The sequence below is a fragment of the Nyctereutes procyonoides genome, unplaced genomic scaffold (assembly GCF_905146905.1).
Source record: "Nyctereutes procyonoides isolate TBG_1078 unplaced genomic scaffold, NYPRO_anot_genome, whole genome shotgun sequence".
In the NCBI taxonomy this organism is placed as follows: domain Eukaryota; kingdom Metazoa; phylum Chordata; class Mammalia; order Carnivora; family Canidae; genus Nyctereutes; species Nyctereutes procyonoides.
Genome location: NW_026575125.1, coordinates 41164769 through 41308947, shown reverse-complemented (window position 1 = coordinate 41308947; position 144179 = coordinate 41164769). Strand labels below are relative to the sequence as shown.

Below are 144179 nucleotides of genomic sequence, written 5' to 3'. Positions count from 1 at the left end.
GCGGGAGTCACAAGGCATCCAGGTTGATTTCGCGGAGGGTCAACATGAACCTATTCAGGGACATTCCAATCAGGGTGTTGGGGGGGAAATGGTTTTCTTATTGTAAACAGAATGCTTTTAGTTGCTAAAATTTCAGGAAGACACCTGGATGGGCTGCCTCTGGGTTAGGGCTGGCCCTACTTACAAGGGGGGAGGTTTCTTCAATAATTTGGCCATAAAAGTTGACTCTGGAGACAGGTGCATGAGTCAAAATCCTGAGTCTGCTCAGGTGCTCAACTTCTGGGAAAGTTGCTTAACCTTTCGTAGCATCTTTATCTCCGAAATGGGGATAACATCATTCCTTATGTCATAGGACTGCCTTAAGGATTAGATATCTATATAATGTACTTTGTACCATGCAGGGCACACAGTAATTGCTGTAATTATTTTCACAGTTCTTCCTAGATTTATATGTAGGGTCTTATATTTTTAGCTGCTATTGTAGATATTTTTTGATAGAATATTTTTTAGCGAAATTTTAGGTTCACAATAAAATTGAGAAAGCAGAGAATTCCCATATACCCCTCTCATACATACACCCTCTCTCATTATCAACATGCCCTACTGGAGTGGTACATGTTCCAATCAATGAAAGTAGATGCACACACCATTATCACCCCAAGTCCACAGCTTATATTAGGGTTCACGCTTGGTGTTGTACATTCTACAGGTCTAGAGAAATGTACAATGACATATGTCCACCACTACAGTATCATATGGAATAGTTTCACTGCCCTAAAAATCCTCTGTGGTCTGCCCAATTCAATTCACCCCACCTCCCCCAGCCGCTGGCAATGACAGATCTTTGTATTGTCTCCATAGTTTTGTGTTTCCCAGAATGTTATATACTTGGAATCATACATTAGATAGCGTTTGCAGACTGGCTTCTTTTACTTAGTGTGCATTCAAGTTCCCTCCATGTCTTTTCAGGGCTTAATGGCACATTTCTTTTTAGCACTGAGTAATAGTCTATTGTCTGGATGTTCCACAGTTTATCCATTCAGCTACTGAAAGATGTCTTGGTTGCTTCCAAATTTTGGCAATCGTGAACAAAGCTGCTATAAACATCCATGTGCGTGTTTCTGTGCAGACATAAGTTTTCAGCTTTTTTGAATAATTACTTATAGCTTCAGCATATTTGGATAATCCAACTCCATTGCCAAATTATATGGTAAGTATTCTTAGTTTTGTAAGAAAGAGAATAACTGTCTTTCAAAGTAGCTGTACCATTTTGCATTCCCACTAGCAATGAATGAAAGTTCCAGTTGCTCAACATCCTCGCCAGCATTTGGTGTGTCAGCATTCTGGATTTTCACCGTTCTAATAGGTGTGTAGTGGTATCTCATTGTATTTTTTTAAAGATTTTTATTTATTTACTCCTGAGAGACACACAGAGAGAGGCAGAGACAGGCAGAAGGAGAAGCAGGCTCCCTGATGAGCAGAGATCTCTATGCGGGAGCCTCGGAGGCTCAACCCCAGGACCCCCGGGATCCCCTCAACCACTGAGCCACCCAAGTACCACTCTCATTGTATTAATTTGCAATTCTCTCCTGACAAAAGATGTGGAGCATCTTTTCTTATGCTGATTTGCCATCTACGTCTTCATTGGTAAGATGTTTGTTCAGATCTCTTGCCTATTTTTTTAATCAAGATGTTCCTTTTTGGGCAGCCCCGGTGGCGGCGCAGCGGTTTAGCGCCGCCTGCAGCCTGGGGCATGATCCTGGAGACCCGGGATCGAGTCCCGCATCAGGGTCTCTGCATGGCGCCTGCTTCTCCCTCTGCCTGTGTCTCTGCATCTCTATGAATAAATAAATAAAAAAAATCTTTTTTAAAAAAAAGATGTTCATTTTCTTTTTTTAAAAAAAGATTTCATGGGATCCCTGGGAGGTGCAGCGGTTTAGCGCCTGCCTTTGGCCCAGGGCACGATCCTGGAGACCCGGGATCGAATCCCACGTCGGGCTCCCGGTGCATGGAGCCTGCTTCTCCGTCTGCCTATGTCTCTGTCTCTCTATCTGTGTGACTATCATAAATAAATAAAAACTTAAAAAAAATTCTCTTTAAAAAAAAGATTTCATTTATTTGTTTGAGACAGAGAGACAGCGAGCACAAGCAGGGAGGAGAGTCAGACAGAGAGGGAGAAGCAGACTCCCTGCTGAGCAGGGAGCCTTTCCTGGGACTCTATCTCAGGACCCCAGGATCATGACCTGAGCCAAAGGCAGATGCTTAACCAACTGAACCACCCAGGTGCCCCAGGATGTTCATTTTCTTATTGTTGAAATTGCATACTTTAGACAGCAGTCCTTTATCAGATATGTGTTTTGCAAATATTTTCTCCCAGTCTGTTGGGGAAGGTCATGGAAAAGACAAGACTGCCAGTTGACTCATCATGAGGACCTGGGCAATTAGAGGCTCCTTACCCCCTCCCCTGTCCTTGGAATGTGGGCTTTGCTTGCCTTTCCCTCTTCTGGAGGCTGCTCTGAGGACACAGCCTTGAGATAGTGATGTGGTGTTGGGACTACCAGCATGGTATATGTGACTGAACCTACTTAGGGCCTCTGTATAAACTTTTAAGATTTGATAGGCAGGGGTGCCTGGGTGGCTCCATCCATTAAGTGTCTGCCTTGGTTCAGGTCATGATCCCGGGGTCCTGGGATCAAGCCTGCCGCATAGAGATCTCTGCTCAGCAGGGAGCCTCCTTCTCCCTCTCCCTCTGCCCCTCCCCACCACATATGCTCTCTCTCTCTCTCAAATAAATAAATAAAATATATTTTTAAAAAAGATTGAGGGCAGCCTGGGTGGCTGAGTGGCTTGCCTGCCTTCAGCCCAGGGCGTGATCCTGGATTCCTGGGATCGAGTCCCACGTTGGGCTCCCTGCATGGAGCCTGCTTCTCCCTCTGCCTGTATCTCTACCTCTCTCTCTCTCTCTCTCTTCTCTGTCTCTTCTCTCTCTCTCTCTCTCTCTCTCATAAATAAATAAAACGTTAAAAAATAAAAAAAGATTGAGTGGGTGGGTGCAGGGATCCATTCATTTGCTGCCACCCAAGACAAGCCTGGTATGTAAGCTCCTTTAAAAAAAAGATTTTATTTATTTGTGAGAGACACAGAGAGAAAGAGAGGCAGGGAGAAGCAGGCTTCCTGCAAGGAGCCCGATGTGGGACTCGATTTCAGATCCCAAGATCATGCCCTGAGCTGAAGGCAGATGCTCAACCACTGAGCCACACAGGCATCCCTGTAAGCTCCTTTTGCTTATTAAACCTGTCCCTTGGGCAGCCCCGGTGGCGCAGCGGTTTAGCGCCGCCTGCAGCCCAGGAGACCCTGGAGACCTGGGATAGAGTTCCACATCGGGCTCCCTGCTTGGAGCCTGCTTCTCCCTCTGCTGTGTCTCTGCCTCTCTCTCTCTCCCTGTGTTTCTCATGAATAAATAAATAAAATCTTAAAAAAAAACCCTGCCCTCTACCAATCTGGAATGGGCTTACCTTTCTTCCATTTCTCTCTGCCCTCCCTGTTTGGGGGCCAGTTTCAGATTAAACCTGGAAACCTCCCAAGCAGCTTACAAAACCAACAATTGGTGAGCCATCCAGGAGACCAGAAAAATGGGCCTTGGGAGTGAGATATCCATGGGGAAGTCCTGAGTTGGCCTTGGCTGTTGACCTCTACGTGGGGAGGGGTGGCCCATATGTCAGATGCTGTGGACCACCATGTGAGTACAAGGTCACCTTGAAAATGCTGACTGCTGAACAGGTACTCCTGACTCTGCTGACACACCTCACCTTCCCTCCTTCCTTCCTCAAGAATGAGGCTGCTATGGGGGTGATTCACCCTCACCCTGAGGCCTAGGGTTCCTCTCCTGCAGCCTCACAAGGTCTGAGTGCTGACATCCATGGGTTCACAGAGACTAAAGCTTCTCTTTGAAAGGGGTAGCCTTTCCCAGGACTAGTCAGGTACCCTACCTCAGTCACCAAATGGATGTAGGACTATCCTGGCCACTGTATAGGATGCTCCAGCTATCCACAAGACTGGCGCCCGCCGGCACCTCCCTCATTTCATTTTCAACCCTGCTAGCCCAGCCCCTTCCTTCACTGCCTCCATCCTGGCCCAAATGAGGCCAATCTTGATGTGCACCTGGCAGGTTCATAGGTGCTCTAAGTTTCAGTGGGATGGGAGTGGGTGCTTCCACCTGCTGTCTTGTCCCACCTTACTTAACCCATCAACCAATCCTCAGATTAACCTGCCAGGTGACTTTAGCAAATGAGGTGCCCTTGGAACTCCAGAAACTTGGGCCCTTACCCCTTAATAGTTTAACCAATTCCCTGCTGTTGCCAAAACAACTAAATTGTAATTAATGTGATTATCCTTGGATCCAAACCTAGGTTCCTCCCATCACCATCTCCTTGGCCAAGATCCCTATAAATGGATATCCAGTGATGTGTAAGCTATAAGTATTAGGAGTCATTTTTTATTTATTTTTATTTATTTATTTTTTTAATTTTTTTTAGTCACCTAACCATTTTTTAATAATAAATTTATTTTTTTTGGTGTTCAATTTACCAACATATAGAAAAAAAAAAGAAAATGCTGACTGCTTTAAGGGGTTTGTTTGGGGAACTGTGCAGTACACACACTGGCAAAAAAGGGAAATGCATGGTTGCCACAGTGAGCTGGCCTCTCCTGTGGGCATTCATCTGGCCCCCAATGCCCAGCTAAAGGTAGGAAGTTAGAAGAAAAGCTAAGGTTGGAGAAGTATGTGTGATTGTGCACTACTCTACTAGCTTCGGGGTTGGCAGACAAGGTAGGGAAACAGGATAATGAGTTAGAGGTCTTTTTTTAAAAAGTCATCTCTGGGGATCCCTGGGTGGCGCAGCGGTTTGGCGCCTGCCTTTGGCCCAGGGCGCGATCCTCGAGACCCGGGATCGAATCCCACGTCGGGCTCCCGGTGCATGGAGCCTGCTTCTCCCTCTGCCTATGTCTCTGCCTCTCTCTCTATCTGTGTGACTATCATAAGTAAATAAAATTTAAAAAAAAAAAAAAAAAAGTCATCTCTGCACTCAATGTGGGGCTTGAACTCGCAACCCCAAGATCAAGAGTCACATGATCCACCAACTGAGCCAACCAGGCACCCCCAGTGAGAGGTCTTATTGCATGTTGTTTGGTAAAGCTAGGAGAGTCTAACATGCTTCAGTTTATGATCTGGTACTTGCAACAAAGACCAATTAGGATGCTAAGAGGTGGAATTTCTAAGAAAGTTAGGAAAGAGAAGAGGAGGATGAAGAAATGCATGAAATGCCCCCATGCCTTTTGACACCTCATACTAAGGAAAATTTTAAATAGCAATTACCCCAACACTCCTAGGAGAAAGCTTCCATTCTCTCTCTGTCCCAGGAAGTTGTAAATCATTTCATGTCTTTGAAACATAAACACTCCAGGAGATAACAAAAACATTGACCACAGCGACCAAAGACAGAAAGGGAGAGGCTTTTAAAAATACAGACTGTTGCAGGAGTTCACTAGCCCCTAATCCAGTCCACAGCCTCCATAAGATCACAAATATCAGTAAAAAGCATTAGCCGTGTGAGTGGGCACCCGATTCGTGGTGAGAGTTTCAGGGTGAAAACTGAATAGGTAGAAAGTTGCAGAAGGTCTGCAGAAAAGGAATATTGAGAAAAGAATTTTATGTGTAAGAAAGCGAAGAGATTATATTAGTCAACAAGAAAAAATAGAGTTTTAATGTCAAAAGTACACCAGTACCAAATTACAATTTGATTTGCTCTCTGTTAAGAGGGCAAAGTTTTGTTAGATTATTGGCCTGTTCTTTTTTTTTTAAAGATTTTATTTATTTATTCATGAGAGACACAGAGAGAGAGAGGCAGAGACACAGGCAGAGGGAGAAGCAGGCTCCATGCAGGGAGCCCGACATGGGACTCAATCCCGGGTCTCCAGGATCACGCCCTGAGCTGAAGGTGGCGCTAAACCGCTGAGCCACCCGGGCTGCCCTTGGCCTGTTCTTAATATGAAATTGGAGGGACGCCTGGGTGGCTTAGTGGTTGAGCGTCTGCCTTCAGCTTGGAGCATGATCCCACGGTCCCAGGATCGAGTCCCATATCGGGCTCCCCGCAGAGAGCCTGCTTCTCCCTCTGCCTATGTCTCTGCCTTTCTCTGTGTGTCTCTCATGAATAAATAAATAAATAAAATCTTAAAAAAAAGAATCTGGGGCCATCATCTGGAATTCCCAACTAATGAAGGATTAGCAAATTGATTATATCAGCCCCCACTCCCTCTGAGTAAGGGCTCTAGATATGCCTTGGTTTGTGTGGACATGGCATCTGGCCTAACCCACGTTTTTCCCCTGTTGCCAGGCAGACCAGACTACCACCATTAGGGGATTTTAAAAAATAATAAAACTATGTAAATTTACCATCATTGACAAAACAGTGATTGGGGGTCATATTTCAAAAGTCATGACATGCAGGGGCACTTTAGGGGACTCATTTGGATAAGCATCTGACTTTTGACTTCAGCTCAGGTCATGATCTCATGGTCATGAGATTGAGTCCCGAGTTGGCCTCCTTGCTGGGCATGGAGCCTGCTTAAGATTCTCTCTCCCCCCCCCGCCACTCCCCTCCTTCACGCACACATGGTCTCTCTCTCTCTAAAAAAAGAAAAAAAGAACATGACATTGAGCAGAGGTTCCATCTCCCCTGTAACCAACAAGCAGCAGGGTTGGTAGAAATGAAGAATGAAATATTAAAACAACAGATTAAATTATGAACAGGTAAAAACCACTTTGGCCAGGTGGATTAAAGTACTGACCTAAACTTTATTTTTAAATATATTTTAAATGATTTTATTTATTTATTTATTCATGAGAGACACACACACACACACAGAGAGAGAGGTGCAGAGACACAGGCAGAGGGAGAAGCAGGCTCCATGCAAGGAACCATGATGTGGTACTCGATCCATGGACTCCAGGATCAGGCCCCGGGCTGAAGGCGACACTAAACCGCTGAGCCACCAGGGCTGCCCCTGACCTAGACTTTAATGCATTAAAATTGGTCATTAAAATGACCAATCAGCAGGACCTGTTGTCCCGTATTCCAGAGTGAGGTCCCCTGATGAAGCACCTAACACGTAAAGTTGTTAGAACAGCCATTACCTCAACTCTCACCGTGGATCAATGTGCTATGCTACTGAGAACACCAAGTCCCATCAAACCTGGGAAAGGCATTATCTACTGGGATTTACAATGGGATATCCCACCAGCATGGGTGAGTTACTCTGCACCCCTGGGTGAGGGGGAACTACTCAATCTCCACTGGGATTTCATCATCCTTCTGCAAGCCAGAACCATTGAAATGAACTATACCTGAAATGGAGCATGCACCACCAAATGAGGGGAGAAGGGGGGGTCCTGGTTTGACATATCCCGTCCCCAGTCCATCTCCTCACACTTGACAGTGCTGCCTCCCCCGGCCAGCACCCCTAAGGTTGCAAACCTCCCTCTCCTCAAGGCCAGATGAGCACATTCAGTTTTGCACGGGTCCATTGGCCACCTTCTTTGTTGCCGCCATGCCAATGTTACAGCACACATAGAAACCTTACTAAATTCACTCAGCAAGCCTGAAACGATAGCCAACGAAGCCTTGTCCTTACTAAACACTTGACATGTGTCTGATGAGAAAAGCTGTCCTCCAAAATAGGATGGCCTTCGATATTATTATTGCCTTGCCAGGAGGCACCTGTACCATTATCCAAACAGAATGTTGTGTGTTGATAGCTGATGGGTCTGCTAATTTATCATCTCTATTAAATTACATGAGGACACAAGTGAATGCCTTGAGTGATCCAATCCCAGCCTAGGGGACTGAATAATCAGTGGTTCAGATCATGTAGCTCTCATGGAAAAAGTTGTCATTGATTTTGGAATCATTGTCTTAATTGATGTTTTTCTCTTACATGTACTTATATTGTTGCCATGGCATCTGCCTCTAATGCAGCCAGATAGCTGCCAAAGGAGCCACCTCCATGCTAGTGAAACCCCTTGCTGGCCGCTCATGTCCCATTGTGGAAGGGGGAGGGTGTGTGAGATTGTAAGAGCCAGTCGTGATGGGTAGAGTGTTGGGGAAGCTCACTGAGAAGACGTGATCAGTGATTGACACATGAGCTGAACCTGGGCACTCAGAGGCTCCTCACCCTCTCCCCTGACCTTGGAACACGGGTTCTACTTGCCTTTCCCTCTCCCAGAGGCTGCTGCAAGGACAGAGGCTTGAGATAGTGATATAGTGTCGTGAACACTTGCATGGTACATGTAATTGAACCCGGTGAAGGCCTCTCTATATATAAATATTTCAGATTTGGCGCGCGGGTATAGAGATGCACTTGTCTTGCTGCTGCCCAAGATAAGCCTCTATGTAAGCTCCCTTTGTTTATTAAACCTGCCATCAGGGGGCGCCTGGGTTGCTCAGTGGGTTAATGGTCTGCTTTTAGGTCACCATCCTGGAGTCCTGGGAATGAGACCCATGTCTGGCTCCCTGCTCACTGGGGTATCTACTTCTCCCTTTCCATCTGCCCCCACCACCAGCTCATGCACTTGTGCTCTCTCTCTCAAACAAATACATTAAATCTTTAAAAATAAAATAAAATAAACCTGCCACTACCAACCTAGAGTGGCCTCTTTCTTCAAGCACTCCTTGCCCTCCCATTTGGGGGGCCAGTTTCAAATTACACCTGGATGGCTCCGAAGGAGCTTACAAACCCGGTCTGTGGCTTACCCTCTCGTTGTTTTGAGATACTATCTATTTTTCAATTATGTTTTCTAAATGTTTACTTCTAGTGTGTAGAAATGCAATGGTTTTGGTATATCTAGCCAATATTACATGAAATTTGCTGTTTACTTCTAATTCTTCTCATTATTATTTCCTATTCTTCTAATTATTATTATTATTAATTTCTAATTCTTTCTCTGTAGTCTTGGGTTTTCTGTATAGACAATCATATATTCTGATAATGACCATACTTTTTCTTTATTCCTTGTTCTTCACACACACACACACACACACACACACACACACACACACACACACACATCTCTACACTCAACAAGGGGCTTAAACTCGTGACACTGAGATCAAGAGTTGTATGCTTTACTAAGCCAGCCAGGTGTCTCATTCTTACACATATTATATCCCCCTTTTATCTTCCTGCGCTAGGTAAGACTTCCAATAGAATATTGAATAGAAACAGGTGGTAATGGTTACCCACATGTTTGTCAGTTTTTTGCTCTTCATTCTTCCTTTCATCTCCAACCTTTCTTGTATTACTGTTACTCTTCTTCACCACTTAGAAGTGACAGCCTGGGGGCAGCCCTGGTGGCTCAGCGGTTTAGCGCCGCCTTCAGCCCAGGGCATGATCCTGGAGACCTGGGATCGAGTCCCACATCAGGCTCCCTGCATGGAGCCTGCTTCTGTCTCTGCCTCTCCCTCTCTCTGTGCCTCTCATGAATGAACAAATAAAATCTTAAAAAAAAAAAAAGAAGAAGCAATAGTCTGTTGGTAATAAACTTGCTCTGGCTTAATTTTCTGAAGTGTCTTTATTTTGCTTGCAGGTTTAGTTGGGTAAGCTCCTTTTACAAATATCATCTTTAGGGATCCCTGGGTGGCGCAGCGGTTTGGCGCCTGCCTTTGGCCCAGGGCGCGATCCTGGAGACCCGGGATCGAATCCCACGTCGGGCTCCCGGTGCATGGAGCCTGCTTCTCTCTCTGCCTGTGTCTCTGCTTCTCTCTCTGTGTGACTATCATAAATAAATAATTAAAAAAAAACAAATATAATCTTTATAGAGATCAATTTGGCTTACAATAAATTGCACATATTTAAAGTATGTAATTTGGGGGTGCATGGGTGGCTCAGTCCATTAGGTGTCTGCCTTCAGCTTGAGTCATGATCCCTGAGTCCTGGGATCAAGCCCTGCATCAGGACTCCCTGCTCAACGGGGAGCCTGCTTCTCCCTCTCCCTCTGCCCCTCCTCCTGCTTATGTTCTCTCTCTCTCTCTGTGTATCAAATAAATAAATAAAATCTTTCAAAAAATAATGTAATTTGATAAGTTTGATGTATGCCTTAATGAAACTATCATCACAGTCACGAGACTGAACATATCATCACTCCCAAGAATTTCCTCTTGCCCCTTATCTATCATCTATCTATCTATCTATCTATCTATCTATCTATCTATCTATCTATCTATCATCTTTCTAGGCTACCACTGATCTGATTTCTGCCACCATAGATTAGCTTGCTTTTTCTAAAATTTCATACATGTGGAATCATACAATATGTATTCTTTCTTGTGAACTTCTTTTATGCAGCAGTATTATTTTGAGATTCATCAGTGTCATTGCTTGTATCAATAATCATTCCTTGTATTATTGCTGAGTCACGTTCCATTGTACAGCTATCCCACAGTTTGTTTATTCATCCACCTGTTGATGGACATTTGGGTAATTTCCAGTTTTTGTCTGTTACAAATAAAGCTTCTATGAACAGTTGTATACCAAAGGCTATATAATCATTTTATCTCGTGGGTTAACAAGTAAGACTTTGCATTAAAGGACAATATCTAGTTTATTTATAGCATCTATCCCAACACCATGCACACATATTTTCTGTTGAGGTTTTTTTTTTTTTATGATGTTACAGATCAAGTTTAGAAACCTTTCACAAGTAACTTGGGGCATCTGGCTGGCTCAGTCAAAAGAGCATGCAACTCTTGATCTTGGGTCTTGAATTTGAGCCTTACATGGGGTGTAGAGATTATTTAAATAAATAAACTTTAAAAAATAAACCTCTTACAAATAGCTCACATTTGAAAGTTACTGAAGTCAAATATAAGAATATTTTCAGTTTTTTTAAGGTTTTATTTATTTATTTGAGAGAGGAAGAGAGAGAGAGCACAAATGGAGGGGGGAGCAAAGGGAGAAGCAGACTCCCTGCTCAGCAGGGAGCCCAACTCAGGGCTCCATCCCAGGACTCCAGGATTGTGACCTGAGCCAAAGGCAGATGCTTAACCAACTGAGTCACTCAGGCACTCCATAAAAGTATTTTTTTTAAGATTTTATTTTTTTACTCATGAGAGACACACAGAGAGAGAGGCAGAGACACAGGCAGAGGGAGAAGCAGGCTCCATGCAGGGAGCCTGACGCGGGACTTGATCCCGGGTCTCCAGGATCACGCCCTGGACTGAAGGCGGCGCTAAACCGCTGGGTCACTGGGGCTGCCCCCATAAGAGTAATTTTGAAGTGAGGCATGGTAGGAGTGACAGAATCACTCTCACGGGGACTCCTGGGTGGCTCAGTCAGTTAAGTGTCTGCCTTCAGCTTAGGTCATGATCCCTGGGTCCTGGGATTGAGCTCTGCATCAGGCTACCTGCTCAGCGGGGAGTCTATTTCTCCCTCTCCTTCTCTTCTTGTTCATGCTCTCTCTCACTCTCTCTCTCAATTTTTAAAAAATTGTATTTATTTATTCATGAGAGATACACAGAGAGGAGCAGAGACATGGGTAGAGAGAGAAGCAGGCTTCCTGCAGGGAGCCTGATGCCGACTCGATTCTGGGACCAGGGGCCATGCCCTGAGCCGAAGGCAGATACTCAACCACTGAGCATCCCAATAAAAATATTTAGAATAAAAAAAGAATCACTTCCATGACTTCTGAGGCACCGAGCTCTTGATTTTTCATACAACTTTCAGTAGTTTATTCAAAACTTATTCATCAAATAATTATCAGGTGCTGTTCTAGATGGCTAAACATGTAGCAGCAAGCAAGTCAGAGTCCATTTTCTCATGGATCCAACATTCCCATGGAAGGTAGCTTTCCTTGGAATTTTTAATACATTTATACTAATCCTTACACCTGTGGGTTCCTGAGTCTTCTGCTCTTGACCCTTTGTTTTTTTCTCAACTTGGTTTCCTTGAGCAATCATGTCCTCAATCATTGTTTTAAACTTCAACCTACATGCTTCTCACAACGAAATGTAGTCTCCAGCTCTGCTCTCTCTTGCTTGACCTATGGGAATAAGTCTTTCAAGCCTGATAGATCTAGAATGATCTTGTCATCTTACAGCCCAACCCTCTCTATTCCTTTTCCATCCTCCTCTGATATTAACACAGAAACTAACATCCAAATGAAAGTATTCCAAATCTGGAAGCTGAATTCTTCTTCCACATTTCAAAAATCAGCAAGACTTGATCTGTTCTCATCTCTCATTTTTTGTCTGTCTCTCCATGGCTCTAGTTCAAGTCCTAGGCTGCTAATTTATCTCCCCCTTTGTTATGGGCTGAATTCTGTCCCTGGAAAATTCACATGTTGAAGCTCTAACCCCCAGTACCTCGGACTGTGACAGTATTTAGAGATATGGTGTTTACAGAGGTAATCAAGTTTATTATTTTTTTAAGTTTTTTTTTTCAGTAATCTCTACATCCAACATGGGACTTGAACTCGAGACTCTGAGATCAAGAGCCTCATGTTCTTCCCACTAAACCAGCCAGGTGTCCCCAAGGTATTCAAGTTTAAATGAGGTCATTAGGGGGTGTTTCGGTAGCTCAGTCTGTTAAGGATCTACCTTGGGGCTCAGGTCATGATCTCAGGGTCCTGGAATCGAGTCCCACATTGGGCTTCCTGTTCAGTGAGGACTCTGCTTCTCCCTCTGCCCCTCCCCCATGCTTGTGTGCGCGCTCTCTCTCAAACAAATAAATAAAATCTTTAAAAAAATGAACCACAGGGCACCTGGGTGGCTCTGTGGTTGAGCATCTGCCTTTAGATCGGGTTGTGATCCTAGGTCCTGGTCTGGAGTCCCATATCGGGCTCCCTACAGGGAGTCTGCTTCTCCCTCTGCCTGTATCTCTGCCTCTCCATGTGTCTCTCATGAATAAATAAATAAAATATTTAAAAATAAATAAATAAATGAGGTCATTAAGGTGGACCTTAATCCAATATGATGTTCTTATAAAAAGGAGACATTTGGACACCGAGACACACATATAGGGAGAACACCATGTGAAGATAAAGCCAGAGTTTGGGGTGATGCTTCCCCAAACCAAGAAACACTAAAGATGGCCAGCAAGCCACCAGAAGTTGGGCAAGAGGCATGGAATAGATTCTTCCTCATGACCTCAGAAGGCACCAACCCTGCTGACACCTTGACCTTGGACTTCCAGTGTCCAGAAGTGAGATGATACATTTCTGTTGACTGGCCACCCAGTGGGTGGTGTTTTGTTACAGCAGCCCTAGCAAACTAATATGCCCTGCTATTTTGGGTCCCTCTCCTATTATAGATGATCAATACCACAGCCAAGGGAATTGGATCTGAAGGCAAATATTCCCATACCATTCTCCTGCTAAAAGCCATCCAATAGCTCTTCCCCGTCTCCAAGAAGTGGTCCGAATTCTTTTAAGTAGAGCTCAAGACCTTTCATATTCTGGCCCCTCCTAGCCCCAACTGCCTCATCTTTCAAGCCTTTCTGCCCTCCCACCTCAGCCCTCAGCTGGTGGGCTCTTCACTACCCAGGGGCTTTGTGCCCCCAGGTCTTTATTCCTGCTGTCCTTTCTGGCTGTGAAGTCCTCCGTGTTTTCTTCTGTTGGTTCATTCTTACTTTGTCCAGTACCCAGCTCCAGTATTTCTTTCAGGGGAATGTGCTCCCTTTCCCCATGCCCAATGCAAACCTCTTATCTTATTACAGTATTAAAATGATCTTATCTCTCATGAAGCATGTCATTTGAAGGGTCAGGCACGTGTTGGCTTCCTTTCTATATGGTAGTGGCTCTGCACAGTTCCTGAATGACACAAAGTAGGAACTCATTAAAAGTTAATTTAACAGGGGCACCTGGGTAGCTCAGTGGTTGAGCATCTGCCTTTGGCTCAGATCGTGATCCCGGGGTCCTGGGATAGAGTCCTGCACCAGGCTCCCTGTGGGGAACCTGCTTCTCCCTCTTTTTTAAAAAAAGTTAATTTAACAGAACTAAAACAAAACAAAAAAAACCAGTAGCTAACCCAAAATGTAAAGTGCCAAAGGGCCTGAATGAACAAACAAGTATTGGACCATGAGAATGTATTCATCTGACAAGTGAAAAAAAGGAAACTAGGATGAACACAACCAGGAAACAATCATTTTCCAATGTCAAAGGAGCATAAATGAGAAATAATGACATTCGGGGCTGAAGATGGAATAATACTGTAGGTTAGCAGTATAAAACAACTCACTTAGAAATAAATGAATGTTCTCTTGGCAGGTAAATAAGAAACCTTAAGGAATTGGACACCTGGGTGGCTCAGTGGTTCAGCGTCTGCCTTCAGCTCAGGGTGTGATCCTGGGGTCCTGGGATCGAGTCCCACATTGGGTTCCCTGCATGGAGCCTGCTTCTCCCTCTGCCTATGTCTCTGCCTCTCTCTGTGTGCCTCTCATGAATAAATGAATAAAATCCTTTTTTATAAAAAGAAAGAAACCTTAAGGAAGGCTATGCCCTTTGGTCCCAGTAAACCTTCTGAAGATGGAAAGACAGGAAAATCTTCCCCCATGAAAGCAATTCACTCCTGCTTTTCACAGCAACATCCGTGCTCCTGTCCTAGCCTGGCCCTGGACCACTGGACATGGGGCCTCAGGGTCAGAGAGACTGATTTGTTTCTTCTCTGGGCTTCTTTCCACCGCTCTCCCCCTTTTTTCCTTTTTAAAAATTTTATTTAAATTCAATTAATTACCGTATAATTATTACTGGTTTCAGAAGTAGAGATCAGTGATTCATTAGTCTTATATAACATCCAGTGCTGGGATCCCTGGGTGGCGCAGCGGTTTGGCGCCTGCCTTTGGCCCAGGGCGCGATCCTGGAGACCCGGGATCGAATCCCACGTCGGGCTCCCGGTGCATGGAGCCTGCTTCTCCCTCTGCCTGGGTCTCTGCCTCTCTCTCTCTCTCTCTGTGTGACTCTCATAAATAAATAAAAATTAAAAAAAAATAACATCCAGTGCTCATCACATCATATGCCCTCCTTAATGCCCATCACCCAGTTACCCCGTCCCCCAACCCCCTTCCCTCCAGCAACCCTGTTTGTTTCCTAGAGTGAAGTGTCTCTTATGATTTGTCTCCCTCTCTGATTTCATCTTGTTTTATTCTTTCCTTTCTTCCCTTATGATCCTCTGTTTTGTTTCTTAAATTCCACATAGGAGTGAGATCATAGGATAATTGTCTTTCTCTGATGACTTATTTTGCTTAGCATAATACCCTCTAGTTCTGTCCATGTCATTGCAACTGGCAAGATTTCATTTTTTTGATGTCTGACTAATATTCCATTATATATATATATATCACATCTTCATCTGTCAATGGACATCTGGGCTCTTTCCATAGTTTGGCTACTGTGGACATTGCTGCTATAAACATTGGGGTGCAGATGTTGGCAAGGATGCGGAGAAAGGGGAACCCTCTTGTACTGCTGGTGGAAATGCAAGCTGGTGCCACTCTGGAAAACAGTATGGACCTTCCTCAAAAAAGTTGAAAATGGAGCTACCCTACGACCCAGCAATCGCACTACTGGGTATTTACCCCAAATATATGAATGTAGTGATCCTTCCCTGTGATTCTGAGAGCTGGAGGGCAGAGCCCCAGAGGCAGGTATGGGACTGAGCCCTGGGACAAGAAGAGCCTGACCTGGGGGCAGAGGAGCAGAGTTCAGGGTGATGACTGCAAAGTGGATGACCCAGAGAGGGACTGCCTTGTCTACAGGCCATGAGGAGAGTACCTGGAATGGGAATCACACCAAATGTTGCCTGGGCCTTCTCTGTTAGACAGTGAGCCAGGGAATGGGGGGTTGGGGGAGCTGGGGGAGAACCTTTCTTTTTGGTTGTGGGGGCACCGGGTAGGGAAGAACTGAGGAGAGAGGCCCAGGACGAAGCAGCTCATGTTGACACACCAAGCAACTGCACCAGTGAGAGCTAGGGAGAGGCCCCAAATACCAGCCTGCCCGCAAGGCTGTGAGGGCTGTGGTCACTCATGAGGTGGTCAGAAAGGCCCAGAGCTAGTTACAATGGAGGGGTTTCTTTTTTTAAGATTTTATTTATTTATTCATGAGAGACACAGAGAGAGAGACAGAGGCAGAGACACAGGTAGAGGAAGAAGCAGGTTCCATGAAGGGAGCCCGATGCAGGACTCGACCCTGGGACCCTGGGATCACACCCTGGGCCAAAGGCAGGCACTAAACCACTGAGCCACCCAGGGATCCCCAATAGAGGGGTTTCTGGCAGACACAGGGTTGGGGGGGATGTCGGACCCAAGTCTCCTCCAAGCCATGCTGAGCTATGAACTCTGGGTATAGCAGCACCAGAAGCTTCCAGTTGGAAGGGACTTGCTGTCCTTCCAGCCTGGGGGCAATCAGCTAGACTATGGGAGAAGGAAGCCACTGGTTTATGGGGACTCTCTTCCTCCTTGCAGAGACACCTGGCTTCTAGGAGTGGGTTCTCAGACGGAGTGTCTGCTGACTTTGGGGCTTTAATCCCCCAACTGCCCCAATCAAAACCAGACACTTCCCATGCAGTTCTCACCCATGTTCTCCTCAGAGGCCATGGCTGCCCGAAGCATGAGATGCTGACTCCATTAGACTGTTGGCAGGAGGATGGCCCGCTGCTTGAAGGAGGACTGCTCTTTTTGCTGGAGTAAGCTTCTGGAACAAGCCACAGTGACCTGCATGCAGTAGACACTGAGTACAACATGACACTCAAGAAATGTCTCTGATCCCAGAACACTTTCTTTTTTTTTTTCTTTTTTTTTCCAGAACACTTTCTTTTTAAAGATTTTATTTATTTGAGAGAGAGAGAGAGAGAGAGAGCGTGAAAGAGGGAGCACGAACAGGGGGGAGGGGTAGAGGGAGAAGCAGGCTCCCCACTGAGCAGGGAGCCCAACGTAGGGCTCAATCCCAGGACCCCGGGATCATGACCTGACCTAAAGGCAGACACTCAACAAACTGAGCCACCCAGGTGCCCCCATTTCTGGCATTTTTAATGGATTTTTTAAAGATTTATTTATTTATTAATGAGAGACACAGACTGAGAGAGAGGCAGAGACATAGGCAGAAGGAGAAGCAGGCTCCCTGCAGGGAGCCCGATGTAGGACTTGATCCCTGATCCCGGGATCATGACCTGACCTGAAGACAGGTACCCAACCGCTGAGCCACCCAGGCATTCCTTTAATGGATTTTTAAAAAATATTTTAATTTATTTGAGAGAGAGACAGGACATGAGCAAGGGGGAGGAGGCTGAGGAAGAGGGAGAAGCAGACTCCCCACTAAGCAGGAAGCCCGACCTGGGCCTGGATCCTAGGTCCCTGAGATCATGACCTGAGCCAAAGGCAGACACTTCACGGCCTGAGCCACCCTGGCATCCATCTCCCCTCCCTTTGTCTTCCCTCCTCCTCCTCTGGTTCCTCCTCTCAGTCTTTTTCCCTCCCTCCTTCCCTTCATCTCTTTCTCCTCTCTCTCTCCCCCACCTTTCTTCATTCCTTCCCCACTTTGTCTCTAAACCTCATTTCTTCTCTTCTGTCCCTTCCTCCCATCCATCCATCCATCCACCCACCCATCCTCCTTCCATTCCTCCTCTGTCCTTTCTAAGTGAAAGGATACAGCACTCCTTATGCCCTACAGATAGCTCTAGGTTGCATTGCTGTGTGGAAGACCATGGTTGGGTCAAGATGACATCATTTGAGTTGTGGGACATGACAACCTCTGCCTCCTGCCTTCCTGACATCTGCTTTGCTCCCTGTAGCTGTAAAATCTCAGGCCGGGGTGAGACTTTTTCTGGGAAGAGTAGGTGGCTGGTGGGTTGAATTCGAGGTGGCCAGGTGGTTGGTTAGGAGGCTGCCAAGGTAGGGTGAGGGGGCACTGGGGCAGGGTGATGGGAGTCTGAGAAGGTCTCAGAGAGCACGCAGCCCCCACCCTTGGGTGGAACCCCGAATGGCAGAAGTCAAATCACATCACTAGCGTTGAAGGAAGGCTGTTTGTGAAGGATATGGGGGCCTGGCTAACTGGATCATCTCCTGCACTACGTCACTTCCAGAAGTCCTTCTTAGAGCTGAAAAGAGCACGGCATCCCTCTGGAACCTTGCTGTGTCAGGAGCCAGAACAAGGCCTTCCTTCTGGCCTACACCCACAGAAAGCACCCAGGGGCCTGCTTTCTGGCAGAACTCATCCCAGGGAGAGGGAGGGCGGCAACCCAGCCCTTACTTGATATCTACTGTACTTCAGGCACCATGCTGGCTGCTCTTCTCTTAGCCCTTCCTGATTTTTTTTTAAGATTTTATTTATTTTTTTCATGAGAGACACACAGAGAGAGGCAGAGACACAGGCAGAGGGAGAAGCAGGCCCCATGCAGGGAGCCTGACCTGGGACTTGATCCCGGGTCTCCAGGATCACGCCCTGGGCCGAAGGCAGCGCTAAACTGCTGAGCCACCTAGGCTGCCCTATTTATTTATTTTAAAGTAAACTCTACGCCCAACCTGGGGCTCAAACTCCTGACCCCGAGATCAAGAGTCACATGCTCTACCCACTGAGCCAGGTACCACTTTTTTTGGGGGGGGTTAGTAATCTTTAAAGAGAGAATACCAGCTTGATTCACAAATGGCTTGGGTCAAATACTTTCACAGAAATCCTAGCAAATGACTCATTGTCAGGTTCCCGGTGCATTAGAATATTTACAGGTTGTCATTGGTGATTTTTTTTCCAACCAGGGTTAATGGTTGCCTTTTCCCTTCAAAGGGTATTAAAACCACTGCTTGTGTTATCAGAATGATAGCCCACCCCCTTCAGAAAAGAATAAACCGAAACCCACTTGTAATCTGTAAATTGCCTTTGGACGGAACCCAGAAAGAGTTTGCAATATCCTGAAAAAAATAAACAAAAATGAAACAAATGTTGTCATGGAGGGTGGCAGCGAGGGTTGGGGGGCGGGGGGACTTGGTGCAAACCAGTCCTCTAAAGGCAGAAAGATCATCTGTGTCTGTCAGGAGTCAGGACGCTGAGTTCAAGGCTCAACACCAGTCCCAGCCACCCTCTCCCAATCTTGCTCCCCCAGAGGTCCCCGCCCCACCATCAGTGGTCAAGCTGCCCACCCCAAGTCCAACACACTTCCTCTCCTCCTCCCGCTTTCCTTGAGGCTCTGGCTGCTGCCTGTCTTGCTCACCTCCCCTGCTCTAGGGCAGCCTCAGTCGTGGGAGCAGGAACCTGGGGCCACAGAGCAGCTGCTTCCTCTGCCAAGAGACCCCAGCCTTTCACTGTGTACCTGGCAAATCCCCACTTACCGCTCACAGCTGAGTTCTGCGGTGACTTCTTGGGAGCTGCATTTTCTGCCTCCCTCCTGACCAGTTCCCTGACTTGGCTATAATACCATCTTCCTCCCTTCATCTGCGGAGCTCCTCCTTACACCTCCCTGCCTCTCAAGCACCTGAGAGCTCTACAAATACTTGGGGAATGTGTGGCTAGAAGAATATATGGGAAGAGGGGTGGCAATCTCATCTTTGTAAGGCCGCGGGTCATGTATTTAAGCTCCGCGCCCTGAGCCAGGTGAGTGAATCAGTGTCGTAGCAATCACTGGGCTGGAGTCTTTGCAACTCTCTTCCTCCACCAAGCAGCCCTCCTGGTGAATTGTCTCTGCTTGGGAGGTCTTTGGGGTCCCTGGGGCAGCTGTTGGGTGGGTTCTGGAAACAATCTTCACATTTGACTGCTGGGAATCATCCCCTCCCTGCCTGCAAACCATGCTTAGGGTGGCTTGGGTCAGGCCATCCAATCCCCTGGTTTGGGACAGCAGGAGGGATAACCCTGGTCCGAACACAAGAAGCACATAGAGGCATGTAAATGGGCATTCCAGGTGAGATGGGATGGTAAATGAACCTCATTTGGGGTGACTTGATACTGGCTTTGTAGAGGGTCAATAAGGTAGATTAACTCAGCCTGGAGGCTGGTTGGAATTCGAGGCTTTTCTATATCAGGGATAGGGAAATGTCAATCCCTGGCAGTCTGAGCTCCAGAGATCTACAAAAGGAAGAGGTGGCTGCCTCCCCCTCCACCCATTCATGAACACTTGTCCTGCTGTCTTAAAGCACCACCCTGGGACACTTCCAGGGTCCTGGGCCCAGAAGTGGTGACAAAAATTCTCTTTGACCAAACACTCCATAGCCTCCCCTGAACTTTTCTTTTTTTTTCCCCTGAACTTTTCAACTGGGTCTCAGTCTTTTGACTTCTGTGTTTATCTCTGCATCGTCCACTTTTAGCAAGAATCCTGCTAAGTCACTTCAGCCAGAATCCCCCACCCTTCATATCCGATTGCCCTCAACTATGATCAGGCTCCTTAAACCTCCACCAGCCCTCCCCAGGGCTGCAGAGCACCCCAGCCTGCCGGCAGCAAGAGTCCTGATAGGTCAGTTCAGCCGGAATCCCCCTGACCCCTGGCATTTCTCTTAGCAATGTGCCGTGCACTGATACACCCTGCTTCCTGCTCCTTGGCTACAAATGCCCTTGCCCGAGCTATATTCAGAATTGAGCCTGGTTCTATATGGAAGTTTCTGTTCCTCTATTGCAGTCCTGAATAAAATCTGTCTTTGGGATGCCGGGGTGGCTCAGTGGTTGAGCATCTGCATTTGGCTCAGGTCATGATCCCGGGGTCGTGAAATCGAGTTCCGCATACGGCTCCCCGCAAGGAGCCTGCTTCTCCCTCTGCTTGTGTCTGCATTTCCGTGTCTCTCATGAATAAATAAATGAAATCTTTAAAGAAATAAAATCTGTTTTCATCCCTTTACTGTCACGCCCCGGTTTTTCTTTGACAATGGCAGATCCAGGCCCCAGAGACCCCAGGCCTCTGGCTTTCCTGTCCCATTTCCTCTGTCCCACAGGGGGCCTGCGGGGGCGAGGCCGAGCGGTCCCCACGGCAGCCAGGTTCGGTCCCTTCCAGCCCCTCCACCGGGACCCCAGAGATTGGGAGACCCGGATCTGCGGGGAGGCAGGGAGGGGTCCCAGGCCCTGGCAGCCTGGGGCGACAGCTCAAGATCAGCCGCAGCGCCAAGAGGGGGCCTGGACCCCGGCCCGGCCCCCGCCCCCCCGCTCATCCTCCCTGGGTCTGAGCAAGGGGCTCGTCGGGCCGGGGCCCCTCCACTAGCGAGCGGGCGGCCGAGGAGAGACGAAGGAGAGAGCGAGGGGTGCGGGAAAGCGCTGCGGCAAAATGGAGGCGGCGGCGGCCGCCCCTTCCAGGTGTGCAGTGAGGACGGCAGGGGGCGCCAGAGACCGACGAGGCCAAGGCCAAGTGTCGCTGCGGCGACGCGCCCGCCCTGTTCTCCGCAGTGAGGAGGGCCGGCCTCCGCCTGCGGACTCGGGCCGCCCCGCCCCGCCCCGTTCGCAGCCGGGCCCGCAGCCGCCGAGCTCCCGCCCCGCGCCGCTCCCCGGGACCGCGGCTCCTAACGTGGAGCAGCCGCCCTTCTGCCTTGTCTTCCTTCTCCTCCCCCTCCTCCTCCATCTTCCCGTCCCTCTTCACCTGCCTCTGATAAACACGCAGTAGGTAGAGATGTGCGCGCGGGCAGGTGTCTCTAGCCAGGCTTTGTTGGTAAAAAGGGAAACATTTCAAGTCCTACTGGGAGAGTAATAAGGAAACCAGGGGAGCCGGTCTCCCCGAGGATTCCATGAAACCCGTCCAAATATTGTTTCTCAAGGCTTTGTAACATCACAGGAAAATGATTTTTTCATGTAATATCAGTTCCAAAAATGCAAAAATATACGCGGGTCTCCATGTAAAAAATTTTTGACTACACATAGAAAAGGAATAACCGCAAATACTCCCCCCCCACCACCAAAGATGAATAATGATTTTCTAGAGGTATCGTAATGCTTTTCCAGACCTTTCACACTTAGAGTGTATGTATGAATTCGCACCAAAATAAAAGGAAGACCTCTTTTTGCAAATAGAGGAAGCAAGCTGCATTGGGGCTGTGACTGGGCAGGTAGGGGGAGCCTGGGCAGGGCATGAGTTGGACACCAGGTCTCCTGAGCAATAGCTTGGCGGCTCTCCTCCAGACCCTGGGATGTACCACGCCCCCAAATCTCTGAAACCCACAGTTGTTTGCTCCCCTTCCTCTGTGTTCAGGTATCTCATCCTTAAGATGCCCACCCCCACAAACCCAGAATCTTTCTCCTTAGGCTTCTTGAAGAAATCTGTTAACATTTGTCTGCTCAAAACATTTTAAAATCTTTCAATTGGTCTAATGAACTGAAGAAATCTATCCACCTCTGGCAGTAGAAGTAGGCACACTTCCGCTCTCATTTCCACTTTCCCTGTAACTGCAGTTTTCCCCATAGGTATATGTATCAGACAAAGGAGGCAGCTTGCTATTCTCAAACAAACCCTCCTCACCTTGCTGATGGTGTTCAGTGTTCAGGGCCACCAGTGCCCCTGAGCCCTGGGCCCAGAGCTCTCTAATGGGGAGTGCAGAGCCCCTGGATGAGTTGCCCTGGACCCAGGGGCTTTTAGTGTAACGGACAGGATTGCAGTTAAAAGACATACAGGTGACATGTGCCAGGTACACATCTGGTGCTCAACAAATCTTTGTGGAATAAAAAATGCATTCAATGCCCACCAGTATAAGTTAAAAATACTGGCAAACAGAGAAGCAAGGTTTTAAAATATGCATTTAATTTCCAAGTATATAATACACTTTATTTTTATTTTTTATTTTTTAAAATATTTTATTGATTTATTCAGGAGAGACACACAGAGAGAGCCAGAGACATAAGCAGAGAGAGACGCCTGATGTGGGACTGGATCCCAGGACCCGGGGATCACAACCTGAGCCGAAGGCCAATGCTCAACCACTGAGCCACCCAGGCGTCCCTACACTTTGTTTTTAAAAAGAATTTATTTAGTTATTTGTGTGTGAGAGAGAGAGAGCCGAGTGAAAGAGCACAGGAGCAGGGGAGTGGGGGGAGGGGCAGAGGCAGAGGGAGACGCAGACTCCCCATTGAGCAGAGAGCCCAAGGGACTGGAGCCTTGGTCCTGGGCCGTGAGCGCATGAGCATGACCTGAGCCAAAGGCAGACGCTTAACCGACTGAGCCACCCAGGCACTCCCAAGTGTATAATACACTTTATAGTCATTTTCAGGCCCTACCCAGGCTGCCGCCCCTAAAAGTAATTTGCACTTAAGTATATTGGGCCCAGGATGGCAGGTAAGGAATTTGAATTCAACCTTGACCTATTGCTTCCCATGCAGGTGCAGGAGGACAAACTTGGCATCCTCTGTCTGGTTATAAAGGGGCTCTGTGTCTTCCACCTTCCGGCTCATGGGACAGGTAAAGAGTGATTTCAGGCTGTGCATGGGATCTGATTTCCAGCCCCTCAGTGGAGCTGAGGTATAACTCTTGACTGAGTTCCTGGAACAAAGACTCCTTTTTGCCCAAAGCCCACCCGCCTGGTAGGCCTGGACTCTCTGGGGGATGGGGCAGACATGGCTGCAAAAGAAACTGGGGAAAGTAGCTTGAGAAATGGGAGCCCTCCTATTCGATTCCCCCCATTCCTCTTCCCCCTGGTCACACCCTCTCTTCCTGTGTTCTCTGCACCTGACATGTCCCTTCTCTCCCAACTTGTCACCAGGACTGGAATAAATGGAGGGATGAGTCAGGACCTGGCGGTGATGGAGGAGCGGAGGGGAGGGGCTGGTCCTCTGGCTCTAACACTTCTGTTACAAATCTGGCCCCTGCCTTCAGCAGCTAGACAGGTGGCTGGGAGGAGCGGACCAATGCACCAAGAATCCACATTGGTCATTTTTTTTCTCCTCCTCCCAACTATCTTGGGCTGTTATTTCTGTTTTAAGTCCCAGATTGACCTGACATTCAGCCCCACTGCCCCAGCCACGCTTCTAGAACCTCCATCCCCACCCAATTCACTGTACATCAAATTCTGATCCACAGTATTATTAGGATGTGAAATATATGTATTTCTCTATTTGTGTTACAATGAGGTGTTTTCTCTAATTATCAAAATTAAGATTGAAATGGCATTTTTGAGGGGTGCCAGAGTGGCTCAGTTGGTTAAGCAACCGACTCTTGATTCCACCTCAGGGCATGATCTCAGGGTTGTGAGATGGAGCCCGTGCTGGGCTCCATGCTAGGCATGGAGCCTGCTTGGGATTGTCCCCCGGATCACACCTTGAGCTGAAGGCAGACGCTCAACCACTGAACCACCCAGGCGTCCTGAGTCTCATCTATTTAAGAGAAGGAATCTAGCATGCATCTGATCATTGTTATACTCTCCCCCATCTTGTTTTTTATTGCTTTTAAGGGATTGTGGCTCACATAGTCATCAATGTGCTATTTTATATAATAATGCTTTGATCATATTTTGACATTCAGTTTTATAACTAGATTTAGAATTTTATGAACCATGTTTGTGTTTCACCAGCTTCAAGCTTCACAGGCCAAGCCCTACCAGAACCAACACTTTGTCCACTAGGAACAGAATGCAAGCCACATAAGTAACTTTAAATTTTCTTGCAGCCACTTTATAAAATGTAAAAAGATACAAGTGAAATTAATTTCAAGACTATATCTCATTTAACCCAATATATCCTGTCATATCATTTCAACATGTAATTGATATGAGAATATTAAAGAAATATTATACATTCTTTATATACATTCCCACATGTATTTTACACATTTCAATTCTTGTGGCTAGTGGCTACTGTATTGGACAGTGGGAGTCTATGAATTCCCCATCCCTTTATAGGCAGGATGAGGAATCAAACTGACTTAATTTGAAGATGAAATTCTAGCCTGTCATTTTCAAGTATGTCATGTTAGAAAATAAGTACACCAAGTCACAGTCAAAATACTTGCAATTTTCTTTATTTCATGGGTTCAGCATGTTGAAACAAAAAGTAGCAGAGATTCATGAACTATGTCAAATATATCTAATTGTTTTATTGTTCATTTTAATAACAATGACCATTTATTAAGTACTCACCTCATGCCAGCTCATGTGTGTTTTATGGGCTTTCTGGAAACACGCTGTTGAGCTTAAGCACATGGGGCTCTGGAAGCAGACTGCCTATACATTAATCTTGATTTGATCCTTTATTAGCTGTGTTACTTTGAATAAGAACACTGAATAAGGACAATCCTGTTTTCTCAGGATAATAATGCCTAATGCAAGGTTGCTGTGAGGATTAAATGAGGTAATTCTCGTTAAGACCTTACTCCAGGGATCCCTGGGTGGCGCAGCGATTTGGCGCCTGCCTTTGGCCCAGGGCACGATCCTGGAGACCCAGGATCGAATCCCACGTCGGGCTCCCGGTGCATGGAGCCTACTTCTCCTTCTGCCTGTGTCTCTGCCTCTCTCTCTCTCTGTGTGACTATCATAAATAAAATAAAAATTAAAAAAAAAAAGACCTTACTCCATTGGGGCACCTGGGTGGTTCAGTCATCTGCCTTCAGTTTAGGTCATAATCCCAGGGTCCTGGGATTGAGCCCCATGTCAGGCTCCCTGCTAAGCAGGGAGTCTACTTCTCTCTCTCCCCCTCCCTCTGCACCTCGCCTTGGCTTGTGCTCTTTCTCTCGAGTGCTCTTGCTTTCTCTCTTTATCTGCCAAATAAAATCTTAAAAAAAAAAACAACCTTACCCCATTGGCTGGCTCATAGAAGCTCCTTAATGAATGTTCACCTTTACTGTTAGTATCCTACTCAACCCAATATGACAATCACATCTATTTGAGAGGGAAGGAAACTGGAGTGAGGTGGCTTTCCCAGGAGCTGTTAGACAATGATGGAACCTATCTTTAAGCTTTTCTTACCCTACCCCCCACCCCCAAAATCTAGGGTTTTTACTCCTATGCCTCTTCCTGCCCTGTCTCTGCTCTCATCGTCAGCCTCATAAGCAGAGAATTAGGTTGCATATGATTTGGAATCTATTCAATATAGAGGTTTTTTTAGGGGATTTTAAGGCAACAATAAAGTAATTGCAGAACCTTTGGGGAGTAACTTCAGAAATTAAATAGAACAATTATGTAGAAGTCATTTTTATTGGCAGGACTTTTGGGTACATTTCTTTTTTTTTTTTTCTTCTAAGTGTGAATGGCCAGACAACTTTTTCTATTCATGGATCATTGCCCGTTAATTATAAACATTCAGAGTAAACAAAACAGAAAGCATTTTTAAAAAGGAATCTGTATTCCCACTACCACAATAAAATCACTAGGCTTCTTTTTTCTATGTATTTGTTAGGCCAACAACAGAGAAACAGACCAACAGTACAGGTACATATGGAGATGGAACTGGAGAGATGAAGTGTGTGTGTCTGTGTCCGTGCACACGCCCATGTGCACGTGGGCCGGCATTGACCTGATGGGGTTTGGAGTTATATTAAGCAGCAGGGGATGCTGGAAGCCAGAGCGTTAGCTTGGGAGGGGCAGCGGATGGGAATGGGAGGGCAAGACCTTTTGAGTCTGGCCAGGGAGCAAGTGGTGCTTGAGATCCCCATGTGTGCTTTGCTGTCTGGGGACATCAGGTCCCTGTGGAGTGATCCGTGCTTCGTGTGTTCACATTCCCAGTTCCTGGCGGGTTGCCTTTGGCTCGCTCTGTCTCTCTCCCTTTCCCACCCCAAGCCATCAGCTGGTCCTTAATGGTTCCGGCTTTTCAGATGCAAGGTACACACACCCTCTTGCGGCTTCTTACCCCTGCCCACACTTTGGTCATTTTGTTAGACCCTTTGAATTACTCAGTTTGACTGCGTCATCTGTTTTCTGCCAGGACTCCGACTGGCAGGACAGAAATATCCTAAAGGTATTTTTATTACTTAAATTCCCTTTCCATTTGCATTTCACATACTTATTTTGGTATACTGTGTTGTCATGATACAACTTTTTTTTTAAATTCAGGTTCTATGTTTTCTACTCAGTTGTTTAATGTACATGTTCTGAAAGTGTGCCATGTGTCAATAACATGCACCAACCCCCACTGTCTGGAGAGTGCCATCCTCGTGGCCTTGGCCTTTGAGGAAGTATTTATTTGAGTTCTGGCATGTGAGAGCAGCTGGCATGAGTAGAGGGCATTTTGCTGAGACATTTCTTAGGAGAACCATAAGATTATGGCCTCTTGTATTTAGAACAGCTTTGGGCCGATAATCAAGAACTTTGCAAGAAAATGAGGTGATGTCGGGGCACCTGGGTAGCTCAGTGGTTGAGCGTCTGCCTTCGGCTCGGGTTGTGATCCCAGGGTCCCAGGATCAAGTCCCGCATCGTGTTCCCAGCAGGGAGCCTGCTTCTCCCTCTGCCTATGTCTCTGTCTCTCATGAATAAATAAATAAATACAATTTTTTATTGAAGTTCGATTTGCTAACATATAACACCCAGTGCTCATCCCATCAAGTGCCCTCCTCGGTGCCCATCATCCAGTTACCCCAACCCCTGCCCACCTCCCCTTCTGCAACCCTTTGTTCGTTTCCCAGAGTTAGGAGTCTCTCATGTTTTGTCTTCCTCTCTAATTTTTCCCACTCATATTCCCTCCTTTCCCTTATAATCCCTTTCATTATTTCTTATATTCCCCGTATGAGTGAAACCATATGATGATTGTCCTTCTCCGATTGACTTACTTCACTGAGCATAAACCCTCCAGTTCCATCCACATCGAAACAAATAGTGGGTATTCGTCCTTTCTAATGGCTGAGTAATATTCCATTGTATACATAGACCACATTTTCTTTATCCATTCATCTGTCAAAGGACACCGAGGCTCCTTCCACAGTTTGGCTATTGTGTACATTGCTGCTATAAACATTGGGGTGCAGGTGTCCCGGCATTTCACTGCATCTGTATCTTTGGGGTAAATCTCCAGTAATGCAATTGCTGGGTCATAGGGAAGCTATATTGAAAAAAAAGAAAAAGAAAGAAAAAGAAGAAAGAAGAAAGAAGAAGAAAGAAAGAAAGAAAGAAAGAAAGAAAGAAAGAAAGAAAGAAAGAAAGAAAGAAAGAAAAAGATAGAAAAGAGGGCAGCCTGGGTGGCTCAGCAGTTTGGCACCTGCCTTCAACCCAGGGCGTGATCCTGGAGTCCCGGGATCGAGTCCCACATTAGGCTCCCTGCATGGAGCCTGCTTCTCCCTCTGCCTGTGTCTCTGCACCTCTGTGTGTGTGTGTGCGTGTGTCTCATGAATAAATAAATAAAAATCTTTTAAGAAAAGAAAATGGGATGATGTTATCACCTTCCATGTTTTATTTTTTTAAATTTTTATTTATTTATGATAGTCACAGAGAGGGGGGGGGGCAGAGACACAGGCAGAGGGAGAAGCAGGCTCCATGCACCGGGAGCCCGATGTGGGATTCGATCCCGGGTCTCCAGGATCGCGCCCTGGGCCAAAGGCAGGCGCTAAACTGCTGCGCCACCCAGGGATCCCACCTTCCATGTTTTAATTGGCATCTCTATACCAGCCATCACAAGATTTGTATTTGCAGCCCAGACCTCTCTTCTCAGCTTCAGCATTGTTATTTGAATATTTTGCTGTTTTTGTAGATACCTAAAAATTCAATATTAACCTCATCTAGCTACTAGGATGTAAGCCTCAGAAGGCAGGGACTTTGTTTTTGTTTGTTTGATGTTTTTCTCCCGTACAGTCAACACCATATGGTAGTTACTCAACAAAAATTTGTTGAATTTTGGAAAAATAAATGTATTGTTCCTTTTAGCCAAACAGTATCAGAGCATGTTGCCATAACATAATTTCCTTAAATGAAAAGATACATAGAAGGGTTTCCATATTTCAGGGTCTCTTGTGAATAATATTTCCCTAGGTTGTATACCTGTAATTTTTAGTGATGTTGAGTAATTTTAAAGAAAAATTCTGAAACATGGGGCTAACATGTTAAGTGCTGTGAACATTTGTATGGTAAATGATATGCATTGTTAAATTGTTTCCCAATGGGGATTAGGAAGAAAACAGCAGAGCAATGCTAGACTAAAACACAGGTGACTTTTAAAATATGTTTTTAAAAAATCTCCATTAATAAAATCAGCATACAATAAATCTTCTTTGTTCCTTTTTTCTTTCTTTCTTCTTTCTTTCTTTCTTTCTTTCTTTCTTTCTTCTTTCTTTCTTTCTTCCTTTTGTCTTTTTTTTTTTCTAGAAGAAGGCTGGCTGGTCAGGTATTTGAGATGTCAGAGTAAATGTCCAACTACTTTGTAACCAAACAATAGACTACACACAAAACACTACAGTTGAAAACTTATTCTTAGATGTCTAAGATGCCTAAGATCTTTCCAAAGTGAATTTCAGACAGGCTATCCTTGAACATGCAAATAACTTGCTGCCTCAGAGATTTGAGAAAAGGAATTTATATAACTGTGAAATGTATGGGTATCAGGGAACAGTCTCAAAAATGTACAGCTTTGTTACAAACAGCAACTATACCAGTGGTTTGTATTGTATAAGGATCCAGAGGAGCACTCCAGTATGTCTCCCTTCCAGACTGGATTAGCTGGTAGATTTTAACATTGAAAGATATCTACATTATATTGATGAGCAAAGCAAAACAAAAAGTTTCAATGGCCTAGGCCATTGAAATGGCCAATATTGGTATTACAAAAAGAAAAACAATGCAGTTTCCTGTGTGTATAAATAAGTGCAATAAACAATGTGCAACACCTCTTAGGAAGTATTCTTATCAAAATATAATGTCTAAATCTGATCAAGCTTCTACTATCTGTTCACAGGCACTTCAAGAGATAAAGGCACAAATTATAGCCCACAATGAAGATGCAGTGAGCTAAATCCAGAATGTGAAAAATTCTAGGCCAAGTGACCAGGATGTTTTGACAAGTAGAATACAAGAATAAAAGAGAAGGAGGGAATGTGTTATTGATTAAAAGACCCTTAAGAGGTGTATTAACTATATCCAATGTGGACATTAGATTCTTATTTGAATAACCCAGTTGTAAATAAGAGACTCATGAGACAATCAGGGAAATTTGAATACTGATAATATTGAGGGATTTCTGGTAAATTTTTGAGCATGTTAATGGTACTGTGGTGATATCATTAAAACAAAGAGCCTTATGCTTTAGAGACACATAATATAGTATTTATTTATTTAATTAATTTTTCCATAATATAATATTTATTGACAAAATGTTATAGTACCTGAGACATACTTTTCAATAGTCAATTGGTGGAGTTGAAGTACAGATAAAATAAATAAAATAAATAAATCTCACCACCCTAAGGTTAAGAGTCACAAGCTCCACCAACGAGCCAGCCAGATGCCTCTAGTATTTTCTTTTTCATGTAAGTTTGAAAGTATCTATAATAAAAATAATAAACACTTTTGAGGTGCCTGGGTGGCTCAGTCAGTTGAACATCTGACTCTTGATTTGGAGCCCTTAGTCTGGCTCCAGGCTCAGTGGGGAGTCTGCTTGAGATTCTTTCCCTCTGCCCCTCCCCTCCCCTACTCCCCTGCTGTCTCTCTCAAAAAAATAAGTAAATAAATCTCCAAAAAAAAAACCACACACACTTTTAAAAGTAGGTTTTGAAATAATGCATAATACTAGGAATATTTGGAATACTGTTTGGCTATTTAGGCAAAAGACAGCCTGGGAAGATACATACAAAAACAATAACAGGCGCCTGGGTGGCTCAGTTGGTTAGGTGTCCAAATCTTGATTTTGACTCAGGTCATGATCTCAAGGTCATGAGATTGAGCCCCACCTCTACTCCATGCTGGGCATGGAGCATGCTTAAGATTCTCTCTCTCTCTCCTCCTTTACCTCTCCCACCCCTAAAAAAATTTTTAAAAATAAAAAAATAAAGCAGCCAGAAAACAAAGAAAAAGAAATAAAAGGCATCTAAATAGGAAGAAGTAAAATTGTCCTTGTTTGCTGATGATATGATCTTATATAGAGAAAATCCTAAAGACTTCACATACATAAACCTGCTAGAACTAATCAATGAATTCAGAAAAGTTGCATGATACAAAATCAATGTATAGAAAACAGTTGTGGTTCTCTACACTAATAATGAAACACCTGAAAAAGAAATGAAAAAGACAATTTTAGCCACAGTAGCATCAAAACCAACAAAATACTTAGGAATAAATCTAGCCAAGGAGGTGAAAGGTCTGTACACTGAAAACTATAAGGCTTTGATGAAAGAAATGGAAGAAGACACAAATAGATATTCTGTGTTCATGGATCAGAAGAATTAATATTATTAAAATGTCCATATTACCCAAAGCAATCTACAAATTTCAATGCAATCCTTATCAAAATTCCAATGGAATTTTTCGCAGAATTAGAAAAAACAATCCTAAAATTTGTATGGAGCCACAAAAGACCCCATATAACCAAAGCAGTCTTGAGAAAGAAGAACAAAGCTGGAGGCATCACACTCCCTGATTTCAAACTATACTATAAGGCTGTAGTAATTAAAACAGTATGGTAGTGGCATAAAAATAGACACCTAGATCAATGTAACAGAATAGAGGGCCCAGAAAAAAAACTGTGCATAAACAATCAACTAATATTCTACATGTGAACTTAGAATACTCAAGGGGGAAGGATAGTCTTTTGAGTAAATGGTGCCAAGAAAACTGGATACTCACATGCAGAAGAACCCAAGTGGACTCCTGTCTTCCACTGTCACAATAATTAACTTGAAATGGATTAAAGACTTAAGTTTAAGGCCTGAAACTAAAACTCCTAGAAGAAAACAGGGGAAAAACAACTCCTTGACATTGGTCTCAGCAACAATTTTCTGGATACAACAGCAAAAGCATGAGCAACAAAACGAAAAATGAATAAATGGCACTATATCACACTAAAAATCTTCTGCACAGCAAAGTAAATGATCAAACAAAATGAAAAAGCAACCTAAGTAATGGAAGAAAGTGTTTGCAAATGACATATCTGATAAGGGGTTAATATCCGAACTACATACGGAACAAATACAGCTTAATAGCAAAAAAATAACATCCCAATTAAAAAGTAGACAGAGGAACTGAGTAGACAGTGTTCCACAGAAGACATCCAGATAGCTGACAGGTATGTGAAAAGGCGTTTGACATCAATCATCAGGAAACTGCAAATTAAAACCACAATGAGATATCACCTCACACTAGTTAGAATGGCTGTCATCAAGAAGACCAGGGATAAGTGTTGGTGAGGATGTGGCTAAAGGGGAACCCTCATGCACTGCTAGTGGGGGTATAAACTAGTAAAGCCTAAAGCAAACAGCATAGAGGTTCCTCAAAAAATAAAAAAATAGAGGGATGCCTGGGTGGCTCAGCAGTTGAGCATCTGCCTTTGACTCAGGTCATGATCCCAGGGTCCTGGGATCGAGTCCCACATCGGGCTCCTTGCAGGGAGCCATATATAATGAAATATTATTCAGCCATGAGAAAGAAGGAAATCTTGCCATCTGCAGCAACACGGATGAAATTTAAGGGCAGGGCAGCCCTGGTGGCCCAGTGGTTTAGCACCGCCTTCAGCCCAGGGTGTGATCCTGGAGACCCGGGATCGAGTCCCACCTCAGGTTCCCTGCATGGAGCCTGCTTCTCTCTCTGTCTCTCTCTCTCTCTCTTTCTATCTCTCATGATAAATAAATAAAACCTTGTTTTAAAAAAAGAAAGAAATTTAAGGGCATTATGCTAAGACAAAGGAAGATAGCTAGTGTATGATCTCACTTGCACGAGGAATCTTAAAAGGCCAAACTCAGAGAACCAGAGAGTAAAATGGTGGTTACCAGAGGCTGGAGGGGTGAGGGAAAACAGGGTGATATTGGTTAAAAGGTACAAACTCCCAGTTAGAAGATTAATAAAATCTGGGCATCCAATGTACGGAATGGTGATTCTAACTAATGAAACTGTATCGTATACTTTCATATTGCGCTAAGAGTGTAGATCTTAAATGTTCTCACCACAAAAAAGAATTGGTAACTGTCTGACGGGATGGAGGTGGTAGCTACTGCCAAGGTGGTAATGATTTTGCGATATATAAATGTATCAAGTCAACGTGCCCTACACCCTAAACTTATATAGTGTTGTATGTCCATTATATCAAGGCTGAAGGTAAAAATCTGCTTAGGATGGGTATAGTCTTTCTTAAAGAAAATCACAAAAGTACAGCTTATAAGGCAAAAATGTGGTAAATATCATCGATTTCAGAAGACTTCCTGCTCAATCAAGGGGCCCTAGACAAAGCTGATAGACACATGAAAATTGGGAGAAGGTATTTAAATGTCTGACAGCAACCAAGGACAATATCTAGTATATCCAAGGAACTTCTGCAAATCAGTAACCACGACAAAAGGGACTTGGGGCACTTGAGTGGCTCAGCAGTTGAGCATCTGCCTTCGGCTCAGGTCATGGTCCCAGGGTCCTGGGATCAAGTCCCACATCAGACTCCCTGCTCAGTGGAATCCTGTTTCTCCTTCTCCCTCTGCCCCTCCCCTCCACTCATTCTCTCTCTCTCTCTCTCTCTCTCTCTCTCTCTCTCTCGCCCTCTTTCTCTCAAATAAATAAATGGAATCTTTAAAAAATAAAAATAAATAAAACAAGTGTGATATATTATTTACACCCATGAAGTCATCATAAATTGGAGAGCTGGATCATGTCACATTTTGGCAGGAATGAGGGAACAGACCAACTCCATGCCCAGTGGGTGACAGCAGCCCTTTGAGAGCGCCATCTGGCATTGCTTATTTAAGTATAGCTAAGTCCTATGACTTAGAAATCTGACACCTCAGCAAATATCCCCAGGGCAAATCTTGTCCTCACAGTGGACATAGATGAGGATCTAGATTGTTTGGAGGCAGCATAGGTGTCTGATACTGATGGATAAGCACCATGAGAGGCTAAGTAACATCAGAGAATCTTCACAAAACAGATTTTTTGTGACGTATACTTCACAAAACAGAAATAATCCAACTAACTGTATGATCAATACCATTTGCATTAATATTTTAACTTAATAAGCTTTATTTTTAAAAACAGTTTTGGATTTGCAAAAAATTGATCAGATAGGGATGCCTGGGTGGCTTAGTGGTTGAGCGTCTGCCTTTGGCTTCAGGGCGTGATCCTGGGGTCCTGGGATGGAGTTCCATACTGGGCTTCTTGCAGGAAGCCTGCTTCTCCCTCTGCCTACGTCTCTGCCTCTCTCTGTGTCTCTCATGAATAAATAAATAAATAAATAAAATCTTTTTAAAAGTTGGTCAGATAGTGCACAGTTCCCATATACCCCCTCTCTCCACGGCTCACAGTTTCACTTGTTAGTAAGATCTTGCATTTGTGTGATGTGTTTGTTACAACTCATAAGTTAATGTTGATACCTAATTATTAACTGAAGTCCATGGCTTACATTATGGCTTACTCTTGGCTTTGTACAGTTCTAGGAGTTTTGACAAATGGATGATGACATATATCTAGAATGAGAGCATCATACAGAATAGTTTCATAGCCCCAAACCTCCCCTTGTTCCACCTGTTCACCCTCCCCCCCCCCATGCAACTCTGGCAACCACTGATCTTTTTACTACCATTTTTAAAAACATTTTTTGTATTATTTTTTTTTTAATATTTATTTATTTATTTATTTATTTTATTCAGAGAGAGAGAGAGGCAGAGACACAGGCAGAGGGAGAAGCAGGCTCTATGCAGGGAGCCCGACGCGGGACTCGATTCCGGGTCTCCAGGATCACACCCTGGGCTGCAGGCAGCGCTAAACCGCTGCACCACCAGGGCTGCCCTAAAACATTTTTTATTGTGGTAAAGAACACGTAACGTAAAAATACGCCATCGTAACCATTTTAGGCACACAGTTCAGTAGTGCGAAGTATATCCACATTGTTGTGCAACAGATCTCAAGAACTTTTTCATCTTGCAAAACTGAAACTCTGCCCTCATTAGACAACTCCTCATTCCCTCCTCCTCACCCCCAGCTTCTGGTAACCACCATTCTACTTTCTATTTCTATGAATTTGACTATTTTATATACCTCATGAAAGTGAAATCCTACAATGTTTGTATTTTTGTGACTGATTTATTTCACTTAGCATAAGGTCCTCAAGGTTCACCCATGTTGTAGCGTGTGTCAGAATTTCACTGCCTTTCTAACGCTGAGTAATATCTCATTATATGTATATACCACACTTTGTTTATCCACTCACCCATCCATGGACATCTGAGTTGCTTGTACCTCTTAGCAATTGAGAATAGTGCTGCCATGAACGTGGGTATACACGTCTCTATTGTTTTGCCTTTTCCAGAATGTCATATAATTGGAACCATACAGAATGTAGCCTTTACAGATTTGCTTCTTTCATTGAGCAATATGTATTTAAAGTTCCTCCGTGTAGGGGCGCCCCAGTGGCTCAGTCAGTTAAGGGTCCAACTCTTGATTTCGGCTCAGGTCATAATCTCAGGGTCTTGAGATCAAACCCTGCATCAAGCTCTGAATCAGGCTCTGAATTGGGCATGAAGCCTGCTTGAGATTCTCACTCCCTCTCTCAGCCTCTCCTCCCTCTCTAAAAACTAAGTAAATAAAATAAAAAATAAAAATAAATCTAAAAAAATTTTAAAGAAAAAGTTCTTTCATGGCTTAATAGCTTTTTAAAAATAATTGAATAATATTGCATCATGTGGATGCACCATGTGGTTTGTTTTTTTCATTCACCTTTTGAAGGACATTTTGGCTGCTTCCAGTATCAGCAATTATGATTAAAGCTACCATAGGCATTGTTGCCTAGGTTTTGGTGTGGATGGAAGTTTTTGATTCATTCAGGTTAATACCTCAGAGCACGGGACGCCTGGGTGGCTCAGCGGTTGAGTATCTGCCTTCAGCCCAGGGTCTGTTCCAGGGGTCCTGGGATCGAGTCCCACATCGGGCTCCCTGCATGGAGCCTGCTTCTCCCTCTGCCTGTGTCTCTGCCTCTGTGTGTGTGTCTCTCATGAATAAATAAATAAAATCTTTTAAAGAATAATAATAAAATGAAGTGGAAAGGTTGGAAAATATAATAAAGTAGATGAAATGTTGTGTAAGCAATTGGGTCTGGTTACACAGTTCACTGTTGGCCTACACGTTCCAATTTGGGAAAGTGACTGGGTTTCTAGAGGCTAAAGGTCACGGAAATTCAGTTCTGAAATACAGCGCAAGATAATGGTGGGGTATAGTCATGTTCAGAAGGAGTGTGTGGTTGATACAAAAGTGTGGAGTCTTGGTCTTGCTAGTAGCAGGCAATAGATGTTTCGTTTTCAGGATATCTGTGAAAAGACAAGCTTCCTGCCCCTGTGGACCATCTTGATTACTATTTGAAGTTTTGGTCTGGTGGCAGCTACACTGCTTTCTTCTATTACTTTTTGCTTGTATAAAAACTTAAGGGAGATGTTTGCTTCTGGCACGATCAACTTGATGAATTCTCGCCCCAAAAAGCAACTCCAAAAGCTGGAGAAAAAAAAACTGTCAAAAACAACCACTTTGGTCCCCTGGAATTAGACCAAATGCACACTGCAAATTGAGAAGTGTTTTATTCATCAAAACTGTTTGACTGTGGCTCAAAGCAGCCACAGTTTGTGATGTTTATCCAGTAGGGGTCCAATCCCTCCTCCGGTGCTGTTGGTACAGTAGTTTGAACAGGGCAGAGCAGGCCAGGAAAAAGCTTTACTGTAGCTGCTAGGGGCGGTTAACATGACTTGGAGCATGGCCAGTTTAAATGACTCTCTCAGCAGCAAGAAAAGGGAGGGGGACCAGCAGTGACATTAGCAGGACCGGACAGCCAGTTGGGGGTAGGCAATGGACTGGTCTACTGGGAATTGAACGCAGAGGTCTAGGAGGTGAGATACCAACAGGAGACCTGATAAACTCCCTAGGTCTTGGGCAGACTGGAGGCTATGCGCATGTGCAGCAGAGATCAGAACAAACCCAAATCACCCACATTGTCTCTGGCTTACTGAGCCTGTGGACACATAGGAGATATGAGCAAACCCAGTGAAAAATAAAAGCCAGGGCAGACCTGTCAAGGGCCTGAGGTTTGAATGTACAGTCCAGCAGTAAAGTGAGTCAAACATGGCTTGACGTGTTCTGATCCATCTGTGGCTGGATACTAAGCTGTATAGAAAGGGGTGACCCCTTGAAAGCCATCTAAAGTACAAAAAACAAAACAGACCCCAGTAGTCATCAGTGGCTGTACACCTTGTAGGGGAAACAGACTTCACAGATTTATTTTGGCTATAAAACCTGAGCAAGGATGCGTGGGTGGCTCAGTGGTTGAGCATCTGCCTTTGGCTCAGGTGGTGATCCTGGGGTCCCGGGATCGAGTCCCACATCAGGCTTCCCACAGGGAGTCTGCTTCTCCCTCTGCCTATGTCTCTGCCTCTCTGTGTTTCTCATGAATAAAAAAATAAAATCTTAAAAAAAAAAAAAACCTGAGCAAAATGCACGAACCAGCTCTTTGAGAGTTCTGAAAAGTAAAACAGAGAAGGAAACCCGAATCTGAGGTACTGATGAAATGACAGTGAGTTTACCATTTTCTTCCCATCCAGCCTGAGCTAAATCTGATTGAAATGGGAAGTGAGGACTGTGGTACAGAAAAGGATCCCAGAGAAGTCCTTCAGTTCTGGTGTGAGGAATAGAAAAGAGAAACCCATGCTCAGAAAGAGTGTAGAGATCCCCCACCATTTAATTTTTACTTTTATTTTATTTTTAATTTTATTTTTATTTTCTCTGCCCTCCTGTGCCTAGGCCTCCAAACAATATCATGGTGCCATAAGCAGAGGCCATAGGAGACCTCATAGGAGCCCCAACTCTGAGGGAGGGGAAACTTCCTTTCCAGTAGGTGGAGCTCTGGGCCTCCCTCTCTCCCTCCCCAGAGTGAAGAACTTGGTAAAGCAACCTCATAAAATTATTTATGAACTCCAGAGGTCAGTAAACTTGTTCTGTATAGGGCCAGGCAGGAAATATTTTAGACTTTGTGCACCATACAGGCTCTGTCACAACTAACTCAACTCTGCCATTATAGCAGAAAGGCAACCAACACACCACCAAATGAGTGTGTCTGGTTCCAATAAAACTTTATTTACAAAAACAGGCAGTGGACTGGTGTTGGCTCCCAGGTTATATGTAGTTTGCTGGCCTAGGGCGTAGAGGAATGAAAACTTAGCTGTACACAGAAACCAGTACAAGAATGTTGATTACAGGCCTATCCATACTTGCCCCAAACTGGAAACAACCCAAATGTCTTTCAATGATAAACGTGTAAACAAACTGGGATTTCATACAACAGAACATGCAAACCATGCTGAGTATGGTCAGCAATAAAAAGGAATGAACCATTGATACATGCATCAACATGGGTGAATTTTAAAATATTATGGGCAGCCTGGGTGGCTCAGCAGTTTAGCGCCGCCTTCAGCCCAGGGTGTGATCCTGGAGACCTGGGATCGAGTCCCATGTCAGGCTTCCTGCATGGAGCCTGCTTCTCCCTCTGCCTGTGTCTCTGCCTCTGTGTGTGTGTGTCTCTCATGAATAAATAAATAAAATCTTTAAAAAAATATGCTGAGTGAAAGAGCCCAGACTCACAATGTTATATACTGTAACCTAAAGAAAGGTTCCTAATGATTCCAGTTATATTGCATTCTGGTAAAAACAAAACTATAAGGATGGAGACAGATCAGTGGTTGTCAAGGGGTGGGATGAGGGAGAGGTTTGATTATAAAGGAGAAGCATGAGAAAATTTTTTAAGACAGAAAACTGTTGTGTATACAGATTTCCATGGTGGTTATGTGATTCAATATATGTGTTAAAGCTCATTGAACCGTATGCTAAAACAAATCAATTTTACTGTATGCAAATATTAAAATAATAATATCTTTGCATAAGAAAAATAAAACTACACTCTAGGTGGAAAATGCTGGCTATAAAAATGTTGGATGACATTATAGAACATCATTAAATAATCTCAGCTGATAGAAGGCTTTCCACAGTAAGATATAAAATACAAAAGCTATAAGGAAATATATTGACAAATATTATCCCATCTAAGTTCAAAATTCCTGCACAATAGAAGATTACAAATAACATTGAAAGATAAACTGCAAAAGTATAATGAAGGTTGGTATCCAAAATCAAGAATTCCAACCAACCAACAGGAAGATTTTTTTTTAACCCAGTAGAAAAACAGGTAAGTGATATGATGATTTATAGAAAATCAATTTATTTTTCTTATGCAAAGATATTATTATTATTATTTTAAAATTTGCATACAATAAAATTGACTTGTTTTAGTGTACGGTTCAATGAGCTTTAACAATTGATTTAGGAAATTATGCTCAACACTAGAGAAGCACAGAGGTATTTAAAGACATGCAAATTAAAACAAAAAAAGATTTCATTTTGCTTGATCTAAATATTTTATTTATTTATTTGACAGAGAGAGAGAGAGAAAGCACAAGCAGGGGGAGCAGCAGGTAGAGGGAGAGAGAAAAGCAGGCTCCCTGCAGAGCAGGGAGTCCCAATGTGGGACTCGACCAATGGACCCTAGGATCATGACCCAGTGGACCCTAAGATCATGACCCAATGAACCCTAGGATCATGATATGAGCAGAAGGTAGACACTCAATCAACTGAGCCACACAGGCACCCCAGCTTTGCTTGATCTAAACAATGTATGCAACATTGGAGAGAGACTATGTAATTGGCAGAATCATCCACTCATAAACATACACTGGTTCTGCCTTTTGGAGAATAAATGGGTAGGTTTTCAGAAAAAGATGTATTCATTTATTTTAGAGAGATATGGGGAGGGGCAGAGGGAGGGGAAATCTTAAGCAGACTCCCCACCGAGCACGGAGCCCCACATGCAGGGATCCATCTCACGACCCTGGAATCATGACATGAGCCAAAATCAAAAGTCAGACCCAGGTACCCAGAATCAGGCAGTTTTATTAAAATTAATAGTGCCCATCTTTGTCCTAGGAATTCTATTTCTAGATACTCATTCTCTTAATAAAAGATTCACATGGATACCCACAGAATCATGTACCAAGGAATTTGCTGAGCATTCCAATGAAAACTTAGAAATGACCTAAAAGTTCACTAATAGGGAAATGGCAAAACAATGGCATTCCCCTCCTATGGAGTCCTGACAATGTAGCAATTAAAAATGGTGACGTAATGAGTATATTCATTTCCTTTTGCTACTGTGACAAATTACCACAGTTTGTGGTTTGAAATAGCATGAAAGTTCTAAACAGGTCTCCAGGGCTAAACTTAAGGTGTTCCCAAGGCTGCATTCCTTCTACAGGCTCAAGGGAAGAATTCATTTTCTTGCCCTTCCCACCTTCTAGAGGTCACCTACAAGCATTCCTTGGCGTATGATCCCATTTTTCATCTTCAAAAGATCAACATAGGAATCTCTCTCTCAGGGATCCCTGGGTGGCTCAGCGGTTTAGCGCCTGCCTTCAGCCCAGGGAGTGATCCTGGGGTCCTGGGATCCAGGCCCACATTGGGCTCCCGGCATGGAGCCTGCTTCTTCCTCTGTGTCTCTGCCTCTCTCTCTGCATCTCTCATGAATAAATAAATAAATAAATAAATCTTAAAAAAAAAGGAATCTCTCTCTCTCTGTGTGTGTGTGTGTGTCTTCCTCCCTCCCTCTTCTACTTTTCTCTCTTTCTTTTAAATTTCTATTTATCTGCTAAGAATGCCCATTTTGGTCTCTTGTTTTTTTTGTTTGTTTGTTTTTAAAGATTTATTTATTCATTCATGATAGACATAGAAAGAGAGAGGCAGAGATACAGGCAGAGGGAGAAGCAGGCTCCATGCTGGGAGCCCGATGCAGGACTTGATCCCGGGACTCCAGGATCATGCCCTGGGCCAAAGGCAGGTGCCAAACCGCTGAGCCACCCAAGGATCCCCTCTTGTTTTTTTTTTTTTAAGTTTACTTATTTTTACAGTAATCTCTACACCCAGTGTGGGGCTTGACCTCACAACCCCCAAATCAAGAGCTGCATGCTTTAGTGACTGAGCCAGCCAGGCATCTCTGCTTCTCTCTTATAAGGAGGCTTGTGATTATATTAGGATCACCCAAATAAACCAGAATCATCTTGTTATAAGATAATTAATCTTATCATATATGCAAGTCCCTTTTGCCATATAAGGGCACATATTCCTAGATTCCAGGGATTTTGATGTGGATATCTTTGAAGGAGTCATTATTCTGAATACCACAGGTAGCTTTATATGTATCAATATGGAAAACTCTCTGATCTCTATATATTTTTTAAAGATTTTATTTATTTATTCATGAGAGATACAGAGAGAGGCAGAGACATAGACAGAGGGAGATGTAGGCCCTCTGCAGAGAGCCTGATTCAGGACTTGATCCCAGGATCCTGGATCATGATCTGAGCCAAAGGCAGACACTCAACCATTGAGCCACCCAGGTGCCCCTCAACCTATATTTTTAATTAGAAAATCAATTGGCAGGGAAATAAGAATATTCCCATAAAAGGAAAAACCACAAACTATGCATTTTTCTATGTACAGTATACATGTAAATATATAGAAAATGGTCTGGAGGGACATCCAGTAAGCTGACCCAGAGCAGTGACCTCACTGGCTTCGAGGATTGGAGTGGATGGTCAAGTGTAGGACAATCAGTTCAGTCCAGGGCAGGTCAGAGAGCTGCAGAAGAGATTTCTTCAGCAGGTGGAATGAATAACTTACATTTATTATGTGAAAGAATGGACTTGGGGCCAGATTACCTGGATTCAAATCCCAGGACCAGTAGTTTCTAGCCTGTGATTTGGGGTGACATGAGATAATAGAAAATATATTTTGGTTTCTGCTCCCAGTTCCTGGCACAGAGCTCCAAAACCCCTTGTAATTTCCTAAGTGATAAGAGCACTTCTAGCACCTTTTGTTCTAATATTTGGTCTTTGACCCTGGTTCTTGACACAGGGCTCCTGAAACTCTTGTAATTGCCTGGGTGATGAGAGTGTCTTTTATTCTAATGAGGCAACAAAAAAACCTTTAAAAAATAATAATAAGGCAACAGTGGGTGGTCTCTCAGATGAGGGCTGGTCACTGGAAAGATCAAGCCATGATTAGACTCTTGGGAGTTTCAGCCCCACCTCCCATTCTCTCGAAAAAGGAGAAAGGCTGGAAATGGAGTTAATGAGTAGCCATGGCTAAATGGTGAAGCCTCTATAAAATCCCAAGAATATGGGGTACAGAGAGATTCTGAGTTGGCGAATGTGTGGAGATGCTCAGAGAATGCCACCTGGAAGAGGGCATGGAAGCTCTGCCCCCTTTCCCCATAACTAACACTAACCAGTCTCTTCCATATGGCTGTTCATCTGTATCCTTTATCATAATCCTTTATAATAAACTGTTTTCCTGGGGCACCTGGGTGGCTCAGTCAGTTGGGCAACCAAATCTTGATTCCAGCTCAGGTCATGATCTCAAGGTCGTGAGATCATGTCCTGAGTGGGTCTCCAAGCTCTGTGGGAAGTCTGCTTGGGATTCTCTTCCTCTCCCTCTGCCTTTCCCTCTGCTCTCTCTTTCTCTCACTCAAATAAATAGAAAAATAAAATATTTTATTTTATTTTTTTAAAGATTTATTTATTTATTCATGAGAGACAGAGAGAGAGGCAGGGACACAGGCAGAAGGAGAAACGGGTTCCTCACAGGGAGCCTGATATGGGACTCAATCCCAAATCCTAGGATCATGACCCAAGCCAAAGGCAGGCACACATCCGCTGGGCCACCCAGGCATCCCAAAATAAAAACTTAAAAAAAATAAAACAAACTGTTTTCCTGAGTTCTGTACACCACTCTAGCAAATTAATCAAACCCAAATAGGGGATCATAGGAACCTCTGATTTATAGCCCATCAGTCAGAAGCACAGGTGACAACCTGGGACTTAGGATTCTCATCTGATGTAGGGGAAGGAGGTAGTCTTGTGGGACTGAGTCCTTAAACTGTGGGATCTGACCCTCTGTCTAGGTAGATCATGTCAGAATGAATTAAATTGTAGGACACTCCTTCTGGTGTCACAGAGAATCGCATGGTGTGGGGAAAACCCTCCATACATTTGGTGATCAGAAGTGTCAGAGGTGAAGTGCTGTGTGCAAGAGTAAGCAGACTCACAGGAGGGAGAACAGTAGGTTTTACCTGCACTGGTACTTAAACTTTCTGTGCTTACGTATTCTCAAATAGTAAAACAGGGAAAACTCAGATTACCTTTCTTATCAGGTGGTTGTGGGGTATATGTGGAGTGCCAACAGTGCTACCTGTTACATAAGTGTTCGCGGCTATTATTATTATTATTATTATTAGCTAATATGTGGAAAATGTTTATAAAATTTATGCCACTAGGAAGAATTCCAAGTTCAGTTATTGGTAAGTATACAAAAAACTAAACAAACCCCTAAACCAGACAATTATTAATGGTAAGGGAAACGAAAAGATGAGCAGGAAAGGAAAAATAATCAAACCACACAACATGGCTTAGCTGTGAATAGCTTACATGGTCAAAAAAAATAAATACTGACCATAGATCTAACCAAGTTACACAATCATATTAGGAGGTTGGAGCTCGGGAAGTAAGGGTGTGAATACAGAGGGGGTGGCATGCATGGGAGAAAGCTAAATCCTTATCTCCTGTGCTAGAAAGATGAAACACAATGCCTGCCAAAGAACAAACGAGCAATATATGTATGTAATTTACAGATGGGAGGTAGCAAAAGAATCAATTACATGAATTCAAAGTAGTTTCCCCTTTGAGAAGCTGGAAAGTGGGCCAAGGAGTCAGGCCTTAGAGAAATTTGCCAATTTCTACTAAATGCAGGTCTAATGTTGTTTTTTGTTTGTTTTGTTTGTTTATTGAAATATAATTAACACACAGTGATGCAGCCCCTGTGGAAAACAGTATGGAGGTTCCCTAAAAGATTGCAAATAGAACTACCATATGATCCAGTAATTTCACTACTGGCCATTTACCCAAAGATATAAAAACAGTCATTCAAAAAAATACATACAACACTGTGTATACTGTAGTATTATTTACAATAGCCAATATATGGAAGAAACCCAAGTGTCCATCAACTGTTGAATGGAGAAAGAAGACGTAGATATAACCAATGGGATAATACTCAGCCATGAAAAAGGAAGAGGTCTTGAGATTGGCAACAACATGGGTGGATCTAGGGGTACCTGGATGGCTGAGTCAGTTAAGTGTCTGTCTACAGGTCAGGTGATGATCTTGTGGTCTTGGGATCAAGCTCCACTTTGGGCTCCCTGCTCAGTGGGGAGTCTGCTTCTCCCTCTCCCTCTACCCCTCCTCCCTGGCTTGTGTTCTCTCTCCCTCTCTCTCTCTCTCTCAAATAAATAGATAAAATCTTTTTTTAAAAACATGGGTGGGTACTGGGGGCAAGATGGTAGAAGAATAGGGTTCCTCAACTCACCTAGTCCCCCCAACTTACCTAGATAGTTTTCTTTTTCTTTAAGATGTTATTTATTTATTCATGAGAGACACACAGAGGCAGAGACACAGGCAGAGGGAGAAGCAGACTCCACTCAGGGAGCCCAATATGGGACTCGATCCGGGGACCCCAGGATCACGCCAAGAGCTGAAGGCAGGTGCCAAACCGCTGAGCCACCCAGGGATCCCCACCTAGATAGCTTTCAAATCATCCTGAACACCTACGAATTCAACCTGATATTTAAAGAGAGAACAGCCGCAATGCTACAGAGAGAAGGGTTTTCGCTTCTAGGAAGAATCATCTAGGGTGAAATTTACTTAGGTCGTGGTTAATATTCTTGACTCAGTCCATTCATACAGCCACTCTGCACTGAGCAAAATGACTAGAAGGAAGAGCTCACCACAAAATAAAGAATCAGAAACAGTACTCTCTGCCACAGAGTTACAGAATATGGATTACAATTCGATATCAGAAAGCCAATTCAGAAGCATAATTATAAAGCTACTGGTGGCTCTGGAAAAAAGCATAAAATATTCAAGAGACTTCATGACTGCAGAACTTAGATCTAATCAGGCCAAAATTAAAAAACAATTAAATGAGATGCAATCCAAACTGGATGTCCTAACTGCTAGGGTTAATGAGGTGGAAGAGAAAGTGAGTGACATAGAAGACAAGTTGCTGGTAAGTAAGGAAGCTGAGGAAAGAAGAGAAAAACAATTAAAAGACCATGAGGAAAGGTTAAGGGAAATAAATAATAGCCTCAGAAGGAAGAATCTATATATAATTGGGGTCCCAGAAAGCGCCGAGAGGGACAAAGGGCCAGAAAGCATATTTGAACAAATCATAGCTGAGAACTTCTCCAATTTGGGGAGGGAAACAGGCATTCAGATCCAGGAGATAGAGAGGTACCCCCTAAAATTAATAAAAAACCATTCAACACCTTGACATTTAATAGTGAAACTTGCAAATTCCAAAGATAAAGAGGAGATCCTTAAAGAAGCCAGAGACAAGAGATTCTTAACTTATATGGGGAGAAATATTAGATTACCAGCAGACCTCTCCACAGAGACCTGGCAGGCCAGAAAGGGCTGGTAGGATATATACAGGGTCCTAAATGAGAAGAACATGCAGCCAAGAATACTTTATCCAGCAAAGCTCTCATTCAGAATAGGAGAGATAAAGAGCTTCCAAGATAGGCAGAAACTGAAAGAATATGTGACCACCAAACTAGCTCTGCAAGAAATATTAAGGGGGACTCTGTAAAAGAAAGAGGAAGCCCAAAGAAATAAGCCACAAAAACAGGGACTGAATAGGTATTGTGATGACACTAAATTCATATCTTCCAATAGTTACTCTGAACGTGAATGGGCTAAATGATCCCACCAAAAGACGCAGGGTTTCAGACTGGATAAAAAAGCAAGACCCATCTATTTGTGACCTACAAGAGACTCATTTTAAACCTAAGGATACCTACAACCTGAAAATGAAAGGTTGGAGAACCATTTACCATTCAAATGGTCCTCAAAAGAAAGCAGGGGTAGCAATCCTCATATCAGATAAATTAAAGTTTATCCCAAAGACTGTAGTAAGAGATGAAGAGGGACAATATATCATATTTAAAGGATCTATCCAACAAGAGGACCTAATAATCATGAATATTTATGCCTCTAATGTGGGAGCTACAAGTATATCAATCAATTAATAACCAAAGTAAAGACATACTTAGATAATAATACATTAATTGTAGGAGACTTCAACACAGCACTTTCTGCAAATGACAGATCTTCTAAGCAGAACATCACCAAAGAAACAAGGGCCTTAAATGATACACTAGGCCAAAGATATTTCCCAGATATATACAGAACATTCCATCCTATTGCAACAGAATACACATTCTTCTCAAGCGTACATGGAACTTTCTCCAGAATAGACCACATACTGGGTCACAAATCACGTCTCAACTAATACCAAAAGATTAGGATTGTCCCCTGCATATTTTCAGACCACAATGCTTTGAAACTAGAACTCAATCACAAGAAGAAATTTGGAAGAAACTCAAACACGTGGAGGTTAAAGAGCATCCTAGTAAAAGATGAATGGGTCAGCCAGGAAATTAGAGAAAAATTAAAAAGATTCATGGAAACTAATGAAAATGAAGATACAACCATTCAAAAATGTTGGGATACAGCAAAAGCAGTTCTAAGAGGGAAATACATCCAATACAAGTATCCCTCAAAAAATTGGAAAAAACTCAAATACACAAGCTAACAACCTCACATGCTGAACTGGAAACAGAACAGCAAATAAAACCTACACAAAAAAAAAAAAAAAAAAACCTATGCCAAGCAGAAGAAGAGAGAAAATAAAGATTTGAGTAGAACTCAATGAAATAGAGACCAGAAGAACTGTAGAACAAATCAACAAAACCAGGAGGAGTTAGTTCTTTGAAAGAATTAATAAGATAGATAAACCATTAGCCAACCTTATTAAACAGAAAAGAGAAAAGACTCAAATTAATAAAATCATGAATGAAAGAGGAGAGATTACAACCAACACCAAGGAAATAGAAATGATTTAAAAAATGTATTATGAGCAGCTATACGTCAATAAATTAGGCAATCTAGAAGGAATGGATGCATTTCTGGAAAACCACAAATTACCAAAACGGGAACAGGAAGAAATAGAAAACCTGAACAGGCCAATAACCAGGGAGGAAATTGAAGCAGTCATCAAAAACCTCCCAAGACACAGAAGTCCAGGGCCAGATGGCTTCCCAGGGGAATTCTATCAAACGTTTAAAGAAGAAATAATACCTATTCTACTAAAGCTGTTCCAAAGGATAGAAAGGGACAGAATACTTCCAAACTCATTTTTTTCAAACTCGTCTTATGAGGCCAGCATCATCTTGATTCCAAAATCAGACAAAGAAAAAACAAAACAAAACAAAATCATACAAAGACCCCAACAAAAAGGAGAATTATAGACCAATATCCCTGATGAACAGGGATGCAAAAATTCTCAACAGGATACTAGCCAATAGGATCCAACAGTACATTAAGAAGATTATTACCATGACCAAGTGAGATTTATCCCCGGGAATGCAAGGGTGGTTCAACACTCATAAAACAATAAACGTGATCACATCAACAAGAGAAAAAACAAGAACCATATGATCCTCTCAATAGATGCAGAGAAAGAATTTGACAAAATCCATTCCTAATCAAAACTCTTCAGAGTGTAGAGATAGATGGAACATTCCTCAGCATCTTATTATTTTTTAAAGATTTTATTTATTTATTCATGAGAGACACAAGAATAGAGAGAGGCAGAGACACAGGCAGAGGGAGAAACAGGCTCCATGCAGGGAACCTGATGTGGGACTCAATCCTGGGTTTCCAGGATCACACCCTGGACCGAAGGTGGCGCTAAACCGCTGAACTACCTGGGCTGCCCTCCTCAGCATCTTAAAAGTCATCTATGAAAATCCCACAGCAAATATCATTCTCAATGGGGAAACACTGGGAGTCTTTCCCCTAAGATCAGGAACACGACAGGGATGTCCATTCTCACCATTGCTACTCAACATAGTACTAGAAGTCCTAGCCTCAGCAATCAGGCAACAAAAAGAAATAAAAGGCATTCAAATGGGCAAAGAAGAAGTCAAACTCTCCCTCTTTGTAGATGACATGATACTGTACATAGAAAACCCAAAAAACTCCACCCCAAGATTGTTAGAACTCATACAGTAATTTGGCAATGTGGCAGGATACAAAATCAACGCCCAGAAATCAGTGGCATTTCTGTACACTAACAATGAAACTGAAGAAAGAGAAATTAAGGAATCAATCCCATTTACAATTGCACCCAAAAGCATAAGATACCTAGGAATAAACCTAACCAAAGAGGTAAAGGATCTATACCCTAAAAACTACACAATTAAAAAAAAACTACACAATACTTCTGAAAGAAATGGAGGAAGACACAAAGAGATGGAAAAATACTCCATGCTCACAGATTGGAAGAATTAACATTGTGAAAATGTCTATGCTACCCTAGGGCAATTTACACATTCAGTTCAATCCCTATCAAAATACCATGGACTTTCTTCAGAGAGTGGGAACAAATCATCTTAAGATTTGTGTGGAATCAGAAAAGACCCTGAATAGCCAGGGGAATACTGAAAAAGAAAACCAGAGCCGGGGGCATCACAATGCTGGATTTCAAGTTGTATTACAAAGCTGTGATCATCAAGACAGTGTGGTACTGGCCCAAAAACAGACACATAGATCAATGGAACAGAATAGAGAACCTAGAAATGGGCCCTCAAGTGTATGGTCAACTAATATTCAACAAAGCAGGAAAAACCATCCACTGAAAAAAGGATAGTCTCTTCAATAAATGGTGCTGGGAAAATTGGACAGCCACGTGCAAAAGAATGAAACTGGACCATTCTCTTACCCCATACACAAAGATAAACTCAAAATGGCTGAAAGATCTAAATGTGAAACAAGAATTCACCAAAATCCTAGAGGAATAAATAAATAAAATCTTTAAAAAAAAAATCCTAGAGAACACAGGCAACACCCTTTTTGAACTTGGCTACAGCAACTTCTTGCAAGATACATCTAGGAAGGCAAGGGAAATCAAAGCAAAAATGAACTATTGGGACTTAATCAAGATCAAAAGCTTCTGCACAGCAAAAGAAACAGTCAACAAAACTAAAAGACAACCTACAGAATGGGAGAAGATATTTGCAAATGACCTATCAGATAAAGGGCTAGTATCCAAGATTTATAAAGAACTTATTAAACTCAACAGCAAAGAAACAATCCAGTCATGAAATGGGCGAAAGACATGAACAGAAATTTCACCAAGGAAGACATAGACATGGCCAAGAAGCACATGAGAAAATGCTCCGCATCACTGGCCATCAGGGAAATACAAATCAAAACCACAATGAGATACCACCTCACACCAGTGAGAATGGTGAAAATTAACAAGACAGAAAACAACAGATGTTGGAGAGGATGTGGAGAAAGGGGAACCCTCTTGCCCTGTTGGTGGGAATGTGAACTGGTGCAGCCACTCTGGAAAACTGTGTGGAGGTTCCTCAATGAGTAAAAATAGAGCTATCCTACAACCCAGCAATTGCACTACTGGGGATTTACCCCAAACATACAGAAGCAGTGAAACACCGGGACACCTGCACCCTAATGTTTATGGCAGCAATGTCCACAGTAGCCAAACTGTGGAAGGAGCCTCGGTGTCCATCGACAGATGAATGGATAAAGAAGATGTGGTCTATGTATACAATGGAATATTACTCAGCCATTAGAAACGACAAATACCCACCATTTGCTTCAACGTGGATGGAACTGGAGGGTATTATGCTGAGTGAAGTAAGTCAATCGGAGGAGGACAAACATTATATGGTCCCATTCATGGGGAATATAAAAAATAGTGAAAGGGATTAACGGGGAAAGGAGAGAAAATGAGTGAAAATATCAGAGAGGGAGACAAAACATGAGAGACTCCTAACTCTGGGAAACAAACAAGGGGTAGTGGAAAGGGAGGTGGGCAGGGGGTTGGGGTGACTGGGTGACTGGCACTGAGGGGGGCAAGTGACGGGATGAGCACTGGGTGTTATGCTATATGTTGGCAAGTCGAACTCCAATAAAAATAAAATTAAAAATAAAAAAATAAAAAAACATGGGCATACCTAGAGGGCATAATACTAAGTGAAATAAGTCAGTGAGAGGTGTAACCTTGATATAACTCATTTCTGTAATTAGTAACCTAATATGTTTTTAATTTGTTGATTTAATTTTGTTTCTCATTACGCTTTCTAGTTAGAGACACATCTACAGTTCACAGTCCTGGTGTTGATAGTTTGCCCTCTCTTTTCCCTGATCCTAAATTTTACCAATTTACTTCGGCCACTTAGTTATATGGCATCTTAGAAAAATCCTAAAGTTCAATGAAAACCAAAGGAGGTAATAATAAATCGATGAAGAAGTGATAAACCAGCCAGAACTTGTTCATTTCTGCTCATGTCCTAGGACCCCAGCCACGTGGTCCTCACTCTCAGCAGAAAGATAGTGATCTGCGTCAGGTGCATTGAATCTATAATCTGCGCCCCCGTGACCCATCTGCCCCTTTCTTCTGGCCCTGGTGACAGGTTAGGGCTGTCTCCTTAGAATGAATTCCTGTCCCTGGAGTCCTCTCCCTCCTCACCTCACACGAGCTGCCATGTCCCTCTGCAGCCAGGACCGAGGACCACCAGGGAGCACTCCGGTTAGCTGGCATGTTCCTGCTGGGCCTCAACTCCCAGGCTCTCTTGCTGATGACTCTGCTCTTCCCAGGAGCTTGAGGTCAGGGGCGCACCTGTGGACTCAAACCAGCTGTGGGGGCCACGAGGTAAGGGCTGTGAGTAGGTCCTACAACCTCCACTATGGGGTCTGGCCCAGGTGCTCCGCAGATTCCAAGAAACCCTGGAAAGCCAGTGTCCACGTGGTCATTCAGCATTCACCCCCCACAACATCTAAACATGTACTGGATAGGAGGTAGGTATTAAGGAATTGCTATCTTTGTTAGGTGTGTAAGGGTTTTGTGGTCATGTTAAGACAAGCAGTAGTTATTGAAGGTATATACCGAAGTATTTATAGGTGAAATAACATCCAGGATTTTTTTAAAAAAATACTCTAGCACGGGCAAGATATACTGATATCTGCAACTTATTTGGCAACACATTAAGAAACAAGGTAGATTGGGCCACGGCAGCCACGAAAGGCAGATGCTTCATTCTCAGCTTCAAGGAAAAGCAGAGGGAGTACCTGATGTGTGTCCCCAGTAGGAAGTCAGACCGAAGTCCAAAGAAGGAGGCTGTTGTCCTTAATCAAGCAGCAGTTCAAGGAGCAGAAGCTCTGTGAGGAGGGCCACCAGGAATACTTAAAGATGCTGGCAGAGAGGGGGAGGGCTCTGGAAGTGGGAGATGAGCTGCAGGGGCTGGTGACCACAAAGACCAAGCCGGTGCAGTATGACCACCCTAACCAATCACACAGCCACTGTGACCACCATCAGCGACAGGGACCTGTCTGGGACCTGCCCGAGCAAGGGACCAGGCTGGAGTCCATGGAGGCAGCATTATCTATGGAGAAGCCAACCAGAGCCATACCCAGGAAGTCCAGAGCCTCCAAGCTACCCCGGCATATCTCCTCTCTCACAGTATTGCTGCATGTAGCGTCACAAGAAGGTCAAGAGCAAACACCCCGGACTGACCCCAGACTCCACCAAAAAGTACCTGAGAATCAGGAAGACCCAGCCCCACCAGCTGAGAGGCAAAGCCCCAGCGGAGCAGGGAGTGAGCCCCAGAACCAGGCCATGCTCCCTGCCTAGGCTGCAAGGACTCGCCCTGTCTCAGTATAGTTGTTCCCGTGACCCAGCCCACACTGGGGCAATGAGTCCACAGCCCAAAGTTGGGATGCCAGCACCTTTCCAGCCTGGGGCTTAGGCCCCAGAAGGGGTAGGTAGCTGAGAGCTGGTCTCTCCAGGCTTCCTTCAGAGCCAGGTTTGAGGCCGTCGGCCTTCATCAGATTTGTGAAACTAAGTGCACTTGTGGCTGGTTTGTCCTTGGCCTAGACGCTGTGCCAAGGGCAGGTTTCTGGGGTAATGGGAACAGGTGGGCAAGTGGGTCCATCCTCATTCTCCAGTAGTTTTCTCTGTGGGTACGAAGAGAGAGTGTTAGATCTGGGTCCCTAGCCAGGAGTGAAGACCAGCATAACCACTGGCAGAATCCAGAGTCCACCTGCTGCTCTGGAAAGCAGGTATTGGGGCAGGTGGGTGAGCAATGCCAGGCTCTGCACTTAGTGGTTGAGATTTGGGGCCCATCCCTTCTGCCTCCTGGCCTCCTGGTCTCCTCAGCTGAAACTGAAATGGTGGAAGCAGCTGAATTCCCCACCCCCAAACATGGGCAGCTCCCCCAGGCTCCCAGCAGCTCTCAGCCGGGAGCCGACAAGGAAGGAGTGATTAATGCTTTTTTAAAAGAAAGTGCATCTCGACTGGCCTGAAATCCTGGCCTTTTCAGAGCAGAGCCCTCAGCAGGCCAGCTGGTACTCTGCGGGTGCTGTCATTTCTTCACACTCCTTCCAGATCCAGCGGTGAAAACCAGCCCTGTCCCTCTCTATCCGGGCTTAGGAGTGGCCCACCTCACTTGCACGCAGCACAGTTTTCCTGACTGAGCAGGGCCATTGACAGAATCCAGGTCCACCTGCATCACGTAGATGTGGTGCCAGCGAGGACTCTCAGAGGACCTGTTGGACCCCTCCCTGCCACTTTCTGGTTCCTCTGATTCTGGGGCCAGAGCACAGGAATCTCGGGTTATATAACCCTGGTCAGGGAACCTATGTTGGGTCCTGACAACTAGGATGCGAAATGGAATGAGATGTGCCCTCAGCTGCCGGCAAATTTCATGGACTAGTGAGAGAGATGGTCAAGGTAACAGGGCAGTGCTGTGATGGGAGCACAGTGGTAGGGTGTCCCCCAGCCCTGGATGTGGGGGCCCTGGAGGAGAGCGAGCAGGGAGCTGGGCTCTGCAGGGAAAGCCTTCCACCCCCCATGAAGGGCCTCCAGCCCCAGCCCACCTTTGTGCAGGCTCGAGAATGGTGGCTCTGTTATGCTGTACCTGGAGGTGGACAGGGGCCCTCCCACATCACTATCAAAAACCACCATCTGGGGGCGCCTGGGTGGCTCAGTCCGTTAAACATCTGCCTTCAGCTCAGGTCATGATGTGGGGGGTGGGAGGGGTCATGGGATGGAGCCCCACATCAGGCTCCCTGCTCAGTGGGAAGTCTGCTTCTCCCTCTCCCTCTGCCCCTCCCCCTACTTGTGCACCCACACCCTCTCTCAAATAAATAAATAAAATCTTAAAAAAAAAAAACACCAGCCTACCATCTGGTGATGTCTGATGATGGCAAGCCAGGGTCTTTAGACCACACTTGGGCATCTCAGCAACCTCTGTCTGCTCTTCCTGCTGCTTCCCTGTGCTTGGGGTGAGGTGACTCGTTCTGCTTGGCTTCCTCCACCCTGGGCAGAGCATGAGGACTGTTACCGATCTTTCCAGGTGCTTCTGGTCCTCAAGCCAAGACAGCAAGTGTGAATTTGCCCCACGGAGACCCCTCTGCTGTTCCCTCTGCTTGTGATCTCTAGCTGTGTGTGTGTGTGTGCGCACGCGCGCACATGCGCGTGTGTTAAATAAATAAATAAAATCTTAAATATAGCAAAACATAGATACATGGGTATTCACCATTCTTGGAACTTTTCCGGATGTTTGAAATTTTCATAATAAAACGTTGGGGAAAACACTCTAACAAAAAATAGTTCCCAGAATATATGAAACAAAAATGGCAAGTTGATGCCAATTGTTAGGACTGCACAACAGTTCATAGGAGTTCATTATACCATTCTCTCATTTTTGTGTGTGTTTGCAATTTTCCAAAGTACAAGGATTTTAACTTTTTTTTTTTTTTACTGGGATGAACCCTGAGAACATCATGGTAAGTGAAATAACCCAGTCACACAAAGACAGAGACTGCATAGTTCCACATATATGAGGTCCCTAGAGTACTCAAAATTGTAGAGACAGAAAGTAGAATGGTAGGTGCCAGAGGCTGGTGCAGGGAGGGGAAGGGAAGGGTTAACATCTAAGTGGTCCAGAGTTCTTGTTTCGCAAGATGAAAAAGTTCGGGAAGTTGGCTGCACAGCAGTGTGAAAATACTTTACACTCCTGAACCATACACTTAAAAACGGTTAAGATGGTACATTTTATGTTTATGCGTGTTTTACCACAATTCTGGGGTTTGGAGGTAATTTTTAAATTTACTGGGCAAATATGCTGGGGAGGCACTTGAGAGGGGCCACAGTGCTGGCTGGATATGCTATACAAAGTGCGGTAAAAATTGACTCTAGATTTTAATCACCCCGAAATACTGGAACTACGACAAAAACTAAGTAAAATTAACAAGTTTCCATTTTAGTTCTTCCTCTTTTTAGATGTGGAAATAGAAAGAAGGTAATTTTCACTTACTGTGTCTCAAAGATGTGTATGAAAATTCCTATCCGTTAATGCAAAGGTATTTTCAGACCAAGAGTACAAAGAATTTACCATCGGCGTTCTGGGCCTGAGAAAAATATTCAACAAAATTCTCTAACCTTAGAACAGAAATCTCAAAATGGGGAAAATGGTAGCAAGAAATGACTCTTGTAATATATGTATAAAATGAAATCTAAATGGATGATGACTGGGCAATTAAGATAAATAGTCCTGCTATGAGAGAAGAAAAAACAATGATAGCCCAGAGCTTGAATATTTTTATGAAAAAATAAAACAAAATATAGATAGAGAAAGCCATATATCACAAAAGTATAGTTTAAGGGGTTTATTATAAGGCAAACCTCCTTGTAACCACTACCAAATTCAAGAAAGAACTTTGCCACTCATCCCAGAAGCCTCATCCGAATCCAGCCCATCAACTATTACAGTGACTTTTTTAAAGATTTTATTTATTTGCTGAGTGAAGTAAGTCTTCCCGGATGATCAATGATTAACTCTCCTCTCTGGAGTAGTTGCGGGAGGGGGGGGAGGGGGCGGTTGCTGAAAATCCCAATCTTCTAATCATGGCTTAGTCTTTCTGGTGACCAGCTTCCATCCAGGACTCACCTAGAGACATCTCATTAAAACAAAAGACATTACTATCACCCAGGGAAATTCCGAAAGATTTACGAACTCTGTCAGGAACCAGGGTCAAAGGCCAAATATTAGAACAATAGATGCTCCTAATGCTCTTATTGCTTTGGAAATTACAAGGATTTTAGGAGATCTGGGCCAGGAACCAAGACACAGAGACCAATATAGTTGTTGTTTTTCTGTTATTTCCCATGCAGTACAACATATTTCTCTGTACTCTTGTTTCTGCAAATTGGCAGCTGGATGCAGAGGCCAGATCTGGTTCAGGTTTGATCCCTTTAGTAATATTACAGATAGGGCCATGTCTTCTCATCAGAGGGCACGTAATGTCTGATTGTCATTCTTTTTGTGCTGTCAGCAGCTGAGATTCTCAAAGGCCTAGATCCATTCACCAGTGGTTGCAAAATAATGATATTCAAATTTTAACAATTCTTTTTCATTTGTTCACTGTAATGCTTTTAGAGAAATGCTTTCAGCTATCTGTCGTTTGGTTACCAATGCTATATAGTTCATATAGGAAGAGCAGGATAAATGCTTTATTCTTTCCCCTTTATTTGCTAGTTTTCAAGAAAATGGTTTGATTCCCTATCATCTTCCTTTTTTTTAAATTTTTATTTATTTATGATAGTCACACAGGGAGAGAGAGAGAGAGAGAGAGAGAGAGAGAGAGGCAGAGACAGAAGCAGGCTCCATGCACCGGGAGCCTGACGTGGGATTCAATCCCGGGTCTCCAGGATTGCGCCCTGGGCCAAAGGCAGGCGCCAAACCGCTGTGCCACCCAGGGTTCCCCCCTATCATCTTCCGAAGTCACTACTTGATTAAATGTAACTGTGAAGTCATTACTTTAAACATTAGATGGGTTTCAATCAAATTGCAATTATTATCTTCTTGAAACTCAAATTATCTCATCTGTGGCCAATGAGAGCCTGAAGCTGGCTCCCAGGTCCTCTGGCCATGACCCTAGTAGGCCTTGAAGGCTTCCTCATAATCTGTTAAAAATGACAAGATTCTAGGGTCATCTTGTACGTTTTTAGCACTAGACCTGGAATCAGCCATTTCTCTAGGAAATTCTGATTTATTTTCATGGGAAATGGTATTTCATGCCTATAATTTGGGTGCCCAGGTTGCTAGCTACTGAATTGATCATTGTTTCTAGGCCTCTTCATCAGACAGAACTAGAAAGCACAGGCTTGCACACGCAAGCACACATTCTTCTTTTTTTAAATGTATGATCTTATGCGATCATACTGATATTTCCAATTCAAATTCAGGAACGCAGCTTTTTTGGTTTTTTAACCTCTTTATATTATATCCATATTTCCTTCTTCCCACCAAAAACACAGGTTCTCAAGATAACAGGGGATGATAGAATATGTCATAATTATTCATTGATTTTTATCCCATTGTGTTAGGGGTTCCCAAGACCACCTCACATTCAGTGACTCACACAGGATGGAACATAGTCGTATTCACAGCCAAGGTTTATTACAGCAAAAGGACTGGTGACAGAAAAAGCAAGGGAAAAAGACATAGATAGGCAGAGTCTAAAAGAGGTCACACACAAGCTTCCTCATACTGTCTCCCTCCCACGATGGGTCATGCAAAGCTCACTGTTCCCTAGCAACAAAAATTCCAGTGACGCATGTGTGATGTTTCTACCCAGGCAAGCCATTAGAGACTCAGTGCCCAATTATGGGGGCTGGTCACTAGGTATTCTCTGCCTAGAACATACCAAAAGTCCGGACTCTTAAGAGAAAAGCAGATGATTGGCATAAATCACACTGTTTGAACAAATAGTCAGGGCACAGTGACCCATTCCTCTCAATCAAGGAATAGTGGGACCAGGTTCCCAGCCAACATTGCAGGCAGTCCTTTCAAAGGATACCAGTCTCTGGCCTGCTTTATTAACCTCTTTCTGGATAGTCCGCCCCTCAGCCCTTGGCCAAGTCAACTCTACAGCAAGATTATCAGTAGGACCCCATACAGCAGGGTGAGACCAACCTGTAGTATTGACTTCATCTGTACCTTCCAGGGATCTTAGGTTTCACCAGTTAAAACAAATAGCATTAACCACAAAGATCTATCTAGGTGGCTTCTTCCTTAAATTTCTTTTTTTTTTTTTAGATTTTATTTATTTATTCATGAGAGACACAGAGAGAGAGGCAGAGACATAGGTAGAGGGAGAAGCAGGCTCCCCACAGGGAGCCTGATGCAGGACTCGATCCTAGGACCCCGGGATCACAACCTGAGTTGAAGGCAGATGATCAACCACTGAGCTACCCAGACGCCACTCCTCATTAAATTTCTATATTAACCCTCTTTGACCTGGCTCATGGCATCCATTCAGATAGGCATACTCTGGCCAGGTAGTGGAAGCTGACCTCAAAGTCTTCCAGGCTGAGGCAGTGTCTGGATAATCGGGGCCCATACTCAGGAAGTGCTATCCCAGAGATTACATGTGGCACCCCAGGGAACAGTTTGCAATTATTAGGGCACCCCAAACAGGACAGACATGGGGCAGTATGGGTTAACAGGGCCCCCAGTGTCTAATCCAAATAATTCCATTTGGTTCTTTGGTTTCAGAGAGACTGCCTGAAAGCAAGCCAGTTTCCATCGGTTCTGCTTGTCTGAGACATATGTCTTCCTTCTTGTGAGTGTGGATGACATCTGGAGGTATCAGAGCCCTGGCAGGAATGACGTGGGCTCAGCAGTCCATGTGCATTCGAGGTGCTCACAGCAGCTTGGAAATGCAACACCAAGAGCATTTTTCTTCCAGAATATGGGAAGCTTCCAGAAACAGTTCAGAAAAGCAATGATCATTAATGCCTGCTGCCTGGCTCCTTCCCAGATGTCTCCTTATTTCTCCATGGTTACACCATCAGCCTGTCTCACTCAGTGACCTAACCTAACATTTCCCAAGCATTTTATTCTCCACCAAACCTTTTGTCTGGAAGGGTTGCATGCAAGAGGGACAGAAAGATTTTCCCCGGATAAACACTGTCATACAATTTAACCAGAAAGATGCATCATGTCCTGGAATTGGTCGGGAAGAATTTTCAACTTTCATTTTTTTTTCAAAATACATTTACATAACCTCCCATTCCTTTAGTCCTGATCATTTCCCCAGTGAACGGCCTAGAAAAAAATCAAACCCTTGCTGGGGACAGCTGCATTTGATAATCAAATGCCTGGCAAACGCGCGAGAGAAAGACGAAGAGTCAGGCTATTAATTCAAGGGTGTAACTGCAAGTAATCTAGAAATTTGAACACAGCCAAGTCAACAGCAACGAGACATCTGCAAGATGAGGGTCAGGAGTCTGATCATTGGGAGTGGGGAAAGGGTCACATTCTCTGTGATGTCCCCCTCCCCAAATTAGTCCCCATATGAATAATATAAAGCCAAACAGCAGCTCCATTTCAGAGAACAAGCCCTCTCCTGTGGGCATCTGTATGATAATCAAATAGATCCACGAGTCTCCTTCTGATATTTAGGGGCTTTGGTTTGGTTCGTTTGTCTATTCGTTGAGAAAAAATTGGTGGTTGTCAGAGGGAAGGGATGGAGGCTGAGTGGAACAGGTGAAGGGAATTAAGAGGGATACACCACTAGTTATAAAATAAATAAGTCACAGGGGTGAAAAGTATAGCATGGAGAATATCATCAATAATACTGCAGCAACCGCCGTATGGTGACAGATGGTGACCATACTCATCAAATCACTACAAGGTACACCTGAAGCTAATAGGACATTGTCAACCATCCTTTAATAATAAAAGATAAAAATGAAACAAGCTCAGATAGATAGCCTATTCCATCAGCGCCCACGATATATCCGCAGGCCCCACAGGGGCTGTCTTAAGTAGGCGAACGTTCTAGAATCTGAGTTCTGTCCTTTGAGATGTGCTTTCCGTTCAGCACAAAGCAGAAGCCAGTATCAGCTTTCAGCTAACAGTCAGGCCCAGGCAATTAGGATCTGGGAACCCAGGTTGTTTTTCTTTTTATTCAAAGCCAGCAGCTTTTCTTCAGTAGCAGCGAAGCCAAACCAAGGAAGGGCCAGACAGCTGTGTTCCCAAGGGCCAAGCAAAGCTTTCCTAGTAGCCCTTTTGATCTTGTCCATTTTACAGTCCAGGGGACCCACTGAAACATACATGCACAGGGCTGACCAGCCCGCAGCAACCTCTCTAACCGGCCAGACATCTCGTTTCCACGACAGCACCTTAGCAAACTGACAGCTGAGTTTCCCATCTCCAGAAGGGCCCCCCTTTCTACCCAGAGATTGCTTCTTTTTCCAGAGACTCCAGCAGGCAAAAACCACTCATTAGGTAGTCTTGTTCTGTCTCGGATCCTCAACGATTCCAAACTGCCCTCTGCCACCAGGGAGATAGTGAGCCACCAGTGCTTTTTGTTTCCTTTACAGCTTCCTTCTATCAATCGGGATGACCTGCCTAGTGCTGATGAACCGTCTGACACTTTCCATCCATTTTTATCATAGCCCCAGATGCGGGAGCCACAGAATCCAGCATCTTTTTAAGAATTCCCCTCCCTGTTTCTTCCAACAGCTCACTGTGAAATCAGCATTTACAGGGTTAACATTCAAGCTGCCGGGACCTCTGAGGGGCCAAGTAAGGAGGGTCCCGCACCCCATCCAAGTGGAATGAACTAGGTGGGGGGGGTCAGCTGCTAAGCCAAAGCAAAGGCTAGAATGGTTTTTTGTCCTTTTCTTTCCTTTTCTTTGCCATTTCCCACCCCCTCTGGTTTATCTAAAGCTTTGCTCCAGCCCTCGGATCCAATGTGGCTATTTTTCTTCCACTTGGAGGAGGGAGGAAAACACGCTGAACATTTTTGGCCAACCCCAAAATCTGCCTTGGGGACTTGTGAGATCCTTTCCCCTCCTACCTAGAGGAGAGAGCAAGGAACGACAAGCTAATTTTGATTTGTCTTTAACTCATACAAAGCTCATTTGGGGAGGGGGAGTGCAATATTTAGGCCCTTTCTCCTCTACTCAGAGGACAGAACAGAAACCAAAGCCACCATCCCCAGAATTGTTCTTTTTCCTCCCTTTAGCTGGCAGGACCAAGAGCAGCCAGGGGGATCTTCTAGCAAGCCAACTGGCCTGTGGTTGGATTTATGGTCTTCAAATTCCAGAAGGAGCCTCACCCCTTGGGAGAGATGGCAGCTCAGTTACTATTTTGTTTTGTTTTTAAGATTATTTTTATATATATTCATGAGAGACACACAGAGAGAGGCAGACACATAGGCAGAGGGAGAAGCAGGCTCCCTGTGGAGAGCTTGATGTGGGATTCGATTCCAGGACCCCGGGATCACGATCTGAGCCAAAGGCAGATGCTCAACCACTGAGCCACCCAGGCGCCCCTCAGTTACTGTTTCACACTGTAGGTTGGTCAGTCACTCCACAGCCACCCAGACACCAGGATTTTATCGTTCCCCCATTCCTTTTTCTTTCTCCTAAGCAACACTGTAGCCATATTTCAGTGAGTCAGGGTTGTTCTATGGTGTCCCTCCACTGCCACTGCATCCGATGATTTACTATGAGAACTCATAGGACTTGGGATATAGTGGCATGCACAGTGAAGGTTTATAACAGCAAATAAATATGTGGTCGAATCTACAAGGGAAAATGACACAGGAGGATACCATGCACAGACCTCCTCAAGCTGTCTCCCTCCCATGAGGGGTCACGCATAGTTTGCGGTTGCCCTGGCAACAAAAATGCAGCACTACCCTGAGAATCTGCATTGGAGACTCACTGCCCAAGGATTTTATTGGGATTTAGTCACTAGGCACCCTCTGCAGAGCATGTACCAATATTCCGGATCCCCACACGAAAGCGGACGTTTGGCACAAACCGCATTGCTTGCACAGTCTATGCATAATGAGCCACCCTTATCAGTCAGGGAATGGTGGGAACCCTCTCGAAATCCAAGTTCCAAGACTCCAGCCAAGGGCAAATCTTGTGAGCAGATATTTCCAAGGATAGCAGTCGCAGGCTTGCTAGGTTAACCCCTTTCTGGGCACCCATGCTATTCAATCTCAGGAAAATAATACTAATCCCACCACCACTGATTTGATTACCACAAATAATTTAAAAACACAAGCACATTCTCCCCCCCATTTTTTTCCTTGGTTGCATTGTATCTACATTACCTGAACTATTATGTACTAACCTCTCCCTTTGAACTTTTTTCTTTTTAGGTTTTATTTATTCATAAGAGACACAGAGACATAGGCAGAGGGAGAAGTAGGACCCCTGCGGGGGAGCCTGATGCAGGACTTGATCCCAGGACCCCAGGATCAGGACCTGAAGTAAAGGCAAACGCTCAACCACTGAGCCACGCAGGTGCCCCTCCCTTTGAATTGCTACTGAGTCTTAATTCTTAGTTCGATGCTTACTACCAGCCCTTAGGTCAAAGACTCCTGAGTCCTTGTGGTTTTCTGAAGCTTGTTCTTTAATAGATTCCTTAGAAAGGACAATATTTCTTGAGTCTTTGAATGTTGATAACATTTTGTTGAAAGACAGCTTTTCTTGGTATAAAGTTCTTGGCTCACATTTTCTTTTCTTCTTATTTTAAATGTTACTCCACTGTATCCTAACATAAAGGGCTACCATCACCATCTGATGATGATCGAAATTTCTTACCCTTATCCATTGCTTGTTCTTTTTTTTCCCCCAGAGGCTCAAAGATTTTTTTTCTTTTTTTTCTTTATTTTAAAGTCCAATCATTTATGAGAATATGATCCGGTCACAGTCACTCTGCATGGATGTTCTCAAGTACATGGTGTGCTCTTTCAAATATCTTTTTCTTGTGCCTCCCACCAGCCAGAGACATCAAGCACATGCACATTAGGTAACTTGAATTTATCCCATGGCTGACCCACTGCTCATTTTTTCAGTCCTTCTACCTTCTACATTTCAATTTGGGTAATTGCTATTCCTCTGCCTTCAAATTCATTAATCTTTTCTTCTCCAAGGTCTAATCTACTGTTAATGCCATCTATGCATTTTTTTTATTTCAAACTTTGTCTTTATCTCTAGAAGTTCTATTTGGGCCTTTTAAAAATCTTCCATGTCTCTACTCAATATGCTTAACCTAGGCTTTTGAACATTTGGAATAGAGTTATAATGACTGTTTTAATGTATTTCATTATTCATGCAAAATCCCTATCATTTTTGGGTCAATTTGAGTTGATTTATCTTTCTCCGAATTATGTATCATTTCTTGGTTCACTGCATACCTGGATATTTTTTACTAGGTGGCAGACATTGTGAATTTTACCTTGCCTGGAGCTGGATATTCTTGTATCCCTATGAATGTAGTTAAACTGTAAGCTGGAACACAGTTAATGTATCTGGGAACAGTTTGATTCTTTTGGATCTTGCTTTTAAGCTTTGTTGAGCAGAGGCAGAGCAGCATTTATTCTAGGGCTAATTTTGCCCCTACTGCTAGCTTCCTAAATACTCAATCCTCTGTAAATTATCAGGTTTTCCTCTCTGTCTTGTGAGATCAGGAACTCTTGCCAGCCCTCTGTGAACTCAAAGGATTATTCCCTTTAATCCTTTCTGGTGGTTCTTTGCCCAGCCTTCAGTAGTTTCCTCACATGCAAGAGCTGAAGAGTATTTAGCTGAAGACTCAAATGGGACCTTCTACGGACCTCTGGAGCTCTTTTCTTTTTCTTTCTTTCTTCTTTCTTTCTTTCTTCTTTCTTTCTTTCTTTCTTTCTTTTTCTTTCTTTCTTTTCTTTTCTTTTCTTTCTTTTCTTTCTTTTCTTTTCTTTCTTTCTTTTCTTTTCTTTCTTTTCTTTCTTTCTTTTTTGGAGCTCTTTTCAACTGAATGCAGCTCTCTCCTCTCTAGTACCTTATCCTTGACCTCCAGCCGCTGTGGTCTCCTCGGACTCCCAGGTCCATCTCCTTAACCAGGAGAGAGCACCAGGCTCTGCCTGGATTCCCCTCTCAGTGTCATGATGGGAAACTATCCAGGCTGAGGCATTTGTAGAGCTCACTTTGTTTCTCTTTTCACAAGGATCACTGTTCTTTGTTGGCTGATGTCCATCATCTTGAAGACCACTGTTTCATGTATCTTATCATTTTACTTGTTTCAGGTGGGAGGGTAAATCTACTACCTGTTACTCAATCTTGGTCAGAAGCAGTAGAAAGTCTGGTGTGCTGCTCTTTCAGTATGTAGGGTTTTTTCTTAATGATTGCTCCAGGAAGTTTTATGGAATTATAGTTTTTAGTATTTGTTTTATTTCCTTGATCTTGTTTTCTTTTTTCAGGGACCCTGACAGTGTCTGGAATTGGATCTTGTCTTTCTAACTTTGGTATTTGTCATTTGTTCTCAAATCTTTTTACTTCTTTTTTTTTTTTTAAAGTTCCTCCTTGTCACCTTCTATTTCTCTTAAGACACCATATGTTGTGTTTATCTGATTTGTGTTCCTTGTAGTTTAATCTTCTATTCTGAAGTGATATTTTTCTTTTATTTCCAAATATTTCCTGAGATCTATCAAGTCATTTCTGAGTTTTTCTAGTACTTATTTTATGTTCTCTTACATTGTCTTACATTATTTTCTCTTTTTCAAAAAAAAATATTTTATTTTCAAGCAATCTCTACACACAACACGGGGCTCAAAACCACAGCCCGAAGATCAAGAGTCACATGTTCCACTGACTTCCAGATGCCCCCCTTACATTATTTTCTTAATGTCTTTTTCTTAAAAGATTTTATTTATTTATTCGTGAGAGAACAGAGAGAGAGGCAGAGACACAGGCAGAGGGAGAAGCAGGCTCCCTGCAGGGAGCCCGATGTAGGACTCAATCCCAGAACCCTGGAATCAGGCCCTGAGCCAAAGACAGAACACTCAACCACTGAGCCACCCAGGTGCCTCCATTTTCTTAATGTCTTTTAGCTTGTTAAAAATAGCTGGCTATAGCTTTGATCTGTTCTGTAAGCATGTGTTTCTAGCATGTCTTCATTGTCTCTAGGGATGGTATTCTACTCCTTTTCTTTTATTCTTGTAGTGACATTGTATGAGATTTTCCCCTCTACATTTTCATTGCTCTTCTTTATACAAAATTAGTTTTCCTTAACTTTTGGAGGGAGGTGGGATTCAGGGTAGCTTCTTAAATGTCAGAGCTCCCTCTTCTGTTGTTTTTGCATAGTGCTAAAAATTATGGCAACTTGTTTCTGAGATTTCTTGGCTCTATTCACCTACTTTTTATCTGGACATTCTCTTTCCTTACTGAGGTAGGCTGAATTACATCTCCCTGAAAGAAACCCACATCCTAATCCCTGAAACCTGTGAATGTTACCATAAAAGGACTTTGCAGATGTAATTAAAGATTTGAGGTAAAGAGATTATCATGAATTATCCAGGTAGCCCCCAACTGCAATAGAAAGTGTCTTTGTACAAGGGAGGCAAGAGGAGATCGCATAAATAGAAAAGGGGAAAGAAATGTGACTATGTAGGCAGATATTGGAGTGATGGGGCAACAAGCCAAGGAATGCCAGCAACCATAGAAACTAGAAAAAGCAAGGGATGAATTCTCCCTTAGAGCTCCCAGGGAGCATGATCCTGCCAGCACCTTGATCTTGGCCCAGCAATACTGATTTGGAACTTCTGACCTCCAGAACTGTGAAAGAATAAATATCTGTTGTTTTAAGCCACCCAGTCTGTGGTAATTTGTCCTAGCTGTGATAGGAAACAGAGTTTGGTAGTGGAAGAACAGTGTTACTATTAGAAATATCTAAAAATGTGAAAGTGACTTCAGAATCAGGTAATAGGTAACTCTCCCAGGTAGAGGCTGGGAGAATGTTAAGGAACAGGAGAGAAAAAAGTCTAGATTGCCTTAAAACAGATTGTTGGTACAAATGCAAATGCTGAAGGTGCTGCTGGTGAGGGCTCAGAAGAAGTGAGGAACATGGTAGAAAAGCCTATATTGTTTTAGAGAATATATATTACATATATATTCAACAAAATGGCACAAATATGAGCATTAAAGTGCTACTCATGGGATCCCTGGGTGGCGCAGCGGTTTGGCGCCTGCCTTTGGCCCAGGGTGCGATCCTGGAGACCCGGGATCGAATCCCACGTCGGGCTCCCGGTGCATGGAGCCTGCTTCTCCCTCTGCCTGTGTCTCTGCCTCTCTCTCTCTCTGTGACTATCATAAATAAATAAAAGTTAAAAAAAAATTAAAAAAAAATAAAGTGCTACTCATGATGGCTCAGAAGGAAATGTGGAACATATTATTGGAAACTGTAGGAAAAGTGATCCTTTTTATCTTTTAACAGGGAACATGGCTTAATTGTGTCATATAGTGGTATGGAAAGCAGAATTTATAAGCAATGAACTTGGATATTTAGCTGAGGAGATTTTTTCCCCTCAGTTTGTATTTAAATTCCAGCTAGTTAACATACAGTGCAATACTAGTTTCGGGTATAGAATTCAGTGATTTGTCACTTACACACACTATCCAGGGCCCATCACAACATATGCCCCCCCTTAATCCCCATCACCTATTTCACCCATCCATCCTACCCACCTCCCCTCTGGTAACCATCAGCTCCCCCCATGTTTATTTGTTTCTTAAATTCTACATGTGAGTGAAATCATATGTGGGGTACTTGGGTGGCTCAGTCGGTTGAGTGTCTGCCTTTGGCTCAGGTCATGATCTCAGGGTCCTGGGATCAAGCCCCATATCCAGCTCCCTGCTGGGCAGGGAGTTTGCTTCTCTCTCTCCCTCTGACCCTCCCTCCCATCGCTCATGCTTGCTCTTTCTCTCTCTCACTGTCTCTCAAATACATAAAATCTTTTTTTAAAAAACCACCAACAAAAAAGAAATCATATGGTATTTGTCTTTCTCTGATTGACTTATTTTGCTTAGCATAATACTCTCTAACTCTACCCACATCATTGCAAATGGCAAGATTTCATTCCTTTTATGGCTGAGTGACATTTCATTGTATATGTATACAGCACATCTTCTTTATCCATTCATCAGTCAGTGAACATTTGGGCTCTTTCCATAATTTGGCTATTATTGATAGTGCTGCCATAATCATTGGGGTGCATGTATCCCTTCGAATTAGTATTTTTATATTCTGTAAGTAAATACCTAGTAGTGCAATTGCTGGATCATAGAGTATATCTATTTTTAATTTTTTGAGGAAACTGCATCGTGTTTCCACAGTGGCTGCACCAGTTTGTGTTCCGACCAGCAGTGCACAAGTGTTCCCCTTTCTCCACATCCTCACCAATGCCTGTTGTTTCTCATATTGTTGACTTTAGCCACTCTGACAGGTGTGAGGTGGTATCTCATCATGGTTTTGATTTGTATGTCCCTGATGATGAGTGATAGTGAGCATTTTTTCATGTGTCTATTGGTCATCTGGGTGTCTTCTTTGGGAAAATATCTATTCATGTCTTCTGCTCATCTGTAAAATGGATTATTTGTTCGGGGGTGTTGAGTTTTATTAGCTGAGGAAATTTTTAAGCAAAGTGTTGAAGGTGCAGCCTGGTTTCTCCTTGCTGCTTATAGTAAAAAGTGAGAGGAAAGGGGAAAACTGAAGGAAGAACTGCTGAGCAAAAAGGAACCAGCACTTGATGACCTGAGAAATTTTCAGCCTATCCATATTGCAGAAGGTATGAGAATTAGGAGGTTCCAAAACGCATGTTCTGGAGATGGTGCCAAGAGTGTGGCTAGATAATCTTTTGCTAGTACCAACGTGATTAAGCATGTGACTTATAGATCCCCTCAACCTTTACAGCAGAAGCCAGGAGTAGAAATGGAGTTAATGAGGAAAAACCTGTGGAGGTTCCTATTCTCTGATGGCATGAATCCCTGTGACATACAGAGGAGACCTGCAAGATTTCTGAGAATGTTACACCATCAGAAACACCGCAAGTGAGGACTGAAAGACACAAAGACAGGATGAGATGGAGAAAGGCTGTCAACTCCTAAAACAAGAAACAGGGTTCCAAAACCACTCAGTTTTTAAGAAAAAGCATGAATGAGTGAGGTTTTATGCCAATAGGGTTGGTCCTCAAGCTATGAAGGATATTCTCAGGCCTTAAAGTCTAATGAAATCTGTCCTGCTGGGTTGCAAAATGGCTCAGTGACAAAGGCTTTCTATTTCCCTTCTATTCTCTCTCTTTTTTTTAAAAAAAATATTTTATTAACGGGATGCCTGGGTGGCTCAGTGGTTGAGTGTCTGCCTTTGGCTCAGAGCATGATCCTAGGGTCCCGGGATGGAGTCCCATATCGGGATCCTTGCATGGAGCCTGCTTCTTTTTTTTTTTAATTTTTATTTATTTATGATAGTCACAGAGAGAGAAAGAGAGAGAGGCAGAGACATAGGCAGAGGGAGAAGCAGGCTCCATGCACCGGGAGCCCGATGTGGGATTCGATCCCAGGTCTCCAGGATCGCGCCCTGGGCCAAAGGCAGGCGCCAAACTGCTGCGCCACCTAGGGATCCCCGGAGCCTGCTTCTCCCTCTGCCTGTGTCTCTGCCTCTCTCTCTCTCTCTCTCTCGAATAAATAAATAAATAACATCTTTAAAAAATATAAAATATCCACATATCAAACCCAGATATGTCTCAAGAAAAAAAGGGCATCTGAGTGGCTCAGTTGGTTAAACATCCAACTCTTGATTTTGGCTCAGGTCATTATCTCAGGGTCCTGAGATGGAACCCCACCTCTGGGACCCATGCCCAGGATGGAGCCGACTTAAGATTTTCTCTCTCCCTCTCCCCCTGCCCCTCCACCCCCCACCTTGCTCCCCCCTTGCACATGTGCTCTCTCTATATATATAAAAAGAAAAAAAATACACCATAATCATTAAGATGATTCTAGAAATGCTAGTGTGGTTTAATATTTATAAGTCAATCAACAGAATTCATTACAACAATACTTTAGAAAAGCTACATAATGCTATTGATATTTTAAAAGTATATGATATAATTCAGTAACCATTATATTAATAACAAAAATTCAAAAGAGCAATAGAAGGAAACTGCTTAAAATTGACAAAACCACTTTCCAAAAATTGCCAGAAAACTTTATACTAAATGGTAAAATGTATAAATCATTTCCATTAAAACTGGCAACAAGATAGGGATGCTAACACATGTATTGTTCAACATTGTTTTGAAGGCTGTATTTCAGCACTATCCAATACAACTTCCCAGAAATGTTTATATTTAGTGCTGTCCAATACAGTAGCCAGTGGCTAGCCATATGCAGCTATTGAACATTTGAAATGTAGCTAGATAAGAAACTGAATTTTAATTTATTTGGCTTAAATAAATTGAAATCTTTTTTAGGCTTTTTAAGTTTTTGTTTTAATTTCAGTGAGTTAACACACAGTGTTATATTAGTTTCAGGTGTACAATATAGTGATTCCACAATTCCATACGTTGCCCAGTGCTCATCACAAGTACCCTCCTTAATCCCCATCACCTATTTCACCTATCACCCCAGATACCTCCCCTTTGGTACCTACCCTTCAGTTTCTTCTCTATAATTAAGAGTCTGTTTCTTTTTTTTTAAGAGTCTGTTTCTTAATAAATTTAAATTTAAATAGCCACATGAGCTTAGTGGTTACTGTACTGAACAGCTAATACAATACAAAGAATCACACCAAATATTAGAAAAATGAGAGAATATTATCTATTTCTGATATGTTGTACAATTAGAAAACTTGAGAGACTATACTAAGAAGCTAACCGAATTGGTAGGTGGTTTTGATAAGGGGCTGGATACAAGATAAAATTATAAAAGTAGGCATTTTCTTTTAATTTTAATTTTTTTTTATTTTATTTATGATAGGCACACAGTGAGAGAGAGAGAGGTAGAGACACAGGCAGAGGGAGAAGCAGGCTCCATGCACCGGGAGCCCAATGTGGGATTCGATCCCGGGTCTCCAGGATCGCGCCCTGGGCCAAAGGCAGGCGCCAAACCACTGCGCCACCCAGGGATCCCGGCATTTTCTTACTATACTAACAGTAAACAGATAAGATTAGCAAACAAGCCTTAACAATGTCAACAAAAATATTGTGACTAACAAATTTAACCAAAAAAGATGATAGACTTAAAAGTCTACAAAATGTCATTGCAGCATATGAGACATAATCAAATAGAGACACATGAAATCCCTAGATACAAAGGCTTATTGTAACAAAAAACATTAACTCTTCCCAAACTATTATTTTAGGGTAATACAGTTCCAAACAGAATCTCAATAGTTTTGTTTTGTTGGGGTTGTTGGAAGGGGGGTAGCATTCATTTTGAAACTTCATTTTAAACTTCAGGGAGTTCTTAGAAAAATTAATTTGCCAGAACAAAACTCCTTTGAAATCAGATTACAGAGACACAATCAAGAGTTCAGGTCAAGCAAAACATATTTGTGACCTTATATAACAAGAATGATTTTTAATTCAGTGGATACAGGGCAGTGTGTTCCATAAAGAGTGCCAGCTGATATTGTTGAATTTTACCTAAGCCTTGTGATCCAGATAAACAGTGAAGGTTCAGAAATCCCCTTACTCTTTTCATGTTCTGGAAACCCTGCTTCCTGCAAAGAACTCCCCTCCCCTACAAGACTTAAACAGGACTCATGAAAAAAAAAACAAAAAACAAAAACAAAAACAGGACTCATGGATGCTCCTGTTGTTTACCTATGACAAGGACAGACACAGGCTTTCCAAATTCCCATTCCTTGCCTCATGAACACTGATTTAATCAGAACAAAAATGCTTGTTTAGCCAAATTTCAGTGGAGCTTCTCTTTTCCCTACAGGCTCCTGAACCCGGCTTGTACCCAAGCCTGAGAAAACACAAAAAACTGTGAAGGTGCCCTCTCTTCTTAGCTTCTTCTGGGAGGGAATCCATTGATCACAGTGGGCACTTTCCCTATCGGATCCCACTGGCCATTCTGCTGCTTATGTAGCTTCTCCTCCACAGATTCTGCTTATCTCACCTTGCTTCCTCCTTACTCAGTCTCTAAAAGAGAAGCCCTTTTCTGTTTGGTTTTTGAGATAATTGCAGATTTCTGAAATGGAAGCTTTCTATTTCTATTTGATACAGCAAAAACTGAGCTTGACCTTGACTTCATTCCATGTGCCACAGTAAATTCCAACTAGATTAAAGGTTTAAGTAGAAAAAAAATCAAAGCAATAAAAATTAAATAAATGTTAAGACTCTTTAGGCTTACCTGGAATGGGGGAGGAGGACCATGCAAGACAGGAAATACAGAAGCCAGGAAAGAAAGTTTAGACATTTCTGACGAGAGAATATCTTTCTAATTACATATTGAAGAACACCTATAAAATGCCAAGGAGAAAAAGGGGGTGGGGATACTGCAACGCAACTCACAGAAGGTTGATATCCCTAATGCACAAAGAGCTTCTACAAATCAGTAAAAGACAAATCACTCCAAAGTAAATTGGACAAAAGATATGAAAATTTGCAGAAGAGAAAATCTAAGTGGTCAACAAACAGAAAAAGATCCTGTGTTCCAGTAGTCAGTAAAATGCAAATGAAAGCAATTAAATACTACTGGCCCTCACACTGGCAAACGTGAAGGACAACACCAACATCCAGATTTGCCTCAATGAACTCATATTTTGTTGGCGGGAGTAGGCATGTTACAATCTTTTGGGGAAGTGATTTGGCTGTATCTATTTGACAACAAAATACCCTTACCTGAATTTAATAATAAACTTCAAAACAGAAGCAAAAATTGACTAGCACAATGAAACCCTGACCTGACAATATAGTGGGAGAATCTCTCTCCTCCATCAGGAACTCATGGGGCAAGCAGAAGAAAATCATCAGGAAGGAAATACATTTCTAAAGGCCCAACTAACAAGTTTGAGCCAACAAACATACATGCTAAACCCAACAACTGGAAAATGCAATCTTTTTAATCAAGAGATGAAACACGTTTGAAAACTGGGCCCATGCTTCATCCTTAAGGCAAGTTTCAACGCATTTCAAAGACTCAACATCATTCTGACAATATTCCCAGAGCACGATGCAATTAAGGTGAGAAATCACTAGCATCAGATTAATTTTGTGTTTGTTTGGGAAAATGAAAAATGGTGTCCAGAACTGTAAAATTTTTCTGTACTCCCTCTAAATTCCTTCTGGGAGTCATTAATTCCAAGAGGAATATGTGACATACTGAGATGAGTCAAAACACAAACCGTTCCTTGGGGGCAGCATTCCAACACCTGTGAACCAAAGCGCCCCCCCCCCCCCCCGCTTTGGTTCCCTTTCCCTATAAAACTCCTCTCCCGAAAATGAGTGGGAAATATCAGAGAGGGAGACAGAACATGAGAGACTCCTAACTCTGGGAAACAAACAAGGGGTAGTGGAAGGGGAGGTGGGGGGGTGTGGAGGTGACGGGCACTGAGCGGGGCACTTGACGGGATGAGCACTGGGTGTTATGCTATATGTTGGCAAATTGAATATATATATATATATATATATATATATATATATATATATATATATATATATATATATATACATACATAAAACTCCTCTCCCTTATAGAGCACTTCGTGCTCTAGGAAACTCTGGGCTGGGCCTTTCTCCCTGTCGCAGCAGCCTGAATAAAGTACCCATTCCTTTGTCCAGTGAGTCTTGGAGAAGTTTTGCCAAGTTGGACAACGGACTTCTAAAACATTAATGGGGCAAAAGGGGAAAAAGTGACAAATTAGCACTTGAAGCCAAACACTAATGAAAATCAATCAAAACCTGGATCTCTGGAACTTTAGCCTTAATGCTTTTAGAAGGAAACCAGGAAGGCGGACTACTGGATTTTTTAAAAATTGGGTGAAGTGCCCCTCCACTGACATCACAGGTCCCCCAACGAGTCGCTCCACAGATACTTGATCCCTGGCGCTAAATCACCTCAGCGCCCCGCGCCCCGAGTGGTTAAACTCTCGCTGCGGGCGACTTCCGCTTCCTGGCCTAAATCTGACACGTACTATTCCTCCCCCCCGCCCCCCCCCGCCCCGCGGCAACCACCCAGGGCCAGTGACAGTCGAGGAGCCCGGCGATGCCCTCGGCCGACACGGGGACAGAGGCGCCGGCAGGTGGGCACGTCGCGGCTCCTCGAGCCCCGCCGCCGCCGCCGCGAGCCACCCGCGCCTGTCAGAAGCCGCTCCCTTTCCTCTAGAAGGAGGCTGGGGAGGGAGCGGGGCGGGCCAGTCTCCGGGCCCGCCGCTTGCAGGAGACTTCTCAGCCGGGACCGGAGCGGCGGGACTCGGAGGGGGAGCCTAGCGGCGCGTGAGGAAGCCGCGGCCCCCTGGGGATGCGGCCCGAGGGCGGGGCCCCTGAGCGCCGGGAAGGGCGGGCGCCGCGGAGAATGAGCCCCGCGCGGGAGAAGTGCCGACGGCACAGCCCGCGCTCCTGCCGGCTCTGCTCCCGGGAAATGCCGCAGGGGCAGCGTGCGCGGGTCCCGGCCGAAATGCCCACCCTTCCAAGATGGCGGCTCCCGTAGAGACACTCCCGAGGGGACAGCCATGTTAGTTGCCTGACAAAGTCACCAAAGAACATTTGAAAGCCCGCCTCTCCTCCGCCACGCACACGCGCCAACCCCGCGCGAATGCACCCTGTGGGACTGCGGGCGGCCGGCAGACACTGAGCATGTGCGCGGTGAGGTCCAGACACGGAAGAGTCCCTCCCACGTAGTTTCAACACTTAGGGTTCCTGGACTGAGTTTAACAGGCAGCATAGTTGGGCCAGTAAAGCACTGACATGATTCTAGGGGTGTGATGACATGGATTTCGCACTCAATGATGGTACCTTGTAGGGTGAGTGATGAGGCTTCTCAGAGATCCCCAAGTAGGAGGAGCGTGCAGTGAGTGGCAGGGTTGTGGGGTGAGTGATGGGGGGGGGAATAAAATGGGTAGTCTGTGCGATGAGTGAGGTTCTAGGGGTTCTCTAGGGTGAGCAATGAGGAGTCTATGGGGAGAGCGGTGAGGATTCTCAGAGGTCGTTGATGGGGTCTGCGCGGTAAGTGATTGGACCTGTGGGATAAATGATGACCGTCTGTGAGCTGAATCATAGAGGGTTAGTGGGGTAAGTGATAGGGGGCCTGCAAGATAAATGATTGGAGTTCAGCGAGTGAATGGTGAGGGTGTTTAGGGAGTAATGGGTGGGCTGTGGAGTGAATGGTGGAGAGTTTGTGGGGTGAGTATTGAAGAATCAATGAACGAACCGTGGGGTGAGTATTGCACGGTCTATGACGTGTGTGATGGGGTTTATTGAGTGGATGGTCAAGATTTCTGTGGTGTCAGTTTTGCATTTATTGGAAACTAGCGATGGAGGGGCCAGTGGAATCAGACATGCGGCCTCACGGAGTCAGTGATGGGTGGTCTTAAACTGAGATGGGATTGTTTCAAAACCCTACTTTGACTTTGTTGGGCTTCCCGTATCTTTGTTTTCTGCGTCATTAATTTCTCCCCTTGATTTCATTATTTCTCTTCTTTGGGTTATTCTTATTTTCAAATTGCTAAGTTGAATACTTTTCTCATTAATATTCAATCATTTTTCTTTTATAAGCATTAAGTTCCTGAATGTTTCTCTGAGAACACTTTAGCTCCATGTAACAAATTTTGATATGTAACATGTTTTCTAATTTCTGCTGTGGTTTTTCTCTCTGACTCCATAGTTGTTTAGATATGAGATTCTGATTTCCCAAAAAGTTGACATTTTTATTACTGATTTCTAAACTACACTCAGAGACTGTCATCTGAGTGATTATTAGGTGCAGAAATGGATGTTCCTTAAAGTGGATGGTATGTATTTGAACTTTAAATTATTTTCCGGAAAAAAAAATAATTTTCCGAAACTTTTGTAAAATTGGTATTCCCCACCAGCACCATATAAAAGGGCTCACTCTGGGGTGCCTGGGTGGCTCAGTGGGTTCAGCATTTGACTTGGGCTGGGGTGGTGATCTCCGGGTCCTGGGGTCAAATCCCCCACTTAGGCTCCATACTGGTGGGGGAATCTGCTTCTCCCTCTTTCTCCCTCTGCTCCTCTCCCCCGCTTGTGCTCTCACTCTATCTCAAACAAATAAATACAATCTTTAAAGAATAGAAAAAAATAAAAGACTTTAATATCCCCTCCCACACTGAATATTGCTGCTTTTTAAATTTTCGCCATTCTGAGGGACAAACAGAATGATATCTGTTTTTACTTTGGTAAAGTAAATGGTATATAGTATCTTGTTTTACTTTGATGTGCATTTTTCTGGCAACTAGTGGTTGAATATCTTCTCATGTTTTAAAAAGTTTTCATATCCTTTGCTCTTTTTTTTCCTTTAGGTGGTTTGTCTTTCTAATTTGTGAATATAAACCTCTGTCATTTATTGTGATTTTTTCCCTTTATCTCTCTTTATAACTTGAGTTTTGAAAGATGTCTTCACATATAATTAGAGAAAATAATCATCTGATTAGAGATATCTGTCTTTTTCCTTTTAAGGTTCTGAGTATCTTATCTTGCCTAGTGAGTTCTCCCCACTTAGTGCTTAAAGCAATATATACCTTAAATTTAACATTTTTAATGTTTTAATTTTTAAAATTAAATTTCAGTCCACCTGGAATTTACTCTGGTGTGTAGTGTGAGATGAGACTGAAGTGTGTATTTTCCATTTGAATAGAAAATTTGCAAGCATCAATCATTAAATGAACCCACTTTTCTAACTCAACCTAATGCCACTTTTATCATATAGATTTCCAAATGTAAGTTGCTCTATTTCTGAGCTCTATTTTTCCTTCTAATATATGTATATATTGCCTTTCAAAAAAGTGTATTGACTTTTAGAAATACTTTTAATATCAAATAGTGCTAGCCCCTTCACTGTTCTTTTTCTATCTTTCTTTTTTGATTGTTTTCTTTAGTATTCTTTAGCATTAATTCTTTCATATGAATGTTAAAACCATCTTGTTTTGTTTCAAAACAACCATTAAAATAATATATTTTATAGTTTTCTCCTTTTTAAAAAGATGTATTTATTTGAGAGAGAGTGTGTGTGTGCACGCAAGTTGGGGGTGGAGCAGAGGGAGAGAATGTCAAGCAGATCCCCCCCTATTGAACATGGAGCCTGACACAGGGCTCCATCTCACGACTCTTGGGATCATGACTTGAGCTGAAACCAAGAGTCAAGAGGCTTAATGGACTGAGCCACCCAGGTGCCCCTATAGTTTTCTTTTTATAGACCCAGCACCTTTTTTTTTAAAAAAAATGCATACTTCAATATTTTACATTTGTTTTTGTCACCATGGTGAAAAGCATATTTTTTCTATTTCCAAAGGAAAAAAAATCTGTCAATTTTTATTTTCTTTTTTGTATTTTATTTCTTATCCAATGCAATGATTAAATTCTCATGTGAGTTCTAGTTGCTTTTTATGGTCTCTTTGTTTTCCTAGATAGAATATCATATTGCAGGCAATTAACAATGATACTTTCTCTTCCTTCCAAATATTTATTCTGATTACCTCATCTCCTCTTGCATTAACTAGCACTTTTGGAACAATGTTGAATGATACTTGATACAGGGTATCCCTATTTTGTTGCTCATTTGAAAGTGAAAGGTATTCATTCATTCATTCATTCATTCATTCATTCAACAAACATCTACTGAATACCTTCCACTTGCCAAGATACTGGGTTTGAAATGCTGCATGGCCACTTACTAGCTACATGATCTTTTTTTTTATTTTTTATTTATTTTTTTAATTTTATTTATTTATTTATTTATGATAGTCACAGAGAGAGAGAGAGAGAGAGAGAGGCAGAGACACAGGCAGAGGGAGAAGCAGGCTCCATGCACCAGGAGCCGACGTGGGATTCGATCCCGGGTCTCCAGGATCGCGCCCTGGGCCAAAGGCAGGCGCCAAACTGCTGCGCCACCCAGGGATCCCTGATCTTTTTTTTAAAAAAAATAGATTTATTGATATAATTCATCTACCATAAACTACACATTTTTAAAAAAGATTTTATTTATTCATTCATGAGAGACACACAGAGAGAAAGAGAGAGAGAGAGAGAGGCAGAGACACAGGCAGAGGGAGAAGCAGGCTCCATGCAGGGAGCCTGATGCAGGACTCGATCCTGGGACTCCAGGACCACACCCTGGGCTGAAGGGAGGCACTAAACCCCTGAGCCACCCAGGTATCCCCAAACTACACATTTAAAGCTTGCAATTCAATGGTTTTTAGTATATTCATAGAGTTGTTCAGTCACCACCACAGTCTAATTTTAGAACATTCAGAAAGAAATATGGTACTCATTCTTCATTCCCATTCTGTATCCTGCTGCTGCAGGCAACCACTTTGTGTCTCTGTAGATTTAACTATTCTGAGCTTTTCAGATAAATGGAATCATACTATATGTGGTCTTTTGTAACTCTCTTCTCTCACTTACCATAATGTTTTCGAGATTCATCCATGCTATGGCATGTATCAGTACTTCCTTCCTTTTTTATTACTGAATAATATTCCTTTGTAAGGATATACCACATTTTATTTTCCCATTCATCAGTTGATGGACATTCGGATTGTTTACACTTTTAAATACTATGAATAATGCTATGAATATTTGTGTCCACATTTTTGTGTGGACATAAATTTTCATTTCTCTTGGGAGTGGAATTGCTAGATCATATGGTACCCCTATGTTTAACACTTTGAAGAACTGTCACACTGTTTTTCGAAATGGCTGTGCCATTTTATATCCCACCAGGAATGTATGAAGGTTCCCCACCAACACTTGTTACTGTCTTTTTTTTTTATTCTAGCCATCCTAGTGGGTATGAAGTGGTATCTCATTGTAGTTTTGATTTCTGTTTCTCTAATGATTACTGATATTGAATATCTTTTAATGTGTGCAATGGACTGAATGTAGTCTTTTCCAAATTCATATGTTTACATAACTCCCAATGTGATGGTATTAGGGGTGAGGTCTTTGGGAGATGATTAGGTCACAAGGGTGGAGGTCTCATGCAGGGGGTTAGTACCCTTATAAAAGAGACCCCAGAGAGCCCCCTTCCCCTTTACACCCTGTGAGAACACAGTAAGAAGATGGCTGTCTATGAAACAAGAAGAAGGTTGTCACCAGACACCAAATCTGCTGGTGCTTTGATCTTGGACTTCCCAGCCTCAAGCACTGTGAGAAAAAAATGTTTGTTATTTAAGCCACCCAGTACATGGTAGTTTGTTATAGCAGCCTGAGGTCACTGACAATGTCCTTATTAGCCATTTGTGTATCTTCTTTGGAGGAATATTAATTCAAATCCTTTGCTTATTGTTCATTGAGTGATTTGATTTTTTTATTATTGAGTTGTAAGTGCTCTTTATATGTTCTGGATACAAGTCCCTTTTCAGATATGTGATTTGCATTTATTTTCTCCCATTTTGTGGTTATCTTTTCACTTTCTTGGTGGTTGACTTTGTGGCACAAAAGTTTTTAATTTTGATGAGGTTGAATTTATCCATTTTTTTTCTTTTTTGCTTGTGCTTTTGATATCATTGACTTTCCCCCCCCCAGAGAATTATATTGGAATGCTTATCTAAAACCAATTGACTGTAGGGCTGCCTGGGTGGCTCAGTCAGTTAAGCATCAGACTCTTCATCTCAGCACTCAACTCGGAGTCTGCTTCTTTCCCTCTCCCTTGGCCCCTCCCCTGCTTGTGCTCTCTTTCATATATATAAAATAAATCTTTAAAAAATAATAAAATAAAATAAATTTACTGTAAATGTACAAGTTTATTTCTGAACTCTCAATTCTATTTTATTCATCTGTATGTGTACCCTTCTGCCAGTACCACACTGTATTGATTTGTGTAGCTTTGTAGTAAGTTTTGAAATAGGGAAATGTGTCCTCCAACATGTTCTTACTCAATGTTTTGGAAATTCAGGGTCCTTTGCATTTCCATATATTTTTAAGATCAGCTTGTTACCCTCTGTAAAAATGCCAGCTTAGATTTTGATAGGGGTTGTGTTGTGTCTGAACATCATTTTGGGGATTATTACTACCCTAATGGTATTAAGTCCTCTGATCTGGATATGTTTTTAGCATAATGTTCTCTGGTAGGTTTTTTGGTAGTCATTGTAATATTTTTATATTGCTCTTTTAATTTGTGTTTTTATTAGGAATGGCTCCTGAATTGTGTCAGATGCTTTTTGATATTAATGGTCTTATGGTGTTGTACTCTTTAATTGGTTGCAGTAATGAATTATATATAATGTGGCCCCAACTTTGCTTTCCTTGGATAATTTAGTTTGATCAAGGGGAATTTTTCTTATGAGACATGGTTCGATTTGAGTTAGTAATATTTTATTTAAAAGTTTTGCCAGGGGGCATCTGTGTGTCTCAGTTGATTAAGTGTCTGACTCATGATCTCAGCTCATGTCTTGATGTCATGGTTGTGAGTTCAAGCCCCACATTGAGCTCCATGCTGGGTGTGGAGCCTACTTTAAAAAATTAGAAGTTTTACCATTATAAGAAAACTGCTTAGGGGCGCCTGGGTGGCTCAGTCAGTTAAGCATCAGTCTTCAGCTCAGGATATGATCTTGGGGTCCTGGAATCGAGCCCCACATTGGGTTCCCCACTTGGTGGGGAGTCTACTTCTCCCTCTGCCCCTCCCCTCCCTGCTCGTGCTCTCTCTCTCTCAAATAAATAAATAAAATCTTTTTTAAAAAGTACTTGTAGTTTTCTTGTTTTTATACTATATTTAACATATGTTGCTATTAAAATTATGCCAGTTTTTAACAGGAATTCAGGCGATTTCTATCTTTTTATATGTTAAAATGGCATGGAGACATGTTATATCTTTAAAGTTCAGCCATTTTCTTTGTCCATTCATGCATGTGTGAACACTTGGGTTGCTTCCATCTCTTGGCTAGTATAAATAATGCTGTAGTAAACATAGGCGTGCATATATCTTTTCTAATTAGTGTTTTCATTTTATCTGGGTCAACAACTAGTAATGGAATTACCAGATCATATGGTATTTCTATTTTTTTCATTTTTGGAGTAATATCCATACTGTTTCCACAGTGGCTATACCAATTTACATTCAGAACTGGTCTTTTAAAATGGTAAATTGCAGGGGTGCCTGAGTGGCTCAGTGGGATGAGCATCTGACTTCAGTTTTCAGGTCATGATCTCAGGGTCCTGGGATCAAGCCCCACATTGGGCTTCCTGCTCAGCAGAGAGTCTGCTTCTCTCTACCCCTCTACCCCCCACCCACTTATGTGCTTACTCTCTCACTCTCTCTCTCAAAGAAAGAAAGAAAGAAAGAAAGAAAAAGAAAGAAAGAAAGAAAATCTTTAAAATGGTAAATTGTAATTACTTTCTTTGATTACTGGTCTTAACAGATCTCTACTTTGGGAGATTAATTTTGGTTTATGTTTTCTGGGGATTTTATATTCTGCATGTAATGCTTAGTTAAATTATTTTGTTTACTCCCACCTTACTCTTCTTTGTTAAGACTGCTTTAGTTATTCTAGGGGCTGTGCATTTCCATGTAAACTCGAGAATATGCTTGTCTATGGGTGTTGAACATATTCTCATGTACTTTTTTGCCCTCTGTATATCCTCTTTGGTGAAATGTCTCTTCATGTCCTTTGCCCATTTTCTAATTGGATTGTTTGTTTCTTGGATGTTGATTTTTGAGAGTTCTTTATATGTTATCATTATGAGCCTTTGTCAGATACTTTCGCACAGCCTGTAGCTTTTCATTTCATTCTCCTAACAGCATCTTTTGCAGAGCTACAGTTTTTAATCTGTTGAAGTCAAATATCTGTATATTTTTCTTTTATTGCTCATGTTTTTGGTGTCCTATCTCAGAACTTTTACTAAGCCCTAGGTCCTGATGATTTTCTCCTGTTGTAGTCTTCTAACAGTTTCATAGTTTTACATTTGAATCTATGATCCATTTTGGTTAATTTTTTAAAGATTTTATTTATTTATTAGAGAAAGCACAAGCAGAAGGAGCAGCAGAGGGAGAAGGAGAAGCAGGCTTCCCGTTGAGTGGGGAGCCCAATGTGGGGCTTGATCCCAGGACCCTGGGATCATGACCTGAGCTGAAGGCAGACCCTTAACTGACTGAGCCACCCAGGCACCCCTCCGGTTAATTTTTTGTGAAGTGTGACATTTAGATTGAAATTTATTTTGTTTTTTCCTTATGAATGATCCAATTACTCTAGCACCATTTGTTGAAAAGACTTTCTTTCATCCATTGAATTGTTTTTGCACCTTTGTAAAAAAAATTAGTTGGCTGTATTTGTGTGGGGCTATTTCTGGGCCCTCTCTTCTCTTTCATTGATCTATGTTTCTGTCTTTTCATTGGTACCACATTGTCTTGATTCCTGTAATTAAATAAAAAGCCTTGAAGTCAGGTAAATTGATTTCTCCCATTTTATTCTTTGTCAGAATTGTTTTAGCTATTGTAGATCCTTTGTCCTTCCACATAAATTTAATTTTGCCTGTATTTACAAAAAATTCTTACTGAGATTTTAATAGGAATTATATTAAGCCTATATATTGACTTGTGAAGAATTGATATTTTTACTGCAGTGAGGCTACCCAACCATAAATACAGTATCTCCATTTATTTAGATGTTTTTTACTTCTTTTATCAACATTCTCTAGTTTTCCACATGTAACCCCTATACATGTTTTGTTACATTTACACCTAAATATTTTACTTTCTGAGTGATGTAAAGTATTGTGCATTTGTTTCATCATGTTCATTTGTAGTAAATAAAAATACTGATTTTTACATGTTATTCTTGTGTCCCATAACCTTGCTGAAGTCACTTATTACTTCTAGAGGTTTTTGTGTAGGGTCCTAGAGATTTTCTATCTGGGCCATCATGTTATCTGCAAATAGGATCCGTTTTTATTTCTTCCTTTTCAATCTCTATGCCTTTTGTTCTTTATTCTTGCCTTATTGCACTGGCTAAAATTTTCATTACTATATTGAATAAGAGTAGTGATAGTTGACATTCTTGTATAGTTCCTGATATTAAGGGGCAAACATTCAGTCTCTCATTATTAAGTATGATGTTAGTTATAGTTTTGTAGTTTTTTTAGATTTTATTTATTTATTTATTTATTTATTTATTTATTTATTTATTTATTTATTTATTTGAGAGAGAGAAAGAGATAGCAAGGGAGAGCACAAGCAGGGGGAAGAGGGAAAAGCAGGCTCCCCACTGAGCAGTGAGCCGACATGGGGCTCAATTCCAGGACCCTGGGACCTTGACCTAGTTAGCCACCCAGGCACCCTAATGCTAGTTATAGTTTTTTTTAATTTTTTGTAGATCTTATTTTTATCAAGTTGACACATTTAACCTTTATTTCAGGTTTTCTAAGAGGTTTTTTTTTTTAAATGATGAATGGCTGTTGGATTTTGTGAAAACATGTTTCTGCCTCAATTAATATGATCATGTGATTTTTTTTTCTTCTGTGGCTTGTTAATATGGTAGATTGCATTGACTGATTTTCAAATATTGAACTAGTCTTGCATTCCTGGAATAAGCCCCACTTGGTTATGGTATATAATTCCCTTTGTGGACCACCTGGGTGTCTCAGTGGCTGAGTGTCTGCCTTTGGCTCAGGTGGTGATCCTGGGGTCCTGGGATCAAGTGTCACATCGGGCTCCCTGCGGGGAGCCTGCTTCTCCACCTGCCTATGTCTCTGCCTCTCTCTCTGTGTCTGTCATGAATAAATAAATAAAACCTTTTTTTAAAATTTCCTTTGGGGGATCCCTGGGTGGCTCAGCAGTTTGGCGCCTGCCTTTGGCCCAGAGCGCGATCCTGGAGTCCCGGGATCGAGTCCCGCGTCAGGCTCCCTGTATGGAGCCTGCTTCTCCCTCCTCCTCTGCCTCTCTCTCTCTCATAAATAAATAAATATTAAAAATAAATAAAAATAAAAATTTCCTTTGTATATTGCTAAATTATATTTGTAATAATTTGTTAAGAATTTTTTGCATCTATGCTCATGAAGAATATTGGTCTGTAGGGTTTTTTATACTTTTTTGGTTAAGAAATGGAATAGTTCATCAAAAAACATCCTTTTTTAAAAGATTTTATTTTACTCTGAGAGACAGAGAGAGGGAGGCAGAGGGAGAAGCAGGCTCCCAGGGAGAAGCAGGCTCCTTGCTCTGCAGGGAGCCTGATGCAGGACTCACAGGACCCTTGGCATCATGATCTGAGCCAAAGGCAGACAACCAACTGAGCCACTTAGGCATCCCCATCAAGAAACACCCTATTTTCAAATGCAGGTGATGACAAAATGTGCAAAATTTACTATGCAAACCATGTATAATTCAGTGGGAAAACATTAGCACATCAAGAATGACTTTTGTACTCTACTTTTGGTATCAGGCTTTAGGAAATGAGTTAGCACCAATTCCCTCTTCTATTTACTGGAAGAGATAGTGTGGGATTGGTGTTAATTCTTCTTGAAAATTTGGTGGAAGTCTCCAGTGAAACCATTTGGCTTAGAGATTTATATTTCAAGAGTTGTTCTTTAGGGGCACCTGGGTGGCTCAGGTGGTTAAGCATCTGCCTTTGGGTTGGGTCATGATCTTGGGGTGCGGGGATCAAGCCCCACATTGGGTTCCCTGCTCAACAAGGAGTCTGCTTCTCCATCTCCCTCTGCCCTTCCCCTCTGCTCGTGCTCTCTCTGGCTCTCTCTCTCAAATAAATAAAATCTTTTTTTAAAAAAAGAGTTATTTTTCAAATTGCAAATTTGATTTCCATAATAGTTGTGAGGCTATTCAGATGAACTATTTGATATTAGAAGAGTTGTGATAGTTTGTACCTTTTGAGGAATTGGTCCATTTCATCAAAGTTGTCAAATTTATTATTGTATTCCATTATTATTCTTTTGATATCTGCAGAGTCTGTAGTGATAGCCCCTGTTTCATTCCCAATATTAATCATTTGTATCTCTAATTTTTTTCTTTGTCAATATTACTAGAGGCTTGTTTATTTTATTTTTTTTGGAAAACCAGCCCTTTGGTTTATTGTATTTTTCTGTTGTTTTCAATTCCATTGATTTTTGCTCCTACTCTTCTTATTTCCTTTATTCCACAGGTTTTGGGTTTGTTTGTTTGTTTGTTTATTTATTTATTTATTTAGGTTTTGGGTTTATTATGTTCTTCTAATTTCTTTTTTTTTAAGATTTTATTTTTTTAAGATTTTATTTATTTATGAGAGAGAGAGAGAGAGAGAGAGAGAGAGACAGGCAGAGGGAGAAGCAAGCTCCACACAGGGAGCCCAACATGGGACTTGATCCCGGGTCTCCAGGATCAGGCCTTGGGCTGAAGGCAGCGCTAAACCACTGAGCACCCGGGCTGCCCAAAATTTTATTTTTAAGTAATCTCTACACCCAACATGGGGCTCAAACTTACAACCCCGAGATCAAGAGTTGCATGCTCCACCAACTGAGCCAGCCAGACCCCCCCTTCTTTTCTAATTTCTTGAGATGAGAGTTTTGATTATTGACTTAAGGATTTTTCTCTTTTCACATGTAAACATTTAGTGCCATAAATTTTCCTTATAGCAGCACTGCTTTAGTTTATGGAGCAGAGTATTGTGCACTGGTTATCAAATCCCAGGGGAGGACTCCAAACACTTCTGCCCACTGCATCTTGGTATCAAAGTCACCAAGGAAAACACAACACAGTGAAACACTGAATGGAACAATGCTTTACTTGAATAGAGAAGAGACAGAGCAAGATCAGCATCCATAGTGCATCCTTTCCTTATAGCTAGCCAAATGGCAAGTAAGCATAGGAAAAGATCCTTCACTCCATTAGTTAGCAAGGAAATATAAATTAAACTGAACTAAGATACTACTCACAACCCTCTCATTGCAGTGGAAGGACTCCCCCACCCCCCACTATGCAGACTGAAATACTGAAAGCTAGGGGCATGCCTAAGGGCCATTGATGTATAAACTTTGGCAGAAAAAAATGGCACACATTGAGTCTGCAGTAAGGAAAAAATATTCCCACACAAGGCAATAGCCCAACATAGGCTGTGTGGGTTCTTGGTCTCTTGGTAAGTAAGTGTTCCAGGCCCAAAGACCATTCTTATATGGTCAAGGGGTGAGGGTGTATATACCCCTTATTCAGTTTAGTGTATTTTTTAAATTTCCCTTGAGACTTCTTTGACCCATGGGTTTTTTAGAAGTATATTGTTTAGTTTCTAAGTGTTTGGGGATTTTCCTGTTACTTTTTTATTTTGATTACTAGTTTCATCCATTGTGGTCAGAGAACATACTGTGTCTGATTTCAATTCTTTTACATTTGTTGAGGTTTGTTATATGGTCTAGGATATGGCCAAATGATGTATTTTCTGTGGGCACTTTAAAAGAATGTGTATTCTACTACTGTTGGGTGGAATGTTCTGTAAATGTCACTTAGATCCTATTGGTGGAAGGTGTTCATGAATTCTTTTACAACTTTGCTGATTTTCTGTCTAGTTGTGTTATCAGTTGTTGAAGGAAGGGTATTGAAGTCTCCAACTGTAATTGTGATTTTGCCTATTTCTCCTTTCAGTTTTATCAAAATTTTCTTCATATATTTTGCAATTCTATTGCATGATGCATACACATTTAAGATTGCTGTGTCTTTTTGGTGGACTGACCCTTTTATCATTATGTTATGTCCCTGTCAGTACCAGAGTAATTTTCTTTACTCTGAAGTCTACTCTATCCAATATTAATAAATCCACTCCTGCTTCCTTTTAATCAACATTTGCATGATATATTTTTTTCATCCTTTTACTTTTGACCTGCATATATCATTATATTTGAAGCATGTTTCCTGTAGACAGTGTATAGTTGGGTCATGATTTTTGAGATCAAATCTGCTAATTTCTGTCTACAAGTGCTGCATTTATACCATTTACACTTTATGTAATTATTTGTATGTTAATATCTAGATCTGTCATATTTTGTGTTTTCTATTTGTTCTCTCTGTTTTTGTTTCTCTCTTTTTTTGCCCTTCTTTGGGGTATTTGGACATTTTAAAGAATTCCATTTTATCTGGTGTTTTCAGGGGAATCTTACTTTATATAGCTTTTTTTGGATATTCTGTATATCATGTAATATATACACAACTTATCAGAGTCCACTGGTATCATTTTACCACTTCCAAGGAAGTGTGGAAACCCTACCTCATGTCCCTTTATCCTCCCCTATTTATAAATAATTGTCTTAAATACTTCCTTTACATACACTGAGCACCACATTAGGTGGTGTTATAATTTTCACTTCAATGGTCAAACATAATTTAGAAAACTTAGGAGAAGGAGAGCATATTATATTTACCTATATTTTCCCTCTTTCCATGTTCTTTCTTCCTTACTGATATTTTAAGATTTCTTCTTTTATCATTTCCTTTCTGGTTAGAGAACTTCCTATAGCCATTCTTTTATGGTACGTCTGCTGGTAACAAATTCTTAGTTTTCTTTCATCTGAAAATATCTTGACAGCTCTATCCTTCCTAAAGGATATTTTCTATGGGTATAGGATTCTAGGCTAACAATTTTCTTCTCCCCACCTCCCCCTAACAATTCTTTTCTTTCCACACTTGAAAAATGTGCCATTTCCTTCTGGTCCTAGATGGCATCTTCTCCCAATAGAAGGCTGTTTCATTTATGTTGAAAATCTGTGGTTTAGTGTAGCCACCTTCATTAATTATCTTAACTAGATCTTCTAGATAATTTGCTGCAGCTTCCATACCAGCACTTGCGATTTCACCTTATGTTATGGAGACAGCTTCTTTCCTTAAAATTCATGAACCAACCTCCGCTAGCTTCAGACTTTTCTTTTGCAACTTCCTCACCTCTCTCAGCCTTCAGAGGACTGAAGAGAATTAGGGCCTTGATCTGGATTAGGCTTTGGCTTAAGGGAATGTTGTGTCTGGTTATATAGATATGGTTTATGGTGCCAAAACAATTATAATAGTAACATCAAAGATCGCTGACCACAGGTCACCATAATAAGTATAATAATAATGAAAAGGTTTGGAATATTACAAAAATTACCAAATTGTGGCACAGAGACATGAAGTGAACAGATGTTATTGGGAAAATGGCGCTGGTAGACTTACTTGACAATTGCCATAAACCTTCAATTTGTAAGAACTTCAATATCTGGCAAGCACAATAAAATTAGGTATGCCTGTATTTCTTTGCTGAGATTTTCTATTGTCTCATTTGTGTTAAAAATTTTTCATAATTGGCCAATGAAGCATGTTTATGATGGCTGCTCTAAAATCCTTGTCAGATGGGGTGCCTGAGTGACTCAGTCAGTTGGGTGTCAGACTCTTGATTTTGGCTGGGATCATGATCTCAGGGTCATGTGATTGAGCACTGCATCAGGCTCTTCGCTTGATGGGGAGTCTGCTTGGGATTGCCTTTCCCTCTCCCTCTACCCCTCCCCCCTCAAATAAATAAATCTTTTAAAAAGTAATAAAATTATATTTAAAAAGCTAAAATCCTTGTCAGATAATTCCAACATCTGTGTTATTTCTTTTTTTTTTTATTATAAATTAATTTTTATTGGTGTTCAATTTACCAACATACAGAATAACACCCAGTGCTCATCCCGTCAAGTGTACCCCTCAGTGCCCGTCACCCATTCACCCCCACCCCCCGCCCTCCTCCCCCTCCACCACCCCTAGTTCATTTCCCAGAGTTAGAAGTCTTTATGTTCTGTCTCCCTTTCTGATATTTCTCACACATTTCTTCTCCCTTCCCTTATATTCCCTTTCACTATTATTCATATTCCCCAAATGAATGAGAACATACACTGTTGTCCTTCTCCGGTTACTGTGGCCAAGTTCAAAAAGGGTGTTGCCTGAGTTCTCCTCTGGGATTTTGATGGAATCTTGTCTCACATTTAGATCTTTCATCTATTTTGAGTTTATCTTTGTGTATGGTGCAAGAGAGTGGTCCAGTTTCATTCTTCTGCATGTGGATGTCCAATTTTCCCAGCACCATTTATTGAAGAGAGTGTCTTTCTTCCAGTGGATCGTCTTTCCTCCTTTATCGTATATTAGTTGACTATAAAGTTCAGGGTCCACTTCTGGGTTCTCTGTTCTGTTCCATTGATCTATATGTCTGTTTTTGTGCCAGTACCACACTGTCTTGATGAACACAGCTTTGTAGTACAACCTGAAATCTGGCATTGTGATGCCCCCAGACATGGTTTTCTTTTTTAAAATTCCCCTGGCTGTTTGGGGTCTTTTCTGATTCCACACAAATCTTAAAATAATTTGTTCTAAGTCTCTGAAGAAAGTCCATGGTATTTTGATAGGGATTGCATTAAACGTGTAAATTGCCCTGGGTAACATTGACATTTTCACAATATTAATTCTGCCAATCCATAAGCATGGAATATTTTTCCATCTCTTTGTGTCTTCCTCAATTTCTTTCAGAAGTGTTCTATAGTTTTTAGGGTATATTTTGAGAACCATTTGAATGGTAAATGGTTCTCCAACCTTTTATTTTCAGGTTGTAGGTGTCCTTCTGTCTAAAATGAGTCTCTTGTAGACAGCAAATAGATGGGTCCTGCTTTTTTATCCAGTCTGAAACCCTGCGCCTTTTGATGGGGTCATTAAGCCCATTCACGTTCAGAGTTACTATTGACAGATATGAGTTTAGTGTCATCATGATATCTATTTAGTCCTTGTTTTTGTGGATTGTTCCACTGAACTTCTTCTTAAAGGGGAGTTTTAAGAGTCCCCCTTAAAATTTCTTGCAGAGCTGGTTTGGAGGTCACATATTCTTTCAGTTCCTGCCTGTCTTGGAAGCTCTTTATCTCTCCTTCCATTTTGAATGAGAGCCTTGCTGGATAAAGTATTCTTGGTTGCATGTTCTTCTCATTTAGGACCCTGAATATATCCTGCCAGCCCTTTCTGGCCTGCCACGTCTCTGTGGAGAGGTCTGCTGTTACCCTAATATTCCTCCCCATGAAAGTCAGGGACTTCTTGTCTCTTGCTGCTTTAAGGATCTTCTCTTTATCTTTGGAATTTGCAAGCTTCACTATTAGATGTCGAGGTGTTGAACGGTTTTTATTGATTTTAGGGGGGGATCTCTCTATTTCCTGGATCTGAATGCCTGTTTCCCTTCCCAGATTGGGAAAGTTTTCAGCTAGGATTTGTTCAAATACATATTCTGGCCCTCTGTCCCTTTCGGCGCCCTCGGGAACCCCAATTAAACGTAGGTTTTTCTTCCTCAGACTGTCATTTATTTGCCTTAATCTGTCTTCATGGTCCCTTAATTGTTTGTCTCTTTTTTCCTCAGTTTCCCTCTTTGCCATTAACTTGTCTTCTATGTCACTCACTCGTTCTTCCACCTCGTTGACCCTCATCGTTAGGACTTCTAGTTTGGATTGCATCTCATTCAATTGATTTTTAATTTCTGCCTGATTGGATCTAAATTCTGCAGTCATGAAGTCTCGTGAGTCCTTAATGCTTTTTTCTAGAGCCACCAGTAGCTGTATAATAGTGCTTCTGAATTGGCTTTCTGACATTGAAGTGTAATCCAGATTTTGTAACTCTGTGGGAGAGAGGGCTGTTTCTGATTCTTTCTTTTGAGGTGAGGTTTTCCTTCTAGTCATTTTGCTCAGTGCAGAGTGGCCAAAAACAAGTTGTATTGGAACACGGGGGAGTATCACTGGTCCGTCCAGCTGGTCTTCTGGGGGAGGGGCCTGCTGTGCTGATTTTCAGGTGTTAGCACTTGGGGGAGCTGCTCTGCCCCTGCCTGCTGCAGGGCTCAGCGGGGGTTGTTTACCCCGTGGGACCCAGGGAGGAACAGCCGCAGTTGCTATGGCAACTCTGGAAGCCTGGATTCAGCCTCCGCAGGAACTACAGGCTCGGGGCTCTCGGTTCTCCCTCTGCAGGGCCTGGAGGCTCCGGGGCGGGGCCGCTGATGTGCTCAGCTCGGGGCAGGAGCGTCCTTGCTTCCTGGGCCCTCCCGGCCTCTGCCTGTCCGGGGGAGGCTGGATCTTGGGCTGTGTCCCAGCGCCCTGTGCTCCGGGGCCTGCGCTGGTGGATTCGCGCTCCCGCCCTGCAGCTCCCTCCCTGGAGCCGCCGCCCAAGCCCCTCTGAGCTGCTCCGTTCGGTCCCGCCGTGCGCGCTGCAGCCCTTAGGGAGCTCGGAGCACTCTCCTGCGCTCGCAGGTGTCTGTTAGTGTCCCAGGGAGCCCGAGGGCATCCCCGCCCTCCTGGGTCCTGCTCCAACTCCCTGCGAGCCCCTTTCCGCCCGGGAAGGTTGGTGCAGCTCCTGCTCCTCCGGGACGGGACTCTCCTGTCCTGGGGACACTCGCCCCGGCCTCAGCCCGGCTCCTCGCGGGGCCCCTCCCCCTCGGAGGCCTTTTGTTCCTTTATTTCTTTTTCCCCATCTTCCTACCTTGATAGAAGCGCGGACTCTTCTCACTGTAGCATTCCAGCTGGTCTCTCTTTAAATCTCAGGCCGAATTCGTAAATTTTCAGGATTGTTTGAAGGTTATCTAGGTAATTTGGTGGGGACAGGTGATTTGGGGACCCTGCTCTTCCGCCATCTTGCCCCTCCCTCCAACATCTGTGTTATTTCAGTGTTGGGATCTCCTTCATGTCTTTTCCCATTCAAGTTGAGATTTTCCTGGTTCTTGGTATGACATCTAATTTTTCATTATGTTCAGGACATTTGAGTATTACATTAAGAGGCTCTGTAATTTATTTAACTCTTGTGTTTTAATAGGCCTCCCTTGACAGAGCTCCATTTGGTAAAGGGAGATGTCACCTCATTCATTACTGCTAGGTGGAGATGGAAGTCCAAGTTCTTCTGTTTGGGGGGTGTCTTTTTTTTAATGGTGAGGGGAGGAGCTGAGGGAGGAGGAGAGAGAATCTTAAGCAGGCGCCAAACCCATCTTGGAACCTGTCACGGGGCTCGATCTCACAATCCTGAGATCATGACTTGAGCCGAAATCAAGAGTCAGACGTTTAACCAACTGAACTACCCAGGTACCCCAGGATGGGCTCCTTTTTATTGCCTAGTGGGAGTAGGAGTTCATGCTTCCCACTAAGCCTCTATTGATATCACCCTGACTGGGAGGGAGAGGGGTACCTTGTCACTGCTTCCCATTTGATGTCCATTGACACTATTGGCAGAAGTGCCCTTGTTACTGCTGTGCCCTGGTGAATGCTCCCATAGGCCTCCCCTGACATCAGTCAGTGGGGAGGAGGAAAGACACTGTCATTTCTGGGTGAGGGTGGAAGCCCACACTCCCCACATCATCTCCACTGTCCCCAAAGGGTGGGGGGAAGGAGGCAGCAAGGAAGAAAGCTCCAGCACCCTAATGGTCTTTCTCCGATACCACCTGGGCAGGGGGTAGAGGGGGGAGGGGCTGGGGATACCTTCTTATAGTTTGTCAAGGGTGGAAGTCTAAGCTCTCCACTTGGCCTTTGCTATTAGTATTGGTGGTGGGCCCCCAGTGGTTTTTGTGGTATTTGGCCTGAGTAGAGCCATCATTGTCTAAAAGTTTTCTGTCTTGGTAGGCTGCCTCTTTCCTGGTCCTTTGACTAGAGAGAGCAGGCTTTTCTTGGGGCAGTTTTTGTCTGTACCCTTTGGCCTTTCTAGGTTGCTGGCTTCTTCAGCACCAAGTCTAGGATATATGAGGCTAAAAGAAAACCCAGAGAACTCACTGCCACATAATTTTGGAGGTCTCAGGATCACCAGCCAATCTGTCCTCTTCACTCCACCTTTCAGAATCTTCCTATGTTTTATATATAATGTCTACATTTTTTAGTTGTATTTAGCAGAAAGAATAGGTAAACTAATATCTACTCCCATCTCCAGAAGAGGGAGTCCCTATAATTATGATTTTTAAAAAGATTTTATTTATTTATAAGAGACACAGAGAGAGAGAGGCAGAGACACAGGCAGAGGGAGAAGCAGGCTCCCCGTGGGGAAACTGATGCAGAACTTGATCCCAGGACCCCGGGATCACACCACTGAACCACCCAGGCATCCCTGATTTTTAAGACCTTATGCGGTTTTGTACATTTGTGCTGGTTTTATTTGTATATATTGAATGGCCCTAAGGATTTATGCAGAGGCTTCTGTACTTCTTTGTTATATATTTTATTATTAAAAAAGGACCCCTTGGGGCAGCCCGGGTGGCTCAGCGGTTTACCACCGCCTTCAGCCCAGGGCCTGATCCCGGAGACCCGGGATCAAATCCCACATCAGGCTCCCTGCATGGAGCCTGCTTCTTCCTCTGCCTATGTCTCTGCCTCTCTTTCTCTCTGTGTCTCTCATGAATAAATAAACAAAATCTTTAAAAAATAAAAATAAATAAAAAATAAAAAGGATCCCTTTGATAATCTATTGAGTGCTTTGGACTTAATTTCCACCTCAATAATTATATTTCTAGATGTGCTGTCATTTTCTTACATTTGTCCAGTGTATTGTATAAAGTCTTTATTTAATTATGACATAATTCAGAAAACTGCACAGATTATGCATTTAGCTTGATGTCTTTTTTTAAATGACTGAGCAAACATGCACAACCAACCAGATTTAGAAATAGGACATCACTAGCACCCAAGAAACACCCCCTTGTGTTCCTTTCCAATCACTAACTTCCTCCCAAGGGGTACCAACAGCCTGACTTCTAACAGCATAGATTAGTTTTACATGTCTTTTATATTTTTTAATTTTTACATAATTTTATATAGTTTTAATATAAATTATATTTTTAATCATATAAAAATTATAATATAAATTATATAAAATCATATAAATTATATAAAAATAAGTTTATGTAAACATAATCATATTGTATTGATTTGTTGCTCTTTGGGTATGGCTTCTTTGGGCAACATAATATTCATGAGATGAAATTCATGCCTGTCGTGTGTGGCAATTTGCTCATTCTTGTTACTGTATGGTACTTCCTTGTATGAATATAGGACAACTTGTTTATCCATTCTGATGTTGATGATCATTTGCATAATTTTCAGTTTTGAATAAAGCCACTCTCAACATCATCATACTTGTCTTCCAGTCAGTATATGTTCATATTTCTCCTGAGTATATTCCTAGGAGTGGAAGGGCTAGCTCACAGGCTATTGCATGTGTTCAGCTTTTGTGGATAACACCAAACAGTTTTATAAAGTTTTGTACTGTTTGATGCTCCTCAAAAACAATATATTGAGTTTCTATTGCTCATATCCTCACTAGCTCTCTTGGTTATTTTCCATCATTTTCATTTGAGCCATTTCTGGTAGATAAGAAGGATGATCTGATTGTAGTTTAATTTATACTTCCTTGCTAACTAATGAAGTTGAGCATCTTTTCCTATGCTTATTTGCTGCTTGCATATCTTTGGGAAATGTCTCTTTCCTAATAAGAAGTTTACTCTTCTTATTGTTTCTATTGATTTCTAGGAATTCTTGATGTATTTGAGATATGAATTGTTTGTCAGATACTAGTATTACAGTCATCTCCCACTGTGGGATTTGCCTTTTTTTTTAAAGATTTTTATTTATTTATTCATGAGAGAGAGAGAGACAGAGACACAGGCAGAGGGAGAAGCAGGCTCCATGCAGGGAGCCTGATGTGGGACTCCATCCCAGGTCTCCAGGATCATGCCCTGGACTGAAGGTGGCGCTAAACCACAGAGCAACCCGGGGTTGCCCCTGCCTTTTCACTCTTAATTTTGTCTTCTGGTGAATCAAAGTCTTTAATTTTAGTGTAGTCTAATTTAATAACCTTTTATTCTACCAGATATCAAAACTTTAAGATTTTATTTATTTATTCATAAGAAACACACACAGAGAGACAGAGACATAGGCAGGGGGGAAAGCAGTCTCCCTGCGAGGAGACCAATGTGGGACTCCATCCCAGGACCCCGGGATCACAACCTGAGCTGAAGGCAGACGGACAATCAACTACTGAGCCAGTCAGGCTTAAGATATCAAACCTTGATATGAAGCACATTAATTAAGACACTGTAGTATTGGTCCAAGAATAGACTAACAGACCAGTGGAAACAGAGAGGAATGAACCTCCACATAGTCACAAACCAACACTGCAGAGCAGTGGAGAAAAGATAGTCTTTTCAATAAGCTATGCTGGATCACCTTGATATACATATGGAAGAAATGAATCTTGACCCTAACACATATATATATACCAAAATCCTTCCCAAGAAGGCTATAAATAAATGTGAAAGATAGAACAATACAAATTTGGAAGAAAACATTAAACATCTTTATGACCCTGAGGTAGGCTAGGTTTTCATAACTAAGACATAATGAGTGCCAGCCATAACACAAAGAATGGTAAATGGCATGGCATGTTTCTTTCCAGTGCTTCATTTCACATCTTTGTCTTTGTGTTTTAAATGTGTGGCACCTGTATTTTTTTGTTGTTGTTAACCAATCCCAAAGTCGTTATCTTTTATGGCAGGATTCAGCTCATTCAATTTAGTTGAATTGTAGCATAGTAAATTTTGTGCCTTCTATTATTTTATGTTTACTATTTATTTTACTTGATTTATATTTCCACTCTTTCCTTTTCCTATTTTTGCTGGTGTGGTCACATTTCTTTTAATTCCCCTCTAGGTTCTCATTATCTTGGAATTCTGATAGTTTGGAATTTTGATTATTTTTATCAATTTCTGCTAGTGGTTGCCTTCACCTTCCTTACAAATATAATTATCTATATTTTCTCTCTTCTTAGGTCCAATAATGTTGTAATAGTCTTTGGATCTAGTAATAGAGGTAGGTGATTTGCCTTCCCCTCCCCATATCACTCAGTAGATTTTTCCAGAGTGTTTTAAAATTTCCACTTAGTAATAATTTTATTTATTCCATATGCCCAAATACATTATTTTTCTGTTTTCATATGTAACTATATATTACAAGAATCATTTCTCAAGACTGCTATCCTCTGATTTTGAGGTTTCTGTAACTATTCAATTTATAATTGCTTATACTAGTCCCTTGAGTATTCTTTTGAGATAGGAATGGTGGCACTTAATGTTTAGACTTAATATAATGTCTAAAATTGTCTTTTACTCTGACAGAAGATTAGTATTTAGCTAGGATGAGTTTAAAATTCTCAGCTCTAAGCCCCTTTCTCTCAGTAATTTGTAGGTATTTTCTTCTAATATGATTCCTATCACTGCAAACAAAAAGTCTAGTGCCATTGTGAGCCCTTTCCATGTTGTTTTCCTGGAAGTGTTTTAGGTTTTCCTTTATTCTTTAAAGTCAGTGCTAAATCAGATTTGGGGTTGATTTGGTTCCTCTGGAGTCAAGGATTGGGGGGATTTCTGTAGGGAAGGATCAATGAGGTAGGGTCCAATAGGATTAGATAATCTAAAGCCTATTGATGTGATTCATACTGGGGCAGTGAGTGACAGTCTTGGGAAATTCTTGAGGTTTTCTGAGAGTTGGAGATGCAAGTATTAGCATTGAAGTCATTGATTAGCCCATGAGAGTTATTGATTGGAACACTGAGGTAGCGAATGATTGCTTGCAAGCCTGGGATTACAAATTTTGGGGAGTCAATTTTGGTGGCCCTATCCAAATCATTGACTGGGACCTGTGAATATCGGTAAATACAGGACTATGTGAGTTAGTATGTGACAGACTACTATGGGAGGTTTTATGGGAGTCACTAATTCTATATATAGGCTGTGAGTTATGGGATCCCCAAAGGGCACTGAGTAGATCATTGGTTGGTTTTCTATTGAGGGTGTATTGCCTGTGTTGGTGATTATTTGAGGAGCCTATGGAAACCAGTTGCTGGTACCATCTGGGACACAGTTTTGTCAAGCAGTGTGGGTTACTGATTTAGGAGCCCATACAGACATGCTGGTTTTCAGGGCCCAGATGGGAGTTGAGCAAGGGAGGCATTTCGTTTATGTTTTCGTCTATGGCAGAAGAGGGTGGGCTCTCTAAGTTGCCCAGAACATACACTGAATTATACAAAAGTTCAATTTATGCACATATGACATGATCACTCCTAGCTAGAGCACTTTAAGGGCAGCAGGAAATAGAAATCATGTTTTCTGTGACTCTGCCATGCACGGAGTACCATATGGCATAGTAGTTAAGAAAATGTAGCTTGGAACCAGGCATACCTGCACTGGAGTCCCTGTCTTTTCCCCTAATCTGAGTGACCTTGGGGAAAATTTCTTAATATGTCTGAACATCTCTACTGATAGTAAATGGAAATAATAATAATAGAATATCTAGTTCACAGGATGAGTTTGAAAGTTAAATGAGGTACCTGCCTTGCACCTTGTAATAATAACAGCATTTAATATCAATGGAGTATGTTCCAGGTACCAAGTAGGAGTGAGTACTTTAAGAGGCATCGTATCAAAAAAAAAAAAAAAAAGAAGCATCGTATCATTTAATTCTAACAACCCTATGAGACAGGTGTTTTCATCCTCAGTTTTAAGATGAAGAAACTCAGACTAAAGTGACTTCCCCAGATGCTAGCTAGAATGTAGTAGATCTGGAATTCAAACCCTCATTCATTTTATACCAAGCCTTATGAGTATTTGTTTAATATTATACACTAATACTTGGTGTTGGTTTTACCGAACTTCTCTCTTTCACAGTATCCAGCACAGAGAGCTGCCCCCTTGATGCCCCCAGGAAGGATTTGTGGGGGTGAGTGCTGAATGACTGACCACATGGACACTGGCTTTCCAGGGTTTCTTGGAGTCTCTGTGGAGTGCCTGGGCCAGACCCCATAATAGAGGCTATAGGACCTACCTTGCAGCCCCAGCAGCTGATTTGAGTCCACAGGTGCACCCTTGACTTCAGGCTCCCAGAGAGAGCAGAGTCATCATCAAGAGAGCCTGGGAGTTGAGGCCCAGCAGGAACATGTCAGCTAACCGGAGTGCTCCCCAGTGGTCCTCGGTCCTGGCTGCAGAGGGACATGGCAGCTCATGTGAGGTGAGGAGGGAGAGGACTCCAGAGACAGGAATTCATTCTGAGGAGACAGCCCTGACCTGTCACCAGGGCCTCAGGGAAGGGGAAGATGGGTCACAGAAGTGGCAGATTCCAGGCTACCAGGTCACCATCTTTCTGCTGTGTGAGTACCACATCCAGAGCCCTGTATGTTTCAATGGACATGTGATGTGGCTGATGGAGGACATGTGGGATGGGAGTGTCACCCCACATCTGGAGTCGTACCCAAGGAGATGCTACCCCCGACCCCCAGCACAGGCCCTGCACTCTCCATTGGCTCTTTGCAGATGCTCAGCTGATCCCACCCCCCACTCCAGCCTCCTTTCCCCCTTCTCTCTGGGGATTTGCTGATTTCTCCTCTATCCTGATCTAGGGCAGAAAAATCCCTTTCCTCTGGAACTGAGAGAATGGCAGGGTAATAGGACAATAGTCTCAAGGTCCTTCTAGTTCTTCCTTCTCCTTTCAAAGGTGGTAAAATGGCCTGAGAAGGGACATGACTTGCCCAGGCCTCTTGGATTGTGAATAACAGCATTGGACTGGAACCAGGGCTCCTGAATATGTATTCCATCCTTACCATACCACTGCCAAGACCAAGTTGCCCACTAAAAGTTCCTCTCAAGTGGGGCACCTGGATGGTTCAGTCTGTTGGGTGTCTGCCTTCAGCTCAAATCATGATCCTGGGATCAAGTCCTGGAATTGAGGCTCCCCCCCCCATGTCTGGCTCCCTGTTCAATAGGGAGTCTCCTCCTCCCTCTGCTTCTCCTTCTTCCTCTGTCCCTTCCTGCCCCACTTGTGCTTTCTCCCTCTCTCTCAAATAAATAAATAAAATGTTTTAAAAAATAAAAATAAAAGTTCCCCCTGAGAATCTGTAAACAAGGGAAGGCAATGAGAGAGCCAGATCTTGCCTGACAGCTCCCTTCTTCAGACCTTCCTATGGATACTGTCACCTCTGGGATGGGCTCCTTGTCACAGGGACTCAGGGTCATATGGTCATTAGGATAATATTAAACTTTAAAAATTATTTTGATTTTTCTTATTTCATCCTTTCATTAAAAAGTCAGAAAATGCAGGTAAACAAGTAGAAGAGAATAAAACATTATTTGTAATACCAGCATTACCCCAAATTAACCATTGTTAATTTAGTTATTTTTTCCTTTCAGTTGATTTTTCCTTTGTATGTGCACACATGAACGTATGTGGGCATAAGTGTGGGGCTGTGGGTGTACATACATACCATATACATATACATTCTATAGGTCAAGTTTATTTTTTTAATCTTTTTTTTAAGATTTTTTGAATTTATTTATGAGAGAGAGAGAGAGAGAGAGAGAGAGAAACACAGGCAGAGGGAGAAGCAGGCTCCATGCAGGGAGCCCAACATGGGACTCAATCCTGGGTCTCCAGGATCACACCCTAGGCTGAAGGCAGTGCTAAACCGCTGAGCCACCCGGGCTGCCCTATAGGTCAAGTTTAAAAATGGAATCACAGTATTTAGTTGCCTCCTTTTTAATTTGACAGTTTATAATGATTTTCTAGGCATTAAATTTTTTTTTCTTCATATACACATAGCACACACCATTACATCCTTTGGATAAACTTTAATTAATTTAACCAATCCACTGTATGTGCATTTAGGGTGTTTCTGTTGTGATTAACACTGCTTTGGTAAAATTCCTACGCTGAAATCTTTTTGCCTAAGTCACTGAGATTATATTTGTGTCAAAGGTATAAGGGGATTGAATGGTAAAAGAATGGCTGCCTAGCCACTTCCATAGTGCACTTCCACCTATGGAAGTGTTGAGGCTCTGATCCATCATATCAATCACAGACCCACAGTTTGGGGCCACAACAACGTGGTTCTCCCCAGTCTTTCTGTAGGTGGCCTCCTGCCCAGCCAGTGTGTGGGAAATTCTAGATTCTGGCCTCTACAAGGCATATTTCTCCATTCATCTTTTCCTTCCCAGCCACAGACCTCTACACCTTTGCAAGAAGAAATGGAAATGGCCCTGTTGAATGTTATTTATTCGCTTATTTGCTTGTTAGGTTTTTTGTTTTTTCATTAGATGTCAGGGAACAAGGAATGGAAAGAGATACCAAGGAACAAATAAAAATGTCCCAAGGGGTAGGGAATAGCCAGCAGGACCAGGAAATAGTAGCTGAAGCTGGAAAATAGGCAGAAGGGTCAGTAAGAGAAAGAGGGCTGAGGAACAGCTGAAGGGACCATGGTGCACTTACTGGAGATGGAGGATAGCCAAGGGGCCCAGGGGACAGATGAGAGTGCAATGGAACTGATGTAACGGGAGACAGAAGCCCAGAAGCCAAGGGCATCAGAGAGACCAGGAAATAGTCATCAGGGGCTGGGGAAGTGGAAAATAGGGAAAAGCCAGCAGATCCAAGAACAACAGAGGGATCTCAAAATAGAAGGAGGGACCAGAAGGCAGAGGGACCAGGTAATATCCAGAGGGATGAGAAAACAGAAGATTTGGCTAAAATGGGAACAGCAGATAGGTTTGGTGTTCTGGGCGGGAGCCTGTGGGACAAGCAACTTCACAAGGCACCAGGATTTAGGGAAGAATCTGAGGGGATAGAGAAAGGTAGAGGTACTGGGGGACCAAAAAATAGGAACGAATGGGAAGGGGATGGATAGCAGCCAGAGGAAGCAAGGACTAGCTGCTGAGGCTGTAGAACAGGTGGAGGGGTGAGGAGGAGACAGACCCATGGGACAGTTGGAAAGACAGAGAAAAGCCTCTCAGGTTGAGGAGTAGCTGAGGACATCAGGAGCCACATGGAACAAGGAATAGTCTCTGAGGTCAGAGAACAGCCAGAGGGAACTGCAAAGTTGTACTTGGCACTGGGCGTCTACTAGACATCCCAGGAGCTAACCAAAGGGCTAGGGGAAAATAAAAAGAGCATTAAAAGTTTTTCTGGTGTTGGAGAGCAGCCTGACCTACCAGAGAACAGCTAGAGGGACCAGAGAACAGCTGGAAGGCATAATATCCATTCCTGAAGTTAGTTAGCAGCCAGAGGCCCCATGTAACAGGCACTGGGGGTAAGTTGCAGAAGCAGAGGAGAGGTTGAGGAACAACTGGAGTGCCCTGGACTGGGGTGACAGGGGTTTCTTGGGATGTGGGACTTCAGTGCAAAAATAGGAAATGTCCTGGGCAAACGAGATAATTGTCACCCTACCCAGGAAACAACCAGAGGATCCAGCAAATAGACATGATGTAAGTGATGGAGAAGGTGAGAGTGCATAATCAAGCACAGTGGAGTGCACAGAACTAGGAGACTGGTGGTCAAGAGCCTAGGCTAGGAGCCAAGTCGGCCGGGTTGACCAGCTCTCTGCAAAGCATGGATTTCCCTGAAACCAAATGCAGGAGTATTAAGTGAGGGTGTCTTAGAAATGCACAGGGAAGAATTGGGATGGGACAGCAATCAGGGGACTCAAAGGACAGTCAGTCTGTGTCAACTGGAAGGAATAAGAAAAGCTTGTCAGGACCAGGGAACAGCCAGATGGACTAGAGCACAATCAGAATGGTGCCACAGATTAAGGATCAGCTAGAGGGAAAACTGTCAAAGGAAACACAGGACACTCAGAGACACCAGAGAGCAGTCAAAGGGAAGGAGAAATAGGAGGCGTGGAACAGTTAGAGGAACCCAGGGACGCTCAGGAAAGAGACCAGGGGGCACTCAGAAGGAGCAAGCAACATTTAGATGGAACAGTAAACAGACCAAGGAAGAGTACTATGGGGACTATACACAAGGAATAAGGACCAGCAGAGGGAGCAACAGGGAGAAGTAAGGGACAGGAGTGGCCTGGGTAAACAGAGGAAAGCAAGAAGGAGGAGCATAGGGGTACAGAGAACAGTCAGAGGGAGCAGGAAAGATCAGGGCAACCCCAGCCAAGGGCAAACATATAAAGAAGCTGGGTATCTGACCTCTGGCGGGGGGTTGGGAGGGCACAGTGAGCCAAGAACTCATTGCACACTTTCAGCCATCCTAGTAAGCACCATGGAAGCCCTTCAAGGCTAGGACAGGGCAGGATCATATCACAGGAGGTGATGTAGAAGTGTTCCTGGGCAGGAGTAAGGGCAGCCCAGAAGTGGAAATACTGAGCCCTAAGCCGACTGCAGGATGGGACAGAGCAGATGGCCAGGGACACAATGGATAGTGTGTGGTCAATCCTAGCATCCCAGCACACCTTAGGGATGAAAGCACATAGTGTGCTGGCTCAGATGACCCTGAAGTGAGACAGTGCTGTGTGAGTCACTGGAGAGCCGTGAGGAGCTAGAATGGGGATCCTCACCTAGAACGAGGCAGTCCTTGTAAGGATCCTGGTGGTGGTAGGCACACATGCCATCCTCCAATGGTAGAAATGGGCCAGAAAATCCAACCTTCTCATATGTGGCAGGTGAGGCTGGAATCTGGGTGAGTGTGTATTAGCAACTTTCTACCCAGATTTCTAGTGCCAAAATCCCCCTCCCAAAGCTTCTATTTTTTTTTTTTTGTGGGAAAAGGGATCAAAGAGGGGCATCTGTGGGCAGTAACCTTGTATATATTCATCTTGTATCTGTTAATGCTGATAATGCCTGTCACGGTCTTTGTGTACTTTCCCTGAGAACATGGCTTTAGTGACTCCTAGGGAGAGAGAGACAGATGAGAATGGTCTTTTGTCCACCAGCTTGGGCCACTGGAGGTGATAAAATGTTTAATGATGTCAAATGATGGAATATTTTCATTCTTTCATCCTGGATGGTAAATAGCCACTCCGGTCCTGCCCCCCACCCCCTGTGGTTCCTCCCCACTGTGTGACCCACACACCTGCTGGTCTATCCTGGGGTAACTGGCAAGCTGGTCAGGAGGACAGACAGTCAGAATGAGAGCTTCCCTCAAGCCTGACCTCCTGGTTGACTGGGTGATGAAGGGGGCATAGGTCAGATGTGTTGCTAGGGGCTCAAGTGGAGGTGCTCCTTTCAGCAGCCCTCAGGGCTATGCTCAGGAGAGCTGGTGGTTGGAGATGTGCTGGGCATGGGCCAGTGCTTGTGGAGCTGCCTCCAGGAGTTGCTGGCGGTGGAGAAGGTACTATGAGTTCCCTTCATGCTTGGTGCCCCTGAACATTCACTAACAAGGGGAAGGAGGCCTCATTTCCTCATAGTCAAATCATTAGATCTTTTCTTTGATACTCAGTGCCTTTTCCCACTCGTTTTCCCACTCGTTTAGGAAATCCTCACCCACCCCAAGGCCTAATAAACAAATATTCACCTAAATGTTCTACCAAGAATTTCAACGCTTTTTTTTTAAATTTTGATTGTTTTGAAATAATTTTAAAATTAGAGAGAAGTTACAAAAACATCACAAAGAACTATGTATGCCCTTCATCCAAAAATCACCTGTTGAGCAGCCCCGGTGGCTCAGCAGTTTCGCACCGCCTTCGGCCCAGGGCGTGATCCTGGAGACCCGGAACTGGGTCCCACATCGGGTTCCTGCATGGAGCCTGCTTCTCTCTCTGCCAGTGTCAGTGTCTCTGCCTCTCTCTCTCTCTGTCTTTCATGAATGGATAAATAAAGTCTTTTTTTAAAAAATCACCTGTTAACATTTTGCCACATTTGCTTTCATTCTGTTCTTGATTTATGCATGTGTTTGTATGTGTATATGTGTATAAACACAGCTACATTTAAAACTATTTTCTGAACCATTTGAGAGCAATTTGCAGACACTGTTCCCGTTTACTCCTAAATACTTCAATGTGTCTCTCTTAAGAACAAGGACATGCAGGATCCCTGGGTGGCGCAGCGGTTTGGCGCCTGCCTTTGGCCCAGGGCACGATCCTGGAGACCCGGGATCGAATCCCACGTCGGGTTCCCGGTGCGTGGAGCCTGCTTCTCCCTCTGCCTGTGTCTCTGCCCCTCTCTCTCTCTCTCTCTCTCTGTGACTATCATAAATAAATAAAAAATTAAAAAAAAGAACAAGGACATGCTCTTCTGTTACCACAGTACAGTTTTCAGAATCCAGAAATTTCACATTGTTATAGTACTAACATACCACGTGTTATGTAATTATCTAATATACAATGTGTAATATACAGTTTCCCTAATTGTCACAAGAAGGTCCTTTATAGCATTTTCCCCTGATCCAGGATGCAATCCAGGTTCATGTATTGCATTTACTTATCATTTCCCTTTAGTCTTTATTTATTTTTTTTAAAATTTTTTTTAATTTTTTATTTATTTATGATAGTCACAGAGAGAGAAAGAGAGAGAGGCAGAGACATAGGCAGATGGAGAAGCAGGCTCCATGCACCGGGAGCCCGCTGTGGGATTCAATCCCGGGTCTCCAGGATCGCGCCCTGGGCCAAAGGCAGGCGCCAAACCGCTGCGCCACCCAGGGATCCCCTCCCTTTAGTCTTTAATCTGGAACAGTGCCTCAGCCTTCTCTTGACTTTCATTACATGGACCCTTTGGAAGAATGTCCCTCAACTTGGATTTGTCTCTTGCTTCCTCATAATTCAACTTAGGTTATTCCTTTTTTTCTCAGGAATATCACAGAAACAATGCTGTGTTCTTCTCACTGCTTCATGTCAGTAGCCACTCAGTATCAATTTATCCTTTATTGATATTAACTTTGATCACCATGACTAAGATGGCGTCTGTCAACTACTGCAACGTGACTGTCTTTCCCTATGTAATTAATAACTATTTTGTGGGGAGATACTTTGAGGCTATGTAAATATCCTATTTCTCATGCTTTTGTTCACTGCTTTTAGCATCCAGTGATGATTCTTGCCTGTAACAATTAATTACTGCGCTGTCTCCCTAATGATATTTTTCTAATCCCATCATTTCTTCCACATTGATTAGCTGGGCATTCTACGGTAAGGAAAAACATCCCTCGCTCTGACTGCTGAAAGTACAATTACACACCAGGCACAATGAGTGCACCTTGATTTGTCATTAGTCACTAATAGAAACTAGAGCTTCTTGGGGAAATGACCAACTCCAGGGGTAGAGCAGAGAGAGTACAAATGATCCTGGAAGAATTCATTGTGCTGGAAAGTAAAAAAGTGCTCAAAAGATGGGGGCATGAGGAAAGAACACAGGAGCCACCTTGAAGGAACTCCCTCTGGCCAAATTTGGGACAATTTGGGAAAATAAATAATGATAGCCATAGATGATAACCCATTGAATAAAGCAGTGAGTCCCCAGTACATGTGATAGGTTGATAGGTTTGTAGGTAGGCAGGCTGATAGGGAAGAAATGAATGCCTCTTTTTGATACCATTCTGATCGTTTCTGGTGTGCCCACTACTCCAGTCCTTCTGAGGATAATATTGGTAGCTTGCTAAAACTTTTTATTTTTTGGGGGGGCACCTGGGTGGTTAAGCATCTGCCTTCAGCTGGGGTCGTGATCCCGGGGTTCTGGAATTTTAGATTTACTGGAAGTTGCAAAGATGGCATAGAGAGGTCTCATGTTAACCCTTTACCCAGTTTCTGCCAGTGGTTACATACTGCATGGCTAGAGTACATTATCACAAACAGGAAACTGACATTGCTACAGTGTGTGTGTACTTCTCTGCCATTCATGTATCGATTCCTGGGTAATAATATAGATACAGAACAATTCCATCATCAAATAAGCCTACTGGTGTTGACATTTTACCAGTTAGAGTGAAGTATAGAAAACTTTGCTACCTTTAAATCCCTTTACCCTCACCAGTTTATGTTATAATACTATTGTCTTAAATATTTCCCCTACATACATGGAAATCCACAACAGACAATGTTAGACTTTTTTGCTTCAACCTTCAAACATAGTTTGGAGGAGAAAGAGAGGAGAAGGCATGTCTATTGTGTTTACTCATGTTTTTGTTTTTTCCATTTTCTTCTTTCCTGATGTTCCAAGATTCCTTCTCTTATTATCTCCATTCTGGGTTTTTTTGTTGTTTTTTAAGATTTTATTTATTCATGAGAGACACAAAGAGAGAGAGGGGCAGAGACATAGGCAGAGGGAGAAGCAGGCTCCATGCAGGGAGCCCGATGTGGGACTCGATCCCGGGACTCCAGAATCACACCCTGGGCTGAAGGCAGACGCTCAACTGCTGAGCCACCCAGGCTTCCCTATCTCCATTCTGTTTACAGAACTTCCATTAGCGGGATCCCTGGGTGGCGCAGCGGTTTGGCGCCTGCCTTTGGCCCAGGGCGCGATCCTGGAGACCCGGGATTATATATATATATACCGAGGAATAGAATTGCTGGGTCAAATGGTAACTTTTTTTAATTTTTATTCATTTATGATAGTCAGAGAGAGAGAGAGAGAGACAGGCAGAGACACAGGCAGAGGGAGAAGCAGGCTCCATGCACGGGGAGCCCGACGTGGGATTCGATCCCAGGTCTCCAGGATCGCGCCCTGAGCCAAAGGCAGGCGCCAAACCGCTGCGCCACCCAGGGATCCCAATGGTAACTATTTTAATCATTTGAGGAACTGCCAGATTTTTTCCCAAAGCAGCTGCATTTTACACCCCCCCGGCAGCATATGAAGGTTCCAATTTCTCCGCATCCTCACCAACACTTGCTATTTTCTGACTTTTTGATTCTAGCAATCCTAGTGGATGTGAGGTAGTATTTCATCATAGGTAGCCACCCCATCATCATAGCCACCCAGACACCTCCAAACTTAATTTTTTTAAATAAACTTCATTTTGTTGTGTTATATTGTTTTTAGATTTTATTTATTTATTTATGAGAGAGACAGAGTGAGGCAGAGACATAGGCAGAGAAAGAAGCAGGCTCCCTGTGAAGAGCCTGATGTGGGACTTGATCCCAGGACCCCAGGATCACGACCTGAGCCAAAGGCAGATGCTCAACCACTGAGCCACTCAGGCATGCTCACCCCCAACCACTTCATTTCTTAAGGATAGGTTTGCCAATTCAGAATTGACAATTCTGTTCTTCCAGCACTTGAAAAATGTTGTGCTAGGGCACCTCAGTGGCTCAGTCGGTTAAGTGGTTGACTCTTGATTTCAGCTCAAGTCATGATGTCAGGGTCCTGGGATCAAGCCCCGCATCAGGCTCTGCACTCAGCGGGGAGCCTGCTTAAGGATTCTCTCTCTCCCTTTGCCCCTGCCCCTCCCTGTCTGTAAAATAAATAAGTCATTGGAAAAAAAAAAGGAAAGAAAAATGTTGTGTCACTTCCTTCTCTCCTCCATGGCTTCTTTCTTTTTTTCTAGAATTTTTTTAAAGGTTTTATTTATTTATTCATGAGAGACACAGAGAGAGAGGCAGAGACACAGGCAGAGGGAGAAGCAGGCTTCTTGCAGGGAGCCTGATGTGGAATTCGGTCCGGATCCTGGGATCACACCCTGAGCTGAAGGCAGACGCTCAACCACTGAGCCACCCAGGCATCCCTCCTCCATGGCTTCTGATGAGAAATCCACTGCCACTTAGTTTTCCCGCATAGGTAAATTATGGTTTCTCTCTTGCTGATTTTTAAGATTTTTTTTTGTCTTTTGTTTTCTTAAGTTTGATATAACATGTCTTGGTGTAGATTTCTTTGATTTATCCTTTTGGGGTTTGCTCAGCTTCTTAAAACTCTATGTTGATACTTTTGCCAAATTCGAGAAAATTTCAGTCAATGTCTCCAAATACTTTTTCAGCCCATACTCTTTCTCCTCTCCTTCAGGGACTCTGATGACACAAATGCCAGATCTTCTGTTATAGTCTCATAGGTCCCTGAGGCTTGGCTCTTTTTTTCCCCAGCCAGTTTTCTTTCTGTTCATATTGGATCATTTCCATTGTTCCATTGTCAAGTTCTTGGATTCTTTCCTCTGTTCTCTCTATTCTGCTCTTGAGCCCACAGTGGACTTTTAAATGTTCAGTCATTGTATTCTTCAGTTCTAAAGTTTCCATTCAATTCACCTTCATATCTTTTCTTTCTTTGCTAAAACTTTCTACTTTCAAATTTCTTTTGAGTATGGGGCACCTGGATGGGTCAGTGGTTGAGTGTCTGCCTTTGGCTCAGGTCATGATCCCAGGGTCCTAGGATAGAATTCTGCATCAGAATCCCCACAGGGAGCCTGCTTCTCCCTCCGCCTATGTCTCTGCCTCTCTCTGTGTGTCTCTAATGTATAAATAAATAAAATCTTTAAAACATTTGAGTAGATTGAAATATTTTTATGATAGTTGCTTTAAAATTCTTGTCAGATAACTCTAACATCTGTGTTATCTCAATGTTGGTGTCTCTTGATTGTCTTTTCTCATTCCAGTTGAGATTTTTCTGCTTCTTCACATGATGCCTGATTCTCAGTTATGTCCTGGATATTTTGGGAACTCTAAGACTCTGAATATTGTTTCAATCTTGTGTTTAACAGGCCTCCTCTGACACTGTTCTGCTAGAAAAGGAGAATCCCCACACAGGCTAAACTGACACTGTGGGAGAGAGGTCTCATTACTCCCAGACTGGTATGAAAATCTAGGCTCCCCATTCAGCCTTTGCTGATGGGAATGGGAGTAAGAGCACAGTTTTTTTCTGTGATGCTTGGCTGGAACAGGGCAGTATTATCTAAGTTTTTCTCTCTTGCTATGTTGCCTTCTTCCTGGTACTTAAACTAATGAAAGTGGGCTTTCTGGGGCTGTTTCTGTTTGTGCCAGTTGGCATTTTAGGTTGCCAATTTCTTGAGCACCTAGTTCAAGATATGTGTGGCAAAAAAGAAAACTCCGGGAAGGGCAGTCCGGGTGGCTGGAGACCCAGGATCAAGTCCCATGTCAGGCTCCCTGCCTGGAGCCTGCTTCTCCCTCTGCCTGTGTCTCTGCCTCTCTCTCTCTCTCTCTCTCTCTCTCTCTCTCTCTCTCTCTCTGTCATGAATAAATAAATAAAATCTTAAAAAAAATTACCAGCTGAGGTGCCTGGGTGGCTCAGTCAGTTAAGCATCTGCCTTCAGCTCAGGTCATGATCCCAGGGTCCTGGAATTGAGCCCTGCATTCAGGTCTCTGCTCATGGGGAGTCTGCTTCTCCCTCCCCTGCTCTTGTGTTCTTTCTCTTTCTCTCTCTTCCTCTCAAATAAATAAATAAAATTAAAAAAAAAGAAAAAAGAAACTCCGGGAAATCACCACTGTGTCATTCCTCAGGTTCTGAGGATCATGGGTTTACCTCCCTCTCTCCAGCTGACAGAATGTTCTTAGCTTTGTTTCATATATAATGTGCAGGGGTTTTAGCTGTACGTAGCAGCAGAAATAGAGAGAATCATGTCTTTAATACTTGGTCTCCTTTCTTCTCATTGATTTGTAAGAGTTCTTTACAACCTCTAGATATGAACCCTTCAACAGTAATATCTGTTACAAATGTCTTCTATCCTGTGGCTTTCATTTTCTTCTCTTATAATGCTGTCTTTTTTTAAGGTTTTATTTATTTATTTATTAGAGAGAGAGAGAGAGAGAGAGAGAGAGAGAGGCAGAGGGAGAAGCAGGCTCCGTGCCAGGAGCCGGACATGGGACTCAATCCCGGGTCTCCAGGATCACGCCCTGGGCTGAAGGCGGCGCTAAACCACTGGGCCACCCGGGCTGCCCATATAATGCTGTCTTTTAAATAAATAGAATTTTTAAAATTTACTGTAGCCAGACATCAATCTTTTTCTTTATGGCTAATGTTTTTTGCATCTTGATTGAGAATTATTTTCCTAATCTGAGATCATGAAGGTGTTTGTCTATATTATCTTTTGTCTGTGTTTTTTGGGGGTGCCAAAACCCAGGAACGAATTTTCTGTATTGTTTTTAAAGGCTCTATTGTTTTGCTATTTCCCTATATGTTTCTTTTCATTCAATTCTATTTTATTCAATACTATATTGCCATAGCCTGGCACATAATCAACCAGTTAACATATGTAGTTCCTACTTAACTAGAGAACTTAAAGAGAGACTATTTTAATCCTCATTTTTGCAAAAGAATGATTGAACAAATAAATGATTGAATGTATTACAAACACAATGAATGTCAAGATACTTCAATAAGTTTTTTTCTCTCACAAGATAAAATACAAAACCAGGTACTGAGTGAAAACCCTATGTACTACATTATGGCAAACGTCAAAAACAGCTTCCTATTTGTCTTTCTTCCAACCCCCAGTGCTGACCATGTCACCTTGAACAGGATTGTGTTGTTACAGATCTCCATGTCATTCGAGGATGTGACCGTGGACTTCAGCAGGGAGGAGTGGCAGCACCTGGACTCTGCTCAGAGACTACTGTACCGGGATGTGACACTGGAGAATTACAGCCATTTGTGCTCAGTGGGTAAGCACAGCTGCCCTGTGTGTCTGCCAGAGGCCTCAGTGTGGCTATTTCCATTCTTAGCTGCTGGGTGTCCTGGAACATCTTAAGTGTGTGATGGTGTCATCCTTTATTTGTCCAAGATTCTTCAGTCCCTTTTCAGCACAATTATTATTACTCTGTTCCCAGTGAAATGCGATTACTTTTCTGAAGAGCAAATGGAAATGTCATTGAAAGTCCCCTGAAGGGCAGCCCGGGTGGCTCAGTGGTTTAGCGCCACCTTCGGCCCAGGGCGTGATCCTGGAGACTGGAGACTGGGGATCGAGTTCCGCATCGGGCTCCCTGCATGGAGCCTGCTTCTCCCTCTGTCTGTGTCTGCCTCTCTCTCTTTGTGTCTCTCATGAATAAATGAATAAAATCTTTAAAAAAAAAGAAGAAGAAAAGAAAGTCCCCTGAAATCCAAGTAGCTCGACCCAATCCTGTATCATCTCCTGTTAACAGGGTACCAGGTTCCCAAACCAGAGGTCATCTTCAAGTTGGAACAAGGAGAGGAGCCATGGATTTTGGAGACAAAAACCCCACATCAGAGCTGTTTGGGTGAGTGAGTGTGACTCAGGCAGATGGGGGACATGGAAGTAAATCTCACTTTTTCTAGAAGAGGCTGATACCTTTGAAAGGCTATGAAGATAACCTGCCCTTGAAAGTTCTAAACTTCTGTAGTTTATTGGAGATAGTTGACAGAAGCTCGTTTGATACCTAAATGATCTCTCCGAGTATGACTTTTTTTAAAGATTTTATTTATTTATTCATGAGAGACATAGAGAGAGAGAGAGGCAGAGACACAGGCAGAGGGAGAAGCAGCCTCCATGCAGGGAGCCTGATATGGGACTCAATCCTGGGTCTCCAGGATCAGGCCCTGGGCTGAAGGCAGGCACTAAACCACTGAGCCACCCAGGCTGCCCCCGAGTATGACTTTTGCAATTGTCTTCATTGTTTGGCTTTTTGACAGAAGAGCTGCCTCTAGTCTCTGTACTCTGGATCACATATATACCACCCTATCTTATCTAAGACCTTTTTATTCTTCCTACTCCACTCTCACCCCCTTTATCTTAGATTCTTTCCTGTACATTCAGGTATTTTAAAATTTCTTCCCTTTTATTCCAATTCCACCTGTTCATTCCTTATACCTCCTCCCAGGGGCAGCTGAGCTACTGTGTTTGATCTGTGAATTTGTGTAGTATTCCTTTAAAGCCTGAAGTATTGGTTTATGAGTAGGTATCTTTAGTATATATAAGTTATATGGTGCCACATGTCTAATTCTATTCCTTTTTTCCCTCATTCGTAAGGTCTGTCTGAATTACAGCGTGTACATCTGGCTTCATTCCTTCAAATTGCTGCATACTATTCCACAGTGTGTCAGCACCACATCTTACTTAACCATTCACCCAGGGGTGGAACCTAAGGTTGTTGCTAATACAAAATCCCAGCTAATACAAACAATTCTATGATAGATTTCTACAGAAATGTTCCCTTTGGGAACATTCGGGAGGGTGAGAATTTCTTAGGAATGTTTATAGAAGAGGGGATTTTCCTAACCATTGCATATTTTTATCCTGAATTTGAGCACCACCATATTATTCTCAGATTTGCATGAATCTATACTAACCATAGTGCACAAAGGTTCTTGCTTTCCTAGAGTTTCTGCCAACAATTAATAGAACCAAAGTTTCTCATTTTTTAGCCAATAATCAGTATGAAGTGGTATTATATTTTTTCTTCTTTTTTGCATTTCTCCTATACCTAGTTTCAGCCTTTCATTACTGACCTGTTGTGGTCTCTTTGAGTTTTCTTCTATGAGTGACCTTGTTCGTGTTCCCCTTGTTTCACTTGAGTTTCCTGTCTGTTTCATACTGCTTTGCATACAATTTATTACTTGCCCTTTTTTCCAGCCTTCTCCTCCTCCTTGTCCCCCTACAATGAGTCTGCCCTAGGGACCCTGTCTACTGTTCACCAATCTTTTCTTCGTATACATGCAAAGATTCATCCATACTGAATTCTTTTTTTTAAAGATTTTATTTATTCATTCATGAGAGACACACAGAGAGAGAGAGAGAGAAAGAGAGGCAGAGACCAGAGACACAGGCAGAGGGAGAAGCAGGCTTCATGCAGAGAGCCCGATGTGGGACTCGATCCTGGGTCTCCAGGATCAGGCCCTGGACCATAGGTGTCGCTAACCGCTGAGCCACCCAGGCTGCCCCATCCATACTGAATTCTGATGACTCTGCTGTTGACATCTCCAGTCTGGTTTTCACTTTAGTACTAGATTTAACTACCCAGAAAGTTCCCATGAGATGTTTCTCTTGACCCTCAGTACATTGGAAATTGGAATCATCATCTCACACTTAGCCTTCCCATCTTCCAAATTCTGTCACAATCTGTCAGTGCTTCTTAAATCTTTTAGCCTTTTTTTAAAATTAGTTACCCTCTAGTTCCTAGTGCTTTTCCATTTTTGTAAATATCATTTTCAGTTCTCAGTTCATCTTCTCAGTACCCAGTAATATCACCTAAAACCAGCGCCATATTTTCTTATGCCTGGACTTTGATGATTTTATTCCTGATTGAACTTGCTGATTCCATTCTTTTTTTTTCATTCTTTTTATTAGTTCACTTTCAGTAACCATTTGCATGTATTCTTTGGAAAACTATTTATCCAGTTCCTCTACCCACTTTTTAATTGGTTTGCTTATTTCGTGCTATTGAGTTGTATGGGTTCTTTAGATAATTTGGATTTTAACTCCTTATCAGATACATGGTGTGCAAATATCTTCTCCCCTTACGTAGATTGCTTTTTCATTTTGTTGATTGTTGCTTTGGCTGTGCATTTTTAACATTTTCTTGATGTCTACCACATTTAGTAGTGTTCACCATGAATCTGACTCTTTAATATTCTGTGCTCTGTCTATTCAGATGATACATTTTCACCTGGTAATCAGATTTTGGTGTTCCATGAAATGGCTCACTTACTCCAGCATATGTGGTTCTTTCCTTTTTCTTGCCTTTCTTTCCACAGGAACTCAGAAAAAAAAAAACACAGATTTTAGACTATGTGGTAACTGAGGCTTTTACCTCATTCTCTTTAGAAGGTTCCCAGAATTCAGAGCCCATTTCTTGTTATAGAAATCAGGGGCTGATCAAGAGAGAGAAACTACATACAAATTTGAACAGGGAAAGCATAACATAAAACATTATTAGCTATGATGAGATTGAAGTGACAAGAGATTAGCTAGTAAAAATAAAGAGAAATCCAAAGAATAAAGGAATAGCAGATAAAAGAAACAGTCAGTACCTCTAGGACTTTGATGGAGCACCCAAGGAAGAGCCTCCCCTGTTCCCAGGGATGAATCCAGATCTTATTGAAGGACCCAGCCACAGCTCAGAGCATGGAAGAAGAGTTACTGTGGTCCTCTGCTGGCAGAGCTTGCTGGAAATCTGCCCTCTGGGGTTCCAGAGAAAGCTTATCATGGTGAAGCTTCTCACTAGAGGTAGTCTACACATCATCTGAGAGGGGTGCCAGGGTAAGCTGCTGAGTGCTGCTGGCTGCAATACAGTGTAGAAGCCTGGAGCTGGAGAAGCTACTAGGACTGTAGGAGCTGGGTGCTTGGAAAGCTGTATGAGCTGCAGGAGTTGGGTGCTAGAAAAGTCATCCACACTGTAGGAGCTGAGGTCTAGAGAAGCCACCCACACTGCAAGACCTGGGTGCCTGGGAAGCTGCGTGTACATCAGAAGCCCAGTGTTGGCGAAGCCACCTGCACTGCAGGAGCCTGGTGCCAGACAAGCTGTCCTTGCTGGAGGAACCTGCTAAGTGAGCCCACCAGAACCAAGAAGCAAAACCCCTTCCTCCTGCAGTTTCTCTATCACCTGTGCTGAAAAGCCTCAACATCATGACAGATGGCAAAGGAAAAAAAAAACATATTTAAAGAGACTCAGATCCATTTTTGTAGAGCAGACAAAGAGGAGTGAATTTAGAGTTGAGAGGCAATATGTTGATACCTGGCACATTTATTCTTCAGTTTTCTGAAGCAAAGCATGGAAAATATTTGGTAGACTTAAATTTATTGAATTTGAGGAGTTAGGCAGAGAGGATATTTTGAGGCAGAGAGGATATTTTGCTCTCTTTCAGAAGTATTTTTCAAATGTCTGCTCAGGGAAATTCAAAGGACCATAGATTATATTTGGAAAGGGAAGACAGCTGCATGAAATGTTAACAATTTCAGCCTTGTGTTACAAAAGAAAACTTAAGTACCAAACTAAGTGCCAAATTAAGTATCGATATGAGTAGTACCATCTCTGCTTTATAAATTCATAGCAGGTATAACCTCCCTAGAAGTATACTGAAGTTAGAGTTAATATCAAGGATAATACATTCCAAATATGCAGAGGATCAAAATAACAGGCCTAGTATAAATGTATATTCTCTCATATCAGAATTCTGAGGTAAATGGATTCATTCAACAAGTCAACTCTGATCACGATGGGTCATTCAGGGACCATGTTCCAAGTCATTGTTTTGCCATCTCCTAGGGCATTGCTCTTAGCTGCATGGTTAATGTTGGGTCATTGTTGAGTCCAGTGGGAAAGAGAGAGGGGAAGAATTTTGCCCACTGTCTTAAGGGCCAACCTGGCAGCTGCACATATCACTTCTACTGGCGAGAACAAAGTGAGACTGGTAAATGTAAGCCCAGCTACATTCTAGTAGTATAAAAGAAGAGGCAAATGCAAATAGTTTTCAGTGGATGGCTTGCAGTTTCTGCCATAGATGGCTTTCCCTCTCCTATTTGACACTTGTTGAAAACATATATCCCTGGGACCAGGGAAAACTTGCAGCTGGCTATAGAGTTGGAGCACAGATACCTATTTACTATTTGGATGGCTAATGTTGCCACAGTGCTTCCCATAGCTATAGAAGAATGGGTCTTTGGGCCACATAAATTTAATGTTGGTGCTCATATGGTTCAGATGGAAAAGCAAGAGAAAGCAAAGAGATTAGAAAGGTTTAGAGCTGATAAGTGACAAAGACATATAACCTGAAATATTTCTTCCATGCTAGGATTCCATTTAACAGACTTCAGTTTCTTCTTCTGGTTAGACTCACTCTCCAGACCTCCTACATAGTGGATATGAGTCCCCAGGATTCAAATTCTGTCTCCCTCACTTATTTAGCAATTTGGGGGGGTTGTTTTTTTTAAGATTTTATTTATTTATTCATGAGAAACACACAGGGAGAGAGAGAGGCAAAGTACACAGGCAGAGGGAGAAGCAGGCTCCATGCAGGGAGCCCGACAATGGACTCGATCCCGGGTCTCCAGGATCACACCCTGGGCCAAAGGCAGCACTAAACTTCTGAGCCACCCGGGCTGCCCTTATTTAGCAATTTGATCTTCAGCAAGTTACATAACCTCTGTGCTTCCATTTTCTCATCTGTGAAATGTGATTGGTAATGATGGCTACCTCTTAGGGTTCAGTGGGGATTAAATGAGCTGTAAAGCATTTGGAATGGTACCTGGTGCATCATAAATGGTATGTAATTATTTTGTATATAGTAAGTGCTTTAGATGAATTTTGTATTACTACATTATTACTATTTTCATTATTGTCATATGAACTCTTCCACTTCTATGTTCTTATCTGAACTACATGTACCCCCTACCCTCTGCTAATTGTCCTTTGCATCATTTTCACTTAGTTCTTTTTCTTTGTAGATGAGGATGTTGGGGAAATGCAACAACAGAGAATTCCTGGAAAAGTTTTGTTCCACTGTGAGAAATTTGGTCAATCCATAGGAAAAAATCCATTATGTTCCATTTTAGAAGAATTGTGGCAAAATAATAACCAGCAAGAGAGATCTCAAGAAAACCAAAACAACCCTTTAAGTCATGTGAAAGTACTGATTAAGGAGAGGGGCTATGAATATAAAAATATTGAAAAAATAATTCATGTGAGTACCAAGGTTGTTCCTTCAACTAAAAGACTCCATAACTATGACACATTTGGAAAGAGTCTGAAGCATACTTTAAACTTACATAATCATAATAAAAGCAGTGTAACAAAGAAGCTTGATAAGATTTTTGGAAATGATAATCTTGCCCATAGCTCTTCCTCTACTGAGAATGCTAATATAGGAGCAAATTCCTGTGAAATTAATCAATGTGAAAAACATCTTGGCAACAAACAAGTTCTCATTCACCATCAGAAAATTCAGACTGGGGAGCAACTGTATGTATGTACTGAGTGTGTAAAAAGCTTCCCCCAGAAGTCACATCTCTTTGAGCATCAGAGAATTCATGCTGAGGAAAAATCCCATGATTGCCATAAAAGTGACAAAGTCCTCATTCAAAAGCCACAGATTGATGTACCTCAAAGTGTTTATACAGGAGATAAACCCTATATATGTACTCAGTGTGGGAAGGCCTTTACTCTCAAGTCAAACCTCATTACACATCAGAAAATTCATACGGGGCAGAAACCCTATAAATGCAGTGAATGTGGAAAAGCCTTTTTCCACAGATCATATCTCTTTAGACATATGAGAATTCATACAGGAGAAAAACCGTATGAATGCAGTGAATGTGGAAGAGGCTTCTCCCAGAATTCAGACCTTAATATACATCAGAAAACTCATACCGGAGAGAAACACTATGCATGCAGTGAATGTGGGAAAGCCTTCACAAGAAAATCAGCACTTAGAATGCATCAGAGAATTCACACAGGAGAGAAACCCTATGTATGTACCGAATGTGGGAAGGCCTTCATCCAGAAATCACATTTCAATACACATCAGAGAATCCATACCGGTGAAAAACCTTATGAATGCAGTGAGTGTGGAAAATCGTTCACTAAGAAGTCACAACTCCATGTGCATCAAAGAATTCACACAGGAGAAAAACCCTATATATGTACAGAATGTGGAAAGGTCTTTACTCATAGGACAAACCTCACTACACATCAGAAAACTCATACTGGAGAGAAACCCTATATGTGTGCTGAATGTGGAAAGGCTTTCAGTGACCAGTCAAATCTCATTAAACACCAGAAAACTCATACTGGAGAGAAACCCTATAAATGCAACGGCTGTGGAAAAGCCTTCATATGGAAGTCACGCCTCAAAATACATCAGAAATCTCATATTGGAGAGAGACACTATGAATGCAATGAATGTGGGAAAGCCTTTATCCAAAAATCAACACTAAGTGTACATCAGAGAATCCATACAGGAGAGAAACCCTACGTTTGTCCTGAATGTGGGAAGGCCTTCATCCAGAAATCACACTTCATTGCACATCATAGAATTCATACTGGAGAGAAGCCTTATGAATGCAGTGACTGTGGGAAATGTTTTACTAAGAAGTCACAACTCCGTGTACATCAGAAGATTCACACAGGAGAGAAACCCAATATATGTGCTGAATGTGGAAAGGCCTTCACTGACAGGTCAAATCTTATAACACACCAGAAAATCCATACTAGAGAGAAACCCTATAAATGCAGTGACTGTGGAAAAACCTTTACCTGGAAGTCCCGCCTCACCATCCATCAGAAATCTCATACTGGAGAAAGACACTATGAATGCAATAAATGTGGAAAAGCCTTCATCCAGAAAGCAACATTAAGTATGCATCAGATTATTCATACAGGAAAGAAACCCTATGCTTGTACAGAATGTCAGAAGGCCTTCACTGACAGATCAAATCTCATTAAACACCAGAAAACTCATAGTGGAGAAAAATTATAAAGCCATTAGCTGAAAAAGCCTTCAGCTGGAACTCACAACTGGGTATGCATCAGATGTCTCGTAGTGGGGAAGGGGATGCCGGATGCTGCAATCACTGTGCAGGGGGAAATAGGTATGTTATGGCAAATTACAGCTTAAGTGAACAGAAGGCAAACAAAGCCAAGTAGCATCCTTCAGTCAATTGGAAATATAAGTACCTGCATCACCACAGTTGACATGCAATTATATGCATAGGGAGACACTGATAAGGCATTTGAGCAATAGTCCTGTTTGGTTGCATGATTCACACAGAGACCCTCAACTTCCTACAAATGGTAGAGATAGAGACCCCAGAGGATGACTTGTAACCTCTGTTTCACTTTTTAGATAAAGGACTCTATAAATTCAGCACTGATTTGTTCTTCATACCCTGGGATGTCAAAGTCCTCAATATTTTGGCCACTTTTTTTTTTCAAATTTCTAGGGTGGGGAGAAGAGTTTTCATTGTCCAAACACCTGCAGAGCAACAAAGTCAAGGCAAAAATCTATTCAGGAATGCAGATCTGTGAGTAGAAGCCAGAAGTTTTTGTGATCGTTGACATTTAAAATACAGAAAAGATTGCCATGAGGAACTATTATTTCTTTTCCCTTCACCACAATATATTTTTAAAAAATGAAATAGAATTTTTAAACTTGAAGTATCACTTTAAGTTTAAAATGACTTTATGTATTGGCAAATCAGGCATAACTCTAGCCGATGTTACAGGAATAATACAGTTAATAAACCTTACAGACATCTAAGGGTGGCAGTTGTTCCCTCATTAATTACAAGCTGTGGCAGCAGGTGATTCACATTCAAAAAAGGTTTGCATACCTTCTAACCTGTACCCCAAAAGCTATTATTTATGTAAGCTGAACACCATAGACTTATTATCCCCTTTGTAACTAACCCTAAAACAATGGAACTGAGCCACAACACACTGGACTTCTGGTCTCATCCACTGAAGCTTCTGCTTTCCTTGGGATTTCTTTTTGAAAAGGAGTGGTTGACAAATTGGATTTCAATACATAACATTTTGATTTTGGTTTTCTTTCAATTTGGTGAAATACGTTCATTTTCTACATGCACATTAGAGTAGTATTGTGTAGATTGCTATGGGATAAAATCATGTTGCACTGTATTTGGTTAGTTTAAGATATGATTATAGTTGAATAACTGGAAGACTTCTCTAGAAAGAGCACTGCTTTATTTTAAAGCACTGATATATAGATACTTTCTCATTTTCCCTTAAATGTTTTTCATGATACTCATAAGAAAAGGGGTTTTCTAGCATACAGTTTTATTTTTAAACCTTTTTATTAACATATACTGCATACAAAAAATGCAGATATAAGCAAACAGCTCATTGAACTCTCACAAATTGAACATACTCAGATCAAGAAACAAAACACCCAACACTCCAGAAGCATTCCCTGTGCTCCCTTCCAGGCCTTGACCCTCAACCTCCAAGATAAACACTATCCTGACTTCTAACAGCATAGATTAGTTTTGTCTGTTTGGTAATTTAAATAAATTAAGTCAAACAATTATATTTCATATTTTAGTAATATAATCTTTAGTTCTTTCATTCACATTGTAAATGTGAGGTTCATCCATTTTGTTGAATGCAGTTGTAGACAATTCATTCTCATTGTCATGTTATGTTCCATTGTGCGAATATGCTACAATATGTTTATTCCACTGTTGATGGACATTTGGGTTGTCTGCAGCTTCTGGCTATTAGGAACAGTGGTGCTATAAATATTTTAGTACCTATATATTAATGAATATATTTATGAATTTGTTTGGCATATATCTAGGATTTGATTTGCCAAGTCATACAGTATCGATATGCTCAGCTTCAGTTTATAAAACTAGTTTTCCGAAGTGTCTATACCAATATACACTCCCACCAGCATAGTATATGAGTTCTGGTTGCTCCACATTCTTGTCAACACTTGGTATTTTCCATCTTTTTTACTTTAGCCCATATATATATTTGTGTGTGTGTGTATATATATATGTGTGTGTGTGTGTGTGTGTGTGTGTGTGTGCATGTATATATACACACACAAAAAGATACATTTAAATCTTGCATATATATGTATGTATGAATGTATATATATCTATGTATGTATGTGTGTATATGTATGTATGTGTGTGTGTGTATATATATATATATATGTTATGGTTACTATATAGTGATTGCAGTGTGATTTTAGTTACTATTTCTTATCTTCCAATCCCACCATAGTAGCTCCCCAAGACAGTTAACTGATATCTGAGATCTGACACCCAGGCATGGTCCTCACATGCCTGCACCATTTATATTACAGTAGTAAGCAATTAGTAAATTTAAATCTTCCCATACAAAAAAGACTAAAGCCAGATGGCTTAACTGGTTAATTGCATTAAACATTTATAGGAGAAATAATATCAAAATTCAATAAAATCTTTCAAAAAATAGAGGAAGAAGGAGCACTCTCCCAAGTCTGTGAGGCCAGTATTACCCTGATACTTAAGCCATACTAATACATAACAACAACCAAAAAACTACAGATCAATATTCTTCATGAATTTAAGATGTGAAAAAACCTTCAACAAAATATTAGCAAATTGAATCTAGCAACATATAAAATAATTCTACATCATGACCAAGTGAGGTTTATTCCATGATGCAAGGCTGCTTCAACATGCAAAAATCAGTCAATGTGGGCAGCCTGAGTGGCTCAGCGGTTTAGCGCCACCTTCAGCCCAGGGCGTGATCTTGGAGACCCGGGATCAAGTCTCATGTCGGGCTCCCTGCATGGAGCCTGCTTCTCCCTCTGCCTGTGTCTCTGCCTCTCTCTCTCTGTGTCTCTCATGAATAAATAAATAAAATCTTTAAAAAAATCAGTCAATGTAATCATATTAACAAACTGAAGAAGAAAAATCACATGCCCTACAGATTCAATACAATTTTATCAAACATTCAGCAGTCTTCCTTCCCCCAAAACTGATCAACTAATCCTCAAAATATAGAGAGAGGTAGAAAGGATCAAGAATAGCAAAAAGGAATTTGCCAAAGTAGAAGGACATTTACCTACCAATTTCAAAATTATTACAAAACTACAGTAATTGCAACAGTATGCTACTGGCATGGGGATTGATACATAGATCAACAGAATAGAATAGAGTCCAGTAATAAACCCTCATACTTATGGTAAACATTTTTTTTTCACAAAAGTGTGAAGGCAATTCAATGAGGAAAGAAAAGCCCTTCAACATTTGGTGCAGGGATAATTGGATATTCACATGCAAAAAAAAGAAATTTAAATCTTCACACCATTCTAACAACTCAAAATGGATCATAGACATAAATGTAAAAGCTAAAACTATAAAAATTTTAGCAGAAAACACGAGAAACTCTGTGACCTTGTTTTAGGCAAGAAATTCTTAGGTCACCAAGAGCATGATCCATTAGGAGAAAAAATAATAAACAACTTAAACCAAAACTCAAAAAGACTTGTGCTTCAAAAGACACCAGTAAGAAAATTAAAAGACAAAACACAAACTAGGAGAAAACATTTGTAAATCCTATGTCTGATAAAGGACTTGTATATGGGATACATAAAGAACTCTTACAACTCAATAAAAAGAGACAACTCATTTTAAAAATGGGCAAAAAGGGCAACCCAGGTGGCTCAGTGGTTTAGCGCTGCTTTCAGCCCAGGGTGTGATCCTGGAGACCTGGGATCGAGTCCCATGTCAGGCTCCCTGCATGGAGCCTGCTTCTCCCTCTGCCTGTGTCTGTGCTTCTCTCTCTCTCTCTATCTCTCTGCGTCTCTCATGAATAAATAAATAAAATCCTAAAAAAAAAAAGATTGACTTAAAAAATAATAATAAAATAAAATAAAATAAAAATGGGCAAAAGACTTGAAGAGACATTTCACCAAAGACATAGTGCAAGTAAGCAAATAAAGAGATGCCCAACATCATTGGTCATTAGAGAAATTCTAATGAAAACCACAATGAAATACCACTTTACATGCAGTAAAATGGCTATAATAAAAAAGACAACCACAACAAATGTTGGCAAAGATATGGAAATTAGGAACTTGCATACATTTCTGGTGTAGATGCTTCAAAGTGGTATAGCCACTTTTCCAAAGTGGCAGTTTCCTTAAAAGTTGATCATAAATTTACCATAAGACCCAGAGATGTCACCCCTAGTATCTACCCAAAAGATATGTAACATGTGTTCACACAAACACTTGCACTTATTTGTAACAGCATTATTTACACAAGGCAAAAAGTAGAGACAATCCAAATGTCCATTAACTAGCAAATGGATACACAAAATGTAGTGCACTCAGCAATAAAAAGTAACAAATACTAATAATACAACATTGATGAACCTCAAAAATGTGCTAAGTGAAAGAAGCAAGACAAAAGAGATCAAGTATTATATTCGTATATTGTATTTATATGAAATTTCCAGAAAAATCTATAAAGATCTGTAGATTATTGGTTAACTGGGGGCTGAAAATAGGAATGATCATTACTGTAAATTAGTACAGAAATCTTATTGGGGTGATATAAATGTTCTAGAACTTGATTGTGGTGATGGTTTCACAACTAGGTAAATTTAATAAAGGTCATTGAGGTGATCCTTAATTCCATTCCTTTTTAAACATCTGGATTCCCTGCCATAACATCTATTGCCACTTATAGCTAGAATGAACTGTTGTACATTTAAGAATAAACTTTTTTGTTTAAAAAAAGTCATTGAACTGTACAATTTAAATATATAATGTAAATTATACCTCAATAAAGCTGTTTCTTTTTCAGAGTTTGTTTTGCCTATTCTAGGTCCTTTACATTTCTATATGAATTGTAGAATAAGTTTGTCCATTTCAACAACAACAAAAATGCCATGGTTTTTATTGGGATTAGTTTGAATCTATAGATCAATTTGAGGATAACTGAAATCTTAACAATATTGTTTTCTGACTCATAAATAAGATATATCTCTCCATTTCTCTAAATATTCTTTAATATTGTTACATTTTATTACATTTGTAGTTTTCAATATACAGGTCTTTCATATCTGACAAATGATTCCCTAAGTCTTTCATATTTTTGATGCTTTTTTAACTTGTTGTCTTGTTTATACTTTATTGTGTAATATTGGTTTTTCTTTTTAATTTCTTTTTTTTAAGTAATCTCTATACCCAATGTAGGACTTGAACCCACATCCCTGAGATCAAGAGTCACATGCTCCACAGACTGAGCCGGCCAGGTGCCCCTTTGATTTAAACTTCTTATTGTTAATTACTAGTATATAGAAAGTCAGTTGATGTTTATATGTTTATCTTGTGCAGAAGTTCGTGGAAACAGCCCTCACACAAGACTGTCCTCACTTAGGACAGCAATAGCAAGTTCAAGGGTCACCAAGACCACCCTCAGTTTTAATAATTCGCTGGTTAGACTCTCAGAACTCAATGAATGCTGTTAATACTCATGGTTACATTTTATTACAGCTAGAGAATAGAAATTAAAATCAGTCAAGGGAAGAAGTGAATAGAACAGAGTTCTAGAAGGTAAGCTTCCAGTTGGAAGGAAAAGATTCCAGTTGTCCTCTCCCCACAGAATCAAGATATTACTCTCATGGCATTGCTATGTGACAATGGCATGGAATACTGCCAATGAGGGAAACCCACTCAAGCCTTGGTGTCCAGAGTCTTCAAGGGGTTCCATCATATAGGCATGGTTGACTGTTCACATGGCTGATTTCAGTTTCCAACCCCCAAGAAGCCAAGCTCTATGAACCAAAGACCTCACACTTCATTATGTTGTTCATATGGCTCTGAGCCCTCACCCTAAATCACATAGTTACTATCTGGAAGGCATAAGGCCCCCAGATAAATAAAGACATTCCTATCAGGTATGACATTCCAAGGGCCTAGAAATTATTTTCCAGAATCTGAGGGCAAAGGCCAGACTTCTCTTTGAGTAAGGTTAAGTTTTAAAAGTTTTATTTATTCATAAGAGACACACACACACAAACACACACACACACAGAGAGAGAGAGAGAGAGAGGCAGAGACATAGGCAAAGGGAGAAGCAGGCTCCATGCAGGAAGTCTGATGTGGGACTCCATCCCAGAGTCCCAGGATCATGACCTGAGTCAAAGGCAGATGCTCAATCGCTGAGCCACCCAGGCCTCCCAGAGTAAGGTTAAGTTATTTAAAATATAGGCCAACCCCTGAAATTTGGCAAAGGCTCTTTCACAGCAAAATATATTTGCCTAGGCACCTACCTTTAGTATAATATTTATATAATGTCAGCAAGAGTAAAAACCAAATCCATCCTATAAGGCCATTGTATACATTTTCATGTTTTTATGTTTATCTGATTACACTTCCCCTTTGATCTCCCTCTATCTATACCTTATTATGTACTTGTGATGAACTCTTTAGTATGGAAATTAGCTGATGGTTAATTAAATCCAGTTCTTAGGGGCACCTGGGTGGCTCGGTGGTTGAGTGTCTGCCTTCAGCTCAGGTCGTAGTCTGGGGGTCCCGGGATCGAGTCCCACATCGGGCTCCCCTGCGAGGAGCCTGCTTCTCCCTCTGCCTATGTCTCTGCCTCTCTGTTTTCTGTGTCCCTCATGAATAAATAAAATCTTAAAAAAACAAATAAATCCAGTTCTTCAAGCCATCAGAATTATATCCTGAAAAGTCTTTAGCTCACTTAATCAATATATTTGATCATCAATATAAATATAATCTTAGCAACAATGCCAGTGTTACACCATATCGCAGTATGGTAGTAAATATAACTTGCATACAAAACTATACCTAGAGTCAACAATAAGGTACTGCACATTTAGAATTTTGTGTATCTCCTGTTAAGTGTTCTTTCCAAAATAAAATGCCTAAAAGATACTAGCACATTACTAGAGTCCTATTCAGTCATCAACAATTGGTCCAGCTCATCTCCTAAAGGAATGCCACACAGTTTGTAGGCTCCCTTCCACCTTGTCAGGTTCCAAAGGTAGTGCCAGTCTTGGTAACATGGCTTCATTCTTTCAGGCATCTGATATAATTGAGTTAAGAGACAATATTATCTCTTTCTCTGAGCCTCTCATGTACCAATTTAATGGATTTTCCTTGTTGCATAACCTATCCATTCATTTTTTTCTGAAATATTAGTATATTTTTTAAAAAAGATTTTATTTATTCATGAGACACACAGAGAGGCAGAGACATAGGCAGAGGGAGAAGCAGGCTCCCTGCGAGGAGTCCAATGCAGGACTCAATCCCAGGACCCCAGGATCATGACCTGAGCCAAAGGCAGGCGTTCAACCACTGAGCCACCCAGGTGTCACTCCATTCATTATTTTACTCTTAGCTACCATTCCTCCTCTCCGTTTATCATTGAATTTGATCAAAATTTTTCACCCTTAGGAGAGACAATAGGTTTGGCCACTGTCCTAGTCCAGATTGCCAACAGCAATGCCAGTCTAGCAAATGCTTGCCCTTCAGTCTACTCCCATTCATATAGGGAATCATTACACAGGTTCAGAACTAGCAGGGTATTTCAACCTCTAAGCAAATCAGCTGCATTCATTGTGAACCCCAATTTTTCCAGATGGGGTGAAGGCAGAATCTATCACATTAGGCCCTTAAGAATTCTCACATAACCAGGACACCCAGGTGCCTCAGCAGTTGAGCATCTGCCTTCAACCTAGGGTGTGATCCTGGGGTCCTGGGATCAAGTCCCACATCAGGCGCCCTACAGGGGCCTGCTTCTCCCTCTGCCTATGTATCTGCCTCTCTGTGTGTGTCTCTCATGAATAAATAAAAACTTAAAAAAAAAGGTAGAGCCCTAATCCAATAGGACTAGTGTCCCTATGGAAAGAATAAGAGAGGGACACCTGGCTGACTCAGTCAGTAGAGCATGGGACTCTTAATCTCAGGATTGTGAGCTCAAGCTCCACATTGGGCATGGAATCTACTTAAAAATAGTTTTTTTTTAATGAAAAGGAAATGTTAAAAAAAAAGAGGAGATACTCCAGTGCTGTGTGTACATAGACAAAATGCCATGTGAGGACACAATGAGAAGATGGTCACCAATAAGCTGGAAAGAGAGGTCTTACCAGAAACCAACCCTGCTGTCAGCTTGATCTTGAACTTCCAGCCTTCAGAACTGTGAGAAAATAATTTTCTGTTATTTAAGTCACCCAATCTGTGGTATTTGATTATGGTAGTCCAAGTAAACTAATACAGTTGTAAAGTTTATTCCAAGGTCTGAAGAAATGTAAATTGATGGCCCAAATTGGTACAATCTCTTCCATTCTGGTCCTTTTATAGTACTCTGAACATTTGCATCTACCATCAGGTATGTCTCTTCCTGTCAGGACCCATTTGTAGCCTCTCCAAATTTGCGAAAAACGTTACACATCCAAGAAGCACAACAAACTTAAAGTAGGATGAATTCAAAGAGACCCACACCCAGACACATCCAAGCAAAATGCTAAAGGGCAAATATAAAATCAAAATCTTGAAGCAAGGGGAAAATGGTTGGATACATAGAAGAAAACCCCAATAACCTTCACAACTGAATCTCTACAGAAACAAAAGAGGCCAGAAGGCAATGGAATGACATCCAAAGTACTGAAAGAAAAAAAAGTCAAAAAAGAATTTTATATCCAGAAAAACTATCTTTTAAAAATGAAGGGAGGGGGGATCCCTGGGTGGCTCAGCAGTTTGGCGCCTGCCTTTGGCCCAGGGCACGATCCTGGAGTCCTGGGATCAAGTCCCATGTCGAGCTCCCTGCATGGAGCCTGCTTCTCACTCCTCCTGTGTCACTGCCTCTCTCTGCCTCTCTCTCTCTCTCTATGTCTATAATAAATAAATAAATAAATAAATAAATAAATAAATAAATAAATCTTTTAAAAAATAAAAAAATAAAAATGAAGGAAGGAAAAAAGATGAAGGAAGAGGGGGGCACCTGAGTGGTTCAGTCACTTAAGCATCCAACTCTTGATTTTGGCTTAGGCCATGACCTCAGGGTTGTGAGATCCAGCCCCATGTTGGGCTCCACGCTGGGCATGGAGCCTGCTTAAGATTCTCTCTCTCCCGTTCCCTCTGCACCTCCCCCCACTGTCACTCTCCCCCTCTCTAAATAAAATAATAAAACATAAAAATAAATTTTTAAAAAATGAAGGAAGAGGGGCGCCTAGCTGGCTTAGTCAGTAGAGCATGCAACTCTTGGTCTTGGGGTTGTAAGTTTGAGCCCCATGTTGGGTGTAGAGATTATTTAAGACTAAAAAAATATTTTTAAAAAGATTTTATTTATTTATTAGAGAGAGAGCATGAGCAGTGTGGGAGAGGCAGAAGGAAAGGGAGAAGCAGGCTCCCCACTGAGTAGGGAACCTGACACAGGACCCCAATCCCAGGACCCCAGGATCATGACCTGAGCCGAAGGCAGATGCCTAACCATCTGAGCCACCCAAGAGACCCTAAAAGTAAAAATAATCTTTAAAAAACATAAATAATTTTTTAAATGAAGGAAGAATAAATGTATTCCCAGATTAACACCCAGATGCTTGAATCTGTAAATCCACTATTTACCAAATTTAGGAATTTTTCGGTAATTTTTTAATTCTTTAGTCATGTCCTAGTTCTCCTTTCCTCCAGGACTCTGATGACATGATTATTAAATACTGTGTTAAAGGGGTGCCTGGGTGGCTCAGTGGTTGAGCATCTGCCTTAGACTCAGCATGATCCCAGGTCCAGGGATTGAGTCCCACATCAGGCTCCCTGTGGGGAGCCTGCTTCTCCCTCTGCCTGTGTCTCTGCCTCTCTCTCTGTGTGTGTCTCTCATGAACAAATAAATAAAATCTTTTAAAAATGAATGAAGTAAATAAATAAATACTATGTTATAGTCTCATTAGTCCCTGAAGATCTGTTCGTTTTTTAAATTATATTTCCCTCTCTGTTGTTCAGATGAGATAATTTCCATCCTTACTTCCAACTCACCAATTCCTTCATTTGTTCCTCCACTGAGCTCTTTTGAGGTTTTTATTTTGGTTATCGTATTTTTCAGTTCTAAATTCCCATGTGGTTTTTATATATACTTCTATATCTTTGATGAGGCTTTCTATTTTTTTTGCTGAGTCTATTTTGTCATTTGTTTCAAGTGTTCTTAACTGTTCATTGAAGCATTTTTTAATGGTTTCATTAACACAAATACAATATGCACATACGCTGTCTGCTCATTTTCTTCACTGTGCAGCCTGGCATTGGGTTTGTTGACACTGATGGCCAGCTGGGCTGCTCTTTCCACAAGAAAAAGCTTTGCAGTTCTTGGAGGAGATCTTTATGAGCATTCAATCTCTGCATAGTAAGATTTGTTGCACATCAGCAACACTTGACATAGACTAGGAACTCCCAGAAGCCACTAGGCAGCATGTGCTTTATTTTCTTGTTACTCCCATAACCAATGTTGGGCACCGAGATCTGACCCTTGCTTCTTCTGGGCACCCTATTGTCAATGCCTATGGGTTTCTGCCAGTTGTGCTTAATTTTGACATATCAGTCTAACTGGTTCCTGATGGACTTCTTGGTCCTCTTTTTAATGATCTTGGACTTCCCCAGAGGTCTGAGGGCAGCCATGATACCAAGTAGGAGATGGCTGCCACCTCCACAGGCAGCGCCAAGGAAGAGGAAGCATTTGTATTACGGCTGCTTTATTTTTTTTAAAGATTTTATTTATTTATTCATGGGAGACACAGAAAGAGAGAGAGGCAGAGACACAGGCAGAGGGAGAAGCAGATTTCATGCAGGGAGCCTGACGTGGGACTCGATCCCGGGATTCCAGGATCATGCCCTGGGCCGAAGGCAGGTGCCAAACCGCTGAACAACCCAGGGATCCCCTTATGGCTGCTTTAAAAGTATTGTCAGGGATGCCTGGATGGCTCAGTGGTTGAGTGTCTGCCTTCAGCTCAGGACGTCCTCCATTGGGTTTCCCGTGGGGAGCCTGCTTCTCCCTCTGCCTGTGTCTCTGCCTCTCTATTTGTGTTTCTCATGAATAAATAAATAAAATCTTTTAAAAAATCATTGTCAGGGGATCCCTGGGTGGCGCAGCGGTTTAGCGCCTGCCTTTGGCCCAGGGCGCGATCCTGGAGACCCGGGATCAAATCCCACGTCGGGCTCCCGGTGCATGGAGCCTGCTTCTCCCTCTGCCTGTGTCTCTGCCTCTCTCTCTCTCTCTCTCTCACTGTGTGCCTATCATAAATAAATAAAAATTTTAAAAAAAAATCATTGTCAGATAATGTCAGATAATTTTGTCATCTTGGTGTTCACACGCATTGATTGTCTTTTTTCATTCAGTTTGAGATCTTCCTGGTTCTTGGTATGACAAGTGATTTCCAATCTAAAGCTGAACATTTTAGGTATGTTATGAAACTCTGGTTCTTATTTAAGCCTTCTTTTTAAACTGGCTTTTTCTGATACCATCCCAGCAAGGAAAATGAGTGGAGGGTGCCAGTTTGCTAATGCCAGGCAGGGGGAGAAGTCTAGTTTCCCCACTTGGCCTCTGTTGATAACAGAGAGGGGAGCCTCATTGTTACTATTGGGTAGGGCTTGGAATTCCACTCACAAGTAGGGCTCCAGTTGTATTTCTCTCAGTGAAAGAGGTAGCAGTGCCTCCTTTCTGCTCTCTACATGCCCTCCAATGATACCACCCTCGGGGGAAAGGGAGGGGTTTCTTGATACTGCCAAGTAAGAGCAAGTCAAGGCTCCCCACATGGTCTCCACTGACACCACACAGGGGAAGGCTTGTTACAACCTGGTCAAGACAAAAGTCCTAGCTCTATAATCAGTCTTTCCTGAGACCACCTTGGCAGGGGTTGGGCATGAATTTTACAGCCTGTAGAGGATGAAAATATAAGCTCTTTACTTGGCATCTGTTGGTGTGGATGGAAATCAGGCCACATTTTTTTCTACACTGTTTTGATTCAGTAAAGTAACTATTTTCTAAAAGTTTACTCTCATTAGACTACCCATTTCCTGGTTCTTTGACATGATAAAGCAAGCTTTGGTAAGGTCATTTTTCTTGTTTGGGACCACTGGCATTCCCACGTTGCCAGGTTCCCCAGCACAGTCTCAAATACATGAAGAAAAAAAAAATCCATGGAACTCACCAGTGTGCTCTTTTTTGGGTTCTGAGATCCCTAGCCAGTCTGCATTTTTTATTCCACCTTTCAGAGTCATCTTACATTTGATTTTCTAGACATCATTTCCAGGGTTTTTTTTATATACTCTGTGGGAAAGATAGGGAAAAAGGCATCTATTCCATTTTTTCAGAAGTGGAAATCCTATATCGGGTCTTTATATATATTTCTTCCAAGTCTCTACTAATTTTCTGAGGATATGCAATGCATTTGTTCATTCATTCATTCATTCATTTATTAATTAAACCAGAACATTTACTGTGTGACTAATCTTTGAAATCCTTAAGGTGAACTGGATGCTCTACAGCTGCCCTCTTGGATTTCAGTGTTTGTTGTTCCTTCATGGAATCCATGCCTGAATCTGTGGCATACAATTTTTAGGTGCCTCATTCGACTGACTGGTCCCAGTGGTATTTCATCCTTCAGCCTTGGAGCACCAGTTGTATGTTCTCTTCTGCTTGGCACGATAGCCACATTTGCCACAGGTCAACTTCTGAAGGTGGTAGGTGTTAGAGCCACAATGTGTGCATCTTACTGGAACGCTTTCCAAATGATGGAGACTTCCCCTTCATCATCTCAGTTAGGTGGCCAAGACCAAAGAGGTGAGAAGAGAAGCCACTGTGCAAGAAATTGATAGTAACTTTTTAAATACCCTTTTTTGCTCATTCTAACGTGTGTCAGTTCTGGGTTAGTTGATTGCTTGATTATTCTCATTATATGTGCTGTTCTCTCACCTCTTTGCATGCCTGTTAATATTTGATTTAATGACATTGTGGATTTTACTTTGTTGGATACTGGGTATATATGCATTTTTATAAATTATTTTCAGTTTTGTTCTGGGACACGAGTTTGTTCCTTGGAAATAGTTTTACCCTCACAGGTCAGGTCTTCCTTATATAATTTTTAGGTGTATCTGGTGGAGTGCTCAACCTAGGGGTAACTATTCTCCACTATTGAGGCAATAGCTTCTGGGGTTTTTTTATGTGATGCCTATTTTTCCAGCCTGGTTGGTGATCACAGACACTATTCCCAGTGATGTGTGAGCATCAAACACCATTTCCTCTTATTCTTTCAGATGCTTCTCTCACTGGCCTCAGTTTCCTCACACATGTGTGCCTGAGTGGTACTCTATTGAACACTCAAGGAGGACCCTAGAGAGATCACTTGGATCTTCTCTCTGTGCAGTTTTCTCCATTCTGGTAGTGTGTCCTATGAATTCTAGCTGCCTTCTTCTCCTTAGACTCTCCATTCCTTCTCAAGTCAGGGAATTTATCAGCCTTTTCCCGAGTTCCCCCACTCTGTGCAGTGCCCTGGGTAGTCTTTCAGTGAGGTAAGCTAGACCAATCATAGGGCTCATTTCCTGTTTCCCTTTCCTCATGGATCACCATTGTTCATTGCCTGATATCCAGCACCATGAAAACTGGGGGGGGGGGGGGCGTGTTTTAATGTATTTTCTCTGGTTTTGTTTGTTTGTTTTCTTTGTTTATTCCAGGCCTGAGGGAAATCCAGTCCCTGTGACTCCATCTTGGCTGGGATAAGTCACAGAAGGGAATTTATAAATGGGGAGATTCATCAGTGGAGGTCACCAATATGAGATATATTTGAGTTAGTGTGATTTTTTATGAATAGGTAACATTGCACCCTGAGTTTGAGACAAGTGTGCCAACGAACCTGTATCAATGAATGGGGAACTTATAGCGATTGAGTGCTCATTGCTGTGGGATATATTGAGAAGTATTAAAGAAAGGGGAGATATGTGAATGTAGGCTGTCAATAAGAAATATTATCAGGGTGGCTCAGTGGTTGAGAGTCTGCCTTTGGCTCAGAGTGTGATCCCGGTGTCCTGGATCGAGTCCCACATCAGGCTCCCTGCATGGAGCCTGCTTCTCCCTCTGCCTGTGTCTCTGCCTGTGTCTCTCATGAATAAATAAATAAAATGTTTTTTAAAAATATATTTTCAGGGTGCCTGGGTGGCTCAGTCAGTTTAATGTCTGCCATTGACTCAGGTCATGATCCCGGAGTACTGGGATCGAGCCCCACATCAGGCTCCCTGCTCAGCAGAAGGTAGCTGAGCAGGGAGCCTGATTCTCCCTCTCCCCACTGCCTGTGGTCTTTCTCTCTCAGATAAATAAATAAAATCTTAAAAACAAAAGAGGGGAGCCTGAGTGGCTCAGTCAGTGGAGCCTTAGGCTTAGGTCATGATCCCAGAGTCCTGAGATCAAGCCCTCTTGGGACTTCCTGCTCAGTGGGGAGCCTGTGTCTCCCTCTTCCACTGCCTGCCACTCTCCCTGCTTGTGTTCTCTCTCTCTCAAATAAATATAAAATCTTAAAAAAAGAAAGAAAAATATTCTCCGGTAGGTGAAAATCTATGAGTATGTTCAACAGATTTTCAAAGTAAAAAAATTCCAATGGGCAGGCATTTACAAATCAGATCTGTAAATTGTGTTGTCAATGATATGCTTAGTATTTAAGAAAAAAGAGATTTTTCACCAGTGATCATCAATGGAGTTATACAAGTGGAGGGGGCAGTATTTAGGAATATAGATCCTGATAAATATGGAGCAACCAATCAGGGATACATTGATAGGTGTACATGAATGGTGAGATATACAATAGGTATTGTATACACCAATGTAGTATACGTCAATAGGGGTATTATGATGGGTATCTATGTAAAATAAGCTGAGCAATAGGGCATATGTCAGTAGGCAAGTGTTTATAAAATAAGGCAACTTGTCATTAAAGATAACAAGTTATTCAATCAGGTGGATATTTAAGAATATAGTTTTTTTTTTTCAAAGGAAAGCAACAGTGGAGTATGTATTATATAGGTTATCAATAAAGAGATTTTTTTAATTTTTATTTATTTACGATAGTCACAGAGAGAGAGAGAGAGGCAGAGACACAGGCAGAAGGAGAAGCAGGCTCCATGCACCAGGAGCCCGACGTGGAATTCGTGCCCTGGGCCAAAGGCAGGCGCCAAACCGCTGCGCCACCCAGGGATCCCCAATAAAGAGATTTTTTGAGAGAGAGAAAGTGCTCATGCACATGTGCATGCAAGGGGAGGGGAGGGGCAGTGGGAGAGAGAGGAGAATCTTAAGCAGGCTCTATGCCCAGCAAGGAGCCCAACTTGGAACTCAATCTCATGACCATGAGATCATGACCTGAACTGAAATCAAGAGTCAGATACTTAACCAACTGAGCCACCCAGGTACCCCAATAAAGAGAGATTTTTAAACAGGAGTTATACATTAAGAAATATGCCAATGGGGCAGCCCCGGTGGTGCAGCGGTTTAGCACCGCCTGCAGCCCAGGGTGTAATCTTGGAGACCAGGGATCCAGTCCCGCATCAGGCTCTTTGCATGGAGCATGCTTCTCCCTCTGCCTGTGTCTCTGTCTGTGTGTGTGTGTGTGTGTGTGTGTGTGTGTTTCTCATGAATAAATAAATAAATAAATCTTTAAAAAAATAAGAAAAAAGAAATATGCCAATGGAGGTGGTGGGCTGGCTCAGTGGGAAGAGTATGGGACTCTTGATCTTAGGGTCATGAGTTTGAGTTCCATGTAGGGTGTAGAGATTACCCAAATAAAAATAAAACTTAAAAAAAAAGAAGGGGTACCTGGGTGGCTCAATTGGTTAAGCATCTGACTCTTGATTTCAGCTCAGTTCATGATCTTAGAGTTGAGAGATTGACCCCCCTTGCTGGGCTCCATACTGGACGTGGAGCCTGCTTAAGATTCTCTTGCTCCCTCTCCTTCTGCCCCTCCCCTCCTCTCTTTCTCCCTCCTAAAAAAGAAATATGCCAACAGGTGTTTATGAATAAGATTTCTCAATGGCAGACATCTATGGGTGATATGTCAATGGTTTTTATTTCTCAGTGGGGAGATTTGTCAAGAGGGGTCATGAATGTTTTAATGGGTATTTTTGAATGGAGTGATTTTTTTCCCAAGAGGTTAATGGATGAAAGATTTGCTGATGGGTAGGTATTTATGAAAGGAGAGATTTAACAATGGGAATCATAAATAGAGATATGCCAGTAGAATATTCATTAATAAGTAGGTAGCACAAAAGTGGCTATGGTAGGCAGAATTCTGAGAATGAAACCTAATATCTCTATCACCCTTACACAAGCTCCTCCCTTGAATGTAAGTGGAACCTGTGAATATGATGACATATAACTCCATGACTGTATTACATTAACAAGCAAAAGGGATCTTGCAAATGAAATTAAGGTTAATCGGTTGACCATAAAATAGAGAGATTATCCAAGTGAGCCTAATCTAATTAAGCACAGGAGCCCTTCAAAAATGCTATTTTCTCCTTTTGGTGGCATAAAAGGACATCAGAGAAACTGAAAGCATGAGAAGCATTTGGCACATCCTTCTTGGCTTCGAAGACAAAGAGGCCCATGTGGTGAGGCATGAGATTGGCTTCTAAATGCAGGGAACAAGCCCTGGCTGAGTAAAGAATTGGGAACCTTTTACTACAACTGCAAGAAACTGAATTCTGCAAATAAACTGAACAAAATTGGAAATGGACTCATTCTTCCTGCGAGCCTCAGATGAGTTCACTGTGGTCAACTTTCATTTGGTGAGACCATTAAGGAGTGAATTCAGCCAAACTCACTTGGACTTTGGACCTACAGAAATGTGAGATAATAAATGAATGTTGCTTTGCTTCTAAGTCTGTGGTAATTTCTTACACAGCAATAGGAAACTGATAAACTATTTTCCAGTTGGGTATTTATGAAAGAGGGGATATGCCATAAAGAGAGGACATTTCAAGACAACTATTTACCAACAGCTTGGGGATTTGTCATCTGCAATCTTGGCAATAGTTGAGATTTATAAACACTGGGATTTGTCTATAATGGGGACTACATAAAGGGGAACTAATTTTATGGGTTGAATTGTGTCCTCCAAAAAGGTACATTGAAGCCCTAACCCCAGTACCTTAGAATGTGACCTTACTTGGAAATAGTAACAGAACATTATCAATGGGGGGATGGTTGTCTTCAGAAGTCTTTGAAAAAAAAAAGAAGTCTTTGAAAACGTTGGTATTTGTCAGTGCAGATATTTACACACTAGAAATTAGTGTATGAGCATCACCATCAGAAAAAAAAAAACATTACAAATGAGCATCTTAATATTTGTAATGTTTTGAGGAAAGACCATCAAAATTAAAGGTGCCAGGGGACACCTGGGTGGCCCAGTGGTTGAGCATCTGCCTTTGGCTCAGGGTATTATTCTGGGGTCCTGGATGGAGTCCTACATCGGGTTCCCCCCGAGGGAGCCTGCTTCTCCCTCTGCCTATGTCTCTGCCTCTCTCTGTGTGTCTCTCATGAATAAATAAAATCTTGAAAAAAAATAAAGGTGCCAGCATGCATGAAATTATTACTCCTAGCATTACACATTATCTCTAATATAAATTATCATTCTTTTTTTATAAGTTATCATTCTTAATAAAACATTTGCAATATTATATATTATAAATAATTTACTAGGACTTATCACTACTAAATTATAAATTATATTTACTGTTACTACTCATAATAACTAATACTTACAGAGAGCTGACTAGGTGCCTGGCATGGTTTTAAGCACTTTATATATATATGACTTCACTTAATATTCATACTGTTCCTATGAGTTAGGCATATTTAATCCCCATTTTACAGATGTAAAAATTGAGGCATAGAGAGATAATATAATTTCCCTAAGGACACACAGCTAGAACAAGGAAAAGATAAGATTTTCTTAGTCAAAATTATAAGCAGACACTAATTAAATTTTTTTCCTTTAAAAAAATTACAAGGACTCAAATTTTAAAATACTGACCTAGTTAAAATCTTATTTATTTTTATAATATTTTTCTTTTTAAAACATTATTGAGGTGTAATTCACATACAATAAAATTTACCCATTTAACATGACAATTAAATCTTGTATATTCACAAAGTTGCACAACCATCACAATAGAATTTTAGAATATTTTCATCATCCCAAAAAAAGACCCTGTACCCATTAGCAGTCTACTCTCCATTGCTCCCACCTCCTCCCACTCCAGCCATAGACAACCACTAATCTACTTTCTGCCTCCATTGTTTTGCCTGTTCTGAACATTTCTTATAAATGGAGTCATACAATTACATAGTCTTTTGTGACTGGCTTCTTTCAAATATTTTCAAATTTTGTCCATGATGTAACAATATCAGGACATCATTCCTTTTGATTACTGAAGAATGTTTCACTGTATGGATATACCATATTTTGATTATTTATTCATCAGTCAATGGACATTTGTGTTGTTTCCACTTTGGGGCTATTATGAATAATGTTGCTGAGAACATTTGTATATAAGTGTTTATACAGACATGTTTTCATTTCTCGTAGGTGAATACCCAGGATTAAAATTCCTGAATCAGGGGCACCTGGGTGGCTCAGTAGTTGAGCATCTGCCTTTGGCTCAGGTCATGTTCCTGGGGACCTGAAATTGAGTCCCACATCAGATTCCCCACAAGGAGCCTGCTTCTACCTCTGCCTATGTCTCTCTCTCTCTCTCTCTCTCTGTGTGTGTGTGTGTGTGTCTCACAAATAAATAAATAAAATCTTTTTTTAAAAAAAGATATTCCTGAATCATATGATAACTCTGCTTAACATTTTGAGAAACTTTCAAACTGTTTTCCAAAATGGCTGTACCACTTTATGTTTCACCAGCGGTGTAAGATGGGTTCAATTTTTCCAAGTCCTTACCAACAATTGTTGTTGTCTATACTTTATTTTCTAGCCATACTAGTAGGTGTGAAGTGTTTTCTCATTGTGTTTTTTTTTTCATTGTGGTTTTGATTCTTATTTTCCTAATGCTTAATGATGTTGAGCAGTTTTTCATGTGCTTAGGCCATTCGTATATCTCATTTAGAGAAATATCTGTTCAGATCCTTTGCCCATTTTTAAGTTGGGTTATTTATGTTTTTATTATTGAGTCATAAGAGTTCTACATAAATTCTAGATAGAAATCTCTTATCAGATATGTGATTTGTAAATACTTTCTCCCATTCTGTGGGTTAACTTCTTACTTTCTTGACAGTATTGTTTGCAGAACAAAAGTTGTTAATTTTGATGAAATCCAATTTGTCTGTTTTATTTTTTAAGATTATTTATTTATTTGAGAGAGTGAGCAAGAGCATGAAAGAGAGAGACAGAGAGAGAGAGAGAGATTCCCCACTGAGCAGGGAGCCCAACACAGGGCTCAGTCCCAGGTGGGAATAACTCACTTTACTCACTTTAGTTGATTTTCTAGAAGGGTAATGGGAGGAAATGCAGCAACCCCAGGACTACACATAGCCTGCCAAGAGCCATACAAAGACCCTGAAGTAGGAAGCCTCTCTGTAAAGTATGCTTCTCCATGGCAGCCACAACTAAAGGGAACTACCTGGAAGGAAGGTGCTCCCATCTGCACCCTGAAACTCCTTGCTGTTTAATACCCCCAGCTACATCCAGTGTATTATATAAGAGTAACTTAGTGTTGAGAAACAGTTGGATAAACCAGAAAATAAGCAGGTGTGAACATACCTAGGATTGAGATAACAACTGGGAGAGTAAGGTCAATTATTCCAGGCATTGGGGAATAACCAGAAGCAGCAAGAACAGTCTGTGGTTCCAGACAATAAGCTAGGGTTGAAGAAATATTCCAGGACACTAGAAAACAGCTATAGGGACAGGGAACAGTCACTGCAGCGATGTGAAACAGTCAAACAGGCTACCAAACAGCCAGAGGGACAGAGAACAGTCCTTATAGTTAGAGGACAGCCATAGAGACTCTAGCCAAATGGAAGAGGAAGTCATACCTAAATGTCATACAACAGCCAGAAATACCAAGGAGACAGCCAAAGAGATAAGGGAAAAATCTCAGGCTGAGGGAATAGTCAGAGAAACAAGGAAACAGCTGGAGGGACAAGGGGACAGTGTCTGGACCTGAGGAATAGCAGGATCATGTAGCATCTGGAGAGATCACAAAGTAGTCCTTGTATTTAGAAGATAATCAGAGGGACTGCAAAACAGCCAAAGCAACAGGGGATAGACCCTAAGGATAAGCCCATGGCCATAAAAACAAAAACAAACACAAACAAATAACACCAAGAAGTGGGCTCTCAAGTGCAAGGAACAGAAAAATAAAATAGTCGGAGGGACTGGGGAATCACCAGAGTCCAAGGAACAACTGCAAGGATTGAAACAATAGCCAACAAATCAGCATACAAAGATGAGGGGAAAATGGCTGGTCCTAACATAGGGTCACCAGAAACTGTGGGGAGTAATCACAGAGATCAAAGACACTATACTTATGACTAGTGGGAATTCAATAGATAGTCATGGGAGCTAATATAGTGCCAGCAGGCACATGGGGGGACTACTGGGAGTCAAGGACTCTGTACTGATGGCTAATACAGGATCATCTGAACCATGAAGGGCTCTAATGTGGGGTAGGTTCTAATGAGTCCCGGGCATTAGGATGAGGTTCATGAGGCCGATACACCATACTAGGGAATAATGAGGGACCAGCATTCACAAAGATGGGGGTAGTAAATGAGTTGATGCTGAGATAGAGACAAAATCACTTTAGTGGTGGCTAATGGCTAATCAGTAGAGTGACCAAGGGCTAAGGGTTGATTTTTTTAGGATGAAAACCACTGCATTTGTGACCAATATTAGTAGTTATAGTGATAACACTAATACAGGGTGAGCGGCAGTGCCAGGACTGACAAGCATGAGGCAACGATTAAACTAGTGAGCAATCACAGTGTTGAAGCTAATATGGTGTTAGCATACACAGTGATAAACTCTAATGTATGGTCAGCATGCACTTTGCTGGCCCATCAATGCATTCTGACACTATATTACTGGCTAATGAGGGATCAGCTGACACAGTAATGAGGGTTAATGCAGTCACAAACACCATGATTGAACTTGGGAAGGTCAAAGACACTGTACTTATAGCTAAAGGGTGATCAGCAAGGTAGGGCTAATGTGGAATCAACAGATACTGTACTGGAAGCTCATGGAAGTTAGTCTCAGCTCTTCTGGCTAATTGGGGATCAACAGACAGAGGGATGGTAGCTAAGAAGGATCTGCAAATACACTGCTGGTGCCTCATGGGCGTCAAAGAAACTAGTATTGGTTAATGGAGGATCAAAAGACACCATAACAGAGGCTAATGTGGAGTCAGCAGACTACTGCGGCTTCAACTGGTCAGACACAATATTAGTGGTTAAGGAAGAGATTTAGCAGACACAATGATTTGACTACTGTAAAGGCAAAAAACATAGTGATGCATCCTCAAGGAATTCATACTCTGCTTGTGCCTAATAAATCAAAAGACACTTTCGGGAGCATGGGCAGCATAGTAGGTTAAGCTTCCAACTTGGCTTTGGTTCAGGTCATGAGATTGAGTCCCATGTCAGGCTCCACACTCAACACAGAATCTGCGTAAGATTCTCTCTCCCTCTCCCTCTTCCCCTCCACACTGTGCTCATGTACTCTCCCTCTCTAATAAATAAATCTTTAAAAATCAGTCAAAATACACTAGTGTATGGTCAGCAGATACACTGACAGGCTGTAGTGTAGGGTCAGAAGACACAGTGATGGGGGCTATTTTCAGTGGACACCACTCGGTCTCAACATTAAAAAACTTGAACCTTGGTAAACGGGATCAGAAGACAGAGTGACAAGGTCATCTGAGTTCTGCAGATATTGCATTGGGGCTCAGAAGGATCAAACTCTCCACACTGGTGGATAATTGGGGAACAGCAGATAGATACTGGTGCAACTGTGCTGTGCTGTTTGTTCATGGGGGGGGCAGACAGTGACTACTGGTGGCTAATAAACATCACCATAACGATAGCATCCAACATAGGATGAGCAGACACTGTAATTAGAACACATTGGATTGAATATATTGTAATGGCAGCCGAATGAGGGAGCAACAGGCACTACATTAGGTCTAAAGGAAGGTGACAAGACACATTACTTTGAGTTAATGGGCAGCAGTCACCATGGTGAATCCAAAGGAAGGCAAAAAAATTCCATGATACTGAGTTAATAGAGGATCATCAGTCACAAACCTGGAGGCTAAAGGGGTGAAAAGACACTCTGGTGAGCAAATAGGTCAGCAAAAATTGTAATGGCAGCTAAAAGGGGTGGTGAGAAATGATGCTACGAGCTAATAGGGAGTCAGCAGAAAATTGTGATAAGACAAGATATTGTGGGCACCTGGGTGGCTCAGTGGTTGAGCATCTGCCTTTGGCTCAGGTTGTGATCTCAGGGTCCTGGGATCGAGTCCTGCACTGGGCTCCCCACAGGGAGTCTGCTTCTCCCTCTGCCTATGTCTCTGCCTCAATCTCTTTGTCTCACATGAATAAATAAAATCTTAAAAAAGAAAAAAAGATTTTAAAAAAAGACAAGATATGGTGACCTGCTGGTAGGTCATTGTACAGACACTGTGTTCCAGGCTAACAGAAGTAAAAAGAAGAGCTGCAAGTTAAAGGTGTATTAGTAGACACCATGCTGACATATCCTGGGGGTAAACTACTGTGGTGGTGGCTAATGGAGGATCAAGAGGGATTGTGCTTACACAGGAGTTGGGACGCCTGGTTGGCTCAGCAGTTGGGTGTCTGCCTTAGGCTCAGGGCATGATCCTGGGATCTGGGATTGAGTCCCACATGGGGCTCCTTGAGGGAAGCCTGCTTCTCCCTCTGCCTGTGTCTCTGCCTCTCTTTCTCTCTCTCTCATGAATAAATACAATCTTTAAAAAAAAAAAGGAGTCGAATACACATAGGAGGGTTGGCACTGAGGGATCACCACGTAGGTGATAGCTGCTAGTGGAGGGCGATCCATCATGGGGCCTCAGTGAAGGTCATTTTCATGGAGCAAGGCCATTTCTTTTTTTTTTTTTATGATAGTCACAGAGAGAGATAGAGAGAGAGAGAGAGAGAGAGGCAGAGACACAGGCAGAGGGAGAAGCAGGCTCCATGCACCGGGAGCCCGACGTGGGATTCGATCCTGGGTCTCCAGGATCGCGCCCTGGGCCAAAGGCAGGCGCCAAACCGCTGCGCCACCCAGGGATCCCAGCAAGGCCATTTCTAAAGCCTTGGGAGGACTAAGTGTCCCATTGCTACTGTCTTTTATCTGATCTAGCAGTCAAGATTCCTGGTTTTCTCCCTGGCAGCCCACATCTGGCTCCTGGTATGGGAACAGTTAACTATTTTATTGTTTTTAAATTTTAGTTGAGATATAATTTACAACAATGAAGTGCACAAATCCTAAATTTACTCATTTGATAACTATTAGTACACATTCCAAACAAGATACAGAATAGTTCTATCACTCGAGGAAGTTCCATCCAATCCCTTAGGAATTAATCCCCATCCCAGGGGCAACCACTGATCTGCTTTCTGTCACTACAGGTTACTTATTTATGTTTGACACTTTCCATAATAATAACAATAATAATAATTTTAAAACAGAAAGTTGAAATTCTGTATTTTTTAAAAGATTTTATTTGACAAAGAGAGCACAAGCAGGAGGAGTGGCAGGCAGAGGGAGAGGGAGAAGTAGGCTCCCCACTGAACAAGGAACCCAATGTGGAGCTGGATCCCAGGAGCCCAAGATCATGACCTGAGCCAAAACAGACACTTAACCAACTGAGCCACCCCTAAAATTGAAATGTTTAAAATGGATGAGCTGAAGATTAAAAGAATCAATGAGAAAACATCTTGAAAAATGTAATTAATAATAAATGAGGGTGAGGGCACACTGTTTACAAAATGCAGAAAGTGTAATATATACATTCAAGTGTATGCTATATTTGGGAGCATCTGATGATTAATTCAAATGTCCTGGGTCTTCATATTTATTACGGAATATCCAGGAAACTAAACAAAAAACAAGTATTTAATTTAGCATCAATTTACTATAGCAGAGTGCTACCAAATACTAATGGTAAAGGACTGACTTCTGCTGATCAGAAATGGTGCATTAGAAACATTCTTGGGGGGGCCTGGCTGGCTCAGTCGGTAGAGCATGTGACTCTTACCTTTGGGTCATGAGTTCGAGCCCCATGTCGAACTAGAGCTTACTTAAAAAATTTTTTTATATAAGATATGCTTCAAAAAAAAAAACATTCTCAAAGTTCAGTGGGTTGTCACTAATAGATCTCCACTAAACAATATTTTTCAGGCAAAGAAGAAATTGATCCTGGATGGAATACAGAAAGGAATGAAGAGCAACCAGGGTGGTAAACATGTGGGTAAAATGAAATGAACATATAAAACAAAAATGTTTTCAAGGGATTTATGAGTGTGTATTTGCCTGTGTGTGTATGTGTGTGTATATGTATATACACACATACATTACATATAATTATTTATATAAACCCCATAATACATCATTATATTTGGAAATATATATGTACATACAACTATATGAACAAAGTTTCTGTTAAAAATTAGCTTTAATCACTAAACTCTACCTCTGAAACTAATATACTATATGTTAATCAATTGAATTTAAATTAAAAAAAAATTTTAAATTAACTTTAAAAGACAATTTATTGGAGAAAACCATAAGATACAATTAAAGGTTAAAAAGGTGAGTTAACCAAAAGACTCCACCCCAAGATTGCTAGAACTCATACAGCAACTTGGAAGTGTGGCAGGGTACAAAATCAATGCCCAGAAATCAGTGGAATTTCTATACACTAACAATGAAACTGAAGAAAGAAAAATTAAGGAGTCAATCCCATTTACAATTGCACCCAAAACCATAAGATACCTAGGAATAAACCTAACCAAAGGGGTGAAGGATCTATACCCTAATAACTACATAACACTTCTGAAATAAATGGAGGAAGACACAAAGAGATGGAAAAATATTCCATGCTCATGGATTGGAAGAATTAATATTGTGAAAATGTCAATGCTACCTAGGGCAATTTACACATTTAATGCAATCCCTATCAAAATACCATAGGCTTTCTTCAGAGAGTTGGAACAAATCATCTTAAGATTTGTGTGGAATCAGAAAAGACCCCGAATAGCCAGGGGAATATTGAAAAAGAAAACCACAGCTGGGGGCATCACAATGCCAGATTTCAGGTTGTACTACAAAGCTGTGGTCATCAAGACAGTGTAGTACTGGCACAAAAACAGACACAGGGATCAATGGAACAGAATAGAGAATCAAGAAATGAGCCCTCAACTCTATGGTCAACTAATATTCGACAAAGCAGGAAACACTATCCACTGGCAAAAAGTCTCTTCAATAAATGGTGCTGGGAAGATTGGACAGCCACATGAAGAAGAATGAAACTAGACCATTCTCTTACACCATACACAAAGATAAACTCAAAATGGATGAAAGATCTAAATGTGAGACAAGAATCCACCAAAATCCTAGAAGAAAACACAGGCAACACCCTTTTTGAACTTGGCCACACCAACTTCTTGCAAGATACATCTATGAATCAAGGGAAACAAAAGCAAAAATGAACTATTGGGACTTCATCAAGATAAAAAGCTTCTGCACAGCAAAAGAAACAGTCAACAAAACTAAAAGACAACCTACAGAATGGGAGAAGATATTTGCAAGTGACCTATCAGATAAAGGGCTAGTATTCAAAATCTATAAAGAACTTATTAAACTCAACACCCAAGAAACAAACAATCCAATCATGAAATGGGCAAAAGACATGAACAGAAATTTCACCAAGGAAGACATAGACATGGCCAACAAGCACATGGGAAAATGCTCCACATCACTGGCCATCAGGGAAATACAAATCAAAACCACAATGAGATACCACCTCACACCAGTGAGAATGGGGAAAATTAACAAGACGGGAAACAACAAATGTTGGAGAGGATGTAGAGAAAGGGGAACCCTCTTGCACTGTTGGTGGGAATGTGAACTGGTGCAGCCACTCTGGAAAACTGTGTGGAGGTTCCTCAAAGAGTTAAAAACAGAACTGCCCTATGACCCAGGAATTGCACTGCTGGGGATTTACCCCAAAGATACAGATGCAGTGAAATGCCAGAACACCTGCACTCCAATGTTTATAGCAGCAATGTCCACAATAGCCAAACTGTGGAAAGAGCCTTGGTGCCTATCGAAAGATGAATACATAAAGAAGCTGTGGTCTATGTATACAATGGAATATTCCTCAGCCATTAGAAACAACAAATACCCACCATTTGCTTCGACGTGGATAGAACTGGAGGGTATTATCCTGAGTGAAATAAATCAATCGGAGAAGGACAAACGTTATATGGTCTCATTCATTTGGGGAATATAAAAAGTAGTGAAAGGGAATAAAGGGGAAAGGAGAGAAAATGAGTGGGAAATAGCAGAGAGGGTGACAGAACATGAGAGACACCTAACTCTGGGAAACGAACAAGGGGTAGTGGAAAGGGAGGTGGGTGGAGAGTTGGGGTGACTGGGTCATGGGCACTGAGGGGGATACTTGACAGGATGAGCACTGGGTGATATGCTGTACGTTGGCAAACTGAACGCCAATAAAAAATAAATAAATAAAATAAAATAATAAAAAATAAAAAGGTGAGTTAAAAAATAAAAAGATAAACCATATTCATGGATAGAATGGCTTAAAGCCATTTTGCACCTTTCAGACTGGTAGCAATTTGAAAGACTGATAGCAATTTGAAAGACTGATAATAAGTCCTGGTGAATATGTGGGAAAATATAAACTTCATCTCAACTGCTCATGACAGTATAAATTAGTACAACCTGGAAGGAAAAATCCAATTATTTAATAAAGTTGAAAAACTTTTTGTATCAATCAGAAGAACCCAGCTAGGGAACAGAAACAATACCAGCTATTTTAATGAAAAGAATGTCTTAGAAAGAATGTTTAACTACTCACAAATTATTAACCATGTAACTGAAAAGACAGAAAGAGACTGTTAAAATTTTCATGGAGGTAGCAATTGCAGGAAGCAGCTGAGCTAAGATAACAAGGGAAGAAACTTGAATTAATAAACATTGAAAGGTTGGAGGAATAGTGTCATGTGGGTGGGACTCATACCTCTAAGGAGATGGCACCAAGCAGTTGCTGCTAGTGTCTCTGAGGAGGTGAGTAGGCTGTTCTGTGAGTGCTGGTAATCTACAACCTGAATTAAACTATTGCCGCCGTGAGGAACTTCTGCTGCCCAAAGGAAGACACAATCCTGAGCTGACATTCATATAAGCAGGGAGCTAAAAGGAAGGGGGAGGAAAGGAGCAGGTCCCTTTTTCCTTCCTCACACTCAAAGTGTGTATTTAGTATCTCTTACTGTAAGGCCCAACAGGAAGCAGATGGCAAGAAAGAAATATGTTTTGTAGAGTCATAGCCCCAGCATCACAGAGAACGGTGTTGAAGGGGAGTGTCAGAGCGAGGGCACAAGAGCTTAATCACTTAAACACTCCCTATACTCTAACTCTATGACCCATCAGTTCCACTTTTAGATTTAGATGCTAAACATAGAAAAAATACAAATGTCTTGCACTAGGGGAATGGAGAGAGAAATGAACGAACCAGA

The 144179-nt window shown here is 42.1% G+C and overlaps 1 protein-coding gene and 1 pseudogene across 9 annotated transcripts; both read left to right on the top strand.

Moving 5' to 3' along the window:
• Positions 1 to 72347: 72347 nt before the first annotated feature.
• ZNF41 (zinc finger protein 41) lies at positions 72348 to 116968 on the top strand. 9 transcript variants are annotated; one of them, XM_055337814.1, is made up of 6 exons: positions 72348 to 72400; positions 94066 to 94106; positions 95957 to 96296; positions 108462 to 108588; positions 109066 to 109161; positions 114324 to 116968. In XM_055337814.1, the coding sequence occupies exons 3-6, from the start codon at positions 96225 to 96227 to the stop codon at positions 116351 to 116353; spliced, it is 2325 nt and encodes a 774-aa protein (XP_055193789.1). In that variant the 5' UTR covers positions 72348 to 72400; positions 94066 to 94106; positions 95957 to 96224; the 3' UTR covers positions 116354 to 116968. The 9 variants fall into 9 exon arrangements, with proteins under 9 accessions (XP_055193789.1, XP_055193795.1, XP_055193790.1 ...); XM_055337815.1 differs by lacking the exon at positions 72348 to 72400 and adding an exon at positions 72445 to 73120; XM_055337816.1 differs by lacking the exons at positions 72348 to 72400; positions 94066 to 94106 and adding an exon at positions 72445 to 73120.
• LOC129517757 (protein archease-like) lies at positions 116570 to 116938 on the top strand (annotated as a pseudogene).
• Positions 116969 to 144179: the final 27211 nt, after the last annotated feature.

Coding starts and splice junctions, on each gene's coding strand:
- ZNF41 (XM_055337812.1), top strand. CDS start 104,659: ATGCACGGGGAGCCCGACGTGGGATTCGATCCCAGGTCTCCAGGATCG. Junction 104,761..108,461: donor GCCACCCAGGGATCCCAATG/GTAACTATTTTA, acceptor GTGTTGTTACAG/ATCTCCATGTCATTCGAGGA. Junction 109,162..114,323: donor CCCACATCAGAGCTGTTTGG/GTGAGTGAGTGT, acceptor TTTTCTTTGTAG/ATGAGGATGTTGGGGAAATG.